General features: G+C 41.0%; 6 protein-coding genes and 2 long non-coding RNA genes across 11 annotated transcripts; 4 read left to right on the forward strand and 4 right to left on the reverse strand.

The window, feature by feature from the left end:
- Positions 1 to 26,198: 26,198 nt before the first annotated feature.
- LOC148804132 (zinc finger BED domain-containing protein DAYSLEEPER-like) lies at positions 26,199 to 26,807 on the reverse strand. The gene has a single exon (XM_088899521.1). It carries the CDS (start codon positions 26,805 to 26,807, stop codon positions 26,199 to 26,201), a length of 609 nt encoding a protein of 202 aa, XP_088755647.1.
- A 5,955-nt stretch (positions 26,808 to 32,762) lies between these two features.
- On the forward strand, positions 32,763 to 33,371 carry LOC148804133 (zinc finger BED domain-containing protein DAYSLEEPER-like). Its single transcript, XM_088899524.1, has one exon. It carries the CDS (start codon positions 32,763 to 32,765, stop codon positions 33,369 to 33,371), a length of 609 nt encoding a protein of 202 aa, XP_088755650.1.
- A 2,426-nt stretch (positions 33,372 to 35,797) lies between these two features.
- LOC148804134 (uncharacterized) lies at positions 35,798 to 43,847 on the forward strand. The gene is made up of 3 exons (XR_016080589.1): positions 35,798 to 36,337; positions 39,737 to 43,378; positions 43,520 to 43,847. It is a non-coding gene; the product is annotated as an uncharacterized LOC148804134 (long non-coding RNA).
- Positions 43,848 to 46,007: 2,160 nt separating this feature from the next.
- LOC104596608 (PITH domain-containing protein At3g04780-like) lies at positions 46,008 to 84,468 on the reverse strand. 2 transcript variants are annotated; one of them, XM_019197657.2, is made up of 9 exons: positions 84,291 to 84,468; positions 84,109 to 84,195; positions 83,869 to 83,992; positions 82,538 to 82,586; positions 82,374 to 82,431; positions 82,209 to 82,255; positions 82,036 to 82,113; positions 81,835 to 81,913; positions 46,195 to 46,394 (listed from the first exon to the last, which is right to left on the reverse strand). In XM_019197657.2, the coding sequence occupies exons 1-8, from the start codon at positions 84,327 to 84,329 to the stop codon at positions 81,859 to 81,861; spliced, it is 537 nt and encodes a 178-aa protein (XP_019053202.1). In that variant the 5' UTR covers positions 84,330 to 84,468; the 3' UTR covers positions 46,195 to 46,394; positions 81,835 to 81,858. The 2 variants fall into 2 exon arrangements, with proteins under 2 accessions (XP_010256165.1, XP_019053202.1); XM_010257863.3 differs by lacking the exon at positions 81,835 to 81,913 and having other exon boundaries at positions 46,008 to 46,394; positions 84,291 to 84,464.
- A 2,005-nt stretch (positions 84,469 to 86,473) lies between these two features.
- Positions 86,474 to 93,950, forward strand: EMB3119 (Ribose 5-phosphate isomerase, type A protein). Of its 2 annotated transcripts, none has more exons than XM_010257860.3 (2): positions 86,474 to 87,595; positions 93,553 to 93,950. In XM_010257860.3, exon 1 carries the CDS (start codon positions 86,700 to 86,702, stop codon positions 87,585 to 87,587), a length of 888 nt encoding a protein of 295 aa, XP_010256162.1. In that variant the 5' UTR covers positions 86,474 to 86,699; the 3' UTR covers positions 87,588 to 87,595; positions 93,553 to 93,950. The 2 variants fall into 2 exon arrangements, with proteins under 2 accessions (XP_010256162.1, XP_088751257.1); XM_088895131.1 differs by having other exon boundaries at positions 86,561 to 87,599; positions 93,553 to 93,691.
- LOC104596606 (uncharacterized) lies at positions 93,346 to 96,314 on the reverse strand. 2 transcript variants are annotated; one of them, XM_010257862.3, is made up of 6 exons: positions 96,059 to 96,314; positions 95,792 to 95,950; positions 94,417 to 94,497; positions 94,161 to 94,286; positions 93,812 to 93,916; positions 93,346 to 93,682 (listed from the first exon to the last, which is right to left on the reverse strand). In XM_010257862.3, exons 1-6 carry the CDS (start codon positions 96,165 to 96,167, stop codon positions 93,606 to 93,608), a joined length of 657 nt encoding a protein of 218 aa, XP_010256164.1. In that variant the 5' UTR covers positions 96,168 to 96,314; the 3' UTR covers positions 93,346 to 93,605. The 2 variants fall into 2 exon arrangements, with proteins under 2 accessions (XP_010256164.1, XP_010256163.1); XM_010257861.3 differs by lacking the exon at positions 93,346 to 93,682 and having other exon boundaries at positions 93,714 to 93,916; positions 96,059 to 96,284.
- A 13,714-nt stretch (positions 96,315 to 110,028) lies between these two features.
- Positions 110,029 to 111,853, reverse strand: LOC104596604 (uncharacterized). Its single transcript, XR_016080590.1, has 2 exons — positions 111,106 to 111,853; positions 110,029 to 110,470 (listed from the first exon to the last, which is right to left on the reverse strand). It is a non-coding gene; the product is annotated as an uncharacterized LOC104596604 (long non-coding RNA).
- A 16,728-nt stretch (positions 111,854 to 128,581) lies between these two features.
- Positions 128,582 to 132,144, forward strand: LOC104596603 (protein IQ-DOMAIN 19-like). Its single transcript, XM_010257858.3, has 4 exons — positions 128,582 to 129,866; positions 130,084 to 130,320; positions 130,548 to 131,237; positions 131,465 to 132,144. The coding sequence occupies exons 1-4, from the start codon at positions 129,399 to 129,401 to the stop codon at positions 131,483 to 131,485; spliced, it is 1,416 nt and encodes a 471-aa protein (XP_010256160.1). The 5' UTR covers positions 128,582 to 129,398; the 3' UTR covers positions 131,486 to 132,144.
- The last annotated feature ends 12,035 nt before the right edge of the window (positions 132,145 to 144,179 follow it).

The raw sequence follows: 144,179 nt of genomic DNA on the forward strand, positions 1-144,179 counted from the left end.
TTATACAAGCCCTTTTACATAAAGGTAATAGATACAAATTACATGTAGCTACAAAATGGTAATCAAAGTTATTACCTTGATTAATGTAAAGATCTTTATTGCAAGTTAAGTCAATTAACTTTTAGGCAATATATATATATATATACATAAGCAACCAATTGACGTTGCGTCACAGTCATGTCTCTCCTTTGTGGTTCTTGATCCATCAAAGGAAGTGGTCCTCTTGTGTGGTGGTGGTGGTAAATAAACCACTTTTTGTTATAACAAAATTGGAAATATGCGAGTCAAGGTGTTTAAAACGGGAGCGGATAGATTACCATCCAGGCAATTGATTGTCGGGTTGAACAGTCCAATCGCTTGGTTTGAACAAGTTGTTGACTAAATTAATGGTTTTTGAGTAAAACAGATTCAGACATCCAGTTACTTAACTAATTGGTTTCTGATTTTCTGGTCCGGTTTTAAAAAACCATGATGAAAGTATTTTTATCATTTAAAAAATAATCTTTTTTCCCCTTTTTTTTTTTTGAAAGTCCTATGGCCGATCCATTCGATTAGCAGAAATTAACATCGTACTTACCATTGAATTAATGACCGAAGGAAACCCGGAGTGGAAGAAGACCGCATCGCGATTTTGTTATTACAAACAGCAAATTGAGCAAGTTAGGGTTAGGGAACTGACTAACCAACAAAACTTGGCAATCGGCGACGGGAATTGATTCCTATCATCAGATACGGATGTGATGATGAGCTCTGCATCACCTTCTAAACATGCAAATAGATGAAAACATTAAGATTTTGGCCATATTTAACCTTTCAGATTTCAATTGAGGAGGACTGTTCCAAAGTTTAACCTCCGCTTCTGTAGGGGTTCCATATTGGATGAGTCTAGAGGTCTAGCTAGAGTGGCCAACGGTAAACCGGCCACCAGTGTCCCGAACCAACCACACCCACTCCTGAGCACAGAAGATAACGATCTCCCTCTACATAAATTTTTAGGTGAGGTCCCAGGGGCATGACTCAATACATCCATGAACCTTTCTCTTTTGACAATCAATGTTTTCAAAAGTCAGGTCGGACACAAAACCACCGTTTTGGTCACTTGCTGGGTCATGAGTACATATGGCGCCTGAACATTCTATATATACAAAAATAAATAAATAAATAATAGATATTATCATATATAATTTTTTTCTCAAAATAAGTAGATTTGACCAAATCAACATTTATTAGAAGCTTAAAAACTGTTTTTATCCAAGGGTTCTTGATTCCCATAATCACTCTCCTTTTTTATTTTGTATACAAATACATAAAAAATAATATAAAATATAAGGTTTTTTACTCTATATATTTGTATTTATACTTTTTCTAAACTGAGCATGGTTCATTCTTTTATAAGGACAATTCGGATAAATCAATTAATCCCTTTTTACTTAGGCTGTGTTTGGTTGCAATGCAAATGCAAATATCTATACTACATATTTATCCATTTTTTGGTTCATGAATGCAAACATGATTCATATTTTAAACCATTTTTTCATTCATCTTGTTTGCTTGAAATCAATGCAAAAGTGTGAGTCCCTCATTAAATACTCCAATTATCTCATGCTCTAATGCATTAACTTTGGTCAAAAAGTTAATTATCAAAAGAACACAAAATTGTATCCAAAACATAAGTACCGCAATACTCTCTTCTTCTCAGAGTACAAAATAAATACCCCGATTCGACATTTATATCGTAAACAAATGGAGCCTTAGGTATTCTAAGCTCAAATTTTAAGGAGCAAATTTACATATACTATGCATATTTCAAAAAGTAAAAAAGAAAAACATCTAAAAGAAAACAAATGATTGAACATGTATTAAACAATAAGAAATACCATATAAATAATTGATAGTTTCATATATATGGAATAGTCTGTAATATATGCAAAATATCTAATTATTGTTTTATTATACTGATTTTTTTCTACCATGTAGCATGCGTATTTAGTTAGCAACTTTTTTTATTGAACTTTTATTGTCAAAACAAAGTTGTCACTTTTTTTAAATAAAACAAAATAAAAATATACGTAGACATATATTAGTTATGTGCAGAAATGAAGCAGCTAGGGTAATTGGTTTTAACCCATCTTCGTGTGGATATTTTTCAATGTAAGAGCCCCATGCATCTAGCTATTACATGGAAAGCGAAGTTGATTTTATATAGACATCATTTTTATTAGATTGTGAGCGAAACATAAACAAAATGCATATTGAAAATGAAAGGTCTAATACGGAATTAATTAGTGCATGTTATGTGACTCAGCTGCGATGGGATTGGGACGGTTGAATATATGTTTGGCATCGATGTTGCAGTTATAGTACTGTTGATGTATGAGTTGGAAGCATCATTTTCTTAACAATGCTTTTTTTTCTGAATCATTATTGTCAAGTAGGACGTTCCTTGGAGCAATAATATTTTTTTTTTTGTTTGGTACCAATGCTCCAAGAAACATTTTTTTTTTTTACTTTTATCCATTATCTAGTGCCACATCACTTCCCTATTAGCAGCAACGAGATATAACTCCAGGAAATGCCAAATTTGGCGTTGCTCCAGACCACGTCTTCCTGATTTTCAAGGTGACTTGAAGTATGGTTTTCTATGAAAAACAGTTTCAAACAGATGGCTGTTTCCTAAACCACCGTTTTTTTCCTACGTAATGCTGATATAGCACTGTTTTCTAGCTTAGTGTATGTCAAATTGGATATATATCACCCATACCATAAATTATCTACACATATCCTTCCAAGTTTTAGTTAACACATTAAAATATATATGGTATTTTTTATTAATTATTTATAAAAATATAGTCTTGATCGAGCTGTATTTGAATTAACAGTGGGAATGAAATGGATATTTGACAAATTAATCCAACATGAGGAGGCTCTAATTTTCTGCATTGAGTTGATTTCAAATCCATGCACCCTGAGTCCCTGATGCAAACATAAGCGGCCTAGAGTGATGCATGAATGTGTCAAATGTCTAAGTGATTTTACCATTTCTCATATATTGAAGGCATTGTGTCAAAAGGGTTGCCGACAATGACTAACCTAGTTCAGTGACTTGAAAGACCAACACGCAAGGAATGGGAGGGTTAGGGTAGGTCCCGTCAAACAGTAAGCATGGAATCCCCAATAAGCCAAAAGTATTTGATACTGTGTTTGCTTTACAAAGGTCAAGAACAAGAGGGGCCCAAACGCATGGATGATTGTGGAATCATGCATCATGCATATTTAAAAGAAAAGAAAGATCGATATTTGTTTGGAAAAGAAGTGAGAGACAGGTGGGACTTGTATTTGAATCATATGACCGTCATCAACAGTTGGGTTGTACGGTACCTATTACCATACTGATACAGGGAAGGTTCCTTTGGTTTTTCATGACATTGAAAGACACGGCTGGTCCGGATCGGTATCTACTTGGATTCTCTGAGTCTGACTTAGGTGTTAGGTCTCCTCCGCCGGTACATACACTATAAGTCTATAGCTATTGTGATTTAATGCTAGTACTTATTAATGAAATTTAAGTCAGTTTTACTTTTGGGGTGTTGTGATCAGCGTTTTTCTGAAAACAAACAAACAAACACACAACACACTGGGGTCAATAAAAAGCAACCTTGATAATTAAATTGTGTTTGTGTTTTGCTTTTGTTCATATTTCTTTTCTCTTTTTAGTAAAGCTTGTTTGTCCTAACTAAAATAGAAACAATTAAGGCACCCACCCACAAAACAAATATGGTCAATTTCTATACACAGGAAGAATAAGGCAGCTACACAATTAAGGTTATGTGACTGTTAATCTTTATCATCAACAATTCAAAATCAAAAGGGTTGGCAGTGCACATCTTAATCCGTGTTTGGATTTAATTGCTTCACCGTTCAGGACTTGTATTTCATGAAGCACGAGAATTAACATAATTTTTTTTTTTTTTTTTGCCAATTTTGTTGCTACAGCTTGAAGCTAGCCTCTATATTTCATTTCACTTCCAAAATTTGTCCCCATTTTCGCTTTATTGCTTCAAAAGATATGTGATGGTAGTTTTTGTTATCGAAGTTTTGTAGGATTTATTTTCTTCACATAAAAGTTTTGCTAGCTACCCCATAAGGGGGCCTTGTTTTCTATCCTTTTCCTTTTGATCTTTGTGTTTTCTCTCTTCTCTATTCAATCAAAGTTTTGATTTTGACAAATTTATTAGTATATATTAAAACAAAGTTGGTCACCTAACATGGCCTTTGTTTTCTTTCTTCCTCCAATCTAGTGTATCTCCCTTATTCCTTTCCTAAAATCTCTCAAGTTGCCACTACCTCATTTACATTCAAAATTAATCACAATTCTGAATCACGATATATTAGGAAACTTGTCAAAAACCTCTGCCGCACAAGCCCCTCACCTTCCTTTTAATGCTCTGTTTAGAGGATCTCAAAATTCTCTTGGAGGGTCTCTTCCTTTCATTGCCACAAATGGGAATTATGCTAGCCTTCACCATGGTTTGTATTTATTTCTTTCTTCTAACTACTGAAATATCTATTTGTTTTTCAAAACCTAAAACAGGGTTCAGCTTGGTAGGGTTTCTTCTTCACGGAGAAATGATGAAAACAACATTCTCTATTCTTTGAGAAACATGACTTTTGAATCATCATTTATTCAGATGGTTGAATCGTTCGACCCAAAAACTATTCAGGCAACCAGTTCTATTTCACCCCTGACCTAGTCTTTTGTCAAAACTGTTGACTTGATCTATAGCCCGCTGACCCGGGTGATTAGACTATCACCCATTTGATCAGTATAATAATTTTTGGCCATTTTTATTTTAATTACTTTTTTAAATTGCAACAAGTCATCGGTTCAGATCGAATGGTCGAACAGAAACCAGTAGCCAAAGTGGTTTCAGTTCTGGATCGATTTTCAAAGCATCGATAAGAATATCTTTTCCACCATCTTTTTCTTTTTGAGGGGGTGGAGGAGTGGAAAGGACGAAAACAATGAAAAGATTTGTCTTTAAACTGAACTGTGAAAGAGCCCTGAAGTTTTTGAACAAGTCTTTTCCCAGTACTACTACCTTTCTACATGCTAGGGGCGTTTATATTTTGGATGAGATAATAAATAAAAGGTGTTTGATTATTGTGGGGCATTCTCTTCTCCACTGTTCGATTCCATCTAAAACTCTCACCCCGGTACCGGCCGGCTTTGATTAATTATTCTACCAAGGCAAGTTTGGTGGTTAGTTTTATTGTGCACTTATGTTAAATGGTCAAGATATATATTTTTTACATTGCTCAATGCAAATTCAACTTCTATTATTTGGTGCAAGTGTTTTGCGTTCTATCTTCTCCAAGATCTTAAAAGATCTTCCAATATATAAATGCCATTTGGACCATCTTAAATTCTCTATTTGTATCATATGCTTTGATTTAAGTACATTCAACTTATATATTAATGTTTATCATGAGTGGTTTTGGCCCTTTTCCGAGGGGAATTTGAAATATGCTGAGAAGGCAATGAACCTCCCAAAAACAACAACAAATGAGCTCATTCTTTATGGGCTATATAAGCAACTTTCACCTATCAATACCAATACCAGTGATGTGGCGTAATCCGGCTACTCCCTACTGGAGGTGACCTGCCTTCCAGCGACGACGATAACGGGTTCCTAAAAGAGAGGAGTTCAGAAATCCCAGGGTGACTCACCTGACGTGGATATTCCGATGGCTAAGTTAGAACACAGTGATAGTGTAGAACTTGAAGATGATAATAGTGAGAGAGCTCAGAGAGTAGAGATTTCACACAACAATAATAATCATAGAACTTACCTTTGCCCCTGGTGAGAGCGGGGTCTTTATACACTGGCTCAGGTGGGTAGGTGGAACGGTCACTGAACCCCTGCTACGATGGGACCTGTCGTGTGTTAGGTGGTTGAAGCCCGCCAAACGGTAATACTATCACTTCCCGTCATAACGGGGAGTTGGTGAACTAATGTTACCATTATAAGTACAGTCCTGTGGGGTTCAAGGATGGGGGTGTATTCCACGAGGTGGCCATGCAGAGGTATGTATGGTAGGTGAACTTCCTGCAGGATACCAGGCTGCTCGGTAGCAAGCTAATGAATAGCCAGCTTCTCGAGCTCGTGCTTTGGTCCGCCCTTGTGAACGCCGAAGTGTCCTTGGGCCGAGGTGATCTCAGTTCGGAGTACTAGCCTACCCGAGCTCGCTTTATACCGAACTGGCTTGTGCCAAGTTGTCACTTGCGTTGAGTCACGTACATGCGTCGTCTGTAATATAAGGTCGGGCCAAATCACCCTTCATCAACCAGTATCATGTTTTTTTATTTAGAAGTCAAGTGAAAGTAAATTATTGTAATCTTTCATTGATGAGGAGCATGGCAAAGTAGTGGGATGTGTATATAGAAATGTTCTGAAATCAGACAAAAACAACCAGTTGAACCAGTCGAATCGTGACTAGACCCCTTATTGATTTGGACTTACCCCTAAAATCGTTCTGTTAAAAAAAAGTAAAAAATCGCCCACCCATCTGGTTCAACCTGGGAACCGGTGAATCAGTCCTGGTTTTGCATAACCGGCCAGTTTACCCCTCGTCCCTCTTTCTCTTTCGTTCGAACTCTAGTTATCATCGAATATTGCCTCCTCCAATGCTAGCAACAGTCATGACTCGTTGCCTCATCATCGACCATCTCAAGCAGTAGCTGACGATGCCAAGTACTCTCTCTCTTCCTCTTCCTCCTCCTCCTCCTTCTTCTCCAGTGGACCTGGTGGTCTATTCACCGCCACTTGTGTGATAGTAGTGGTTCCTCTCTTCTCCTCTTTCCTCCTCCTCCTCCTCCTCCCACCACTTGACACTTTGTTTCTGCAATCTCCGACAATTTATTTTATTTTAAATTTTAAATATTTAATTTTTTTTTAATTTCTAAATTCAAAAATTTGTTAACATTCATTAGTTTTGTTTACAGGTTTGCTCAAATTCGATTGATCTTTGTTTTAGGCTTTTGGTCCACCAAATTCTTAGACAATAGACAAGACAACCCACCTACTTGTTCAGTTCCAGGTTAGCCTAAGCCCCCTTTAAAGCTTGGAACAGAAATATAGAAATAGTGAAATTTAAACTTCAATAAATTGATGTCATATTTTGAATTTTGTAGAAATAAATTAAATAATTAAATATTATGATTTAGGAATTAGGATAAATAATTATGCTTAATTTGTTTAGGATTGAGTCGTAAACTTTATTTGTTGATGTATTTGTTTTCATTGTGGACATATTGTTTTAAACTTCGAAAGTTTGAATTGTTATTTTATTTTATATTGGATTATTTTGGATTAATTTTCTTTCATATTTAGTATTTTTTTCAATATATATGTAATTTATTACATCAGCACGGTTTGACCTCCGGTTCAATCCCGATCAAACTTCTAACATATGAACCTCTCTGCCTTTACCAAGTTGATGTCTGGTCCACTTCTCAGAACATTGATATATAGGTGTTAAATTATTTATGTAAATATTAGTTTATGTTGGGATCTTGAAGACCGTCAGTATTTAATTTTTACACTAACTTGACTTTAAATTTAAATAAAAAGTTATTATTAATAATTATTGTAAAACATATATACATAAAGCATCATACAAGGCTCTTCATAAAAACATATATACATAGAGGGTTCTTTGTATTACAGTTTTACTTAACAAAACCCCTGCCCCCCCCCGAAGTTACCCATATCCACACAATGAAACATCACCTTAAAAGAAGAAAAATCAAAAGTTAAATGGGTTTCATAATTAGGGGTGTTGATTCGGTTAATCGAATGTGGGTCTATTTTTTAAGCCAAACTAATATTGTCGGTTTTTAGAAAATTGGTAATTGACCGATTTAGTTCATCGGTTGTTTGGTTTTTCTATATTTATAGTATATATTATAAAATATATATAACTATATAATTAAAAACTAGAAATATATATAATATATATATGCATAAAATATATAAAAATATATGTGATGGAGGATGATTTGACCCGACGTACTAAGATGACGACACGTGGACCTGACTCAGCATGAGGAACGGCTTAGCAACCTGGCTTGACCGCGACCAAGTAACGAGTCTGTAGAACAGTTCGCTACGTTATAGCTCTCTACAGGGGGAGCTCGCTACAACGCGAGCTCCAGATCCCCCGAGCTACTGAAAAGGGAACACTCCAAGATTATTTCAGCTTGCAAGCTAGGGAAACCAGCTCACTCCAGCACCTGGGCAGAAGAACTGCCCCAAAGACCAACCTTGATAAGGGTTACCTCGAAGTACCCCTAGGAGCTTGCTACAAAGTAGCTTGCGGCAAGGATAGCCTGCTACGAAGTAACTTGCGACTATGATGCGACGCTCTCAGGAAACTTCCATCTGACAAGACCGTACTCGTCAGACTGCGCCATGTCTCTCGATTGACGACACAGTCCCTGACCGATTGACAGTCTGCCCCACGTCTCTCGACAGATGGTGGCGTGCCTGTCCCTTCAAAGACGTGTCACTCAGCCAAGCGGGTATTACATTGTAACGATCACCTGCGTAGCCTTGGCAAGTAACGGCTGCGACAGGAGCCCAGTGGAGGTTATGCCTGATTTGACAAAAATGCCCCTATAAAAGCCCTTTAAGCGGAGAGACAGACTCTCTCTCTCCCCGGAATTAAATCTAAACTTGCACTCTTACTTGCTCACGAGCTAATCTCGAGACATAGTGATCTAGCGCGATCTACACTCTACCAACAACAAGTGTTGCACCAGGTTTCCCAGTACCAGTACCAGCAGCAGTTTCCCTCTCTTCCCCATGCCTAGCTGTCGCTTTCCCCCCGGCACCCGGCCACGAAGCAGGCCAAGCCAACCCGCCAGAGTGAGCGGCCTCGTTGGGGAGAAGCTTCCCAGGTCCAAGATCCAGCCAAGAGCCATGCCTCTTCCCGTAGCAAGAAGGAGAGGTCGGCTACCCCCTCGGCACCCGCCTCGTAGCCTGTGGGTGGGTCAAGGGCCTCTCACCCAACAAAGCTCGTGTCACCACAGCCTTCGTAGTCTGAGCTCCCGTTAGCGGGCTACAAACAGGGCCCTTCGGTTCAGAGTCATCACCAGCAGTCCGAGCCTATCGAGCTCGGCAACACCGAAGTGTCGAGCACCAACGCCGAACCAGCAAAGCAGCAGCGAAGACGCCGGCAAACCCGCCGAACTGCTTCTAGAGCCTCTCCCGAGCTCAAAGGAAAAGAGGAGGTATGCTCAGCTGAAGTGAAAGCTACCCCCTCCTCTCGATTTCTTCCCCGCTATCCCCAGAACTCCTTGTTGTCCCCACGCCAAAGGATTTCAAGCTCCCCCCTCTAGACAAGTATGATGGGTCTTTCGATCCAAATGACCAAGTGGATGCCTTCCAGTCCCAGATGCACCTGGCACGAGCCAGCGAGTCCTGCATGTGCTTGGCCTTCTCCACTACCTTCAAAGGAGTGGCCCACTCTTGGTACCGAAACCTCGCGCCCAGCTCGATAAGAAGTTGGGCGTAGTTCGTGCAGGTTTTCACCTCCCACTTCGTCACCAGCAAGAGATGCCCGCGAACTCAGGAGAGCCTCCTCGGCATAGTGCAAAAGGAAGGGGAGTCCATCTGGAGATACATCAAGCGGTTCAATGATGCTTGTTTGCAGATACCCGACCTGAATCCCACAGTTCGCCTCACAGCAGCCAAGCGAGGTATCACCCATAAGGAGTTCAAGTGGCACGTAGTTGTCAACCAACCCAAAACCGTAACCGAGTTCCTTAAGCTCGCGGATCGGTTTATAGGGACCAAGGAGGAGATCAACCAGAAGGGCGAGCAGGCCCCGAAAAAAAGAAAGAGGGAGCCAGAACCCCCGTCTCAGGGCGACAACAGGAAAAAGAAGGACATAGCTCAGGGGGCGAGGCCAGTTTAGCCCTCCCGAGCTCCAGCAGCAGAAAGGGACTACACGCCCCTCAACACAAAACGGGCTGAGATCCTCATGGCGATCAAGGACGCTTCATATGTGAAGTGGTCACCTCGGCTGAAGGCCGACCCAAGCACTCGGAATAAAAATTTGTATTGCGGTTTTCATAAAGATCACGGTCATAGTACCGAGTGTTGTAAACACCTCCGCGATGAGATAGAAGAGTTCAACCGTTGCGGATATTTACGAAATTTTGTACAAAATAATAATAATAATAATAAAGCAGGTTGACAAGGGAAGCAAAGTAGAGACGCTCCCGAGTCCAGCAGGCAAGCGGAACAACCGCAGAAGCAGCCCCCCGAGGAGAGACCAGTCCGGGGGATCATCCATGTTATAGTTGGAGGCTCGACCGTGGCGGGTTGCACCTCAGCAGCAGCTCGCGCGTCAGCTCGCGAGATCAGCAGGGAAGGGCAGAACCCTTCGAAGCGACCAAGGACAGAAGACCCCATCTTCTTCATAGAGGACGATGCACGCGGGGTCCACTACCCCCATGACGACGCGCTCATCATAAAGGTGAAGATCAATGACTTCGAAGTCAAGCGAGTCCTCGTTGACTCAGGCAGCTCGGCAAACATCCTCTTCAAAGCGGCCTTCGACAAGCTTCAGCTTCAGGAGAGCAACTTAAAGCCCGTGAACACTCCCCCTTGTGCGCTTTAGTGGAGAGGAAGTTCGGCCCCTAGGAAGGGTGACAATACCTGTGGAAGTCGGCACCTGGCCTACATTGTAAGGCTCAACCACGACTTCTTGGTGGTAGCAACCCCCTCCCCGTACAACGCCATAGTAGGTCGGCCGATTACCCATGCTTTACGAGCTGTGGTGTCCACCTACTACTTGGCTATGAAGTTCCCCACGAACTTTGGCATCGGGGTAGCGCGAGGTGACCAGCTTGAGTCTCGCAAATGCTACATCGCCGCCCTCAAGGAAAAAGCCAAAGTGGCCGACAACCTCGAGCTGTCGCAACCTACGGAGCAGAGTGAGGAGCGAGTTGTGCCTACAGAGGAGACCGCCTCTATCCCAACCTCGATAAAGGACCATGCTCGAACATTTCAGATCGGTGCTTCCATTGAGGAGCCCCTGCGATCCGAACTGGTACGCTTTTTACTTAAGAACTTAGATGTTTTTGCTTGGTTTGCGGCAGAAATGCCCGGCATAGACCCCAGCATCATAACTCATAAACTTAATACTGATCCTGTAGTTAGGCCCGTTAGACAGAAGAAACGCAACCTAGCCCTAGAGCGGTGGAGGGCAGTCAACGAGGAAGGCAGAAAGCTCCTCGCAGCCAATTTTATCAGGGAAGTCCATTACCCGAGCTAGGTGGCCACCCCGTTCTGGTAAAAAAGACTAACGATAAATGGCGCATGTGCGTCAACTACACCGACTTGAACCGAGCTTGCTCAAAGGACTGCTTCCCACTCCCCAGGATTGACCGCCTAGTGGACGCGACCTCGAAGCATGAATTGTTGAGCTTTCTAGACGCCGACTCGGGCTACAATCAGATCAGGATGGACTCAGCCGATTAAGAGAAAAATGCCTTTATAATCGAGCTTGGCATTTACTGTTACAAGGTCATGCCCTTCGGATTAAAGAATGCTGGGGCGACCTTCCAAAGACTTGTAAATAAACTGTTTGAGCCATTGATTGGCCAAAAGGTGGAATGTTACGTAGACGACATGGTCGTCAAAACCCAACTCTCTTGCGACTTAATACAAGATTTCAACTTAGTTTTTGAAATTCTGCGTAAATTCAATATGAAGTTAAACCCGAATAAGTGTGCCTTTGGTGTCACCTCGGGTAAATTCCTAGGGTACATCGTGAACCGGCGCGACATTGAGGCCAACCCGGACAAAATAAAGGTCATCTTAGACATGCAACCACCCCAGAAAATGAAGGAGGTTCAGAGGCTGAATGGCCGAATAGCCGAATAGCCGCCCTGAGCCGCTTCATGTCCAAATCGGCAGATCGCTGTCTACCTTTCTTTAAAGCAATTAAAAGCAAAGGATTCGAATGGACCCAAGACTGTCAGCTCGCGTTCGACGAGCTCAAAAAATACCTCGCTAGTATACCGGTCTTACCCGGCCCAAAGAGGGTGATGTTTTAGAGATGTACCTCTCGGCCAGCGACGAAGTGGTCTACTCGGTACTAAAAAAAGAAGTAGATTGGGTCCAGCGACCTATCTACTATGTTAGTAAAGTGCTGCAAGGAGCAAAGACAAGATACCCAGAGATAGAAAAACTGGCCTATGCACTGGTTATCACAGCCGAAAGCTCCGCCCGTACTTCCAAGCTCACACTGTTATCGTCCTCACCGACAAACCTCTGAGGCAAGTCTTACTCAAGCCCGAGGTCTCTGGTCGATTGACGAAGTGGTCCGTTGAGCTCAGCGAGTACGATCTCCAATATAAGCCGCGAACTGCTACAAAAGCCCAAGCCTTAGCAGATTTTGTTGCAGAATGCACTTTCAGCTCCGAAGTCCCCAGGCCGGTTGAGCACGAGGCCCCCAGTTCGGGCGAGCCCGAAGCTCCCAGGCCAGTTGAGTCTGAGCACCGTGAGTTTGCAGCCAGTGCGGCATCTCTCCAAGTTAGGCCAAGCACGATCTGGGATGAGGAGCCCTAGATCCTTCACATAGATGGCTCCTCAAACCAGCAACGGCAGTGGAGCCGGAATAGTCCTATACGGCCCAAGTGGCACAAAGTTGGAGTACGCACTGTGCTTCGAGTTCGCGGCATCCAACAATGAAGCGGAGTATAAAGCGTTGATAGCCGGGCTAGCTCTAGCCAAAGAAATGAAAGCCAAGCACATTATCATCTGCAGCGACTCCCAGCTCGTGGTCAATCAGGTCACAGGAGAATACGAAGCTCGCGAACCGACTATGATTGCCTACTTAGCCAATGTACTGGAAGCCCTGCTCAACTTCCAGTCATACTTCATCAGGCAAATCCCAAGGTCAGAGAACGCTAAGGCCGACGCTTTGTCCCGGTTAGACAGACTAGTGATAATACCATGAGAACCGTGTACATAGAGAACTTGCCTCAGCCTAGCATTCTCTGGGAGGCAGAGGAGGTCGCTTCTGTTGTTCAAGAAGAATCGAGCTAGATCGACCCGCTCGCGAGCTTCCTGCTACACGGGACCCTCCCTGCAGACCGCAACGCCGCCAGGAGGGTAAAGCGTCAGGCAGCCAAATATGTCATGATAGATGAACGGTTGTACCGAAGATCCTACATGCTATCCTACCTGCGCTGCTTGCAACCTATCGAAGCCGAGCTCGTACTCCGTGACACTCATGAGGGTCTGTGCGACGGACATTTGGGGGGCAGGGCCCTCGCCCAAAAAGCACTACGACAAGGATACTACTGGCCGACAATGAAAGCAGACGCCATTGAGCTCGTCAGAAAATGTGACAAGTGCCAGAAGCACGCCAACATCCCCTATCAGCCTGTTGCCAACCTCAAGTACCTCACCAGCCCGTGGCCTTTCGCACAATGAGGTATCGGCATACTTGGGCCATTTTCACCAGCGACAGGCCAGAGGAAGTTCTTAGTGGTAGCAGTGGATTATTTCACCAAGTGGGTAGAAGCCGAACCTCTCGTAACAATCACAACCCAAAGCGTTCAAAACTTCTTTTGGAAGAACATCGTATGCCGCTTCGGGCTACCTCGGGTGTTAATTTCTGACAACGGCAAGCAGTTTGAGAACATCAAATTCCAGAACTAGTGTCAAGACATGGGGATCTAACAGAACTTCACTTCGTTCGCACATCCTCAAGCAAACGGTCAAGCAGAGGTCACAAACAGAGCTATTCTTTGCGGACTCAAAGCACGCCTAGACCGAGCTAAAGGACTGTGGGCAGATGAGCTACCCAGCGTTCTATGGGCTTACCGAACCACAGGGAAAACCGCCATAGGAGAAACCCCCTTCAACCTCACCTACGGCATCGAAGCAGTCATCCCAACTGAGATTGAGGTTCCCTCACTACGACTGGAAGCGTACGACGACAATGCAAATGAAGACGAGCTACGTACCAACCTCGACCTACTCGACGAAGTAAGGGACCTTGCGTATATCAGGACCATAGCTTATCAACAAAGAGTAGCTCGGTACTATAACGCTAGGGTCAAGAAGCGGAACCTCTGCGTTGGCGACCTGGTCCTTCGAAAAATTAGGGTACCTGAGCCCGACGTTGGTAAGCTCGGACTGAATCGAAAAGGACCTTACCGAGTGAAACGAGTTCTCAGGGAAGGAACGTACGAGCTCGAAACCCTTGAAGGGAAACAAGTACCTTGGGCATGGAATATTGTCAACTTAAGGCAATATTACCTATAACTACTGGGTAGACCATGAGTCACTCCCAGAGCCTAAGGGCCAAAATGCCAAGCTAACACGACCTCAGCGCAATAAGACCCAGTCGCCTCTATAGCATGGGCGAACTACTGAGAAGACCATGAGTCACTCCTAGAGCCTAAGGGCCAAAATGCCGAACTAACACAACCTTGGCGCAACAAGACCTAGTCGCCTCCATGGCATGGGCAAACTTCAAGGGCAGACTATGTCACCCCCTTAGCCTAAGGGCTAAAACACCGAGCTAACGAATACCTCGGCATCAGGAAAGACTTAGCCGCTTCAGTGGCGAAGGCAATGTATGAAATATCAGAGGCGTAGGCAACTCAGGTTTAAACCCCTCAAAGCTTGACTCATCTCGGCACATTGGTTGAACTAAGGTATAAGCAACAAACGTATAGTTCGGGCATACATGGTAACCACTCCGCGGTATACTATAGGGATGCCTCAAACGTAACTGTCGAAAGGTCCTATTTCGGGTATGTAGCCCTAATAGCTCGAAGTGATGAGATTGCTTTAGCAAAAATAAAAAGAGCACACCATACTTAGAAGAAGAAAAGAAAATTCATTACTATTTCAAAAAAAAAAAAAACAACCGAGCAAAACAGCTCGAGAAAGTTCAGTAGAAGGTAAAAAGGGCACAACCACCCAGCAATGATCTTTTCATGACCGGGTTTATGGCACCCGAGAGCCACCAGAAATCAAAGCAGAAAATCAACGCCGCCAGCCTTAGGGGTCCTCCTCCTCCACTTTGTCCTCGTCCTCCGGGGAGTCAGGCTCTTCCTCCTCCGCCTGGTCTGCCGTCTCGGGAGACAAACCCTTCATAGTGATGCCGTCAAGATTGAGCCCGGAAAACTTCTTTCGGACCAACCAGCGGCAGAGCTTGAATCCGGAGTGGTACGAGCTCAAGCCATACTCCACCTGGAGGTCATGATACTCCTGAGAGTCCTTAAAGTCCCAGACCGCTCTCTCCTGCTTGGCCTCCACCATGTTGTCGAAGTTCCGAGTTCGGTCCAGAAGAGTGGACTCCAAGTCCCGAACCTGTTGGTGAAGGAGCTCCCTCTTCGCAGCCACCCTCGACGACTCCTCCCTATAGTGCGCGCTCTCTTCAGAAAGCCTAGCAATCTGCGCCTCCTAGTCTCAGACGAGTAGCTCTTGGGACTCGCTCCCCTTGCGAGTGTAGCTCACCCCGAGTCCGGTCGAGCTCGCCATGGAGCTTCTGAACGTTGACCTTCTGGTTATGAGCGTCATAGGAGTGGATGTGCGTCTGGAGGGCCATGGCGTGTATGGCGGTGTTCACCTGCCAACAAGAGACTGGAGTCAAAGGACAACAAAAGGAAGTGAAAGACGAAGGAGAAGAGAAGGACCACTTACCACCATACAGTGAGAAGCGGCGAGCGCGACAAGATCCCCAGGCTCCATCGCCCCCCACTTAGCGACCTCTTCGATGCAGATTGCTCTTTGGCTCCTTCGACGAGCCACAATGAAGTCATTTACACCCTCCCATTTCCCCACTGAGAACCGCGAGTAGGGAAATGATTGAGAAGGACCTGGAGGGACCAACCCTTGCTGCGGGAGCTCGCCCTCCTCGAGGCTGGCCCCGCCTACACCTCCTTCAGATGGAGGCGGCGGAACTTCGGGCGGCGGAGAGGTGAAGTCTAGCTTAGTAGACCCGAACTTGGTACCCCCATAGGGGGGAGTCTGGTCGGGGTGCGACCTCTTCACTTTGCGCCTCTAGTTGCTCGAAAGGAGGCGACGCGAATCAACACCAGACATAATGGCTACCAAAAATGAAACCACAAGATATCAGTTCAGTAAAGAACAAAATACATGTATATATGTAATATTACTACAAGACACTACGCGACCTAAAAAGACAACCTACCCGGACTCAGGCCGGCCTGCACGAGCTTCTTCTCGGTCAAGTAGTCCGAACAGAGGAAACCTACCGAGTGTAGCTCTTGGGACTCGCTCCCCTTGCGAGTGTAGCTCACCCCGAGTCCGGTCGAGCTCGCCATGGAGCTTCTGAACGTTGACCTTCTGGTTATGAGCGTCATAGGAGTGGATGTGCGTCTGGAGGGCCATGGCGTGTATGGCGGTGTTCACCTGCCAACAAGAGACTGGAGTCAAAGGACAACAAAAGGAAGTGAAAGACGAAGGAGAAGAGAAGGACCACTTACCACCATACAGTGAGAAGCGGCGAGCGCGACAAGATCCCCAGGCTCCATCGCCCCCCAGTTAGCGACCTCTTCGATGCAGATTGCTCTTTGGCTCCTTCGACGAGCCACAACGAAGTCATTTACACCCTCCCATTTCCCCACTGAGAACCGCGAGTAGGGAAACGATTGAGAAGGACCTGGAGGGACCACCCCTTGCTGCGGGAGCTCGCCCTCCTCGAGGCTGGCCCCGCCTACACCTCCTTCAGATGGAGGCGGCGGAACTTCGGGCGGCGGAGAGGTGAAGTCTAGCTTAGTAGACCCGAACTCGGTACCCCCATAGGGGGGAGTCTGGTCGGGGTGCGACCTCTTCACTTTGCGCCTCTAGTTGCTCGAAAGGAGGCGACGCAAATCAACACCAGACATAATGGCTACCAAAAATGAAACCACAAGATATCAGTTCAGTAAAGAACAAAATACATGTATATACGTAATATTACTACAAGACACTACGCGACCTAAAAAGACAACCTACCTGGACTCAGGCCGGCCTGCACGAGCTTCTTCTCGGTCAAGTAGTCCGAACAGAGGAAACCTACCGATGCCCAAGACAACATCATTTTCCGAGTTTCGGGGTCCAACTTGGCCCCGGGGTCCTGGATGGTGCCCCTCCAAGAAGTTGGGAAGGGCCACCCCTCGGGGTTACGGACCACAAAATAATCCCGCTTCCAGGCAGGAATCTTATTTGGTAGCTCGTACAAGAGCTTATAGCTGCGGCGGGGAGAGAGGTAGTAAAAGCGCCTCTCCGGTGGAACCCCAGGAGTGGCATTTTTTATACAAAGAATAGAGGCAAAGATGTCAAGGTTCAAAGGAAGACAGTATTCGTAGCACAAAGATATAGTCCCAACCATGTTCCGAATAGTGTTGGGATGAAGCTTATCGATGGTGACGTTAAAATGGTTTAGCACCTCCACTATTAAGGGGTGCAGAGGGAGACGCAGGCCAGCCTCGAGTTGTTCCTGGAAGATAACTATATCATTGGGACCATACTCCCAAGGCAAGTTGCCAGTGGGGAGGCTGTAGACCAGGTCCCTAGGGAGGTGAAAATAGCGGATTAGAGACCTGAGTCTCTCCACCGTCATGGAGGAAGGGCCGAAAGTGTTAGGCTCCCTCCCCCGGGAAGTGGATGCTACATCGCCGGAGGTCTCCCGACCCTCCGGGACCTGCTCCCAAGCTCCCCCCGAGCTTGAGGGAGCATCGTCGTTTTGGTTACTGCCCCGGTGGTAGGTATGGTATGGGTACCCATACATGGTTGACAATGATTGGGACTCACCAGAAAAGACGAAACGAAGTAAACTGAGGAACTCGGGTAGACTAAATGAATGCGCGACCTCAGAATCCGAAGGCAGCAAGATGGTATGAAAGGAAATGAGGCCCAGGGGGTCCTATTTATAGTCATTGTACCCCCGAGAATCAACGGCCCAGATTGAAAGCAGATCCGACGGTTCGCGGTCAAACTGACCGCACACCTTCTGAAACCGAAATGTGACTGGCTGCACGTACCCCATGATTGGGGTAATGACGAATGCATGACATCCGGAGTTAAGAGCCACTTTAGCACGTTTTCGGTATTCAAAAAGTCAAAAAATCCCTTGATTCCCGCGCAGGCATTTAATATGAGCAGTCAATCAAATTTGAATTTTGTTCAAATCAATCTGTCACACTGCATGAACTCCTCGCGCTAAGGAAACACTCTTAGCTCGAGGAGTGGGGGCAATTGATGGAAGATGATTTGACCCGACCTACTAAGATGATGACACGTGGATCTGACTCAGCACGAGCAACGGCTCAGCAGCCTGGCTTGACTGCGACAAAGTAACGAATCTGTAGAACAGTTCGCTACGTCATAGCTCTCTATAGGGGGAGCTCGCTACAACGCGAGCTCCAGATCCCCCGAGCTACTGAGAAGGGAATACTCCAAGATTATTTCAGCTCGCGAGCTAGGGACACCAGTTCACTCCAGCACCTGGGCAAAAGAACTGCCCCCAAGACTAACCTTGATAAGGGTTACCTCGAAGTACCCCTAAGAGTTTGCTACAATGTAGCTCGCGACAAGGATAGTCCGCTACAAAGTAACTTGCGATTGTGATGCGACGCTCTCAGGAAGCTTCTATCTGACAAGACCATACTCGTCAAACTGCGCCACGTCTCTCGACTGACGGCGCAGTCCCTGACCGATTGACAGTCTGCCCCACGTCTCTCGACAGATGGTGGCGTGCCTGTCCCTTCAAAGACGTGTCACTCAGCCAAGCGGGTACTACATTGTAACGATCACCTGCGCAACCCTGGCAAGTAACGACTGCGACAGGAGCCCAGTGGCGGTTACGCCTGATTTGACAAGAACGCCACTATAAAAGCCCTTCAAGCAGAGAGACAGACTCTCTCTCTCTCTCTCTCCCCGGAATTAAATCTAAACTTGCACTCTTACTTGCTCACGAGCTTATCTCGAGACATAGTGATCCTGCGCGATCTACACTCTTAGGCTTTTATACTCTCTCTTCTTCCTTCCCAGTGTTTTAACTTAAGTTTCGGAGTATTCCCGTCAGGCAAATCCCCGGGAATCATTCTTCTTCATCTTCTCAGGTCCCATTCATTGCCAACAAAGATCCAGTCAGCAGCCAGATAGGAGTGCCCAGATCGTGCCGCATCAATATGTATATTAATCCATTCGATTAATTGTTGGTTTTTTATATTGGTTAATCAAAACTAAAGTGATACCTGTGCTTTTTTTTTTAAATATCAAACCAACTAATTCAATTAACCAGAATTTTCGGTTTTTCTTTCTCACACTTATTCATAATAAGGCGTTTAACAAAAATTTCTAATGTAAGATTTTCCACGTAGCAAGATGTATATGACAGTGAGGCAAAAAGAAAAGCCCCACAAGATTCTCTCTTTCAATTTGGGCAGATTTTGTACTAAATCACTTTGAGTGGATTTGGGAAGAATAGAATTGGGATTTACTCGCACAGCATTCCTCTTCCCACCATCTTCATCATAAAAGATCGCAGTTGTGTATTGGGAACATCTCCCATAATGACAAAATACATGTACGGAAATACACCTAATGTACGGGTGAACCTGTTGTGAGGTCGGTCTGAGGACCGCTCTGCTAGGACTAGAGCAAATACATATCTTGCGCAAAGAAAAAGAAAGAAAAAAAAAAGAGGAGGTTCCATATGATACGGTAGGCAGTAGGCTAAGTGGCTAAGCACTAGGCAGGCAGAGAACTTCCGTAATTTGCTTGGTCAATCTTCACCCCACTGTCTATTCTCTTTCAGCCTGGGGCCCGTCCATCAGTCCATGTCCGACGGTGGAGCCCCTTACCTACGGTGACAAGATGGCTGGGTCCTGGCCTCCTGGGGGGTTGGTTGGTGACCGAAGCGATGGTGGTGTTGGCAGCGTCAAGGGCCGACAAATTTAGAGGTGATGACAACTTTGGCGAAGCTTTTTTGGGTGGTCACTGGTGTTGTATTATATACTTGTGTTCTCTGTTCATGGCAGGCCAGTGTTTCTTATAGAGACACAGACCCAGATGCAGTATAGCTAGGGGGAAGGAGGGCTGTTCTGTTTGCCAAAATGCCCATGAAGGCGTGACTAAAGACGTCATCATCTCCCTCTTTTGATCTCAGCTTCTACTCAATTCTTTCAGTGATTCAGTCTTACACTGTCCTTCTCTGCCCTGCCTCACCCTGACCCTGACCCTAAAGCTTAAACACCAATTGCTTTCTCTTCATTAACACTTTTTATTCTTTTCTCCATGGTCCATGCCTCCTTTCTTTCTAGTTTCTACATAAATGATTAACCAATGCCTCTTCTTCATTTCAATATTTGACCGATCTGCCCTCACATGTTCCACGAGCCTCTTCTTACAAATCCACATCCATAGAAATCCGAATTTAACTTTGCACAGCTTAAAATTGGAATTTGATCGGGACCCATTTCATTGGTTGTGTTCAAAGCTTGTCTCCATTCTCCATTCCCTAATTCTGAGAAAGTTTCAAAACAAGAACATATACACTCTGAATTTGTCGTTTCAGTGTAGGAAAGACTAAATAGGGGGATAATCCAAGTAACTGGGCCCATAAGAAAGGAAACAACTAACTATTCTGTCTTTGTACAAGTTATCATAAAACATTGGATGAGTTTGACACAATAACCGGGTAAGCTGAAGTTAAAACTTTAAGACTGTCAAGGCTCAAGGGAGTTTGTAAAATGAAAAATGAGAAAAATGGGTCATTAAGTAAGTAATTCATTAAAAGCCTTTTTTCTTTTTTTGTATTTGATATTGGCCGCACAACTTCAACATAGAAACTTGAAACTAGTGGGGGTGAAACTTTCACCAATATCCACGCAAGGACATAAAGATAATGGTAACAAAAGAATAGTTTGAGAGAGAGAGAGAGAGATGGGAGTTAAAGGCAAAATAGATACATAGATGATGATAGTTTCTCCCTCTTTCTTTATCATTTTTTCAGTAACCAATATGATAGGCTCCATGATTGGAGCCTATGCCCTTCTAGAACGGTAAACCATCATTTATAAAGAAAAAAAAAAGTAAAACAACTACTCCATAATAAATTACACCAATCCGCAATGGAAGGGGTGTGAGACCCAAAAAGAGAATCTAATGGGGGGAGAGTCTGATGAGAGATAAGAAGAAAAAGGGAGGATTAAAGAGGAGGGAATGCGGGTGGGTGGGGCAGAAGTATCTCCTTATCATCATTAAATTCTGATACGACAGTCCAAGGGAGCGAGGGAGGGCCTCCTCCACTCCAAACTTGATAGACCTCCAAAAGAACAAACCAACCCTCTGCTTGGTGCTTGGTGCTTACTGGCGCACAACAGCCCCCCCATTGTCTCTTCTTTATCCCTCTGCCCTACTACTACCCACCCAAGAGCCAAGACCCTATCCATATTTCAATGTCCCCCCCCCCCCCCCCACTTAACCAGCCAACATCCCAGTCTGTCTGTGAATTCACCAGACTGGCGGCCTTTCTCTGGTTCTTGGAGATGAAAACTCGCTCACCCCAAGAACTCTGTTGCCTGTTGATGTTCTTTGTTAATTTTCCCTTTGTTTTTTATCAGATCGTCTGAAGCTCTGAGGTCATCATAGATTCCATTCTCAAATCTCCAAGATGAAGTGCCCATCATCACCCACCCCTTCTCTACCACATCCTTTTACTTCTGTGAATCTGTACTTACCGGACAGCCATTGGTTAAGGTTCTATTGCATACTTTGCTTTTGGGAAAAAGATGGGCCCCTGGTAGGGCCCATTATGTAGTTGGATCAAGAGAATACAATCCGCATCAGGCCAGGACATTCTAGTGGGGTCGAGTGTCAAGATACGGACACCAACACCATGGTTCAGATCTTACCATTCTATTTATCAATAATCGAATACCCTTTGGTTTCAACCTTGTGATAGTGGGCTCAGACCCCCAATCTGGGTTTTCCTGAAATTAGGGTTAAAATTATGAAAAACAAAGAGAAAAGATGAACCCCAGATGGGTCATGGAACAAGCAAGAGTTTCAAACCTAACAATAATAGGAAATCCACTTCCAAGTTCCAAGCACTTAGATGGCGATTGGTGATGGTGGATCCATATAATTGCTTTTGTTTCTCGAAATACATACAAATAGAATCCAGGTAAGAAAGCAATACTTCACCAATGGGTAGCAGAGATTCCAAATTGGGCTACTTGTCACTGAGACTGAGAGGGTGAGAAAACTAACCTCCAATTTCTTCCCCATCTAGATGTAAGTGGAGAAGTTCATGGAAATAGAAAGGAATTTCAACGACATTTTTTATTATCAAACACTATCCAATCTCTAGTCAAAACCATATCAGTGTAACGTTAACAAGTGGGAAGGAGTGGAAAATACGGGTTGTGACTTGTGTCCTGATTGACTCTAATGAAATGACTAAATGAGAGAGCTTATCGACTAAGGCTGTATTTAGCATTCTTTATTTTAAGGATTTATCTCTGTTTTATGATTAAATCCACTCAAACCAGCTTCTATTATATTCCTATCATTAGTTAAGGGCAAAACGAGAAGTAAACCGAAAAATAAAGCAGAAAAAAAAAAGAGCAAAGTGACGGTAACTTCACTCTTCCTTACCTACTAAAAAGCATTAAATAGCCGTCCAAACAAGGAGCTAGTTCAGATTCCGAGAAAGCTTTAAAAGAAACGAAAATCGATAAAATAAAGTGTGTGAAATGGACCTTAAAGACAGGAGAGAGAGAGAGAGTCAAAGAGAGATCCAATAATAAAATTCACAAAACAATATGAATAAAAAAGAAATAAAGAAATGAATTTAGTAAAAGAGTAAGACTGTAAGAGTTGTAAGCAAAACCCAGATTTATATCCTTTCTTCTGTGATGACCCTTTCAGTCCGGCTCTAATCATGTCCTCTATAGACTCTGGTGTCTATTCTTTCTCTCTGTCTGTCGCTCTATGGTTTCGCCGCCGATAAAATAAAAAATATATAAAATAGAAGAATTGGGTTTGGTACGAACAAGAGCCAAAAGGGATGGTCATGTCGTTGATCTTTTGAAGATTTTTCTTCTTTCCTCTATTTTTTTTCATTGTCTAGACAGAGATCGTTCAGACGATTTGAAGATTTCAAAAGAGAAAAGACGAAGCAGCTACACCATATAAATTCACGTTAATTAACAAAGAAAAGAGAGGAATTGATGATTTAACGAGCAGCTGATCAAGAATAAGAGAGAATATTCATATTCAATTATTATTCATGGCTCTAGTCTAGGGCATAGGGCATTGGACTCTTCTTGGCCCATTTATCAGATGGGTTGGGTGGGCCGGGGATCCTCCTGGACCTTATTCAACATTTCCTTTTCTATTGTCTGCATCCTCCAACTCCAAGAGATGATGCAACAAAACAAACAGAAGGGCTACCATAAAAATTTGTTTGCAGCAGACAGAACTGCTGCACACTGCACACTGCACACTGTTGATGTGTCGGAAGTGGGCACGTCTTTACCTTCTACACACTCTTAATACTCTACAGTTATAATATATTAATATATATTACAGAGACAGAAATAATATTGGCAGAGGCAGATTACTAGAACAGTGCAAGGACAATCAAAAGCCACGCGTAGAATTTGTGCTGGTCCCAATTTTGGAGAACTCAACCAAAATCATGTGGGTTCAAACTCAAATACCGTAATGTGCGTCATCAACAGTGTTGGTTGGAGGCTGGAGGTACACACTACTGCATGTATGCACCAAATTAATCAATGCAGAATTGTTGCAGTTGCAGATGAAGGACTCACACACTTTTCCTAATACTCTCTCTAGTCTCTCCCCCCAGAATAAAGAGGACTCATGGAAGGGGAAGAAAGGAAAAGAATAGAAGAATAAATAATTTAGGAATGTTGCCACGTCAATGAAAAGCAGCCACCAATCTCAAGTCCCTATCTCTACATGTGGCCAACATTATGGGTTTTCAGACTGTCTACACGTGGCACAAATTGCTCATGATCATTGGGAAGGGAAGGGATTGACAAAAGCATCTCTCATCAGACATTCAGATGGTCAGAAAAAAAGTTGATCAACAATTCATCACGAAATTGAACTCTCTATTTCTCCCATACGTGAATTCCCAAGCCAACTAAAGAGGAATAGCAATTATATTGTATCGTACTCTTTAGAAAAGTAGTCACTTTTCTGTGTAATTAGAAAAGTATTAAAGGAATGTTGATTATTCATTGTTGAAGAGGATATCATAGATTTTACCTTCTTTTTTTATTAGCAAAATGTTAATGTGTGAAAAAATAAAGATTTTTCATATGATATGAAAATAAGTATCAAGTACAACACACCCAGACCCAGCCCGTGAGTTGGCATACTTCCCGCTGTATGACCTCAGCTCCTAATAAGTATGAGGGTGAAGGTTTTCTGACTCTTTCCATTATATCTAGAACTATTTTTTATTTATTTTTGTTTTCCACATTGGTAGGGTCGTAAGGGAAGGGTTGATCATTTGATCATTTCTTCTCGGGTCTGAATGGCCTGGGCTCTATCATAGATCTCTTCATAGGTCGGGCTTCGGGCTGGGCCATTCAAATTTTGGCTAAAGCTCAATCGAGCCTGGCCCATTAATAGGTCTACCTGCACATAATGTCATATTCAGATCTGCAGTTCTAAATGCTGTTGTCATCCTGTAGAAACCAAGTCTGGGTGGGCCCAGGGTGGGAGTGGGACATATACTCTCAGGCACGATGTGTAAGCCGGTCAAGCTCAGTCTGCCCTAAATGCTGTTAGTATCCTGTAAAATCTTAGCCCAGGCCCAGCCCACGGTTGGGGTCGAGACACATTCTTCATAATAAATCTATAGCGTAAGAAAGAGAAATCAAGTTCATCAGCGTCAAAAGAAAATTTGATAGCAGTTGTGCATATTCTCAATTTCCATATATTTGGATTCTTTACTTCCTCTATTCTCGCTCTCTCCTCGTGCTATAATTAAAAATCAAATTTCTATATACATTTGAAATGGTTGAACGAAAAGAAAAATAAAATCTTACGATGCCATGCCTTGTTTTTTAATTAACAACTACTAGCTTGGTAGTTGGTTGGGCTAGCAGCGGCACGAAAAAACCTATCCCCGTCCCCGTTCCCGCAGGATCCTCACTCCCCGCCAAACCTCGTACTGTATATAACCCACTAAGATCAAAGTAGATTACAGCATTTAACCTACTAAGGTCAAATGCTCATTTTGACAAGATAGTTTGGATTATTTTCCAAAAATACGCCAAACCTTAAATTTAGCCGATTGAAGTTCTTCCATAGACAAATTTTGGCATATTAAAAGGATTCTTGCTCCCTCCTGCATTAAAAGCAAGACACCAGTTTTGAGTCTATCAATAACTTTCAAACCTTAAACTTTTGGCATATTAAATTATTAAAAGGGTTCTTCAAAACGGAATTTGATTATGTTCAAAAGGAGAGGACCACCGAATATGAACTAGAAAGTCCCAATTAGCATTCAGAATTTCGGGTCTATCAATAACTTTCAAACACAGGAATTTACATAGAAAAGAAATGAATTCATGTTCCAATATTAAATTTGTGTTAAACTCAAACAAAATAACAATAAATTGAAAAAAAAAAATGAATGTATAAATATTTAAATGTCAAAAGAAACAATAAATCCATGCGAAACTAATCAACTAATTAAAAAATAAACACATTTAGTCAAGTCTCAACAAATATAAAAGCGTACTTTTAATTAGCCATGCAAAACTAATCAACTCAAGTGCTCCATGTAATCTTACTTTCTTCATAAACTACGCTTCAACTTGAAGCATTTTCGCAACATGATTCTTTGTCCTACAATATTATAAAATCATAAATTTTATTTAGTCATTATTAATTAAATTTAATATACTTAAAGAGAGGTGACAAAAAAAAAATAAAGATAGCATAGAAAACACAAATTTAAATCTACCTCATCTTAATCCATATCTTCAAAAAAAAGTGCAACATCCCAAATGAGTAGTGGAACAAGAATCTCATAAAAAAATGATTCACTTTAATTAGCCATGCATTCTATAAATTATATAAATTTCTTAAATAACTATACTAAAATACTTAAATACCTTGTATTTCAGCCCTCAACCAATCTTGTGCACACATTAATGCCTCCAATATATCTCGATGAAGCCTGCTATGATGTGGACTAACAAATCTTTCATTAGTACTAAAAGCATATTCTGAAGCCACAATGGATACAAGAATGCCCAAGACATGTTTAGCAATCAATTGCAAAGTAGGATACTTAATCCCGGTTATCTTCCACAACTCCAATATGTTAAAATCAACCATTCTAGGTATAACATGTTCTTCCGAATAATGATTTAACTCGGACTTAACATATGCAACATTATTCTTCAAAGCCACATACAAGTCATAATCACACATGTGATCCAACTCATCAAGAGTAGCAATCCCTGACTGAGAAGTTGTAGCCATTGAAGATTTAAACTCATAGCTTCCACCACTAGACCTTGATTGATACTGAGTAACCAAGTCAACACAAATTTCTTGGACCTTTTTAATTTCATCCAAATATGCAGTTTGTCCATAGATAAGTTTATAGTAATATTCCAACAATGTCAATTTGTATCTAGGATCTAAGACAGTAGCTATAGCCATAATACCATGAATCTCACACCAATACTTGTCAAACTTGGATGTCATTTTTTATGCCATTGATTTTATGACATCATGCCCCCAATTAAGTCACCGCCTCAATGCTAACCTAATCTCACAAATCTTAGGGAAATAAAGATTAGTTGTAGGATACTTGGTCCCAGAGAACAACTGGTCACATTATAAAACAATTTCAACCTCTCACAAATTTCTTTTGCCATTTCCCAATCACTCTCAAATGGCACACATTTGTATAATGGCTCTCATTGCTTTAAATGAGAAAAAACATCCTTTTAGCCTATAGCAACATAAAGCATCAAATAGGTGAAATTCCACCCAATCTTACAATCAATAATCAACTTCTTTGTAAGTGTGATTTTCAATTGGCGAGCTACAAACTAAATCCCTACAATGTTAAATAGAGTTTATATTTGTAATGAAACAATTAAATCGTAGCCATGTTAGCTTTGGAATTCTTTTTTTTTAAGACAAAATACTAATTGAACTCAATTGTAATTATCTTATTATTTATTGATTCTATTGTATTATCTATTTTTTTTATCTTTTAGGTAAAAATGAGTTCTATGCAAGAAAGTCAAAGTCAAGATCTGAATCATCCTCCATTGAACGAGTCACCAACACCAGTTGATTCAAATCTAAATGGACCAACTTGTTCAAATCCAACCATGAAGGAATTAGGTCATACATGGGTGTTGAGATCAACAATATGGAAACACTTCAAGAGGCAAAAGGTTGAAGATAAATGGAAAGCAGTGTGCATCTATTGTAATGAAAAGCTTGGAGGGGAAACAAAAAATGAGACCACACACTTGCATTACCACTTAAAAATTTGCCCGTACAAGAATCAAGTGGGTATAAAGCAATCATTTTTAAGATCTAAGAATACAGATGACGAGAAAGTTGCACTAGAAACCTATACTTTTGATCAAAACACTTCAAGAAGAGAACTTGCCAACATGATCATTTTGCATGAGTACCCATTGTCAATGGTAGAACATCATGGGTTTCGGAGATTCATTAGTTCTCTGCAATCATTGTTTAAGGTGGTTTCTCGGAATACAATCAAGAAGGATATATTCGGCATTTATGATCATCAAAAATCTAAAACCATGAAATTGTTGGAAAAAAATACGGGTAGAATTGCCATCACAACTGACATGTGGACTTCCAACAATAAAAAAAGGGGAATCATGGCCATCACGACACATTTTATTGATAGTTCTTGAGTGTTGCAAAGTCGGATCATAAGGTAACTCTATTATGAATTAAAGATTTTTTATTAAATTTTTATTTACATTGCTAGTGTTTTTTTATTTCCCTTTAGAAAACAACATTAATGATTTATTTTGTTTTAAGCTAGTTTCTTTGTGAATAATGATTGTGAATTTATGATTATTTAAATGTTTTGTTTAGGTTTCTCTATGTGCCTTGTCCACATACTTCTGAGATACTTTGTAAGAATCTTTTTGATACTTTGATGAACTAGAACATTGATAGAAAGCTGCCCACTATAACACTAGATAATTGTTCTTCTAATGATGCAATGGTGAATATCTTGTTAGAAAAGTTTTATAGTGATTCATTGTGGTTTGATGGGAAATTATTGCATATGCGGTGTTGTGCTCACATTTTAAATTTTATTGTGAAAGATGGTTTGGAGGTGATTGGTGAAGGTATTGAAAGGATACGTGATAATGTTGCTTTTTGGTTAACAACACCAAAAAGAGAAGAAAAATTTGACGAGACAATTCGTTAATTGAAAATCACACTTACAAAGAAGTTGATTATTGATTGTAAGATTGGGTGGAATTTCACCTATTTGATGCTTTATGTTGCTATAGGCTAAAATGATGTTTTTTTCTCATTTAAAGCTGACGCGGCGTGGAAGCAATGGAAACCGGAGCTGGCTATGCAAGCACCGGGCGTTCGCTAGTACCTAGCGAATAGCACCGATTTCTCTAGGAGAGAGAAAAGGTGGCGAAAATAGGAAGAAGAGAACTTGAAGAAATTATGAAATTATGAAGTATGAATTGATGAATAACTTTGGGAAAATAACAGTATTTATAATACATTTGGAAATTGTAAAAGAACTAGGAAATAATAAGTAGGATAGATCTAAACATCTAATTTGATAGGATCGAACTCTCCTTGTCATAAGTAGACCACTTTCTCATAGCATAAAATTCCTTGTCATAAGTAGACCACTTTCTCATGGCTTCACATAATTTTTCACTAAAGAAAGCAATGGGCCTTTTCTCTTGGGACAATACAGCCCCTATGCCAATTCCACTGGCGTCACATTCAACTTCAAATAACTTATTAAAATCTGGCAAGGCAAGAACAGGAGCAGTACATAACTTTTCTTTTATGAGAGCAAAACTTTGCTCTTGTTCTTCTCCCCATTGAAATTTCCCCTTTTTCAAGCATTTAGTAATGGGAGCCATGATACTACTAAAATTCTTAATAAAACGCCTATAGAAGGTTGCCAACCCATGAAATCGCCTGACATCTGTGACAGTGGATGGGGTCGGCCACTCCTTGATGGCCTTCACCTTTTCCTCATCTACTTTCACACCATCCTTGCTTATAATAAATCCCAGGAATAATAAATTATCATTCATAAAGATGCATTTCTTCAAATTAGCATATAATTTATTTTCCCTCAATGTTTTCAGGACCTCCCTAATATGTCCCACATGCTCAGTGATAGATTTACTGTATATCAAGATATCATCAAAATAGACTACCACAAATTTACCAATGAAGGGGCGCAATACCTGGTTCATCGGCCTCATGAAAGTGTTGGGTGCGTTGGTTAGTCCAAAGGGCATGACTAACCACTCAAACAAGCCATCTCTAGTCTTGAAGGTTGTCTTCCATTCATCTCCGGGACGGATCCTGATTTGATGATATCCATTCCTGAGATCTATTTTTGAGAAAACTACAGCTCCGCTTAGTTGGTCCAACATGTCGTCCAGCCTAGGAATGGGAAATTTGTACCCAATGGTGATCTTGTTAATGGCCCTGCTGTCGACACACATTCTCCAACTGCCATTTTTCTTAGGTGTTAATAAGGCAGGTACTGCACAAGGACTCATGTTGATTTGAATGTGTCCATTTTTTAATAATTCTTCTACCTTTTCCCGTAAGATTTCATTCTCCTTAGGACTCATCCTGTAATGTGGGAGGTTAGGTAGACTAGCACCTGGAACAAAATCAATATGGTGTTGTATATCTCTCATGGGAGGGAGTTCGTTTGGTAACTCCTCTGGAACTACATCTTTAAATTCATCCAGTAGTCCCTGTATTTCAGCTGGAATTGTATTTTCATCATTAACATCTTCTCCTTTTACTACTAACAAATGTATCTCATGAGTATCCTTACATTCTTTAACAAATTCAGCATGATGATGGGTGATGGTAAGGAAATTCTTTTCATGTGCCTTTGGAGTATTTGTAATACTTTTTTCTGCTATGGGTAACAAAGTATAACGTGCACCTTCTTTTTCAAGTTGGTAGGTATTCTTCCTACCCATGTGCCTTGCATCTGTATCAAATTGCCAAGGCCTCCCTAACAAAATATGGCAAGCATCCATATCTACAATATCACAATATGCTACATCATGGTACTTACCAATTGAAAAAGGTACCTTGCAGCGTTCTTCCACTCGTACGCCGCCTCCTTCCTTGATCCACCCAATTGTGTATGGGTTGGGATGTTTTTCAGGAATCAGCTGTAACTGTTGGATGACATCTCTGCAAATAATATTTTCCTGACTACCACTGTCAATAATTAAATTAAATAATTTTCCCTTGACAGTACATCTGGTACGAAATAATCTATGCCTTTGAGAAGTATCCTATTTTTCTGGGACAACATCAATTTTCTTACCACACAAGTATACTCCTCATGTTCATATGGACCCTCTTCATCCTCCCCATCAGGTCTACAATATACTTCCTCCTCAATATCTTCTTCCTCCTCCCTTTCTACCATATTAACTGCCTTCCTCCTGGGACAGTCACTGGATCTATGTCCAACCTCATCACATTTAAAACATTTAATAGGAGCAGGCCTTGCATAAGGGTTACTGGGTTTAGGAGGGTTGGAAGGATTACCTCGAGTATGTCCTCCTGTAGTAGCCTTACCGGCGTTACTTGTACTTGTCGGGTGAGAAGGTTGTACTGCCGGAACTGATTTGTTCCTGTCGACAGTTGCCGGTCTATTGTCGCTCCCGCTGTACCAGCGATAATTATCACTGCGTGCCTTGTCCTGGAACATTAATTCTGCTTTCAAGGCTAGGTTCCTTGCTTCCTGCACACTAAGAACCATCTGTACACCAATTTTATCTCTGATAGACGGTCTTAAACCGCTTAGATAACGGGCTGCCTGCTGGTTATCACTTTCAGATAATTGATTTCTTTCAGCTAATCTCAAAAATTCAGATGTATATTCATTAACACTACGAGAACCCTACGCACACCTCTGATAAGATTCAAACATATATTGTTCGTAGTCAGGAGGTAAAAATCTATCTCTGATTAATTGTTTCATGCGCCTCCAAGTTCGAACAGGACCCCTTCCTTCTCTCATCCGGGTCTCTCTCATTCGTTCCCACCAAACAGATGCGCCTCCCTTTAATCGGAAAGCTACTAATTTTACCCTTCGTTCCTCTGGTATTTCCATGTAATCAAAGAACCTATCGACTTCTGTTATCCAATCCAGAAGTCCCTCTTTACCAAGATCTCCACTAAAAGTAGGAACATCTACCTTGAGTTTAAATTCATCATTATTCCTACGGGGGTTGAAATTACCTTGGTTGTGCCAATTTCTACCATTTCTGTCGTTGCCGGGAAGAACTGGAGCACCACCAAATTCGAAATCGTCATCACTATCATCGTCAAGAACTGGGCGTCGGGACGCAGTAGCGACGGGTGGTCTATCGTGATCGTCTCCTGCGATCTGCTGTGGATTTTCCCGGATTCGTGGGACAACCTCCCGTAACAAGGTTTGCAGTTGTTCAGTCACCTCTACCAACTACTGTTCGATGTTACGTGTGGTTGTACGTTGCTCTTCGATTGCTCTCCAAACAGCTGGGAACCCCTGATCTCCGTCACGGGGTGGGTTGCGACTACTACCGTCTGGGTTGGACATGACTGGGCGAATTCCCTGCTCTGATACCACCTGACGCAGCGTGGAAGCAATGGAAACCGGAGCTGGTTATGCAAGCACCGGGCGTTCGCTAGCACTTAGCGAATAGCACCGATTTCTCTAGGAGAGAGAAAAGGTGGCAAAAATAGGAAGAAGAGAACTTGAAGAAATTATGAAAATATGAAATATGAATTGATGAATAACTTTGGGAAAATAAAAGTATTTATAATACATTTGGAAATTGTAAAAGAACTAGGAAATAATAAGTAGGATAGATCTAAACATCTAATTTGATAGGATCGAACTCTCCTTGGTTTGATCTCCTCCGTCCGATCTCCCTAGGTGCATGGATCTTGGATTATCTTGCTAATCTTGATGCTTCTTGGAGTCTTTCTTGATAATCTTGGAAGAGTCTTCCATTATCTTGCTAATCTTGGAAGAGTCTTGCTAATCTTGCTAATCTTGGAAGAGTCTTGCTAATCTTGCTAATCCTGGATTCTTGGATCCCTTGCTTATCTTGAATTCTTGGATCTTAGTTAACTTATCCTTATCCTAGGAGCTGCCGCCCCTAGGGATGAGATAGGCTTTGTGATGGGCCTCCATCAAAAGCAATGAGAGCCATTATACAAATGTGTGCCATTTGAGAGTGATTGGGAAATGGCAAACGAAATTTGTGAGAGGTTGAAATTGTTTTATAATGTGACCAGTAGTTCTCTGGGACCAAGTATCCTACAACTAATCTTTATTTCCCTAAGATTTGTGAGATTAGGTTAGCATTAAGGCGGTGGCTTAATTGTGGGCATGATGTCATAAAATCAATGGCATAAAAAATGACATCCAAGTTTGACAAGTATTGGTGCGAGATTCATGGTATTATGGCTATAGCTACTGTCTTAGATCTTAGATACAAATTGACATTGTTGGAATATTACTATAAACTTTTCTATGGACAAACTGCATATTTGGATGAAATTAAAAAGGTCCAAGAAATTTGTGTTGACTTGGTTACTCAGTATCAATCAAGGTCTAGTGGTGGAAGCTATGAATTCAAATCTTCAATGGCTACAACTTCTCAGTCAGGGATTGCTACTCTTGATGAGTTGGATCACATGTGTGATTATGACTTGTATGTGGCTTTGAAGAATAATGTTGCATATGTTAAGTCCGAGTTAGATCATTATTCGGAAGAACATGTTATACCTAGAATGGTTGATTTTAACATATTGGAGTTGTGGAAGATAACCGGGATTAGGTATCCTACTTTGCAATTGATTGCTAAAGATGTCTTGGGCATTCCTGTATCCACTGTGGCTTCAGAATATGCTTTTAGTACTAATGAAAGATTTGTTAGTCCACATCATAGCAGGCTTCATCGAGATATATTGGAGGCATTAATGTGTGCACAAGATTGGTTGAGGGCTGAAATACAAGGTATTTAAGTATTTTAGTATAATTATTTAAGAAATTTATATAATTTATAGAATGCATGGCTAATTAAAGTGAATCATTTTTTTATCAGATTCTTGTTCCACTAATCATTTGGGATGTTGCACTTTTTTTTGAAGATATGGATTAAGATGAGGTAGATTTAAATTTGTGTTTTCTATGCTATCTTTATTTTTTTTTGTCACCTCTCTTTAAGTATATTAAATTTAATTAATAATGACTAAATAAAATTTATGATTTTATAATATTGTAGGACAAAGAATCATGTTGCGAAAATGCTTCAAGTTGAAGCGTAGTTTATGAAGAAAGTAAGATTACATGGAGCACTTGAGTTGATTAGTTTTGCATGGCTAATTAAAAGTACGCTTTTATATTTGTTGAGACTTGACTAAATGTGTTTATTTTTTAATTAGTTGATTAGTTTCGCATGGATTTATTGTTTCTTTTGACATTTAAATATTTATACATTCATTTTTTTTTTTCAATTTATTGTTATTTTGTTTGAGTTTAACACAAATTTAATATTGGAACATATGAATTCATTTCTTTTCTATGTAAATTCCTGTGTTTGAAAGTTATTGATAGACCCGAAATTCTGAATGCTAATTGGGACTTTCTAGTTCATATTCGGTGGTCCTCTCCTTTTGAACATAATCAAATTCCGTTTTGAAGAATCCTTTTAATAATTTAATATGCCAAAAGTTTAAGGTTTGAAAGTTATTGATAGACTCAAAACTGGTGTCTTGCTTTTAATGCAGGAGGGAGCAAGAATCCTTTTAATATGCCAAAATTTGTTTATGGAAGAACTTCAATCGGCTAAATTTAAGGTTTGGCGTGTTTTTGGAAAAAAAATTCAAATTATCTTGTCAAAATGAGTATTTGACCTTAGTAGATTAAATGATGTAATCTACTTTAACCTTAGTAGGTTATATACAGTAAGAGGTTTGGTGGGGAGTGGGGACCCCGCGGGGACGGGGATGGGGACAGTCTTGTCCCTGTTAGCAAGGACGGGGACAGGGATGGGGATAGGTTTTTTTTATGGGGTGGGGATGAAGATGAGGATGGGAAGTGGCTCCCCGTTCCCGCCCCGCCCCGTTGCCATTCCTAAGTCTGTTCATCCAACTCTAACAATCTGTTGTATGCAGAATTCCAGTCCAGACTCTGTAGACTTCAGCACCGACTACAACGTCATTGTGTAGAAGAAAATAAATTCAATCCAAATTCCAGCATCGTCACTATGTAGAAGAAAAAGAAGAACACATAAATCCAGTCGAGAGTTGAGACTCCAACGCCATCACCGTGAAGAAGAAAAAGAAGAGGAGGGGAAAAAACCGAAACATAGTTTGTAGGGTAAGCGCTAAAAGTATTATATATAGGGGTAATTTGGTAATTTTATTAATGGGGACCCCCCGCTAACGGGGATGAAACTTTCCCCATCCCCATTTCCGCAGGGGAAAAATCATCCCCATCCTTGCCCCATTTAGGACAGATTCCCACGGGGATCGGAGAAATGGAAAAAATTGCCTTCCCTAGGTTGGGCCAATTTGACTAATCCAAGCTATGTGATATTCGAAAAGAAAGGAGAAAAAAAATTCTCATACACCATAAAACCTCCTTTTGTGTTCTGTCTCTTCCCCAAAAAACTTTGAGAATCTATCTGGGTACAAAGGGATTTTTCTGTTCATAATCCATTGCCTCAACTGATTTCTCCTTTTTCTACACTCCAACCCCGTCCCCATTGTCCTAGAGCAGAAGTTAAAAAAGGAAAAAGAAAATCTACTGCTCCCTTGCACAAGTCCTTAATGATGTTAACAAATCCTCTTCAAATTAGTCTCTTGCAACAACATATGTACAACCTCCTTAACGATGTTAACAAATCCTCTTCAAATTAGTCTCTTGCAACAACATATGTACAACCTCCTTTAGTCTCTCGCAACAACATATGTACAACCTTCTTAAGATTTTCGAACCGTTGCTGATCTGGACAGTTGGATTATTTGGCCCTGGAATTATTTAGGCAATCAGTTCTAATTCACCCTTAACCTAGAGTCCTTTGCCAAAAATCGTTGACTTGATCAATAACCCACTGACCCAGGTGGTTGGACCATCGACCCATTCCACGATTTTTGATCATTTTTATTTTAACTAATAATTTATTTTTTAAGTTGGAACAGGCTATCCATTCAAACCAAACAGTTGAACCATTGACCCAAAAACCGATAGTCAAAGTGGATCCGATTCTGACTCAGTTTTTAAAACCTTGTTATAATTAGTAGATTTACTATTTTTTCTTTTAGGCCATGCTCGTTTTTCGTAAAGTGAAGGGGAAAAGTTTGGTCGATGGGATTCCAATTTACCTGTGTTTGAATTTTAAATTTATGTGGGACCTACGCTAAGTTTTATTTTCCCAGTATCAATTCCCCTGGTAAATGATACCCTTGCCAGTTGCCACACTCGGGTAAATTGGTTTTCCAAGTGGAGGGTAAAAAGATAAAAAGTAAAATCTCAAAATTACCCCCCACCAAATAAGAGTCTCTTCGACTTTTTTTCCCAGATCTCGGCTCTGCATTTCTCCCCTCACCTCTCAACTCTGCATTTCTTCTCCTCCATTCCAATTTTCTCCTCTCACCTCTCGGCTTTGCATTCCTACTCCTCCATTCCGTTTTTCTCCTCTCACCTCTCGGCTTTGCGTTTCTCCTCCTCAGTTTTGCTTCTCCAAAAATCACATTGCGTTTCTCATCTTCCACTCCATCATCTTGCTGCGTGTCGTTGGTTCTCTCAGTTGTTGTTCCGCTTAATCTAGTCATCGGCTGTTGGTTCTCTCAGTTGTTGTTCCACTTAATCTAGTCATCGGCTCCATCGTTGATTCTCCTCCATTGTTGATGCTTCATCCTCCTCCACTCTGTTGCCGACACCATTGAGCTGCTTGTTGCTCGCTGTTTTTTTCTCCATTGAAATAGTAAGAATCGGTGATGTACATAATGCATCTTTTTTATCCAATAATGCATCTTACTGGTCCTCTTTTATTACTATTTCATTTATTTCCTTTTTTATTTTGACTTTTATGTTTCCAGAATTCTTGGATCTGGTATTTTAGTTTAAGAAAACAATTCTTGTTTAGAAGATATGCTTGGTGAATCACTGTAAGTATTTGCATAAATTTTGAATTTCTAGACAACAATAGCATCTTGTGTCAAAACAAATCTGATTCTACTTCATGAATTCTCTCTTTGTCTATTAGAAAAAATATTTCAAATTTAATATTAATTTTCATATTTTGCAATTAAGGGTTTCTAACATATAAAAGGCAACTTTTGGAGTTTAATATCAATAAAAATAAAATATTTTAAAAAATTTAAAAAATAAGTTAACTTTTTAAAAATAATACTGTTCATCTTCTTCTTCTTGCCGTTTATTCACGAGAGCCGTCCGCCGCCCACCTCCGCCTCCGGCAACGTTGTCGGAAGTGGACGGAGGTAGAGGTGGCGGCGGCGGCGCTGATGGTCATTCCTTTGCCCGCCGCCACCGCCACCGCCACCTGTCTCCACCCATCTCCGGCAACGTTACTGGAGCTGGAGGCGGAGGTGGCGGCGTTGGACAGAGAAACCACCAGTGCCGTCGCCGCCACTACCGGAGGAGGAGGCGGAGGTGGGCGGCGGGTGGCAACGGACGGCAGTGGCAGGTGGTGGCAGGCGGCGGCCAATGGCGGTTTTGGTAAACAAATGGCAAGAAGAAGATGAACAGTATTTTTGTTCTTTATTAATATTATTTTAAAAAAGTTAACCTATTTTTGAAAATTTTTTAAATATGTTACTTTTATTGATATTAAACCCCAAAAATTGTCCTTGGATGCTATTACCCCATTCTTTAGCTACTGACTTTCTGCTAAGAAAGAAAGATTTTCACTGTTTTGTTTTGGTTTAGCATTTCTTAATGTTTTTATCAATTTCTCTGTTTATTTTGAATTTCTGTTCTTTTAATGCAATATTTTATTTTTAGTAAATTTCTCTATTTTTTCCAAGGTTCTATTTTTTGTTTGAAAATATTTTGTGATTTTTTATCAATTCCTGTGTTTTCTACAATTTCTGCTTTTTTTGTCTGAAATATATTTTTGGCTCGAATATACATTCTTTTTATTTTTATCAATTTCTGCTATTTTGGGCTGAAATATACATTCTTTTTATTTTTATCAATTTCTGCTATTTTGGGCTGAAATATACATTTATTATTTTTTATTAATTTCTGAATTTTTCTTTTTTTGGATGAAACATATGTTTTTCGAAACCTAGCAATGTTTTTATCAAATTCCTCCATGTTCATTGAAACCTAACAATATTGTTTGAACCATTAACCATGTATCTTTTTCAAATACCATGGCTGAATGCCTTCTTGTTCCACTCCTTTCCACATAAATTTTTATTAATGAAAATGCTGCTACGTACTTATAAGGAAAATGTAAAAATATCAGAAATCTCATCATAGAAATTCAAAAAGAAAATCAATGTGTTGATTTTATTATTGCTAAAAGTTTGAAAAAAATTCTAAAGATGAAAACTGGGTGAATTAGAGTATTAGTTACCAAAATTAATCAATGTGTATTTTCCCTCCTTCCCACCCACTCCCCCAAAAGAAAAAAATGAATATAAAAGTAAAGGAAAAAAATGTTATTGGTTTGGTTACAATATTCCTTGAAATTTTTCATGAGGTGATGTGCAGAGAGAGTGAAGGAAATATGCTAATTAGGAAATTTCAAGAGGAAAACATTAGCAGTCCTTGGAGGTGTAGATATCATATCAACTCTGCATGGTCTTTGAATGCAAAAGTGAATTCATCAATCAAAAGGATTGTAGATCCATTCACCTAACCTCTAACTGCCTAGCCTTCCAAGATTGATTTGGGTCTCAGTCTAATAATTAACATCTTGTAAGGCATCATGAGCAGCAAGCAGAGAATAGGTACGTTCAAGTCTTAAAGAGTCCAAATGAGACCCAACCCGAGAGACAAGAGTCCTCTGATGGCAAAACTCAGCTCAGGTTGCTCAGCAGAGTAGAGTAGAGTTGGGAGGTCAAAAGATCCTCCTCACCTTTTTCCCCTCCTTAAATATTCCATCAATGCCCAAATTTCAGTCCATAAGTCCTTGGATAACTTTAAGGATGTGTTTGTATGGTTGTTGTGGTCGTTTGGTTTTGGTCGAATAATCTTTGTTGGTGGGGGTGGGTGATAATTCGGTATTTTGATGCCTTAAGGGCATCATTTTAGGGGTATTTTAGACTTTAAATTGACTAATATATACTCATTTTTCGATTAAATTTAATGTTGTGACCTCTGAGGGTCCCTATTGCAAATTTTGGGTAAAAACTAGTAAATTTATAAAGTTTTCTGCAAATTTTGGGAAGCTAGTGAGAATTCTAGATGAGAGAGGGGGGTGCTTCTATGAAAAACTGAGCACAAGAGGGCGCCTCCTATCTGCTAAACCCAAAAAGGCGCCCCTCCTATTGTATTAGCATACTCCCTTCTCCTTAGCAAACCTTGGGGCACCTCCTCATTCATTCTTTTCACCTCTAACAAACCCTAGCTGTTCCTAACTGCTAAATCTTCACCTTCCACTCCTCCCTAACATCTAATCTCAACCATCCAAGCCTTAGCAACCTCTCATACCCTTAGATCTTCACCTTGCAATCTTCACCCTCCATTCTAGGGTGCCATCTCTTTAGCATTCTAACCCTAGGGTGCCCACCTAACTCCTAATCCTCACCATTCAGCCTTTAGCCACTAGATCTCATCCCTCTATTTCACTCTCTATCTCAGCCACTCACCCTAGGGCGCCACCCACTCCTTTTAATCTCCACCTTTCAGCCCTAAGCACTCAAATCTCCACCATTCAATCCTAGGAGCTTAAATCCCAGCCCTCCATACTTATAGGCGCCCTCTCCTTTTCACTCTAGTCGTAGGATTCCTCTAGTTTAATCCTAACCCTCCATTCCTAAACCCAAGGGGCGCCCATTTTCTGCATAAACCCACTAGCCACTCATCTCTTTCTCTCTAATCCTAGTTTTGGCCACCCTTCTCTATAAAAAGGACCCCAGGGGCCCTTAAGAAGGGGTTGGTTAACCCAGTTCACAAGGCCATGGCTTCTTGAGGGGTTCAAGGGTTACAGGAAGGAGGACGCCCACTTCTTGTCAGGAGGGGTTCCTGCAAATAGTTCGTCCAACCTGCAACTGCCACCACTAGAGTTGATCCACCATTTTTATTTTGTTTTATTTTCTTTCTTTTTGTTATTCAGTTTTTCTAGCAATTTAATTTCTGCAATTTTCGATTTTGGTTTGATTTAATTTCTGTTTTTCTTTGTCTTTTGCAGATCTAAATTCGCCCAGTTCAAGGTTAAGGTGTCTTGAGGGATTCGAGGGCTGAATGGAGGAGGAACGGCTTGCAGTTTGTCTTCCCAAAAAGCTACTGTCACTGGATCTGAATTTCAGCATATTTTTATTTATTTTCTTATTAATTTCAGTTTTATTTAATTTCTGAATTTTGTTTCTTGACTTTTTCAATTCTGAATATTTAATTTCAGCTTTAATAAATTTTATTTTCTTATTTTCTACAAATCCTAAATCTGTTTTATTTTTCTTATTTGTCTAGAACAAAAAAATAATTTTTAACCTTGCTTCCCTGAGGATTTGACCCTTTCCTCACCACTAAACTATGTTCTTTATTTAGTTTTGAGGATTGAAAAAATATAAATTATTAAACTGATGCTCTGGGTGTTTGACGACGCATCTCGGGCACACCAGTGGGCAGCTAGAAGAGTTAGATTTGTGTGCATGTAATTGCTAGTTGTTGGGTGTTATCTAATACTTGTTTTTTTTTTCTTTTTTCTTTTTAATTTGTAACCCTTTATTTCTGTAATATAATTTTCTTATTTTTTTAAAGATAAATGTTTGTAGACAACTACTCTAAAATATATATTTCTGTATTGCATCTGGATCTGTTAGAACCTAGAAACTATAAACTCTGTGGTAGACCTGTTCATGGGCCAGGCTCAGGCTGGGCTTTCACTCTGTATTAACAAATTTTTCTAAGGCCCGAGCCCAAGCCCGGCTCGACCATCGGACCTACAACTTGGGCCCGAGCCCGGTCGTCATAAAAAGCCCGAAGCCCGGGCCTGGGCCCGAGCTCGAAATTTAGCCCATGTGTTACTATTGCTGAAGTGGCTGAATAGAGAGAGAGAGAGAGAGAGAGAGAGAGAAATTATAAGGAAAAAAATGTATATATATTAAATTATAAATATATATTTTAATAAATATTATATTATTTATATATTTTATATAATAAATAAAATACATATTATGTATTTTATAAAATATATAATATTGAGTCTAGCCGGGCTGGGCTTTTTTGACAAATCCCGAGCTTGGCCCGAAACATAGTCGGGCTTACTGTATTAGGCCCGAGGTCAGGCCCGCGGGCCTAATTATATGACCAAGCCCGCCGGGGTGCGGGCCATCGGGCTACCCAGCCCATGAATAGGTCTACTCTGTGGTAAACCCAATTACCATTTTACCCTCTGTCCTTTGTTCATGTCTTGATTCTCCTGCATGTGACTAATGGAACCCAAAGCCTACCCCTCCCACTCTTTCCCTTTGTCTTCCTCTCTTTTCTTCTCTTTCCAACCCGTCCTGATTTGACAAACACTCTTCTACTGTATATGGTTCTGTGCTGTGAAACTTAATGATGGATGGTGCTATGGGCGCAAGTTGGGTGCTGGATTTGAAGAGTTTATACAGCATCAAGCTTGGGCCCAAATTTTAACAAATGCTCAACCTGAGCCTGCCCAAGTTGCACCCGTTGAGGGTGCATTGGGATGGGGTGAGGAATTGCTGTGGTTCTCAAGTCTGGTGGAGGAACAAATATTGTAGGGTTGATTATGGTTTATGGATTGGGAGATGGAGCAAGTGGATGGGTTTTATGCTGTACAGAATGACAGCATTCTGATCTTGAACATTTGAAATCAAGAGGCTTTCAGTTTTCCAACACGTGTTTTTTGTGTAGAGAAAAGGAAACATGAGACATCTGTTTATTCATTGCTCATGGACAGCTTTCATTTGGGGCATTGACATCCAGAAGCCAAGCCTGGTCAATCTCTTAGAAAGCTTCTCCAAGTGGCCTAAGATCTTGGGTGGGATAAAAGTGAAAATTCTTTGGAGCACTATACAGTTTGCAACTTGTTGAGGGCATTTGGAAAGAAAGAAACAGTTGCATTTTGAATATTAGTATCATCTAAGAAGGAAAGTGGTAGCTGAGATATGTTCCTGGTCCCTGGTTTGTCGTTGGTCATTATCTTATGCTGAGTTTAAGGTTATAAGTAGACTATATCTTGGAGAAAACCTATGGGCTACTTTTGGTTTGACTATGGGAGATGTATAAGTCAGATGTATCTGATGGATCATTTTGACTTATTCTTGTGGATGATTTGGTGAAAACTTTTCAAAATATTGCTCTACTTTTTGATTTAATGAAAATTTATTTTATATTACCATAAAAAACTGCAACTTAATGCTGAGAGTATCTCTCTCATTAGAATCAACCTGTAAAGGACAGGCAGGCTAGGGTTTGGATTCGACTGTAAAATTTCAAATTTTATGCTTTTTAGAAAATAGTGACTGATGGATTGGAGGGTGCGCTAGCGGTTGAATGTGGGAGAATCATGAAACAAACAAAGAACAGATGTCAGATGGTAATTGGGTTTACTGCAAAATTTATAGTTTATAGGTTTTAACTGATCCAACTCTTCTGTATTTTCAAAGGCACTTAGACTCTTGCTTAGGCTCTCTTCACTATAGGTGAAGCAACTCCATTAATGTTCTTGCTTTTGGCTCATGTGATGTTAATTCTACTAAGTACGGTCCCACTTTATTAAACTTTTCTGCTGTATTGGGTTCATTGCCAAAGACCTACATCTGTAAAGCTTATAGCCTTATACCTGTATGTGGTTGCCCATGGTTCTTACTCTAACCAATTTAAACAACTTATATGTTTTGGAGGCTTCCCCACTGTGGAATGTTAATAGTCATATACTTGTATTCATTACTTATTAAAAATTTTGTTTAATTTATGTATTATTTGCTTAGAACAGTTAACTTTAAGTTTTAATTCATTTATATAAATGGCCTTATTGTGCAAGAAATATAAGCTATGCTTTCTTAAATGGGTTTGTGATTGAAAATTTTAAAGACAAAGAAGAAAGGACTTTAAAGAGCCTGAAACTTTGGCTAGGAAGAACCTAAAGAAAGGGAAATGGAATGGGGTTTCTGTTCTTTATATTTTGGTTAATTCCTAAGGGATTTCAGTTTCTATTTTTATTTTTATAGTTCTATCTGTTTGTAGTTTTTCAGAAAGTTACTGAACTCTTAAATATGTAGTGTAGGCAAGGATTCTTAAGGATATGCTGGTCATATAGTTCTATCTTCTAACTCTTGTTGAACCAAGATGTTATTTATGAACATTTTAATCTTAAATGGAGAACTCATATATTTTTGTTGTCATTGAAGTCAAAAGAGAACCTATAGGACTGATTTTACTTGTTGAGGCAACAGCTTGTAGTTGTAATGATCCACCCTCTTAACAATTGTTTACTTCTTAGAGTACACGGGCTTGGATTATGGGCTTCACAAGCCAGCTGTTAAATTCCCTTGAGTAAGAGGCCGTTTGAAAACAGCTGATGTGACCGAATCTAATGATTTAGGGTTTGCAGCAAAGTTGCAAAATATGGGCTTCATGCCTATATTTAGATGTTTTCATGTGGATCTTCTGTTTGCAGCAAAGTTGCCTTTACCCAATCTGCAACAACAGCCTCAACAACATTCATTTGTCCCTGCCATACAGGAGTGCATTGATGCTATAACTGAACACCAAAGGTTTCATGCTCTAATGAAAGGAGAATGGGTTAAAGGTTTGTTACCACAGAGCAGTGTCCGAGCTGATTACACAGTGCAAAGGATCAGGGGTAAGTTTTCTTATATTTTACTCTTGCTTATAGGCCTAGGTTGAACCTTTTATTACAGTTGCTTCCATTTGGATGGGATAACTCATATAGCAGTCACTATAATCATGGCCTCATGGGTAATGCATTTGTGGAATCTCACAGAGCTTGCTGAAGGAACCTGCTTGAAGAATTATGAATATCTGGGGAGTGGGGAGGTTTATGACAAAGTGAACAAGAAATGGACTCTTGAGCTTCCAACAGATTCTCACTTGCTAGTATATCTTTTTTTATTTTGGTAGGATGAGTTGGGGGATCTCCGTTAATAACAATTCACTTCTTTCATTACAGGAAGTAGCAGAGAAACTTGTGTTGCATGTGCTTCGGGTCCTCACATTATTCTTCATTTGTTGTATATGCCCATTTGTGAATTTCATAACTTTGATTTTGAAGGTCAAAGGATTGGCATGATCTTAAGCATTGACATTTTAAACTCTCCTCTGCTATTTGTTATTTGTGAAAATTCAATGGTTCATTAAATAACCAAAACTAGTTTGATTTTCATAAAGAAAACCAAAAATTATGGCAGTCTTAAATGCCCAAAAATTGAGCCCAAAATAATGGCAGATGGTGTTTTCTTCTATTGTTCCAGAGGAAAAACTTGAATTAGGCTCAAATTGGGTTTAAAAGAAGTGGCAGCATGGTTTATTTCCAAAAATTTTAGGGGCATGTAAGACTTTGTGACATGGTTTTCAAATCCATGTCCAAAGTGTAAAATTGAAAAGAGATGAAAAAAATAACAATTTACCCAGGAAAGTGGGCGTTGCAAAAGAACATGAGAAAATAAGAAACTTCATTTACCTGCGTAAGTGCATTTGCCCAGGTAAATGTGTTTCCGAAAAAAGAACATGGCCTAAAGCAAGCATTTGTACTAGTAGTATGGGGGCAGCAACACACAAACAACTAAATCTCTAACCATGATAAGAACATTGAACATAAGAAAAAGAGAATAGGAAAAGTAAAAAGCTATTGGTTATATAACTTACAACTTGATTTTGAACAAAGCAATACAGATGTTATAGCGCGTTATGGAGGTTTTCTCAGAGGAATAGAATGGACGGGTAAATGGAAAGCATTTACTTGTTAGTTGTTTAGTCCGTAGTCGAAAATGTGTTACCCCAGAACCTGGAGGCCATATCTACAAAGAACTTGGTGGTTAGCTAGTGGAAAAGTAGTAGTAAATCTGACAGTTAAAGTGTGCACCTGTGTGGGATGCTCTTAGCCCTGGACGGCTGGGCTGGATCTAATCGAGCTGCTTGAAATTTTGGAGTTTTGGATGAAGATAAAACACTGGTAGTAAATGCATTTCAAAAAATTACATATGATGCATCTTAGAATAGGTACATATATAGAAATCATAGATTTCAGTTAAGGTCATAGACAACGGACAACCACAAAGTTCTCTCTCTCTCTGCAATTCAATTCTACGGAGATAAGTCATGAAACAATGATACGTCACACGAAGCGGACATAACCAGATCCGAGCTCAATCTTATGGGAGATTCGGAGTCGAAGCAAGCAAATCTGATATTTTAGATTTGATCGAACTAAGACAGATTCAGTAAGTATATATAATATTCACAAAATCAACTAAAAATGCACTCTCAATCCATGAGTGTAGTATATAAATAAAAATTTGCAAAGTGGTATAAATTATAACTTTAACTAATATAATTAATAAACCATGAGGCTCAGCTCAGATTAGTGCTTAAGGTTAGAAATACAGGTGAGTTTCACGAGACTCAAGGTTAGAGCTAGAAAAACAGTAAAGTATCCAAACTAATTTTACAAATAAATCTATAAAAATCCTTTTGATGGGATAGATTCCCCCGCCACCCCACCCTAACCAACCCTTCGGTGAGATTTAAAATTAAATCAAAGCAAACCATTTGAACTTATTCGTGGTTTGAAAGGGTGATTTTGTTTCATAACCATATATCTCCTTATGATTTGAACCATCGTAGACATCATGTTATATATAATTGTGGTTAACTGATTGTGTTCTAAATCAAACAGAATTACAAGCATTATTCTATTTGTGGTTATTTTTTGGACTCAACACATTGTAAACTTTTGTGGCTCACATGTATAATTCAACCTTAATCATATGGCTATTTGTTTATTATATGTTAACAATAATATAATACAATATGTGAAAAAGTATATATAATTACTTACTTTGACATGTATATTTTGCATTTTATACAATATTAGAATATGGCCCAAGATGCACAATATCTTAAACAGAAAACTAAAAGCATATTCTTAAATTGTTAAATAACATGCTTTTATGTGATGATTGATATCATATCTCTTAGATTATATTTATATATCCATAGATTCCATACCTCTAAAATTTGCTTCTTTCAAGCAAAATCAATTTGTTTTTGCCTCTCCAAACAAAGTCATTATTTTCCTACTTTATTATGTGATGATTTAAAAGACACACAACAAAAAACATTGATGTTGTAGCTCACCCCCTAAATTGATTATGCATTAATATCACAAACAGAAGGGAATTCACATTTTTATGCGGCCTCTTTTGCTTCTCGTGCTTCTGGATCCAGCGCTTAGTATATGGTACCGTAAAATCTCAGGCATAAATGTGAGAATGCAGATTCAAGCCCAAAATGACTACTTTGTACAAAAAAATGCAAAGGTTAGCTCCATATCCAATAATCCTCCCAGTTCATTTCCCATTGTTAGGTTAAGAAGTTTCAATAAACCTGATGGTAACGCCAGATTCCATTTCCTTCTGAGACTCGAAGAGTGATAGGTAGAGGCAGAGCCACATTGAAGCTATCACTTCACACCATGGATGAATCTGTCTCAGCTTGCAAATTTAATCTTATTACTTAAAGATCAACAAAGAGAGAGAATAAAAATAAATAACCAATATTATGAACATTCTCTCTCTCTCTCTCTGTTTTGTCAATGATCCTCAATTTTCTTCAACGCTTTCATATCCGTTGTTTCCACCCTACGATACAACAAAATAAACACAGGTCAAGATAAATTTATCTACAACAGCAAAAAAAAGGTGATTCATGTGTTGTAACTGGGTACAAGGGAGCTTGGATCTGCTGACCACAAAACACTGGCCACATCCTCTACACAAGACACTACAGCTGCACGTCAGGAACATCTTCCCATGAATGTCAACATAAAATACAAGAAACTGTCCGGCTGTAGGCTCTTGTAGCCAGCGTTTTGTGGTCAGCAGATCTCGATTAGCTCCAAGGACAAAAGTACCAAAAGTCAATAAAAGTAACAAAAATAACACTGTTAGCAGTCTTAAAGAATAAAAAGTACAAAATACTGGATGGATAAAATACACTTTCACTTACAAAATGATATTCATACAGATGTTCATTGTGTCAAAATATCTCACTTCCCTAAAATTCAGTAACTTCATGTTGCAAGTTCTCAATATTAATTTATTTGTGATTTTTGATATTTCTCAAAATATTTTTTTGGCAGATATTTCTCAAAATATTGACCTATGGAAAACATATCCAATATTTTGCCAAAATTAACATTTAAATAGACAATCTTGTGGAAGAACGCAAGCAAGTTTCGCAAATTGCAGATCATTCCAAATATTAATTCTTTAACCCTACTCTTTCTTAAGGGCTACTTGATAATGGCTGAAGTAGCTGAACTAAATAACTTATTGATTTGTCTTTTAGTGGATAAAATAATTAAATAATAAAATGTTCAAGGGTATGGTAATTGATGTAACGCGATCCGGTCACTCCTAGCTGGCACTCACGTGGCTCCTAGAAGGTACCTGAGATGAGGAAGAAGAAGAATCCCCGGGGAGTTTACCCGGTGGGGATACTCTGATGCCTAAGTTAGTACTATGTAGGGGAAGCAAGAAGGAGACGAAGGCTAAGAGTGTAGATAGCGCGTTCTCACTATACTTTAGAGATTAGAGGTCTCAAGAAGAAGTTTCTCTTCTGCCCTGAGGGCTTTTATAGGGACATTTACGTCAGGTTGGGCATAACCGCCACTGGGCTCCTGCCACAGCCGTTACCTGCCAGGGCTGCACAGGTGGCCGTTGTGGCGTACGTCTCGCCCGGGTGAGTGACACGTCTCCGGAGTGATAGGCACACCCTTGCCTGCTGTGAGACGTGGATGCAGACTGCTGAAAGGACTGGGACTGCGCCGTCAGTAAGGGGTACAGCGCAGTCTGACCGGTACGGTCTGTCAGTCGGAAGCTTCCTGGGGCGTGCTCGTGCGGCTCATTCGCGAGCTATTCTGTAGCGAACTTGGAACACTCCGGGGTTACCCTTAGTAGAATTGGCCCTGGGGATGGCTTGTCTGCTTGGGAGCTCGAACGAGCTAATGACTTTAGCTCACGAGCTAAAATTGCCTCGGAGTATCTCTTCAAAGGTAGCTCGGGGAGCTCGGGGTTTGCGTCGCGGCGAACTCCTTTCGCGAGCTACAATGTAGTGAGCTGCTTTGTAGGCCCGTCACTTGGTCGTACCAGGCTACAACGCTGAGCTATCGCTCGTGCTGAGTCAGTGTCCATGTGTCGCCGTTTCATAGGTGGGGTCAAATCACCCTCCATCAATTGCCCCCCACTCCTTGGGCTAAGAGCACTACCTTAGCGCGGGGAGTTTATGAAGCGCGATGGACTGATTTGACCGAAATTCAAACTTGATTGACTGCCCACATTAAATGCATTTGCAGGAATCAAGAGATTTTCTGACTCCGGATTCCGAAAACGTGCTGAGGTGGCTTTTAACTCCGAACGTCGTGCGGCCGCGATTACCTTAATTACGGAAGACGTGCTGCCAGTCACCTTTGGTTTTCAGAAGGCGTGCAGTCAGGGCGCCTACAGGCCATTGGATTTGCCTTGATCCGGACCGTCAGCTTGGAAGGGTGGAGATACTGACTCCCCAGAGGATGAGGAGGCGGATCCCTGAGGCGGTGTTTCTCTAGGCTTCTGGTGGCTTCCGGGTGCCGTAAACCCGGTCTTTCACAAGTCTTTGGTTGGGCGGTTGTGCCCTGTGATAGTCAGACTTTCCCGAGCTGTTTAGCTCGGTTATTGCATTGTTATTTTTCTCTTTTTTTTTTTTAAATGATAATGAAAGTTCTTCCTTTCTTCTTCCAAGTATGATGGGCTCTTTGTATCTTTGCTAAGGCGATCTCGATACCCAAGCTATTAGAGCTATATACCCGAAGTAAGGCATCTCTATGGTGCACGACAAATCGATTACCACGTGTGCCCGAACTATGTGCTCGTCGGTTATTCTTTACTTCGATCATCATACTAGAACAAGCTATGTTTGGTGGGGTTTAAGCCCGAGCTGCTTACACTCCTCACTTGAACAAGCTATCATGGAGACGACTGGGTCTGACTGCGCTGAGATCGTGTTAGCTCGGCATTTTTGCCCTTAGGCTCTGGGAGTGACTTATAGTCTACTTTTGAAGTTCGCTCGTGCCTCAAAGGTGATCGGGTCTTAGTGCGCCGAGATCGTGTTAGCTCGGCATTTCGGCCCTTAGGCTTTGGGAGTGGCTCATGGCCTACTCAGTTGTTACAGATAGTATTGTCTTAAATTGACAATATTCCATGCCCGAGGTACTTGTTTCCCTTCGAGGGTCTTGAGCTCATTCGTTCCTTCCCCGATGACTCGTTTTACTCGGTAAGGTCCTCCCCAGTTAGACCCAAGCTTGCCAGCGCCGGGCTCAGGTACCATAACCTTTCGAAGAACCAGGTCGCCGACGCGGAGGTTCCGCTTCTTGACCCTAGCATTATAGTACTGAGCTACTCTCTACTGGTAGGCTGCAGTCCTGATGTACGCGAGGTCCCTAAATTCGTCGAGTAGATCGAGGTTGGTACGTAGCTCATCTTCGTTTGTCTGATCACTGTATGCTTCTAGTCACAGTGTAGGTACTTCGATCTCTGCGGGGATCACTGCTTCGGTGCCGTAGGTGAGATTGAAGGGTGTTTCTCCCGTGGTAGTCTTCTTCGTGGTCTGGTATGCCCATAGAACACTGGGTAGTTCATCTCTGCCCACAATCCTTTAGCTCGGTCCAACCGTGCCTTTAATCCGCGGAGGATGGCTCTGTTCGTGACTTCTGCCTGACCGTTTGCTTGAGGGTGTGCGACTGAAGTAAAATTCTGTCGGATTCCCATGTCTTGGTACCAGTCTTGAAATTTGATGTCCTCGAACTGCTTGCCGTTGTCGGAAATCAATACTCGAGGTAATCCGAAGCGGCACACGATGTTCTTCCAAAAGAAGTTTTGAACATTTCGGGCTGTGATCGTTACGAGGGGTTCAGCTTCTACCCACTTGGTAAAGTAGTCCACTGCTACTACTAAGAACTTCCTTCCACCCGTTGCTGGCGGGAATGGCCCGAGTAGATCGATGCCCCACTGTGCAAAGGGCCACGGGCTGGTGAGATACTTGATGTCGACATCAGGTTAGTGGTGAATATTGCCGTGTCTTTGGCATTTGTCACATTTTCTAACGAGCTTGATGGCGTCTGCTTTCATTGTTGGCCAATAATATCCCTGTCGAAGTGCCTTCTGGGTGAGGGCCCTGCCCCCCAAGTGTCCGCCGCATAATCCCTCATGAGTGTTGCGGAATACGAGCTTGGCTTCGGTAGGTCGCAAGCAACGCAAGTAGGGGAGCATGTAAGATCTCCGGTATATCCGTTCGTCTATCATGACATATATGGCTGCCTGGCGCTGCACTCTTCTGGCTGCATTGCGATCTGCAGGGAGGGTCCCGTGTAGCAGGAAGCTCGCAAGTGGGTCAATCCAGCTCAGCTCTGCTTGAACGACGGGAGCGACCTCCTCTGCCCCCCTGAGAATGCTAGGCCGAGACTAAATCCTCTATGTACACGGTTCTCATGGTGATGTCGCTGGCGCTGGCTAGTCTGGACAGGGCGTCGGCCTCAGCATTCTCCAACCTTGGGATTTGCCTAATGAAGTGTGACTGGAAGTTGAGCAGGGCCTCCCTGACTTTGGTCAAGTAGGCAATCATGGTTGGCTCGCGAGCTTCGTACTCACCAATGACCTGGTTGACCACGAGCTGGGAGTCGCTGCAGATAACGATGTGCTTGGCTTTTACTTCTCTGGCTAGAGCTAGTCTGGCTATCAGCGCCTCGTACTACGCTTCATTGTTAGATGCCGCGAACTCGAAGCGCAACGCGTACTCGAGTTTCGTGCCACTTGGGCCGTGCAGAACTATTCCAGCTCCACTGCCCTGTTGGTTCGAGGAGCCGTCTATGTGAAGGATCCAGGGCTCTTCATCCCAACTCGCGTTTGGCCGAACTACGAGAGATGCTACACTGGCTGCTACCTCACGGAGCTAGGACTCGATCGGCCTGGGAGCTTTGGGCTCACCCAAGCTGGGAGCCTCGTGCTCAACTGGCCTGGGGACTTCGGAGCTGAATGTGCACTCGGCGATGAAATCTGCTAAGGCTTGGGCCTTAATGGCAGTTCGCGACTTGTACTGGAGGTCGTACTCCTGAGCTCAACAGCCCACTTTGTTAGCCGACCAGAGACCTCGAGCTTAAGTAAGACTTGCCTCAAAGGTTTGTCGGTGAGGACAATAACAATATGAGCTTGGAAGTACGGGCGGAGCTTCCGAGCTGCAATTACCAGTGCGTACGCTAGCTTTTCTATCTCCGGGTATCTTGTCTCTGCCCCCTACAATACTTTACTAACATAATAGATGGGTCATTGAACCCGATCTACTTTTATTAGTACCGAACTGACCACTTCGTCGCTTGCCGAGAGGTACAATTCTAAAATATCGCCCTCTTCGGGCCGGGTTAAGATCGGCACACTAGCGAGGTATTTCTTGAGCTCGTCAAACGCGAGCTGACAGTCTTAGGTCCATTCGAACCCTTTGCTCTTGATCGCCTTAAAGAACGGCAGACAGCGGTCCGCCGATTTGGACATGAAGCGGCTCAGGGCGGCTATGCGGCCGTTCAACCTCTGAACCTCCTTCAACTTCCGGGGCGGTCTCATTTCTAAGATGGCCTTAATCTTATCCGGGTTGGCTTCAATGCCGCATCGGTTAATGATGTACCCTAGGAATTTCCCCGAGGTCACACCGAACACACTTGTTTGGGTTCAGTCTCATATTAAACTTACGTAAAATTTCAAAAACATAATGCAAGTCGTGTATTAATTCATGTGAGAATTGAGTTTTGACGACCATGTCGTCCACATAGCATTCTACTTTTCTGACAATTAGTGGCGCAAACAACTTATTTACAAGCCTTTGAAAGGTTGTCCCTGCGTTTTTCAACCCGAAAAGCATAACCTTGTAACAGTATAGACCGAACTCCGTGATGAAGGCAGTCTTTTCTTCGTCCGCCGGGTCCATCCTGATTTGGTTATAGCCCGAATAGGCATCCAAGAAACTTAGCAACTCGTGCCCTGAGGTTGCGTCCACTAAGTGGTCAATTCTGGGGAGCGGGAAGCAGTCTTTTGGGAAGGCCCGGTTTAGGTCGGTGTAGTCGACGCACATGCGCCACTTGCCGTTGGCCTTCTTCACTAGGACAGGGTTGGCTACCCAGCTAGGGTAGTGGACTTCTCTTATGAAGCCAGGCCCGGTTTAGGTCGGTGTAGTCGACGCACATGCGCCACTTGCCGTTGGCCTTCTTCACTAGGCAGGGTTGGCTACCTAGCTAGGGTAGTGGACTTCTCTTATGAAGCCAGCAGCGAGGAGCTTCTCGACCTCATCAACCGCTTTCCACCGCTCCGGGGCTAGGTTGCGTTTCTTCTGTCTAACGGGCCTAACTACAGGATCAGTATTCAGCTTGTGAGTTATGAGTTCGGGGTCTATACCGGGCATCTCTGCCGCGGACCATGCAAAAATATCTAAATTTTGAAGTAAGAAGCTTACCAGTTCGGATCGTAGAGGTTCCCGGGTGGAAGCACCGATTTGAAGCGTCCGAGCTAGGTCGGCTGCTGAGGTCGGTACTGCGACTACTTCTTCCATGGGCGTGGCTCGTTACTCACTTTGCTCCGTAGGCCGCTCCAGTTCGAGGTCGTCGGCCACCTTGGTCTTTCCCTTTAGGGCGGCAACGTAGCACTTGCGGGACTCGAGCTGGTTGCCCCGCGCTACCCCCACACCGAAGTCTGTTGGGAACTTCATAGCCAAATGGTAGGTGGAGACCACCGCCCGTAGGACATGGGTGATCGATCGACCGATTATGGCATTGTAGGGGGAGGGGGTAGCGACCACCAGGAAGTCGTGTTTGAATCTGACCACGCAAGGCCACGTGCCGACTTCCATAGGTACTGTTATTTTCCCAAGGGGTCGGACTTCTTCTCCGTTGAAGCCGACCAAAGGAGTGTCCGCAGACTTCAGGTCGCTTCTCTACAACTGAAGTTGGTCGAACGCAGCGTTAAAGAGGATGTCGGCCGAACTGCCTGAGTCGACAAGTACCCGTCTGACCTCGAAGTCGTTGATCCTCAGCTTTATCACAAGTGCGTCATCGTGGGGGTAGTTGACCCCTCGCGCGTGAACATTCAAAATGTCAAAAACCCCCCACTCTATACACCAATGCCCGCCCGTGAATTGGCATCAATTCCGAGCTGGCACCTACCCCAACTGTACTTTAGGTCTAGAAATTCTAACCCTAGGTTGAACCGTCATTCTCCCTAATAAAAATTCTACAACTTGTACAGCTGCATCTTCCACTTCTAAACTTGAGTCCAATAGTGGAAGATAAAAACTTTTTTATTTAATAAGAGGCAGAAATCCACTATCTTGACAACAAGTTCATTTACTAAACTGAATTTTTATTTACAAGCTGTAATCTGAGGAGCTATACTCGAAGTAGCAAAGAAGAGAAAAGAACCACAGAACTGAAGAGAATGTCGAACTGTACTAGCCAGTCGACCAGTTTTTTATTTATAGATGAATGTAGTACAAGGTACAAGAAATTACTGGGATGCCCCTAATTAGTGATGGGACACCAAGATGACTTAAATCATTAAACAGGATTAGGCCCATTAACACAGGCCCAGTTACAAGATAAGTTAAACATAAGAATGGGCTAATAAGAACTCCTATCAGCCGAACATCACTCTAACATTCTAACACTCCCCCTCAAGCTAAGCATGGATATCAATCATGTTTAACTTGCCAAATATGTCCCTGAACTTTGTTGTTGCCAGCCCTTTTGTTAATACATCTGCAATCTGCATCTCTGATGGAGTATAAGACACACAGAATTCTCCTGAAATAACTCTCTCTCTGACAAAGTGTCGATCAATTTCAATATGTTTTGTCCTGTCATGCTGCATGGGATTGTTTGCAATGTTGATAGCAGCTTTATTATCACAATACAGCTTGAGAGGACCCTCAGTCTTGATACCAAGCTCATTAAGGAGAGTTCTGAGCCATAAGAGTTCAGCAACCCCGTGTGCCATACCCGGTATTCTGCTTCTGCACTTGATTTAGCCACAACATTCTGCTTCTTACTGTGCCATGTGACTAGGTTTCCTCCCAAGAATGTACAGTAACCTAAGGTTGATTTTCTGTCTCCAACAGACCCAGCCCAATCAGCATCAGTGTAGGCTTCAATTTTGAGTCAGATGTTTTTCCTGAATAGAATTCCTTTCCCTGGGCAAGTCTTCAAATATCTAAGAATTCTTTCCACTGCTCTCATATGAGGGGTCTTTGGTGAGTGCATGAATTGACTGACAACATGCACTGCATAGGCAATGTCTGGCCGAGTAAGGGATAAGTATGTCAGTTTTCCTACCAATTTTTTTGTACCTTTCCTTATCACAGTATTCCTCACCCATTGATTCTTGTAATCCATGGCTTGGTTCTATTGGATGTTTGCTGGCCTGCACCCCATCATGCCTGTTTCCTCTAGGAGATCTAGCACATACTTTCTTTGACATATGTAAATTCCTTCTCTCAATCTAGCAACTTCAATCCCAAGAAAGTATCTCAGATTTCCCAGGTCTTTGATCTCAAATTCTGAAGCTAAGAACTCCTTTAGCCTCTTCATCTCTTTCACATCATTTCCAGTAATCACCATATCATCCACATACACAATGAGTGCTGTAAGTTTGTCATCCTGTCTCCTTGTAAACAATGTATGATCTGCACTGCTCTAAGTGTACCTACTTTCTTCATGGCCAAACAAAGTCTTTCAAACCATGCCCAGGGAGATTGCTTCAAACCATATAATGCATTCCTTAGTTTACATACCTTCTTTCCAACATCATATCCAGGTGGGGGTTCCATGAATACCTCTTCATGAAGATCACCATTTAGGAAGGCATTCTTCACATCCAGCTGATGAAGTTCCCAAGAGAATTTTGCTGCTAGTGACAGTAGAACCCTGATTGTGTTGAGCTTTGCTACTGGGGCAAAGGTTTCCTTGTAGTCAATTCCTTCATTTTGTGTAAATCCCTTGCCACAAGTCTGGCCTTGTACCTCTCAATTGACCCATCTTCCCTGTGCTTTACTGTGAATACCCACTTGCACCCAACAATGCCTTTCCCCTCTGGCAGGTCCATCAATTCCCACGTTCTTGCTTTCATTAGGGCTTTCATCTCCTCATTCATGGCTTCTTTCCACCTTGGATCAGATGCCGCCTCTGAATACCTGGAAGGGACACATACAGAGGAAAGAACAGACACAAAGGAATGATAGGCAGGGGATAAGTGTGAGTAAGAAACATAATCAGCTATGGGATGCCGAGTGGTACAAGAACGAACAGGCTTACGGAGAGCAATAGGAAGATCCAAATCTGAATTGAGTGAGTCAGAATTACCTTGGATTGTAGAGACAGATTGATCTGAGTTCAACTGGTTGCAATCATGAGGTTGAGGGCCCTTCTTCCTTCTACTGTACGTAAGTATCTCTTTCTCTTGTTTACTGGAACCTTCAGAAGCATCAGCCGAATCTGGAGAAGTAACTGGCACAGTGGGAGTCTCATTAGGTTGACCCAGAATGTTACAGCCAGTAGTAGTGGAAGGTGATGAAATGGGAACAAAAAAGAAGGGAGAATGAGAATCCTCTTCCAACCCACTACTCTCCCCCTGAAGAGGATTCTGAGAAGACTGGAAATAGAGTTGAGACTCAAAAAAGACTACATCTCTGGTGACATTTTTTTTCTTGGAGACAGGATCATAACATTTATACCCCTTTTGCATAGGAGAGTACCCCAAAAGTATTCCCTTTGTAGCCTTAGGATCCAGCTTGGTTTTCTTTGGATCCTTCACATGTATGAAGCATGTACAGCCAAAAACCCGTGGGGGAAGAGAAAATTCTGGAAGAGTGGGACACAAAACAGAGAAAGGGGTCTTCATACCTAGTACCTTAGATGGCATCCGATTTATCAAGTATGATGCAGTGAGAACAGCTTGAGACCAATATTGCTTGGGCACATTGTGCTGGAAAAGAAGGGCTCGACCTGTCTCCAATAGGTGTCTGTTCTTGCGCTCAGCAACCCCATTTTGCTGAGGGGTGTAAGCACATGAAAATTGATGTAACATGCCTGCATCTTCCATGAATGAGTTCAGGGATCTTTCAAAGTATTCAGTTGCATTGTCTGAACGGAATTGCTTGATCTTTTTATCAAATTGTGTTTCAACCATCTTGCAAACATCATAGTTATCCGGAGAACTTCATCACGTCCTTTCAACAGATAAATCCAAGTGCACCGAGAATAGTGGTCAATAAAACTGATAAAGTAACGGAAGCCATCAATGGAAACAATGGGTGAAGGACCCCAAACATCATAATGAACCAAATCAAAAGGGGCTTGAATTTCATTACTAGAAATTGGATACATTGATCTACATTGTTTGACATTTGACACACATCAGAAATTAAACTCTGACTCGGAATGCCTTTACATAGTTCGAGAAACAACATTGCTAAAGAAGAAAAGGACAAATGACCTAGCCTAGCATGCCACAAGTGCAGCCTAGCTATTGACTCCACACTTTCCGGACTAGTAGTAGAAGCTTGCAAGGCTGAGCTAACATCCTCATCAAAATAGTAGAGGCCCCCATACTCATGACCACTCCCAATCGTTCTCCTCGTCAATCTGTCCTGGAAGACAATGAGAAGGAAAGAAAGTTATACTGCAGTTCAAATTTTTTGTAAGCTTTGAAACAGACAACAGATTTGAGGTAAGACTAGGAACATGTAGGACTGATTTAAGAGAGAGATCCTTGCTTAGGTCAACCACCCCCTTTCCAGAGATGGTGGAGAGAGACCCATCAGCTACTCCCATCTTATCCTGGCCAGACAACAAATGATATGTAGAGAATAAGGAGGACATATGTGTCATATGGTCAGTGGCTCTGGAATCAATCACCCAAGAGGTAGAATTAATGGAACTAGTTGCACTAAATGCAGAGGTTGTACCTGATTTGGCAAGAGAGGTGGAAGCTAAAGAATTGTTCTTCAGACGGGCTAATGCTCGGCTGAGAACCTCTACCTCACTAGTTGTGAAGCCCGAAGTACTTGGTCCAGAGGAGTCGGCAGCATGCCTTGCGGTGGAAGAGGACACTGTTTGAGTACTCTGTGAGTTGTCACTACTATTGTTGGTGGCAAGATTCCCACTTGCAGTGTGGCCCTTATGTTGCCTTTTGTACTTTCTCAGAGCAGTTGGCTTCAGATGAGGGTACAAGACCCAACATTTCTCCTTTGTGTGTTTCTCACCACCACAATGGGTACACTTGAGGGACTTCTTGCCTGAAAATCTATTCCCCTTAGTGAAGACTAAGGCTGAATGTTCTCCAGGTAGTTCTGTTGACCGTGTCTGGGAGTCAACTTGCTTCTCCTTTCTCCTTACTTCTTCATTCCTCACCAGGTAGTAGACATGGTGAAGCTCAGGTAATTCATCTCTCCCTAGAATATGTGACCTTATACCTTCATATACAGGGTCAAGACCCGCCAAAAACTTGAAGGCTCTGCCCTCCTCAATCTGCTTGTCATGCCTCCCCTTATCATTGGCATTTTCCCAATCCAAAATCAAGTGGTGGTCAAGCTCTTCCCGGAGGCCTTCCAGTGTTGCAAAGTAGGTTGCCACGGACATGTCTCCTTGCCTTAGGGCTGCAATGTCTTGGTTCAGCCTATAGATTCTAGCATTGTTCTTTTTTTGGTCGTATGTCTTAGATACTTTCTCCCAAATTTTAGTGATTGTAGGGAAGTGATGAACAGTTCTGGCCACCCTAGGAGTCATGGAGGCCAGCAACCAGGACATGACTGTGGCATTTTCCTTGCGCCACACAGTGTATTCAGGACTGCCAATTTCTAGTTGTTTCTTGTCTCCATCCAAATAGCCTGTGAGATCACGAGAGGTAATGAACAGTATTGCTGAGACGGACCACTCTCTGAAGTTATACTCATCCAGCAGCACACTTGTAATCTGCAAGCTGTGCAGATTAGGGTTTTCCAGGTTTGAGGACCTTGTGACAGGTCTGTTATCTCTAGAGGAAACTTCACCGGATAGTGAGGACATCCTGACTTCAGTCCAAGAGTTGTTCACAGTGCTGTAGGTGGTTCTGTTTAGGACTGGCCGAAGTGGTCACAGTGTTCACAGTGCTGGTAGAAGTGTTCACAATTCGGGTACAGTAGCAAGTAAAGGTCTGTAACTGAACCAGTTCACAGTGTTGGTAAAAGTTTAAGACTGCAACTATGCAGTGCAGAAGTAGGGCTGATAACCGACCTGAAGAAAATCTGTAACTGAAGTTGCCACAGTTCTGTAAGAGTCTTGTTGATGCACCGAAGCTGCAACTGTAGAAGAGGCTAAGTCTTTACCACTTGTTCTGCGCAAGTCTTGCTGGAGCACGAAGCTGCAACTGTAGAGGAAGCTCTCCCCCTTTTGACTAGTGCTAGGACTGCTGAAATCAGTCCTCAACTAGGTCTGTCCTATACAGACCTCTCTTAGTAGCCCGATAGCTACTACTTGCTGGAAATAACTTAGTAGGACATCTACTTCTGGGTCTTACTTACTTCCCTTGAGTCCTACAACCAGGAGAAACCCTAGGTTCTAACTTGCTTTACTCTCTTACACTCCTAGGTCTTTACTGCAACAACCCAGAAAAGGAAGAGAGAAGATGAAAAGACAGCAAGAGAAGAGAGTGCGCTTGCTGAAACCAGGAAGGAGCTAATGCTCTGATACCATGTAATCTGAGGAGCTATACTCGAAGTAGCAAAGAAGAGAAGAGAACCACAGAACTGAAGAGAATGTCGAACTGTACTAGCCAATCGACCAGTCTTTTATTTATAGATGAATGTAGTACAAGGTACAAGAAATTACTGGGATGCCCCTGATTAGTGATGGGACACCCAGATGACTTAAATCATTAAACAGGATTAGGCCCATTAACACAGGCCCAGTTACAAGATAAGTTAAACATAAGAATGGGCTAATAAGAACTCTTATCAGCCGAACATCACTCTAACATTCTAACACAAGCAAAATTTTCTATTTTAGGTGATTCTTCCTTTACCTAGAAGGAAACAAATAATTTTGATAGAAATATGTATTAATGCTTCTTTTATCATTTTACAAAATATCATTGCATATTTCCACATATTTCATAATATTTCCACAATATCTCTAATTTTTACAATATTTCCACTCAACATTTCCAACATATGTCCTATATTTTGGTAAGCGACATTTCCATCGACATCGACATTTTAAACCTTGGTTGGAAGCTGCACCCACATCTCTTACAATCTCGATTCAAGAATCTTTTTTATCAATAACAAAATTTCATTAGAATTATAAAAATAATTCAAGATTGGGAAAGGCAAATTTTCTTAACTCTACAGACAAAATTGCAATTACAATTGAGCCCAAAACGATTGATTCCTTCCCACCCCTTGTTTTACTAAGATATCAACAAAACCATTTCCTGTCCTTTCAAGTTTTAACCCAACTGAAACTGCACATCCATATCTTTTTTTTTTATCAGCAAATAAGACTTTTATTAAAATATCAGAGAAATATTGAATTACAAGAGTTAGGTTTCAGCACTGCATTGACCCAAGCTACAAACAATTACAGTTCTGCCCAGAACAAGGTAGATATATCTATTTGCCCCTTGTTTTGCTAGGGTATCCACCAACCCATTTGCAGTCCTTTTTACCCAACCAAACTGAGAGTTGAAACTCCTTGCAAGTATGTCAATTTCCCTAAAGATAAATTTGAGCTTCCAAGGTGCTGATGTGATTTGTTTAGCCCAAGAAATGACCAGTAGTGAATCTCATTGACCCAAGCTACAAACAATTACAGTTCTGCCCAGAACAAGGTAGATATATCTATTTGCCCCTTGTTTTGCTAGGGTATCCACCAACCCATTTGCAGTCCTTTTTACCCAACCAAACTGAGAGTTGAAACTCCTTGCAAGTATGTCAATTTCCCTAAAGATAAATTTGAGCTTCCAAGGTGCTGATGTGATTTGTTTAGCCCAAGAAATGACCAGTAGTGAATCTCCTTCAATTTCTAAATCTGTTGCTCCAATTTGCTCAGCCAGCTTTCAGCCTGAATTGAGTCACCAATACCTATTCATCCTGAGAAAAGTGCCACAACTTCTCCTTGATGAATTCTAAGCACACCCCCTGTACCTGCCCTTCCGAAGTTGCCAAAGGAACTCCAATCAAAGTTTAGTCTTAGTTTATTTAGTGCAGGTGGCTTCCACTCCACTCTCACAATTTCTTTGCATACATCTGTTTGTGCCACTTCAGTCCAGTTCCTTAGAATGTCATTTGTGGAGAAGTTTTTGAAAAGTTCCATGATCATCACCCAATGTGCAGTTATGGTTTCAATGACTTCCTCCTTTGATTTGCTTTTTTCAAAGAAAATTCTTTGGTTTCTTTTCTCCCATATAGCCCACACCACAGAAGCTCTTGCTGCCTTCCATAAGCACTACATCCTATGGAGGAGCCCATTTGCATCCAAAGAGAGAACAAACAATATCCCAAATACAAGAAACAAAAGAGCAGGATAAGAGTAAATGGGGTAGGGTTGCACCACAAGCCTTACAAAGGACACACACATGAGGAGAGAAGCATTTGTTGGCCCTCTTTTCTGTAGCAAATCACAAGTGTTTACCTTCCCTAGGAACACTTCCCAACAAAAGGCTTGTACTTTAGGAGGGATCGGTTTGCATCAGATTTCTCTCACTGGGGAAGTTCACCCCCAAAATTTCAGAATGAGTAAGTAGACTGAAGAAAGAGGCACAAGAGAAATAAGCCGTCAGAGGTTGGGGACCAGATCCTACTATCATCTGTATTTTGGTCTAAGTGCACCTTCTCTAAGGTTGAGATCAAGAGCAATAGGGAGGCACATTCGTTCTCCCTCAGAAACCTTCTGAAGCCAAAGTCCCAACAGAGACCCAAGTCTGAAAGCATGCCAGCCCTAGCAACAGGTTCATTTTCAATGTTTGACAAGGAGTAAAGGTCAGGGAACTTAACACTAAAGGGCAAATCCCCTACCCAAAGGTCTTCCTAGAATAACACTTTATTGCCACACCCAAGGAGTCAGCCCTTAAGGAGTCCTTTGTCTTTTGCAATCCTTCCATGAAAGCCATAATCTCAGCCCTTAAGGAGTCACCTACTCCAACTGGGCCTGAATATAGTCCAACAATTCTACCTTCACTATCCTTAAACACCCCTCCAAAAAGAGAGGACCCAGGTTTCCTGCACTACTCCCATCAAAGTTCAGCTTGATGTAGTCAATCGTTGGAGAAGACAAAGTAAAGCTTATATTGGATTTATGACAATCAAAGCTAGCCACTTCCATTTGTTCATGATATCACCTATTGAGAAGCCAACATACATCTCCATAGATTTTATCCAATGAACCACTCTCACCATAATGGTTTCAACGATAGCTTCTCTTCTTCTTTCCTTTTCTGAAGACAATCTTGCATTTCTTTCTTCCCATACAGTCGAATTCACAGCCACCCTTACACATCTCCATAACACTTGTCCCCCATTCTTTGGCCACCTCATGAAAGTAGAAGCAAACAAGCTTTGCACATTAGCCGGGGGAGACCAACTACATCCAAACAATGAGAAAAACCACTCCCAAGTAGTAATTCTTTTTAGGAAGACTCCCAACAAAAACCTCCAACTCTTGGACGGATAGGATTGCTCTAGATCTCCTTCACTAGAAATGGTATCCCCAAGGAATCAAAGGTTGAGTAAGGGCCTTAAAGAAAGAAGCATAGGAAAAGGCACCAGAGGAGGATAGGGTCCAAATACAACTGTCAGGTTTCAAGGAATCCAAGTAAACCCCATTAAGGACATGAAGCAAGTCCAAAACATCATCAATTTCCGAATCCCTCACACCCCTCCTTAAACCCAAATCCTAATCAGAACCACTTCTTGAGCTTGAAGAGCCAAGAAAGAGAACACAGGTTCATCTTTATATCGCGATAGAGCAAAAACAGATAGGAACCTATCTTTCAAAGAAATATTACCAACCCAAACCTGTTCCCAAAAGTTTACAAGGTTACCAGAACAAAGGTAATACCTAACAAAAGATAGGAAAGATGGGAGGACAGCATGGATGGTCCTCCAAGGAGAGGCTCTAGCGGCCCCAGTCAATATTCTAGTATCCTAACTGTCAGCTACAAGCCCATGAATGCCAATCACTATCTTAGCCCAAAGTTTGTCCTTATCCACAAGTAGCCTCCAAAACCACTTTCCCAACAAAGCCGCATACCTCTTTTGTAAATTGTCGAGAACTAACCCACCAAACTTCTTTCTTCTACTCAACATTTTCCAGCTAACACTATGGTCCTTTTTCTCCTCCCCTGGTTCCCAGAAGTCCCTCATCAACTTTTCTAGTTTTCTACTCACACTCATCAGCATCTTAAAAACAAACATAAAAATACATTGGCAAATTTGCCAATGTAGCTCTTATTAGTGTGATCCTTCCCCTGAAGACAGATAGCTTTTCTTCCAAGATGTGAGTCTCTTGACAAATCTTTCTACTACAGGATCCCAAAAGCTGCTCTATTTTGAATTATCTCCCGAAGGTAGCCCTAAATACTTCAACGACCATTTTGACACCTCACCTATATGACGTTAACGGAATATACCTATTAAACATGCTTGAGCAACGACCATTTTAGTTTTTTTTTTGATAAGTTGGTTTGATCTTCATTGTGAGTCTTGTGAACTCGCCAAACATTAGAGAAGCATGTATCCATTGAGTAATAAAATATCAAATTTTCCATTCAATATTGTGTACCCTGATGTGTCGAGACATTACCATTTACTTGACATACAAATATTGGGTGGATATGCTCAATACACTTGATATTTTATTTTATTCATTGATGGCTTTTCTCGATATACATGGATATACTTGATGCACTCTCATGACAAAAAATTGTAAAACTCCACAAATTTGTTCGTAGTTTCTTACCCAATTTGATACTTGTACCAAGATATTCCTATATAATAATACTAAGGAATATTTTGAGAAGAATATTTTTTTTTAAAGGATAAAAAGAAAATTGGCAATCCCAACTGACTTACCTCCTCGCTTCTATGCAAACTTTGTAGTGCTTGAATCTTGGTTGACCGGAGACCTCTTGTCTTCCTGAACCTTCAACCTCACCGGTCTCCCCAATTCATCTTCATTGGCTTCTTTAAGGTTTTCCCCAACTCATCTCCCCAATCTCTCCTTTCGAACTACTGGATTTTTCTTTTTTGACTCTCTCTAATTCCATGATCTTCTCTACTATGGCAGTTCTCTACAACTTTTTGTCGTCGAGCATCTTTCTAGGACCACTAATGATCCTTTTCTTACCACTTTTGTCAAATATTAGCCAGATCCACCTATTTTCCTCTCCTTTTCTAGCCTCTACCATGACCTTCTTTGTTGCTCCATTCCTCTTCAGCAATGACTTTGAAGGATCTAAGCATCTCCTCTTGCCTTCCTTCCAATCCCTAAAACAATATTCCCCCTGCCCGACCGCAAGGCAGTTTTGTAAACTCGAACACCTCTCTACCTGTCTAGGGGAAGAGAAGAGTCTTTAAGATGAGGACCCTAATTTGCATCTGACCAAGAGCTCTTAGACTTGGAAATAAGCTCTCGAACATCCTTTTTAGAAGCTAATTCGTCGAGACAATCCAACAAGATGCTAAAGTCCCCTATGAATTCCACCTGGTTCGGAGCAAATACCCCCAGTACCCGACCCGAGCTTTTCTCCTTCATTAATGCCCAAACTGCCCGAGTTAAGCTTATCAGAACGATTTGGATTTTCGACAACGTTTAGATTATCAAGCTTACTCCTTCCAAAGCCCATTAAAGTCACTATTTTTTCCAAAAAGCTTTTAGAAATCCTTTTTCCTCCCAGCCTTTCTTCTTCCATATTGGAATGCAAATTTAAACCATCTTTCAACTGGTCTTCCATGCCTTTGTTTCCACTTGTCCTCTTCCCTACCACATCAACTTCATCGTCCACCTCTAGACCTACCCCCCAAAGCGATGCTTCGTATTCTATCGCAATCCATACCTTCGTCCAAGCCCCATTTGAGAAAACATCGAGGGCACAAGGAATCTCCTCCGGCTTCACTCAAGTAACAACAACCATTACAAAACTAGGCTTCGAGGTATAGTGAATGATGAGAACACCTCCAATCACCGTCACAACCTTCTCCAAAGTTGTTGTCACCCACAGATTGAAAGGAAGCCCAACAATCTGATAATGAAGGCCCTGTTGTGCAACTCTTTTCTATTACAGGAAACTATCCATCTCTGGATCTAGATCACACATGAATCAATCTCGAAGCTATCAAAATCAATTATTTCTTCTTTGACCTCCAGAACAGCATGTCTTCTGTCAAAATTGAAAATCGAAATACCTAAACTGACTTGCAATTTTCTTTTTAATCCACATAAAATATCATCCCAATCCTTAACATTCTTTTCTGCTTTCAAAACCAATTTCTTTTCCCAACCCCCATGTTTTCTTCCAACACTGGTTTTTGCACTTTGGTGGCGCAACTCACGATTACTCCTTGTTCAATCTCTTTGTTTGGTAAAATCTTTTAATTTTTACCTTCAGCTAGATATCCAGCTCTCATCCACATAAAGTCTTGAAGATTCTGAGCAACCAATCTCCAGATCTCACCCACATACCAATTGTTTTCTATTTTTGCCAAAAACCTCTATCACAACCACGAACCATCCTTTTTGATTGGATTTCAAGATCGCCTAATACTTTCTGCATGGGCTTTCCAAAGAGCTCTCCCAACCGTTGATCTTTATTGAAAAAATTACTCCATCGATAAACCCTTTTAGCCATTGTGTAGCTTCTCCGGTTAAGAATGCCCTTTTAGCCATTGTTGACCTTTATTGAATTTCACTATAACCGTATAGTTACCAATTAATTTTTCTGTACAATCCAAATCCTCGTTTTTCCAAATTGTAAGGCCCCCCAGACTGTGCAAAAGCCCAACTCAGTCCTATAGCCAACCAAATACTTCTCACCCACCTCCTATCCACCTCTAACAGTTTTGATTCCTGAATCAACACAATATCTGGCTTTTCTTTTCTAAGAATTTCCCTTATCACTCTTCTCTTCCTGGAACTCCCCAATCCCCTTACATTCCAACTAATAATCTTCATTGAGAACCAAACTTATGAGCAACCCAAGAAACCACCTTTTGCTAACCTGACTATGTTCCATTTCTCCCAAAACACCCCTTATCATAGTCCATTTCACATCTCAATCTCTCCACTTCACTTAATTTCTTCTTCCTCCTTTTAGGTGTCCCTCCTCCAAGCTTTTTCTTCAATTTATCTTGTTCTTCCGCTCTTTTCTTTTTTTGACTTTCTTCCTATTTCTTCTCTTTGTTGTTTCTTCGCCCATTTTACACTTTCTCCCTCCCTTCCCCTTACCTAGGAACTAGGAACTAGGAACTAGAGTGTCACCCTCTTGTTCCTTTTCAAATTCTCCCCTAATTCCTCCTCTACCAAGAGTCTAAAGATCTGCAAAATTAATCCCCAAATCCTTTCCCCTTCATCAACAGTATCATTTAGAGCTTCCACATCCTCTAACGTCTCTGTTACTTCGATTGAATCACTAAGATAGTCAGCTTTTGGAAGAGTATCACTAGGATAGGCAGCTTTTGGATGAGTGTCAGCTTTACCTGCAGGTTGAGACAAAACAACAACTGAAATGTCACCAGTTCTGCCTAGGTACTGCTCATTGTATTTCTAAAAACCTTTCTATGGCCTAGTTTTACCATCCTATTACTCTTTCCTAGCCTCTATTTCTTCTCAGCCTATCCCTAAATTTGTGTTGATGCATTATCCAAACCAAAATGGAGGGATGCTATTGGACTTAAAATAGAAGCATTGCATAAAAATGATACCTAGGATATTGCTGATCTACCTAAGGGGAAGGAGATGGTAAGGTGTATTTGTAAGTGATCTACACTATTAAGTACTATGCCAATGGTTCTATTAAGTGGTTTAAGGCCCTGCTTGGTGACTAAGGGATATACACAGATGTATACTATAGACAACTTGGAGACTTGCTCCAATTGCTAAGATGACTTCAATTTGTGTCTTTTATCATTTGCAATTAGTTTTGATATTCTCCTCTATCAATTTGATGTAAAGAATGCTTTCTTGAGTGGACACTGAAGATGGCAATGGGGTGGGTTAGGGGAGGGTTTTGTACAATGTTTTCAACCCGTCGTTGACTCGGCCTGTCGAACTGTTTGAATCATCACCCGGCCGGGATTTCGGGTTCAGTTCAATCAAGACCCGCTAGACAGTCAAAAACCATTAACTTGGTCAAGAATGTTTCAACCCGGTCGGTTCGACCATTAACCCGTTCGACCCGATGACAAGGTCACGGGTTGCACACTCAATGCATGCAAACTTTGGGAGGCCATAACTTTTTTTATCAATAATAACACATTTCAATAAATAGGAATAAGCTTACAAAGTAGAGGAGCTAAAGTATCTTAATTCCCCAAGAAGGTGGACAGGCACCCAAAAGGAAAACAATTACAACTGAGCCCAAAAACCAGAATCCCTATTTACCCCTTGCCTAGCGAATCCATCAGCAAAGGAGTTTGCATTTCTCTTTACCCAAGTACACTGAACTTCCATGTTCTTGATCAGCCATTTGAATTTTCTCTTTTCGTTGTTGTAGCTCCAAAGCTTAGAGGTGTCTTCTTTTAGCCAGTTCACTACAATCTCAGAATCTCCTTCTATAATCAGTTTCTTGACATTCAGGTCTTTAGCCCTTTGTACCCCTTCCAAAGCTGCTAATACCTCAGCCCTCAAAGAGTCTCCCACTCCAATTGGGCCAGAGAACATAGCTATTACATTCCCTTTCTCATCTCTTAGCACCCCCCCCCAATACCCGAAGGCCCTGGATTCCCCATGCTGCTGCCATCAAAATTTAGTTTGACAAAACCAAGAGGTGGAGGGTTCTATGTGGAATTCGAGGTCTTCTTAACTGAGGCTGAACTTGCAATTTCTTAACATATCATCCATTGAATAATCTATGAACAGGTCCATTGTTTTCAACCAATGCATTACCCTTATATGGATCACTTCTAGCATAGTTTCCAACCTTCTCTCCTTTTCTGAAAAAATCCTTGAGTTTCTTTCTTCTCATATAGTCCAGCAAACATCATCTCTCACACATCTCCACATGATCCTTGACCTTTTTGTTGGGCAGTTGAAAGAAGAGGAATTAAGCAAGCTTTGCACATTCATTGGGGAAATCCACTTACACCCAAACAAAGAAGCAAACCATTCCCAAATATTTTTTGCCAAATCACAAGATATTAGTAAGTGGTAACCAGACTCACCAGCAACTTTGCAAAGAACACACCAGTGATGAGATAAACAACTATTGGGTCTTTTTCTTTGAACCAAATCACCTGTGTTGACTCTTTCCAGGAATGCTTCCCAACAGAAACACCCAACCTTTAGAGGTATAGGTTGACACTTGACACCACACTTCTTTGGTGGGGAAAAGCCAATAGGAACTGTCGGTTGTATTAGGGCTTTAAAGAAAGAGGCACAAGTAAAGGAGCCTGAAGGAGACAAAGTCCAGATCCTGCTATCTGTTTTTGTAGGCTCCAAGAAAACTCCATCAAGATAGGACATGAGAATTAAGGTACTATCCAATTTTGTGTCCCTGAGAGCTCTTCTCAAACCCAAGCTCCATCCAAACCCAGAAGTTGAGTTTGAGGGTACAAGGAAAGTGGCAATTGGTTCATTTTTTAAGGTGGAGATAGCAAAGAGGGTTGGAAATTGGTCTTTCAAAGGAGAATCCCCAACCCAAACATGTTCCCAAAACTTAATGAGATTACCCGGTTGCAAGTCATACCCGATCCAAAAAGAAAATAAAGGCAAAATAGCTTGGATTGCTTTCCAAGGTGATGTAGTTGTCGTCCTAGCCAAAATCCTGGAGTCCCATCCATTCTCCGCAAGCCCGTGAATACTACATATTATCTTAGCCCACAGTTTTTCCTTTTTCCAATGAAAATCTCCACAACAATTTCCCTAGTAGAGCCAAGTTTCTCTTCCTTATATTCCCAATAACTAGACCTCCATCTTGCTTGCTCCTCCTACACACCACCTCCCACCTAACCCTATGGTCTTTTTTCTCCTCCCCTGGCTCCCAAAGGAAATCTCTCATTAGCTTTTCCAACTTGGTAGCCACCCCTGCAGGTACCTTAAAGACCGATAGCTAATAAATGGGTAGGTTAGCTAAAGTAGACCTAATTAGGGTGATTCTTCCTCTAAGAGATAGATAATTTTTCTTTCAAGATGCAAGTCTCTTTTCAAATCTCTCCACAACTAGAATCCAAAAACTTCCTTTTCGAGGATTACCTCCTAGAAGAAGACCAAGGTAATTTAGAGGCCAAGTCAACACTGCACATTCCAAAATGTTTGCACACGCAAGGATCTCACTTTCCCCCATATTTACACCTACAACACAACTATTTTCAAAGTTCACTTTCAGATTTGACATTTGCTCAAAAAGTTGTATTTGAGTTTCAAATTCCTAATCCAATTCAAGTCTCCTCCCTCACAGAAGAGAATCGTATCATCTGCAAACTGCAAATGTGTGAGTGGTATGTTCTCCCTGCCAACTCTCCACCCTTTCATTAGACTCCTGGAATCTACTCTAGAGATCAGTCTCCTTAAGACTTCAGCAACCAAGGTGAACAAGAAAAGAGAAAGGGGGTCTCCTTGTCTTATTCCCCTCTCAATGCCGAAAAGAAGTCCACCACTGTTCCATTTACCAAAATAGAGTAGTGGCAAGTCCTAATACACCCCAACACCCACCTACACCATCTTTTTCCAAAGCCAAAGTTGATCATCACCTCCAGCAAAAAGGACCAATCTACCAAATTATAAGCTTTTTCCAAATCCAAGTTGCAAACCACACCCTTTTTTCTTGATTTCTTGAAATCCTCCACACTCTCATTTGCTATAAGTATTTGATCAGTTACTTACCCTCACAAAAGCTCCTTGGTTATTTGCTACAATGGTATGGAGCACCTGTATAATCCTAAGGGACAACACCGTCGCAATAATCTTATACAAACTATTTACTAGATTGATTGGTCTATAGTCCCTTGGGTGGGTTGCTTCTCTCTTCTTGGGAACCAAAGCAATGGTGGAATTCAACCCTAAGTTAATCACTCCTCTTTTATGGAACTCATCAAAAACCAAAATTAAATCCTCTTTCAGTATCTCCCAACAATATTGATAAAATGCCATCGTAAAACCATTTGGGCCTGGTGCCTTTGACCTATCCATAGAAAATACCGCCTTCCTTTACTTCCTCGACATCAAATTTTCTCTCCAATCACTCCCTATCTTCTAGACTTAGATTTGGCCATTCCATCCCCTCAATCCACACCCTATTACTTAAAGGTCTTCTAAAGATAGATTTGAAATGATTTGCAAAGGCCCCAGCAATCTCACCCTGATTAGATAAAGTTATCCCCTCCACTTCCAAACTTGAAATAAAATTTTTTCTTCTTCTCCCACTTGCCACAACATGAAAGAATTTAGTATTCCTATCCCCCTCCTTCAACCATTTACACCTTGATTTTTGTTTCTAGCTAATTTCCTCCTTGAACAAGTCATCCTCCAATTGTTTTCGCAATCTCCACCTTTGTTCCTTGTCCTCCTGTGTAAGACAACCCCTCCCCTCCTTCACATCCAGATCTTCCAATTGTACAATCACAACTTGCTTCCTTTCTTCTAACCTCCCAAATTCTAAGAGATTCCAATCCTTAATTTTATCGTTCAAAAATTGTAGCTTCTTATGGAACCTCATCCCATTCCATTCTACTATAGGATCACTCCCTAGCCACCATTCCTTGACTTTATTAATAAAACTTGGGTGGTGTAGCCACATATTTCCAAATCTGAACGGGGTAAGCCCTATATTTCCCAATTCTTCCTCACCAATCACAATAGGCCAATGGTCTAACGTTACCCTTGGAAGTGCTCTAGAGGTCAAACTCCCCCAATGTTCTTCCCAATTTGTTGAAAAAAGAAATCTACCCATCTTAGAACAGATGGGGTTCACTTGTAGGTTGGATCATGTATAGTTACTACGCGATAGAGGAATCTCTTTTGAGTTCAAAAGCATCCACAAATTGATTAAATTTCGCCATGCTTGTAGTCACCCTCTATCTAGGATTATTTGTTTCTTCTGAGAACTTGATTACATTAAAATCACCTCCTACACACCAAGGTCCTTCCCACAATCCCCTGAATCCCCCAATTCTTCCCATAGTTTCCTCCTCTCTATAATCATTAGGCCCGTAAACATTTGTTAACACCCACTCAAATCCATCGCCAACCTGCCTTTGGGAGGCCATAACTTTGCACTCCGATGTCCGATTGGGTTTTTTTTATTTTTGGGTAACTTTTCGAGATCTATGCGTCCCAAGGAGCCGTAGGCACCTTGCCCCGCTATTTTCACAAAAACACATCTTTTTTTGCCTCAAACTGCAATTTTTAATACTTTTATAAATAAAAAAATTAAAAACTGAATTAAAAAACATAAATTAAATATAAAATAATACATATAACATACCTAAAACATATTTATACATTATTTATTGCTAAAATATATTTACACATATATATACATACACACACATATATACTTAATACATATATGCGTTGACGTGGCACAGTCTAAACCGTTCGACCCAGCCGGTCAAACCGGTGACCTACGACCCAGAGGCAAAAATGAATCGACCTCCAGGTCGGTTTTTAAAATATTGGTTTTGTAAATTCTAGACCAGACCTCCCAACCTATACCCTCCCTAAAACCCATAGTGGGATGGATTTTTAGAATCCAAACCCTCCCCACACATGAAAATGCAAAACCCTCCTTGACCCTACCCTCCCCGCATTTGAGGGTGGGGTGTGTCAGATTTCTAATTATTTAATTAAACATGTAAAAAACACATACATTGCATAAGTTCATATGCCTTCCAACAATATCCTACTCGGGGAGGGTCAAGTTTAGCCTAATACCATACCCTACCCATACTCACACAAGTTGCGAAATCCCAAAACCTGTCCTTGTAGCAAAATCCATTTTTCAAGGGGGGAAAAAAAACCCTCTCCATTGGGACAAGTAGGGATGGGTACCACCGGATAGGGTACAAATTGTCATTCCTAATGGGGACTTACATGAAGAAGTATATGTATCTTCCACTTGGAATGTATTAGAAGAAGATGCAAGGAAAGTTTTGTAAATTGAAGAAGTCCCTCTATGACCTTAAACAATATTCTAGAGCTTGATTTGAGAGAGGTGTAGAGCTGCCCTTGTTAGTTTTGGATATGCCTAGACTCAATTTGATCACACTCTCTTTGTTAAGAGGAGAGATACCTTATTGAAATTCCTCATTGTTTATGTTGATGACATTGTGGTCACCGTCTTAAGTTCCTTAATATGGAGTTTGAAATTAAGGACTTAGTTGAGTTAAGATACTTCTTAGGGATAGAAGTGGTTCATACCAAAGAAGGTATATTTATTTCCCAACACAAGTTTATGCTTGATATACTTACTGAAATAGGAAAGTTTGTAGTTAAACCTATATCTACCCCTATTGATTACAATCATAAACTCTTAACCACTGATGGTGAGTTATTAGCCTGAGTGTTTTTTAAGAGACTAGTTGGCAAGTTGTTGCACCTTTGCATGACTTGACCTGATATCTCCTATGCTATCAATGTGATTAGCTAATTCATGCATGCTCCTAGAGAGGTACCCTAGGGAAAGGTATTCTCTTTGCTAGGCATAGTCACATAAAATTAGAGGCCTACACAAGTGTAGATTGGGCAGGTTGTATTGATGATAGAAGGTCTTCTTCTGGGCATTGTACCTTGGTGAATCTTGTTTTTTGGAGGAACAAGAAATAGTCGGTGGTAACTAGATCCTCAATTGAGGCAAAGTATAAAGCTATGGCCCATGATGTGTCAAAGTTGTTATGGCTTAGATCTCTCTTGGAGGAATTGGGCATTGACTATGAGAAGCTAATGATGTTCTATTGTGATAATCAAGCAACCATTAATACTACCCATAACTCTATTTAACATGACCACACAAAGCTTATTGAGGTAAAAAGGCATTTCATAAAGGAGAGAGTTGTACCAAGTAAAGTATGTCTACCATTTATTGCTTGAAAAGAATAGTAAGCAGATGTGCTCAACAAAGGTGTTCCAAAGCAGTGATTTAAAAGGTGCGACTTAGGCGCACAGGCGAGGCGCATTTCAGGGTATGTGCCTCGCCTAGGTCCTAGGCGCAGCCCTTTCAAAAGGCGAACGCCTTTTGAAAATTTGACGCTTTTTTTTAACATAGCGGCTGGGCCAGGGGCTTCGCCCCCCGGACCACGCTGAGAACCCCTAATTTGGTAATGTTGTTCATTCATTCATCCTAATAAAATGTCTTCTTAAAAGGCAATTAAAACTATAAAATCATTGTTTTTTGTGTCAAAACTAAGAATTTAAGACCTAACGTGGACTTGTTTGGGCTTGCCTCGAGGGGCGTGGCACAAAGGCGGCTCGTAGAATCAGGAATGTAATATGTTTTACACTACATTAGCTACTTGAAGTAATGCAATTGAGTGAAAAAAGAGATTAGAGGTTTTACATGCTTAAAAATGTTTTATATGTTTGATTTTATTTTTAAATTCTCATTTGAGTATATTTTACATCTTATGTTTATGTATTTTAATTTTAGATAATAGGTTTTATAAAACATTATTTTAAAATTTAAGTTTATATTTTTTATTAATATTATGTTTAATATTTATTTTATTTTTTTGGCTTTTTTTTTATTTTCTGACATTTTTTTATTTTTTAGCACTTTTTTGTATTTTTGTGCCTTGCTTCAAAAAGGCACACGCCTCGCCTTGCGCCTCAGGCACAAATTGACTCCTACGCTTTTTTGCGCCTTGCGCTTTTAAAACACTATTCCAAAGGCTAGGCTGCAGTAGTATGTAAGCAAGTTGGGCATGACTGCCATCTATGCTTAGCTTGAGGGGGAGTTTAGAGACAACAGACAAAATGTTAAGAGCTAGCTTAATTTATTGTCTTCTCTTATTTTGTGTTAATGGGCCTTCTTAGATGAGCCTGCTAACTCTTCTTTTCTATTGTAATTAAGCCGCTACCCTATGAGGGGTATTCTTGTGATTTCTTATAGTAAATCTAATAAAAGTTTAGTCCTCCAATCCTCTTACTATTTCTCTTATTTTCCTTTGATTAAATATCAACTTCTACTGCAAATTTCTTTTCTTCTTCTGTCATACATATGCTTCCAATGCATACCAATTTTATCATATCTTCCTAATCTGGCATGTTTGAGCTAAAAACCAATACAATGGAAATAAACAACATCAACAATCTGCCAAAATCTCATAAAAGAAGTTTTCAAATTGTTTTACATAAGAATGTGTTAGTGACCTAAATTAACTTGTAGCATAATAGGTTCTAATTGATGTCTAGAATTTAAACGTAATCTAATAGAGGGTTTTTTTATCTACAGTAATTTGTTTGTAGAGTTATTCAAGGAGCCTTCCTTACAGTCTTGAACAAAGATTTCCACCCCTAATCTCCTATTGAATTGAGGAGCCTCTAACATAGTTTCATACTAAAGTTATTTTAATGTTTTTTTTTTTGAGAAAGTAAAGTAAATTATTCATTGATGTGACTCCTAATTTCAAATTGAATTCATGCATCTATTTGAGAAGATACCCACTAATTGCTTGGACAACTCAGCAAAATAGGGAATTAGATAGGTCTTTAGGACTCATGAACGACAAATCTTGTTAATTCACTAAGGCATTATAAGCATTGGCTATGCAGTTGAAGCTGAAGTGTTTTCCTTACAAGGATTTAGTAGTAGAAAGTAACTTAATAGTATTTATAATTATAAGGTGGATCAGTCTGGACTTCTTTAAACCTTGGATGTATAGTCACCCCATGGAAAGCACTACCTATACCTTCCAGCTTAAACATCTTTTATATATAGATCCAAAGATGTGAAAATTCCATAGATTTTCCTTCTAGACTAGAGGAGTGAAAAGATTAGAGTTGTATTGGGCCACTACCCCAAGGACAATGCTTTAAAAGTGCAAAGTGCAAATAAAGCACAAACTACAAAGGGTTCCTAGAGATTGAGGCACAAGGCAAGGGGTGCACCTAAACAAAGCAAGGAAACACTTATGAACAAAACACAAAAAAAAAAAATTAATATACAAGAATATGCAAATCTAAATTCTGAAAGAAATTGATAAGAGAATCTGTTTATTAACACAAAGTTTTTTTTACAAGTATTTATTAACAAAAATTGATAATTTTATTAACATAAAGGTTGTGATTATCAAAAATTGACACAAAGGTTGTAGCCTTGCACATGTCCAAGTCCTACATAGAGTAAACAGTTTAAACTCTAAACAATATGGGTACATCCTACACCATGGTAAATTAAAATATCAACACCAAACTCAAGTTTATAATCAAGACATAACAACAATCCAGGTGAGGGCACTTCACAAAATGAGCCTCACTTGTGAGCATCACACCTTTTAAAACACTGCCCAGGTTAGATCAATCATTGCAAAAGAGGAAATATATATGTTGGGGATTGCTAGCTTTTATCAGACTTGCACCTTAATGTGCCACTGCCTAGTGATAAAAAATAACACAGACTGCCACCAATTAGCAAAAGTAGAAAAAATTTAACGGCATGTTCATGATAGGTAATGATTCATAACTACTTTATGGCTTTTCATGATTTCCAAGTTAATTTTGATTAGAAAACTCGTAATGGTATGATTACTGCAAGTCATGCTAAAACTTCTTATGTTAGGGAAACATGTAACCCAAAATTGAGTGGAAGAAAAGAAAGGTGTTAGTGGCTGATAGAGGAGTGACAGACTGGAGAAGGGTTCTGTGTACAGTGGCAGGGGAGTTAGGTTCTGGGAGTGAAGCAATGTTGTTCCCTTTTGCAGAGACGAAAGCTGTGCTTGATGTAGGCGACCAGGAGCTAAGTCTTAAAGCAGTTGAGGTGGATGGAGTTCTGATACAGGTTCAGAACTGGAGTCCATTTTGCAATGAAGTCGAAGTCCAAGATGGTTGTGTCCGGCTGAAGTTTGTAGGCCTTCCTTTTCACCTCTAGCGGAACTCTGTTCTTGAACACATTGTGCATTGTCTCGGAGGCATCTTGATGAAAGCTGATAAGCGATTTCTGGGTGCCGTGGAGTTACAGGTCGCTGGTGTAAGGTACGAGAACTTGCCGAGGGTCATTGAAGTACGCTCGGATGATGCCTGGTACAAGGTGTGGGTGGCCTCTGAAGTTGAATGGTCGTGGTGGGGAGGTGTTCCTAAGGTAGAAGATGATGAGCTGGTGGGGTGGTGGACACGTGGAGGGCGTAGGTTGGGAGTCAAAAAGGTGGAGCAGATGAAAGGTTTTTTTGGGGTTACTGAGCCGGTTGGGGAAAACCAAATGACAAGAAATCCCGTTAAGGAAATTTTTTCAAATAGGTTTGAATTAAGCAACTTAATGGCGGGATTCTCTTCCTTTGCTGACGTGGCGAAAGGGCAGGGTGGGGTGGGGAGCCGAAAGGGTTGGTCTGAACCAATGAAGGTGGCGGGTGGGTCGGGCGGGGTGAAGGTTGAGTCGGGACAGTATTGGAAGGGCCCACGTGACAACTTAAAAGGTCACGCGGGTGGGTCAGGTGGGCATAACACCGAAAGGGGGATCCATTTTAAGGACCCACGTGATAACTTAAATAGTCACGTGGGTCGGGGCAAAGGGGCTTCTCTTGGGGCGCTGATAGACAATGCTAATGGTCTATCATCGTCCCAAGTCGTGAGAAAGGGGGGGCTTGTGCACAGCGGCGGAAGCTGGAGAAGAAACTGGCGTTGCAGTGGGTTTCCCGGCGATGTTTGGAGGAGCATAGCCAACTGCGACGCTCTTCAGAAAGGCCGAATAAAAGATTCGCTAGGGAAAGATCTGAAGAGAGGGAAGAGAAGGATGAAGGATGGGTGCAGTGCAGTGAAGGAGATGAAGAAGCGGAGGACCTTTCTGCTGATGGTACCAACGTGGGCAGTGTAAACGACGAAGGTAGTTGTGCTGGTGGTAACCGTGGATGGGTGGAGTATTGCTAGCCTATTTAAGGGTGTAGGTTGCAATCGGGTCAACTCATTTCCAAGATTTCAGAGTGTGCAAGGATTATCAGAAGGGGTAAACCAGGAGAACAGGAAGCTGAGCAGGAACACACCATCTAGGGGCGAATCAGAGGTAGAGGGGAAAGATCACCAGGTTGACCAAAGGACAAAAGTACTTCCCAACCAACTAAGGGAGACAGATGTTTACCAACCTCTAGAACTTGAGAGGGAGGCCAGGAGCAATCCTTTTTTAGCCTATCCACCAATCCCAGGTAACCCAATGAATTCAGTTTGTGCTACTAACGTGTCTCCTGTGTCTTTGGTTCCAGATTCCGTTTCTGTTCCATGTCCTGTAGCCCATGAATATGCAGTCGTGCTAGAAAGCGGGCTCTCCGAACAGGGGGAGAAGGGGATGAAGGAAAGTGGGAAGGTGAGGGAAGGAAGGTTTAGGAGTGAAAAAGTGTGGAAAATCATTGAAAAAGTGTTTTTTAAGGAAGTGGAAGGAAAATTGATTTGGAGGAGGGAAGGGGAGGAAGGGAGAGGGAAGGGGCTAGTGGAGAGGAGGGAAAGGTTTGAAGGTAGAGTTGGAGGGAAAGGAACAGGGAAGGAGGGAAGTAATAGGAGAGGGAGGTTGGATGGAGTGGAAAGAACAAAGGTGGGACCAGGGGAGAGGAAGAACGGGAAGATGAGCAGAGATGAAGGGGTTTCTGTAGGAAGGGTAGGGGTGGAGGACTCGATGAGAGAAGACTTGCTAGCTGAATTTATAGAGAAATTGGGCTGTAGGTTGGAAGATTTGAATGTGTTGAAAGAAAGATTACAGAAGAGGAAGAAGGAGATCAGAACAAAGAAGAGGAGATTGAGTGAAGTAGAGATATTGAAGAGAGATGTAGGAGACAACAATCTCGGGGTAAAAGGAGATAGGAGGAAAGGGGGAAAGTAGTGGAAGGTGGCAAGGGGTTTAAATAAGAAGTGGAATGAAGATCCTTAGTTGGAATGTGAGGGGAATTGGGAGTGCAAGGAAGAGAGCGACAATAAAAGAGGTAATAAAACGGTTTGACCCAGACATTGTGTTGTTGCAAGAGTCTAAGAGAATGGAGTTTAATAACAATTGGGCACGGAGTGTTTGGAAAGCCAAGGGGATCAGTTGGGTGGTTGCTCCCTCTTGGGGTGCATCCGGGGGGATTGTAACAATGTAGAAGAGGGATGTGGTTGAAGGCATGGAGGAGTTGATTGGAAAGTTCTCGGTTTCTGTGAAGTTTAAGCAGCATGAAGGTGATTTTACGTGGGTTCTCACAAATGTTTACGGACCGAATGACTACAGAAAGAGAAAGGAGTTGTGGGAGGAATTGGCAGATGTTAGAGGGTTGTGGGATGGGCCCTGGTGCATGGGCGGGGACTTCAATGTGATTAGATTCTCGGAGGAATCCAATAAGGTTAACCAGAGGGTGACAAAAAGCATGAGGAAGTTTAATAGCTTTGTAGATGACTTTGAGCTTAAAGAGATCCCCCTATCCCATAAGACATTTACTTGGTCAAATCTCCAATCTAGACCCATTTGCTCTAAATTGGATAGATTCCTGTTCCCTCTGGATTGGGAAGTTCATTGGGGAACTTTGGCTTCTAGAGCTCTTCCAAGGGTGACCTCCGATCATTGGCCCATAGTGTTATGTAAGGAGGAAAGAAGGTGTGGAGGTCCTACCCCCTTTAGATTTGAAAATATGTGGTTACTCCACCCAGGGTTTAACAACAAAGTGAGGGAGTGGTGGTATGAGTATAACCCTTTGGTGGAATGGGAGGGGATGAAATTCCATAAGAAACTTCAATTTTTGAAAGCAAAAATCAAGGAGTGGAATTTGGTGGAGTTTGGGAGGATAGAAAAAAGAAAGGGAGATCTGTTGGATAAGATTGAAAGCCTTGACTCTAAAGAAGAAAGGGGAGAACTTGGAGAGGAAGACATTGAGCTCAGGAGAGATTTAAGAAAACAGTTAGAGGACTGCTTGCACAAGGAGGAAATTAGCTGGAGGCAAAAATCTCGGTGTAAATGGGTGCAAGAGGGGGACAGAAACACTAGGTTTTTCCACTCTCTAGCAGAAGGCAGGAGAAGGAAGAACCTGATCTCCAAATTGGTAATAGATGGAGTTGAGCTAGTGCATCAAGAGGAAATTGTCGGGGCTTGTGTGGAGCACTTCAAATCTATCCTAAGAAGGCCAGTGTGTAGAAGGGTGTGGGTAGAAGGTTTGGATTGGCCAGATGTAGGGGTGGAGAACAGGAGAAGGTTGGAGAGAAGCTTTAGTTTAAAAGAGATCAAGGAGGTTGTATTTTCTATGGATAGAACAAAAGCCCCAGGGCTAGATGGGTTCACAATGGCTTTTTATCAAGACTGTTGGGACATTTTGAAAGATGATCTTTTGCAGGTTTTTGAGGAGTTTTACAGGAGAGGAATTGTCAATCCAGGTGTGAACTCCACATTTATAGCCTTAATTCCTAAAAGGAAAGATGCTTCCCACCCGAAGGATTTTAGGCCAATTAGCTTGGTTAATAGCTTGTATAAGATCATTGCAAAAGTAATGTCTTTGAGGCTGAAGAAGGTTTTGCCAGATATCATTGCACACTACAAAGGAGCTTTTGTGAATGGAAGACAAATTACTGATCAGATTTTAATTGCTAATGAGAGTGTGAAGAACTTTAAGAGGGATAAGAAGAAGGGAGTGGTTTGTAAGTTGGACTTGGAAAAGGCTTATGACTTGGTGGACTGGGAATTTTTAAGGAAAGTTTTGACTAAATTTGGGTTCGGGGCTAGATGGTGTAAGTGGATCATGGGTTGTGTCCGGAATTGTCATTACTCAGTGCTAGTGAATGGGACAGTGGTAGACTTCTTTCCAGCCAGTAGGGGTATAAGACAAGGAGACCCCCTTTCTCCTTTCTTGTTCATTCTAATTGCGGAGGTTTTGGGGAAATTGATTCACAGAGCAGATTCTAGGGGGCTCATTAGAGGCTGAAGAGTTGGGAGTGCGGAAACCCCTCTTACTCACTTGCAATTTGCTGACGACACGATTTTGTTTTGTGAAGGAAGTAATGTGAGTTTTATTAGGAATTTGAAGTCGGTGACACAACTGTTTGAGCAAATATCCAACTTGAAAGTTAACATTGGAAAAAGTTGTGTTGTGGGGGTGAATTTGGAGGAGGGAGAGATCAGGGAGAGTGCTGAAGTGTTGGGGTGTGAAGTCTCGGGATGGCCTTTGAACTACTTAGGGTTGCCTTTAGGGGATAATCCCATGAGAGAGAGCTTTTGGAACCCGGTGGTGGAAAGGTTCGAAAAAAGACTGGTGTCATGGAAAAAGAACGACCTCTCTCTTGATGGGAGAATTACTCTTATTAAGGCCACGCTTGCTAATTTACCTATCTTTTTCTTGTCGGTGTTTAAAATCCCAGTGAAGGTTGCTAATATATTGAAGAAGTTAATGAGAGATTTCCTGTGGGAACCGGGAGAGGAAAAGAGGGATCATAGAGTGAGCTGGGAGATAGTTTGTAGGAGTAAGACTTGTGGTGGTTTGGGGCTTGGGAATATTAGGAGAAGGAATATGACTCTGTTGGGAAAGTGGTTGTGGAGATTCCCCTTGGAGAAGGAGAAGCTTTGGGCTAGAATAGTGGCAAGTATTCATGGGCTAGAGCATAATGGATGTGACGCTGGAATCAGAGCTAGGACCACAAGCAATTCTCCTTGGAAAGCCATTCATGCCCTGCTACCAGATTTCTCCCCTAATATCAGGTATGATTTGAATTCCGGTAACTCCATAAAATTTTGGGAACAAACCTGGGTGGGGAGTGCCCCTCTAAAGGATCAGTTTCTTTCTTTGTTTGCTCTTTCTGATTTGAAAAATGAGCCAATCTCGTCTTTTACCACCCCGTCCTCTTCCATTTTTGGGATTGGGTGGAACTTGGGTCTAAGAAGGGATTTGAGGGACTCAGACTTTGACACTATTTTGAGCCTTATTGCAATTCTTGATAACGTTGTCTTAGGCCCCACTAGGGCGGATTCTATAATTTGGACACCTTCTCCCAATGGCATTTTTTCTTGTGCTTCTTTCTTCAAAGTCTTAAGTCAGTCCACCAGTCCTACCTTCCTTCCTTTTCCTGTTGATGAAGTTTGGTGCAGAGCAATACCTCCTAGGGTTGGTAGTTTTTGTTGGGAAGCCTATCTGGAAAGAATCAACACTGGTGATTTACTCCAAAAGAAGAGACCCAATACTTGTTTGTCACCTCAGTGGTGTGTTCTTTGTAAAGCGGATGGGGAGACTGGTTTTCACCTATTGGTGTCTTGCCATTTTGCGAGATTAATTTGGGAATGGGCTTTGTCCCTTTTTGGTTGCAGTTGGAACCCCCCATCAGACTTGCAAGGCCTTTTTCCCCTTCTTTTTTCAGGTGGCAAACAAAAAGGGGAAGGACAGTGTGGAGAGGACTAAGGGCTGCAGTGTGTTGGACACTTTGGGAAGAAAGAAACTCCAGGATATTCTCAGAAGCTCAGAGAGGAGAAGCAGATCTGAGGGCTATCATTCAAATTAGGGCGGTACAGTGGCTGAAATCTTTGGAGCTTTTCACAGATTACACTGTGGATGACTTGTTGGGGAAGTGGGGTGAAATTGCAAGTTGCACACAAACTAAGTCAGTAATGTGTGTGGCTTGGACCCCTCCACCTAGTGGTTTCGTGAAACTAAACTTTGATGGGTGTAGCAGGGGAAATCCGGGACAATCAGGGATTGGGGGTGTTTTTAGGGATGAAAATGGGGTCATTTCTGCCATGTTCTCAGGCCCAATTGGAGTGGGTGACTCCCTTAGAGCTGAGATCTTTGCAGTTATGGAAGGAGTCCAAAAAGCTAAGGAGTTGGACATCAGGAAACTCTTAATTGAAGGGGATTCAGAGATAGTGATAGGGTGGCTGCTTAAAGATCACAATGGTTTATGGAAGTACAATAATGAGAGGAGGAAATTCAAGTGGCTGGTGCGGGAGATGGAAGTTAAGATACATTGGGTTAAAAGATCGGCTAATTCCCTAGCTGACGGTTTAGCTAAACAAGGAACAGAAAGGGACTCACTTTTTTGGGCCAAGCTGTAACTGTAGTGTGTTTTCTTTCTTTCTTTCTTTTCTTTTTCTTTTTTTCCTTTTCTTGAGGTTCTTTGTTGCTCTTGGAAGATAAGCGTGTTTGTCTTCCTTTTGTAAATCTTTTATTGATGAATTAATGAAAGTGTTATTGATCAAAAAAAAAAGGAGTATTTCAATCTAAAACTGAAATGGTTGACAAGTAGTGAAGCCTGATGATAAGTCAACCTTAGTAGCTAGGACAAGTTAGTAGTAACTTGGATGTGTTTGGTGTCCTTTCCTTTTCCTTGTTGTCAGGGGTGTAATATTTAGTCTGTACTCTTATGGGAACTGATTGTAGACTTTTATTGGGTTCTATCTCATCAACCTTTCAGATGTTGAATCGTCATTTTACTTTAATAAAATTCCTATTTTACTATAAAAAAAAGTTCGCATTAATGCACTTTTATGTTAGAATAGCCACTAGAGAGTTCAGTTAGAAAATAACCTTGGAGATCCATCAACGTTTGAATTATTTAAGTCTTTAGAGATAAGTTATATAGTGTATATTACCAATAAAATAGTTATATAGTATACCTTTTTGGTTTCTGAACAATGCACAAGTTTTCTTAATTATACCACTAGGGAAAATAAGTTACAGAAAATGCACTACCAGAGTTGATATTTCCAAGATATCTTAAATATAGTGATCAAACTTAGAAATCCCTTCCAATATGAATGTGACATCTTGCCTGATTGAAAGAAAAAAAAAAAATCTTAACTATATAAGTAAAGGCAATAAAATGTATCTATACAAGTCAAAGAAATGAAGGCACAATAAAACAAGCTTAAATACAAGATCTGAACTACTTACGTTGTTCCATAGAGAACAATCTTCTGAACTTTGGTGACATCACCACCACATTGGTTGTCCTCAATAAAAATGGTCAAACTAATCCAAAGTAAACATAACTAGATCAATTAATTTTCCTATGGATATTTCATAAAAAGAACTCAAATAGAGAAAAACAGATAGATTCTACATACCTACGGACACTCTGAAACTTGACATATTTTACTGTAAATGGCTTTCCCTGCAAACGTTAAACACGAGTTCTAACATGAAATACATCCAAGCAACATATATACAAAAATAAGCTACTATTTTCTGTTGGAGAGCTTCCACGACTGGATGTGTTGATGTACATGTACCTTAAGATTATCCAAGGATAGAACAGCTGAGTCACTGGGTGGAAAGTCAGAGACATTACTGCATAAGTGATCATAAAAAGCAAGAATATAAGAATTCCAGTGACAAATTTAAATAGGATTCAATGAAAAGTTACTACTGGGAACAAGAATCATCTTCACACTACCTAAAGCCCATGTGCTCCTTGTTTGCAAAGAGCTTCACTGTTTTAGGACCTGCTAGAGAAACTTTGTATGAGATTTTTAGGAACATCTAATACATATTTACAGACAAGGTTTTAAATTTTATCTAAATCTATACAAAATATAGACAAAATTCAACAATAGTTACGGATCTAAATGACATAGGAAAATTTTGAGGAGATTTAGATATGGAAAGAGAGGAAAACAGGAAGTGATCAAATTTTGATAAGGTAAGAAGAGAAAAATAGGAAAACAATGAGAAAACATTAAAAAAAGAACATAAGAAATTTTTCAAAGTAACAGATTATTTTTTTTCTTGCTCCAGTGCTTGCATGTGAGCTTGTATACCTTTATTTAATTCTAAAATAAAATATAGCTGAAGGTATGTCATTAGCAGTTTCAATTGTGCCTTGTCAAAGTGATTACTTATTTAAATTTGGAAAAATACACAGTGCACAAGCACTGGCATCTTTATACATGCCTACCTACATACATGTGTATATATGTACTTTATATCCATCTTTGTTGCAATATGAAAACTTGTGTATATATCCACAAATTGTAGCCGTTTTCAGTAAATGAGATTAAGGTTTAGTTTTGGTATTAATATATTAGAAAATCCAATTTCAGGTTTGAGTTTCTCTTTTCCCTTGTCTCCTTTTCTCCTTCTTTTCTGCCAAGGCAATGGAATGAAGTTATCAGTGTTCTTTGGTCCAAAACACGAACTTGTTTCATGTTAGTCAACATGTTTTTTGGATTCTTCAAATCATAATTGCCAATATGTGGTTCCTGAAACTGTTAACTGATAAGTGAGTTCCAACTCAAAAGTTATAAGGAGGCCTCATTGAATCAATTCCCATTCTTGTTTTGAGCTCAAATTTCAGAACAATTTGTCTAATCAGTAATTCACAACAGATCCTATGCAATTAAAACAAAGCTTTTTTGAGTTGAGTATTAATGTATAACCGCTTCAATGCTAATACATTATTTATCCATTATACCAAATATATTTATGTCAGAACAAACGCATTTGAAGACATTATACAAAAGTCAAGTTAATAGCGTCAGAACATCATAGATTTGTAGGCTGTAACCCTCTATACGCTTCTGTCCATTTATAACAAATAAGTGAAAACAACCTATTCTGTTGAGGAACGGAGAAGGAAAAAGAAAATGAAACCGATGAAACCTTTTTCATTACAGAAACGGGAAGTAACCAATAAAAGATGTTGACATTCATGACTAACTGCCTTAAGTTAAAATAACCTATCAGTACAACAGTTTAGACTGTAGAGGGAGGGAAATTAAGTGTTACCTTCATCTTCAGGACCTTTCATGAGGAAGGAGTGCAGCTTAATCACTTGAGTGAAAGGAATATAAATCAAAAGTTGCTCGTCTGCATCACTCTCCAGATGCAGACCCTCGTCTTCTCTATAACCCTAATATGAAAACAAAAACAAAGATTAATTACAACGTCTAACCAAGCCCACCCGACTAAGGGAAAAAAAAAAACGAAATTAGATTAACTTAAATTCAACATTCTTCAACAAAACACCTGTTTCAGAGCGTTAACAAGAGAATGACTAGAATTCTGATTGAGACATTCGACTCCAGACCAGTCTACGAAATCGAGCAAATCAACCTGATCCATGTTTCACGTTCGATCAAATCTTCAGTTAACTCGAAAATAAAAAGAAGAAAATGTTAAATGTAATTAGGGTTCTAACGTAGACATACTTGGTTTCTTTGTATTGCAGTGGCGGATTCGACAGACATGGCGGAAGACACACGCGCAAGCACGCCAACAGAGATTCGGCGAATACGCAGACGATTTCCTAAATTTTCTCCCTTTAATGGAGAGGCAAAGAAATATTAATATTGTAGGACCGAGGCCGAATGAGAGACGGATTCTTTGATACTTTTGGTGATAGACCATCTCTATGGTCTATGAGACAACTGATCCAAGTCAAGTCAAACACAAAGCCAACCTCAAAGGATGTTCCTGTGAGGTCGGTGTGAGAATTCTACCCACCACCAACCCGAGGGTGGCTCAGTTGTCAGTTGGTAGGATTTCAAAATCGTCAAAGTAGAGGCTTGGGATCAAGTCCCTTTACCACCGAATTGGGATCAGGGCGCGCCTCACACCGCCCTCGTAATCGGAACATCTCACACATGAATAATAAATACAAATATGGAAGATTATAATTGGGTATACGACAAACCTCTAATTGAAACTTAGAATCATAAAAATATTATAAATATTAATATTAAAGCAGCACAAATGATTGATTTTGAGATAAATTATTGGAAGGAATACAAAATTAAAAATGAGGTCTTTGAGAATGTTTGACAGTACATTAAAATTATTCATATTACCCCTAACTACATGGAGGATAGAAGGGTTTAGGGGTGCAATCTTAAGGGGACCTTCTTTATAAAATCAGCTTATTTACTTAAATGTTCATCTATTTCATATCCACCTAGCAACTTTAATTGGTTGAATAGCATTTGGAACTTGAAATGCCCTCCAAAATATTAAATTATTTCTATTTTTATGTTAAATAATAGACTGCCTATTAAAAGCCATTTGAGGAAAAGAGGATTTAATATTAATGGCTCTTGCAGTTTTTGTGGGTTTGAAGAAGATACTGAGCATATTTTTAAAATTTGTAGTCACACAAAGCAAGTTTGGCTTACTTTAAACACACCATTTGAGGGCCCAAATGAAAATGAAAATCTAAGTGATTGATGGATAAGAATGTGCACTAAAAAGGAAAGCAAAATTCTATTCGTAAAGGAAAAAGTAGCTTTTGTTCTATTGGTGGTTTGGAAAAATAGGAACTCCAAAACTTTTAATGATGGTACTACTCCCATTCCAATAATGTTAGACAGAGCTTTAAATATGTTTATGGAAACTTTTGATAGGAATAAATTTAGTACCTCTACCACATCTCACAAGTTTTGGAAACAAATTAGTTGGATGCTTCAAAATATAGTTATATTAAAATAAATTTGATGCCTCTTGCAATAGTGATGGAAAATGTCTAGTGGCCTGTATAATTCAAGACCATCTTGGTAAGGTTCTAGCGATCAAAACATATAAACTTGGTACTTATTCCATCAATTAGGCTGAAGCTTAGGTTGCATGGGAAGCCTATGTCCAAGCTACAAACTACAAGGAGTTTCATATCATCAAAGAGGGAGATTCATCTCTTGTCACCTCCATCAAAAGAAAGGTGGATATTCCTTAGAAGCTGAAAGATTCGTTCGATGGAGATCTTCATTGTCAACATGTTTTCAAGGAAGCAAATCAGGCAGTTGATCGGTTGGCTCGGGAGGCTCTTTATTTTTCTTCTCTAGATTTTAGCATTTCATCTCTTCCCTCTTCTCTTATTCTTATTTGTTATGCCAATGTTTGGGGATGTACTACCCCGTTGTGTGTAGTATATTTTGTTTCATTTAAAAAAAACAAAAAAAAAAACATACGATGTAAGGCATGATGCGTGAAGAACATATCGAGGGTTAGGGGTTTAAGGGAGGGGAATGGACTACCCTCGTTCTGTAGGCTGATAGGCTGTAGCTCATGAAGCCAAAAAAAAAGGAGAAGTCCATAAGACCCAATGCAGATTTATGATTTCCACTGTAGAGTTATAAACATTCAAAATATCAAAAACCCCATTCTATACACCAATGCCCGCCCCATCACACTCATCCCAACTGTACTGAAGGGAACCTGGGCTAAACCGTCATTCTCCCAAAAAAAAGTCAATACCTATGAGATTCATTTACCAAAAAAATAAAGATAAAAGTACCAAAAAAAAAAAAAAGTACCTACCAACTACCCACTACCCACTACCCACTACCCAGTGCGAGTGACTCGTTAACTCGGACGATCTACTTCTAAGTCAGAGTAGAAACTCTGGGAGAACTGAACTAAAAACCTCAACTAGACATCAACTGCGACAAAACCCCCCACCTATCTTCGTCTCTCTGCACCGGCCCCAAGACTCAACTTACTTTCTTCATCACACACAGCCCATCAACAACCCGAAAGGTGCCGTATAAAAAGGCTGAAGAACAAAACAAAAGTCTACCTCCCATTCTTTCTCTCGCTATTCCTCTTCGATCTCCATCCTTCCCCGCCCAATGGCCACCTTATCCCTTCTCTCCTCTTCCTCCCTCAAATCCTCCTCCGCGTCCTCTTCCTTACTCCACCACAACAATGCTGCCCGCCTTATCCTGCGCACCCCCTCGTCCCTTACCATACGCCCTCTTTCCCGTACGCCTATGTACATCAGAGCCTTTTCTTCTCCATCTCCTGCTCCCCCTCTCACCCAAGACGATCTCAAGAAGCTTGCTGCCGATAAGGCCGTCGAGTACGTTAGCAGTGGCATGGTCCTCGGCCTGGGCACTGGCTCCACCGCGGCCTTTGTCGTCGCCAAAATCGGTGAACTCCTCAAGACAGGCCAACTTAAGGACATAGTTGGCATACCGACATCGAAGCGCACTTTCGAGCAAGCTGCCTCACTGGGTATTCCCCTTTCTGTCCTCGACGACCACCCACGTCTTGATCTTGCGATCGACGGGGCCGACGAGGTTGACCCAGATCTCAATTTGGTAAAGGGACGTGGCGGGGCGCTTTTGAGAGAGAAGATGGTGGAGGCGGCATCGTCCAAGTTCGTGGTCGTGGTCGATGATACCAAATTGGTGACGGGTCTTGGCGGGAGTGGCCTTGCCATGCCGGTTGAGGTCGTTCAGTTTTGCTGGAAGTACAACTTGACAAGGTTACAGGAGTTGTTCAAGGAAGAGGGTTGCGAGGCGAAGCTCAGACTGGATGGAGATGGGAAACCTTATGTGACCGACAATTCGAATTATATTGTGGATTTGTACTTCAAAACTCCAATCAAGGATGCTGGAGCGGCAGGGAAGGAGATTTCAGCATTGGAAGGAGTCGTGGAACATGGACTATTTCTCGACATGGCCAGTTCAGTTATCATTGCCGGGAAGGAAGGAGTGAGCGTGAAGACCAAGTGATCATCAAAGTGGGTCAGAAATCAAAGTTATCCCTGTTCCTTCATTTCTGTTCTTATATACTTCTTCTTTCTAGAAAAATTGTATTTTTTTTCTGGGTGTAACATGCAGTTGGATAATTTTGGTACCTTATCAGATGCCTTATATTTTGTAAGTTGTAACACTTCCAGTTTATTGGCCATGATTAATTTATCTTCTAGCCAATAGAACTGGAAAACAGAGGAAAATTAGTGGTGGATGTTTAATTATAATTGAATTTGTTTCAGATACATGATTTTCCTGGAGATGAAGAGATTGCATTCTTGATCAATTTGCAGTATTTTGTGTTGTATTGAATTTGTCTACGTCTTTAGATGTATGAAATTGGGATATAGAAGAAGAATGGTACATTGGTCTTGTGACTAAACTAATCATTGGCATGTTAGTGCCAGTTCCATGAGTCAAATGATTGAACCAACCGAAAGACTATTTGCATCTCTTATGAAAGTAGACAACCAATACTGGTTCAAATACAAATCTGTACTGGCTATGTCCTTTCTGTTCTAATATAATGAACAAAGAGTAGGAAACCTTGCATATAATCTTTTTTTTTTTTGAAAAGGTAAGGTAAGATTTTATTTCAAAGAAACAAGAGTACAACAGTTCCCTGGCCAAAAGAATCCCGGAAAACAACTAAAATTACAGACTCCAAATGGACTGAGAACTAAACAACTCAGCTACATTCAGGTGCTTAAATTCAGCAGTAACCGACACCTAGGAGATCAGCTTGCTGACCGACTTCTGTACTAGCTCATCTGGACTTTTTGACTTGTTTGAGAAAACTCTATTGCTTCTTTCTGACCACAAAGACCAAAGAATTGCTGCAGGAATTGTTTTCTGAACAAGTCTTCATTTTTTCTTCAAGCCTGCCAGATTCCAGCTAAATAGGAGGTCTTTGACTGATCCCGGCATGACCCAACAAGCTCCAGCAGACTTTAGAAAATGCTCCAATACTCTAGAAGATATTGAGCAGTGGATACTTGGATGATCTGTACATTCTGGCATCAGTCCACACAGCCCGCAAGCAAGGTTTGAGAGCTGCAGACCCCTCCTTTCCAAGCTGACTTTTGATAGGCACTTATTAAGCACCATAGTCCAAACCAGAAAATTGGATTTAGAGGGAGAAACTGCATTCTAGATTTACTTACAGGAAAAGATAACAGGCCCAGAACTGCTAAGTTTAGAAGATAAGGACTTGATTGAAAAGTTGCCATCCTTACTCCATTTCCATATCCACTTGTCCTCGCTAAGCATATCAATATTTTGGCCCTGTAATAGATTCAGCAGATTCGTTACCTCATTTAGCTCCCTATCAAACAGATCTCTCCTAAACCGTGGACACCAGGTCACTGAGCTGTTGGATAAAATATAGGAATCAGCCAATGAAACTTTTCGATCTGCAGCACATTGAAAGAGCTGAGGAAAAGCTTCAGCCAAGGGGCTATTCAAACACCAGGGGTCCCTCCAAAATTTAACCCTGTTACCTCTACCCACTTTGAACTCCACACCTTCCAGGAAAACAGGTTGACTTTTTAGGATACCTTTCCATACTGAACAGCCCCAACTAGAGAGAGGGTCTTCAGATTTCCAGTTACCCCAATCCACCCCGTGCTTGGAGGCAATTAAGTTCCTCCACCAAGATGTTCTTTCAGCAGCAAATTTCCAGCACCACTTGCTAAGCAAGGCAGTATTTATCACCTTCAACTTCCTAATTCCTTGACCCCCTTCCTTTCTAGGTAAGCATACTTGGTCCCAATCCACTAGATGAATTTTCTTCTCTTCTTCCCAACTCCTCCACAGAAAGTTTCTCTGCAGGCTTTCAATTTTTTTCGGCAACTTTGGCTGGAATAGGAAATAGGGACAGGAAGTAGGTAGGAAGATTGGACAGAGTGCTCTTTATGAGGGTCACTCTACCCCTAGGCTAAAAGGTATTTAGCCATCCAAGAAGATAATTTTCTCTCTAGTTTCTCAATGACTGGATCCCATATAGCAGAGGATGAGCCTTTCGCCCAAAGAGGAAGTCCCAGGTACTTCACAGGGAAGAAGTCCACCTGACAAGTCAAACTCTTGCACACTCCTCCAAATTCAAGACCTGCCCTACTAGAATGATTTTGCTTTTATGCAAGTTAACTTTAAGCCCTGAGACCACCTCAAACCAGTAGAGGATCCCAAGCAAGATTTCCAACTGATCAATTGAGGCATCAAGGAAACAAAGAGTATCATCAGCAAACTATAGAATGCTAACCTTTTCTGCTTGAGGAGCAATTTCAAACCCCTCCCAAAGCCCATTTTCAGCCGCCTTAAGAGAGAATTGAGAGAGAAGCTCCATAAGGCAAATAAAGAGCAGGGAGGAGAGGGGATCTCCCTGTCTTAGGCCTCTAGAACTTTCAAAAAAATCCCGCCGATTGACCATTAATTAGGATTGAGAACTTGGGTGAGGATATACATACTTTGATCCAATTTCTCCACTTCTGTCCAAAATTCACTTTTCCTAGCACTAGATCCAAACATCTCCAATTAACATGATCATAGACCTTTTCTATTTCCAGTTTACACACCAGACTCGGATTTCCTTCCCTTTGTCTCGGGTCTATGAGCTCATTGGCCACCAAAATTGAATCAAGCATTTGTCTCCCCGGGACGAAAGCACATTGATTGCATGAGATCACACTGCTCAACACTAATTTCATTCTTTCGGCCAACACTTTTGCTAAAATTTTGTAGAAACTGTTTAGGAGACTAATTGGTCTAAAGTCCTAAGAATTGTGGCCCCCTCGATCTTCAGGATCAGTGTCACAAAAGTGGCATGAAGGCTTCTTTGTAAGGAAGCATTGCAATGAAAATCCTGAAAGACCTTCAGGAGATCTTCTTTAATCGCATCCCAACATTTAATATAGAAAATATTTGTTAGACCTTAGACCATTAGTGATTGCCTTATCAGGAAGCCAACAAATGTTGGGAGTTTAAGCTGTTGTTCTAGTAAACCATGTCATCTGTAGAACATTGCTGAAGAGGCTGATCCATGGAAAAAAGAAATTAAAAAAAATTATACCGAAACACTTTCTGTTCTTGAAAGAAATCTCGTAGGAATATACAATCCACCCCTGACCTCACACCATCATCAATTGAGGGATCATGGGTTGCCAGTCAGCTCATATTGAACTTTGATGGCTGTGCACAATGAAACCCAGGCATGGCTGGTAGAGATGCAGTATTCACAAATCTATTAGGCAACATTCGTTGGTTGTATAGTGCTCTGACTGGAGGTGCAGAAGCTCCAAAAGCAGAGATTATAAACCTTCTCGTGGAGGTTAGGACAACCAAGAGGATTTGACCTTATAAAGTCCATGTGTCTCAGCCAATGCTATAATGTAGGTGATGTAGGACCAGCTCAGTTCTAATCCTTAGAGAATGTTGAATGGTCTTCTTGATCAGAGTTTTATGGCTGTCAATGGCTGTAATGACTTCTTGAAGGAATAAGAGAGAAAATAGGGAGAGAAAGAAGAGGGAAAATACCTGGAATCACTCACAGGGTGCCTAGAATCACTCTAGAGCATGGGAATCACTCACCATAGCTAGCATAAGCTAAAGAAAACTCAATATAATTCATTGCCTTTGTGTAAAACGTCCATACATATTTATAGACTCTAAACTCATAATAATCTTAGGAACCAAACTGTTAGACTCATAATAGTCTTAGGAGTCAAGCTGGTAGACTCAATAATCCTAGTAGGACTCAAACTAAGATGTTATATCCTATTTCAATTCAAAGAAGACTCAATAATTCTAATTCTACTTATACAATGACTCTGAAATTTTAAACAAAAACAAACTATAACTAGACAATTTAAACCCTATCATTGGACGCCACAGAAAATTGCAAAAATGACAAAAATACCCCTACCGTCCAAAAATACAAAAATACATAAAATATCATAAAAGTCCAATTTTGACTCTTCAGCTCCTGCATCATTGTCCCCCGGTTGAAAAAAACTCATCCTCGAGTTTTGAAGAACTTGATGATGAAATGTTGATATGCCCCAATTACAAAGGGAGTAGGACTTCCCACAATTACATTCTTGGACTAGAAAAGGATCTTGAAAGAAATGTATTTCTAAAACATTGCCTTCCCTAACCATCTGTGTTAAATCATCGATAACATTAGTTTTTTGAACACTTAATTCATCAACCAACCATTGTGATGAATCTTCCCCTCGTTTATCCAAACTCTTAACTGCAATATTTAGAACCTTTCCTTCGACCTCTAGCTTAGGAATCACCATCTCTATGTGTTCTGCTATCATTGGTTCTTCAACAAACTCTAGGGCTCCTTCCATTTTTGATGTTGGTGGAACTTGTGCTATGTCAGGTTGTAATTCTTGAATTAGTTCTAGTTGAACTTGAAAGGTAAAGTCACTTACTTTCTTATTAGTAGTCAACACATTTGTATCTTGCACCTGAATTTCTTTAACTTACTCCTCTTCTATTTGTTCTTGATCATTAACCTCAGGCTGAGCATGGGTGTTGAAAATTCCAACAATTATTGTTTTTTCTTGGCCTACACCCTCTTGAAGTTTTTCTTCTTTAGCTTTATCCTCAACTTCAGCTAAAGGATAGGCATCAACATGCAAGGATCTTTAACTTATGTTGTATGAAACTGAGCTTTTCGTGGAATTGCAAGATATATGAAATCATATACATCCTCTAGAATGAAAACCTAGAATGATGAACCAAGTGGAAATCTAAAATGGGTATACACATAAATGCACATTAGATCAGAAAATTGTCCAATTTTTTTTTCACTTCTTACAGTTAATGGGATATTCTTTTCCCAGAAGTTGCAGTTCAAATATAAAACTGAAACAATTTAAAGTGAATAAGCAGAATCAATAGATATGTAAAATTGAAACTTACCTCTCCAAAGGTTTCAGTTTGACAGAGCTTTCCCAATTATACAATAATTATGAGCCTACAAGATTGGAAAACAGATCGAGTATGAGAAGTAGTGAATGGTATGAAGATGAAGGATCATCATTTCATACAAGGAATCTGATCCATGTGTACTCCTTTGTATGAACGTGGGCAGATGTTTGGTTAATTTGTGGAATTTTTGCTCTCCTCCAGATAGGTGGAATCCTAAGGAATGGTGGGTTGAATCTATTGCAACTAATCATTGATTGACCTTCGGCCTTAAATGTGGCTGGTTTTCTCTTGATGATAAAACCAGCAGAGTCTTTTCAATTATCTCTCCTCCATGCTTTTCTCGAAGTAGCGGTTATTGGAGAAATAAGAGATTGAAGCCAAACTTCCTAGAATCATGGTCTAAGATGTGAACAGTGTTTACAAGAATCTTCTTTTCTTCTTTCCTTGTAGTAAATTTTTCTCTTTTCAAAATAATCAAAAGAGTGGTCAGTATTGTCCAGCCAAGTCTAATCTTTTCTTACTGATGAGAAAGAAAAATGGATGCATTCTCATCTGTTAGTGTTTAATTACATATGGATTATTGATAGGAAAAGTACTATATGGCTAGTCTGAGTATACTGATTTGATTCAACCTATTCAAGGTTTGCTTTATTTCATTTTATCTTGTTACACGACATTTGAATGGCCATAGCCCATGAGACACTCTGAAGTCTGAACATCTCTTGAGACCATGCAACAAGTATAGCCTGATTAGGTCTTTATTTTCTTATACAGATGGTTAAATTGGCAAAGTGAAGAATTACCCAAAAACAGTCCCAGATTCAAATAAATAAATAAATCAAAATTAATCACTCCAATACAGCGGTGACATTTATTATACAGCCAATTCTATGTAAATACAAGACTATAAGAGTCTCTGGCATCTAAACATGGTTTATTTATTTTACAATAGAATCTGATCTAATGGACAAGTAATGACGCCATACAAAAATGAAATGTGATGTAGGTAGTAATAAGACGAGAGCGGAGAGGGAAGATGCCAAGATGGTTCTTCTACTTCTATTTCCAGAAAATCATGGCCAAAGATATCATCAAAACCATCAACCAATTGAAGCTCCCAGGCAGACCGGAGGTACCTTGAAGGTGGGAAAAGAAAAATAAAGCAAATTAAAGGAAATCCATCAAATCAACAACTTGAATATATTTGGTCGCTCTACATACAGTGAGAAGAAAAAGAAAATGTGAGGAATGATTATGATCCCTACCATGAGCTCCATTGTCGGACAAGTTAACAGATGTACCCGGGGTTTGGCTGGCTGATTTATTGGATACCGAGATTCCCAGACTTTCACAATCCGCTCCCAACGTGCCTGGTAAATGGTAATTCTCACAATATTATTATTAGCTACTGGGCTTGGCCTTTATCTTTACTTTTGCATGCAGTTTAATAATAATATCATGGTAAGTAAAACAGCAGAGGTGCAACTTGGGCCAAGCCCAACCTGAAATAGGCTGAGCTTTGGGTGTGGGCTGGACTACCAACCATTAACCAGCCCGGCAATGCCTAAGTTGCATTAATTAACAGGAAGGATGGATGATGGTGAACGAACATACATTCGCTGAAGCAAGGGTAGACGGAGACGTTGAGAAGGTTATAAAAACCCTCCTTGCAGTCACATACATGAACGTGGTTGGACTTCTCTACGCATGTACCTTCTCCACAGTAAGCCCAATAGCACGCTACAAAGACCAAGTATGGATGGTATTGGTAATTAAATTAAAATGATCTAATATAACAATTGGGATAATCGTGGCAAAAGAAAAAAATAGCAATAGTAATAATAAGGTTATTATATAGGTAGGTGATTACGGTCCCAAAAGGATGAGTTATGTGGAACTTCTTTGTCTGGAAGAGGAGGAGGTGCTGATGAGCAGGAGTAGTCCAACGTGCCTGCAACAATTTCAAGTATTAGACCACATTAATACCCTACCTAATACATTGGCAAATCAGTCTTCAATTTACTTTTTTATTCTCACCATATAAATTAAGGTTATGTTTGGTTTGAAGGAAAAGGCAGGGAAAGTTATATATAATGTATGTAAAGGTTTTCTCATTTTTCTCTTCCTTTCTCTACTTTTTTCCTTCAAACCAAACACAGCAAAGAAATAAAGAAATGGAGAGAGAAAATTATTATTGTAACAGAGAAAGAACGAAATTCCACAAAATGAAAATAGAGAAAAAAAAAAAAAACAACTTTGACATGAGAAATTGAGGAAATGGATTGATTCGCAGCTTTTCGTGTTCGGTTGTATATTGATGAGGTAAGGGCGAAAGGTGCTAGGCTCGTCTGAACTCTGAACCATAATAAGAAGATATCTTGACCGTGAATTGATGCCAAATTCACGGGCAGGTAGTTTATAGGGGTGAGAGGGCTAGGAGTAGGGGGGGGCTGGAATTCAGAATTCTGATTACTTTTCCGTAATAAGAATCCAACATGATGAGATAAGACATGTGATTAGTACGTCTTATCAATATGATTTCAACCATTTAAAAAAGGGAGAATGACCGATAATGCAAAGGTATGATAACGGCATCTAGTTAGATGTTATTGCCACGTGGAGGGCTGAGATACCAGTTATGTCACGTCAGTCGTCAGTGGAATAAGTGAAACAAAACCTTGAATTCTAGCCTATTTGATGGGAAGGATTATAATTAACCTATTAGAAATGAATTAAGGTAACCCCTGGCCTGCATTTTCTTCCATATATGCCACCTTCAGGACACGGCCACCCGGCCACGATACAAGCAAAAGGAAGGAACCGATGTGTTGTAATTGGCTCCTGAATGGAAAACGGCTGCCTCTACAGTGAATGTAACTCTTACGCCTTTTAGCACTATGGTATTGGTAGCTATTCATTCCATATTATTAATCTGTTGTGAAAACCGAAAAGCATATCTACTTTCAAGAACCGGGGATTGATCGACCATGATACCCTCAAACCTCATCAACTATTTCTGGGAGAGCCTTCGTTTGGTTTTAGCTAGTTACATGTCTTGAAATTACCTCCTTTTACATAAAGTAAGAAAGTTAACAACTCCTGCAGAATTTCTTTCACCGATTAAAAAATTCTATCGTTTTCAGATAAGAAACATAACTCATCTAAGAACTGAATTATAGTAGGAACTGGCACTCGAGCGAACTATAAAGTTGAACGAAGAAGGAAAAAGTTTTAGAGCTACTCACATTTGGGAATCACGCAGGGTAGATATTTGAAATAATCTTCAGTCTCGTTGTCGAAACGGGTTCGTTTCCAACCTGCATCGCATTCACAGGTGTATCCGATAGCGTTACTCCAGGGCTTGCAAGTCCCCTTCCCGCAATTCACTTCTTTGCATATCTCCTCTGTACAGTTAAAACGACCCAAATTGAAAAAAAAAAAAATAGCTTAGTCAGTTCAAGAATGAAAACCTAGATGATGAAACTGCATGAAGACCAGAGAGATATAAGTACCCGAAACGGGAGAAAACAGTGGAGATAAAGCATCGTTCCATGCAGTTATGGGTTGGACAATGAAGACAACGATTGCAAGAAACACGATAGGAGCGGAGGAGGAAGCCATCTCTAATAGCTACACAGAAAGAGACAGTTGGATGAGAAAGAGAGAAGTGCGATAGAAGAGGAGGATGAGATGCTTCTTCTTCTTATTGTATTTAGGGGTTTTAACTGGGATGTATTTAATGGCAAGCGACTTGGGCTTTTCAAGTCCAAACGACTGATTAAGATTTTAGGTAACGAATTAACAGAAGGCTGAAAGTCTTTTCTTTTTTGGAATTAATCCATTGGACGACATTCCACATCGACGTTTTCTTAAATCTTTAGAGACCAGATCTGCTCTACATTTGGCGCCTCACATCGGCCTCACAGGCATCACGTGCATTGAAGACATTTCTCGTATTTATGTGTCATTATTTATAGAAGATGTTTTCAATGCATGGTGGGGTGCTTGTGAGGTCGTTGTGGGGCGTCCTGTGGAAAAAGTAAAACACTTGGATTATCCTTTCTGCCTCCATATACGTGAGGATTTATTTGTTTTTAGAGAGAGAAATGAGGGAAAGTTAAATTGTTAAGGCTATGTTTTGTTTGAAAGTAAAGGTAAGAAAAGGAAGGGATTGGTTTAGACTATACCTTTTCTTTCGTTATATATTTTTTTTCTTAAAACCAAACACAACCTAAAAGAATTTCACATTAATTCAATATTCTAAGAAGTTAAGCATAATCTTGTCTTCACATTAATTCAGACGACCCAAGAGAAGGGAAGAGATATTCGGTAGTCCAAGTCAATTTACAAGGGCCGACAGTACATGCGCGGAACTTGTCAAAATAAATTAAATAAGTATAAGGAACTTTGCAGCTCAAAATTCAACAATATTGGATAAAGGTACACTTATAAATTCATTCAACCATCACGGTGTTCTTCCCTTTTATGGGAATATAAAGAACTAGAAAAAAAAGCATGGAAAGAAAACTCAACACAAATGACACAACCAACTTTGGTCATTATGTCAATTCATACATGTTGATATGGCAATGCTTTCTTGATGAAACCCTCTGATTAAATTCAGACGATCAGCAATTCGTTGAAATTCAAAATATCACATGATCCGTTTCCTTATTTCACTTAGGGATAATTGGAATTGATTTTTTTTCTCTTGGTAAAATAGGGTATGGTAATTTGAGTATATGTTAAAGTCTCTTTCCTAATGTTTAGGTAAGGATGGTAGGGGTGGATTTGGGAGAGGGTTTTGTAGATTCTAAATTTTACATGTCTCTTTAGACTTTTCAATCCTCACCTTACTCAAAATACATAGAGGGTTGGATATTGGAAATCTAAACCCTCTTTGCACATGAAAATGAAAAACCCTTCTTGACCCTATCCTTTATGTATTCAAGAATAGGGCAAGCCAGATTGGTGGCTTGAATCTAAAATCCACATCTAATTTCTTGGTATGCATAAGCAATAATCTAGTAAAACAATATGAACAAACATCAAAAATTTCAATTATTTCATCAAAATATGTAGAAAGTACAAATTATCAATTATCTTTCACATAAAGTTCAAAATATTATTAAATTCAATACTTAATACCATGGCCTTCCCTTACCTTTACGGATTTACAGTTTATAAAATCTCAAAACCCATCCCTACCCCAAAATCTGTCTTTAAAGCAAAAAGGAAAAAAACAAAAAAGCACCCTATCGGGGTGGGTAAGCACATGTACCTGACAGGTAGGGTAGAAATTTCCATTCCTATATTTAGGTATAGAACACAATGCATTGGTTATTTGGATTGTAAAGATAAACTACTAATTAGCTTTTTTATATCTCCCATCACTCAGAAGAAGGAAGAATGCTAGAGTTTTCATGGATGGAGCAAAAGTGAACTTATTTGGTGCAAATTTGTACTCTAAGTACCTTGAATTTTCTATTGCAACACTTGAGTACCTTGAACTCTTAAAAATAGACACTTGGGTCCATCTGTTAGTATTCCGTGAGTTAAACATTGCATAATATAAAAAATACCCTTCTCATGTATTTTTGATATCATTCTACTTAGTAAAATCACCACTAGAGAATGCCGTTGTTGAAAAATTTGAATGTATTATTTGCTGTCCATGTGAAACACTCGATTACCTGAGAATGATCTAAGAAATACATGATTAGGGTATTTTTGGCATTATGTAATGTTTAACTGATGGATACTAATAGATGGACCTATATATCTATTTTTGAAAGTTCAGGAAACTGTAATTGAAAATTTAGATACCTATCTGTCACAACCCCAAATTACAGGATACCTATCTCATTTTTCTTCTTTAAATGCATTAATTATTTAGACTGATATGCAGTTTTTAATTTCTTTTATTTTCAGCCAACCCAAAATGAATTGCTAATCCTCATAGGGATCTTCACAAACCCCATTACTTGTGTCCTGCGGCAAGTGGCAACTGCAGTACCACTCACAGCAGCTATATGTCATTGACAGTAATGTGATCTATGCGCTACTAATGGAGTCAGCACTGATATCTGCTAACAAACATGATATAGCAAGAAATCGTCGGGATTGGAAGCGAAATTTGAACGAATTGATCCATGAACCGTAGGCTATGTTTGGTTTGAAAGAAAAGGTAGGGAAAGGATGAAAAACGTAAGAAAATTCATACAAGGTTTGTAAATATTTCTTTACATTTTCCTTTCTTTCCCTATTTTTTCCTTCAAACCAAATACAGTATTATTGAAGCCTAAAGATAGATAAATGTCTCTCCAATTAGGGCTGTCAATGTACTGAAAATTGGTACAATTGATCTGGTTCAGTATCAATCAATTACAAATGGATCAGGTCCAATTCAATCCAATAAATATTTTGAATCATTCTGAATTGGTCCAATTCAATGTTTAGGCCGTCTAAATTATTCAAATTTGTTTTAATTTAGATAGGGTTCAAACGAAATCTGGTCCATTGATATCTATACTCTTATGTCAAAGGACCAGATATTGGCTCAATCTGTCTCAGTCTATTATAAATCCATCACAAATGGATTAGGTCCTATCCAATAAATACTCTGGACTGATTTAATTAATTCACTGTCTTATCGGCCTGTCCAATCCATTTAATTGATTTTTATTCGAATAGATTTCAATCCAAATTTGGTCCATCGACACCTACACTCATCCTGAAGTAAAATTGATCAATCCAAAGAAGAAAGAAGAAGTGAATTATTGTACGCTAATCCAAACAAGACATTCAAAAGGGGTAAATTAACTATGATTTATTAATTATAAATAGCAGCGATGGGCGAGGTAATCCAGTCATTTTCCAATTTTCTTTTCAAACGTAATTTATAGTTTATCAGGTCTTTTTCCGACTGAAATTTATTTAATTTCATGTCAAACTACGGTCCTCACACGCTAGCTTTTCCGGTTCCCTTTTGTAGAAGTATAAAACTATATATACCAATACCAACTTGAATAAAATGTGCAACGAATAAGAGACCCATTCAAAGCCGAAGCCTAAACTACAATTTTATATGCTTTACTGCACTCTTTTACCAGTTGATTCAAGAATAATTAAGAAGGTTAATACTGATCAATTAGACTGCTAATTAACGCATGGTTGTGTGATTAGACGGCCTACCACCATGCGGAAAGTATAGGAGAGAGGAAGCTTCCATTTTGGCAGGACTAAATGAAATTAAGTTCCAGCTTACGTCAATCGGCTTTTGACGCTTTCCGTTCCGCCTTCAAATCTTCGAGAAAGCACAATTAATTCCAAACTATCATATATATGATCATTTTCAACTTTAATTTTCTTCAGACAAATGACTTGGAACTTGCATGTGATCTCGACCTCACCATTTTTCTAATTAATTCCTCAGCCAAGACTAGACCATTGCTTTGAAGAAGGGGTTTCTTTATTCTGCCCATATCGTTTAAGCATTAAAGTATAAAAATTGTCTTTGAAAAAAATAAAACAATGAAGCAGGTCTATGTTGGACCCAATATATAACGCCATGGGATTTGCAATTTAGGCTGTGTTTGGAGTTTGCTTGCAGTGCAATTTTTGCATTAATATAAATGTAAGAGAGTGCAAATGAAAATAATATAAATCATGGTTTAATTTTGTTGAGGCTCAGAATGGGTTGAGGACAATACAGTAAATTTGTCTTGTCTCTTGGATGAATTGACTAGAAGGATCTGAGAATTGTTGAGGACGAAGGCATGTAACCAAGGTATATTGCGGCCGAGGGTAGGTGGATTCTGGCCGAAGACCAACGGGATCCGAGAAGTGCCGAGGCCGAGGACTAGTGCCTATGAAGAAAGGGGACATCAGAGGCCTCGGGAAGGGGACTCCGGTGATCAAGTTAGTAGGGTGGAGCAAAGAGGGCGGACGAGGTCTGAGGGGTTCAGATGAGATCGTCCAGGAACTAGAGAGCTAGAACTGGGAATGCAAATTCCGGACCGGGGTTTCTTACCTTGGGGGAATGTCGCCCTATTTATACTTGAGGTCGCCTGATGGCGGACGCTGCAGACGATCAGGATGCGATCTTAGCCCTAGGTGGGTGGGCATCCGAGAATCGCCACGTGTGGTCGCACCATTGGTCCCACGCTGGATGCTGATCTCTACCCTATACAACGTGTTGACAGGCTCTGAGCTCGGCCACGTATCAATGCACCAAAGACCTGCCTAAAGCGCCAACATCAATTTTTATTTTATTCTACTTCAGGTCTTATTTTAATTCATCAGTACTGCAATCAAACAGAGTAAGGTAAAATTTTAAACAAAAATAAAATAAAATTAATTTACACCTAAATCATTTGCATTACCATGGTTTTGCATTAGTACAACTAATTAAATTTGAATTGCAATAAAATGCAGCCTTAAGAATTTCGATTCATTTGAAGATCGCTAGGCTGTGTATTCAACGTCAATCAGCCCCATCAATTAAAGACAATTTTGACTCTAGTCGGGAAAGTTGTTGGCACCAATACCAAACACCCATGTAATTTGCTTGATGATGAGCATGTATTAACATAAAACCCCGTCCTTAGACCATTGATTCAAGAAATATAGATCATTTTCAAGGTCGGTCATCAACCTCTAAGATGCAACCAAACATAAGCTGCCATGATCCAGTAGCTGAGCTGGTCACTTGATGTCCTAGGCGTAGGATCAAAGCTTGCAGGCTTCGGCCCTCAACTGTTATTTTCTCAAAAATCGTTAAATTCGGTTAATTACTTATTCACTCAGACAATCAAACCCTAAATCTGTTCAATTCAGACAATAGTTTTCAGGTCATTTTTTTATTTAACTATTTTTATATTTTTAATATTTTAAAATATCATGGGCTCATCATTCATACTAGCGGACAAACTGCTGACAGAAACCGGTGGCCAAAATAATTCCGGTTCCAGAAAGGTTGTTAAAACATTGGAATATTGGATAAGATCAACGCTACCCTGCTCCATCACTCACCATCGCCTGTAATATGTAATAGGAAAAAACTATGGGTTTTAACTGTTCAATTCACCCTAGAAAGCTTAGCTCCAATCCATGGGCAGGATGCGATTTATAAAAGGCTATTAATAGATTAAGAGAAGGCTGTAATTTTAGATTTCTGAGGGGGAGTATAATCTACTTATCGCAAAAAACTATAAGTCTTTTTCCTACTAAATAAATCCTTTCCACCATTTCCTTCATTCAATTCAATGTTAATTATATCTATTCTTACATTATGGGCCCTCGGTCCCTCAAATTGTATCACCGCTTCAACTTATTGTTTGTTTTGGGTTGGGTTTTCTATGTTGCCAATTCTTTTTTATGACACATGCATTTGCTAGCTGAGGAATACTACTTATGTCTCATTTGTTTTCTAGGGATTGGGGGTGGGTAAGTTGGTAGGTCCTATGAAAAAGAAAAAAATTCGAGTTCGATTTTTGATACTGGTGGATCTCAAATAAAATGATCTTCAGGCTTGAGTAAATTATTTATTCATGCATGTTGAAAATAAAAAATACAAGATAGGACAATATTATCCCTGCAATAGTGTATATCTTTATTTGGGATTAAATACATTTACCCAAGTAAATTATTTAACACTCATAAGTGCTCTTATACAGATAAATACATTTATCCAAATAAGTCATTTACTACAAAACGAATGAAGCCTTAAATTATTGAACTTCTTATCTTTGCATGTTTAAAAGGACAATGAGTCTTTTCTAGGGGTTTATCAATGAAATCCCAAGGTCCCGTTTGTTTTTTGGTAAGTTACTTATCTGGGTAAATGCACTTACCCAAGTAAGTGTTTTACATGAAAGACTTACCCGGGTAAGTGCATTTACCCATCTTCTTTTATTTCATATGTAAATAAAGCAATGACCATTTTAGCCATAAAAATCCATTATTAAAAGGGACATTTTTATCCCATTTAAGTGTTAGTGACTTTTTTCTTGCCCACCTAGGAGATGGGTATCACTTACCCAGTAGGAAAATCAACTTTCCATGGTCATTGATCAATTTTCCTCTCCTCAAAATCTGAAAAAAGAGCGCTCCCCAAATGTGCTAACAATCTTACTGCATCATATTTGCATTTTGCAAAAATAAAAAATGGTTTATGATCCCCAGTTATGGCCACAATTTCACAATCCAACGTTCAAACACTGGAATAAAACTCAATTTGAAATCTTGTAAACTTGCTCTCAAACACAACTTCACAATCCCTAGTTATGGCCACAATTTTACAATCCAACGTTCAAACACTGGAATAAAACTCAATTTGAAATCTTGTAAACTTGCTCTCAAACACAACTTCACAATCCCCAGTTATACTTACCTGCTCACCAAGTCATTACCAAGTTGAAATCTTGTAAACTTGCTCTCAAACACTAGAATAAAACTCAATTTGGTCAAATACAAAGGCACGTATAGAAAATCATTGACCAAATATCAAACCTACAAATGAGAGCTTTAACAGATGGGGAGCAAAGGGACCTCCATTCTCTAATTAACCAATATAATTATTGGTTACTTAAGAAGGAACAACTATGGAGGGTTAAGTCAAGGGAGTTGTGGCTAAAAGAAGGGGACAAAAATACAAAATTTTTTCATCACACAACAAATTTCAAGAACTCAAAAAATAACATTGACTGGCTAAAATGCCTTAATGGTTCCTGGACTTCAAGTCGGGTATTCATAGTCCAGTTATTTAAGGAAGCTCTTTTAGAGGTGGGAGGTCGGCCGAAAGAATTTGATCCAGCCTTGTTAGACAACATAAACCTCCCCAGACTCTCCTCTCAACAACATGCTTCCCTTTTAGTTCCCCCCTCTTTTGAAGAGTTGATAAAGGTGATTAATCAATTCAACCCTCACAAAGCTCCTGACCCAGATGGTTTTACACCATTCTTTTTTCAGCACTTTTGGTACCTGATTGGTCATGACATTCACTCTATGGTGGAGAAATTCTATAATACAGAATTCTTACCTAAAGAAATAAATAACAATAATCTGGTCTTTGTTCCCAAAAACAACAAGCCAGTGGATGTTTCAAGTTATAGGCCCATTAGCTTGTGCAATGTGCTATATAAAATCATGTCCAAATGGATGGTGCTGCGACTTCAGCCTATTTTGCAGGAGTTGATATCTTCTAATCAATCTGGTTTCTTGAAGGGGAGGCAAATCTCAGATAACATCTTGCTAGTAAAGGAGATTTTACACAAGATGAAACTTCAGTCCAAAGGTAAAAAGTACATTGCACTCAAATGAGACATGCCTACAGCATTTGATCATATGGGTTGGTCTTTCCTATATCATGTGTTCAGAAAGATGGACTTTCCAGACAAATGATGCCATTTGTTACACCAGTGCATGTCTACTGCTTCATTCTCCATCAAAATAGCTAGTGAATCCCATGAATACTTTTCTTTGAAACGTGGGGTAAGACAAGGTGACCCCATCTCACCCTACCTATTCATATTAGGTATGGAGGCTCTCACCCAACTTCTGAATAATGTTGCATCATCGGGTCATTTTGAAGGAGTTCAAATTAGTCGGGCTGGCCCACCAATTACACACCTCTTTTTTGCAGATGACTGCATCATCTTCTGCAAAGCTGATGTTGGGCAAGTGAAATACCTCGTTAGTTTACTAAATTCTTTTGAATCTATGTCAGGATAGAAAATAAACTATGCCAAACCAAGCATATTTTTTAGCTGTAATGTCCCTAGACACCACCAAAGAATTTTCTTCCATATCCTGCATATCTCCAACTCCATGATTGGCACTAAATATCTTGGCACTCAAGTTGATGTAAATACCAGATACCATTCCTCTCACAAAGAAGTTATCGAGAAGATCTCTGCAAGAACAAAGTCTTGGAGCTCAAAACTCTTATCAAAAGCAGGAAGAACCACTTTAGTCAAATTTGTGTTACAAGCTATCCCGATCTATTCCATGGCCACAACAATTCTCCCTCAAACCACATGCTCTAAGTTAGATAAAATGTCTAGAGCATTCTAGTGGGGAGACTCAATCAAAGCCTCTCGACATACAATTCCTTGGGGTAAAGTTTGCCAACCAAAGGATCAAGGAGGTTTGGGTTTTAGAGCATTTAGTGTCGTGAACAAGGCAATGTTTAGTAAACAAATCTTGCGGCTGTTAATAGACACATCCAACATTTGGAGTAACCAAATCATAGCCAAATATTTTCCCCATAAATCGTTGTTTGCTGCTAAGAAAGGTCATCGAAGCTCCCAATGGTGGCAGCAAGCTCACAAGTTGATAAAGAAGCTACAACCCAAGCTCCTGTGGTCTGTTGAAAATGGCAGTTCCATCGTGGCAGTAACTGATCTTTGGATTCCCACTCTGCTAGGCCACGTGCCTCAGCTGAAAGATTCGGTTGATCTTTCTAATGCTAGAATCCTAACGGTTTCATATATGTTAAATTCAGAGGGTTCTTGGGCCCTTCCAAAATTACAGCAACTTTTCCATGAATCAACAATTCATCACATCTTAAGCATAACTACAGAGCCTAGCCAATCGGGTGATCTTCTAATTTGGAAGTGTAATACCACAAGTTTTTATACTGTTAAATCAGCCTACAAGTATTTTGCCTCTTTCGGGTGTTCCTTATCCATCACCTTCTTTATGGAAGCTTATATGGCAGCTTAAGGTACCATATAGATTTCATATATTCCTCTAGAAGTTTGTTTGGGATGGACTACTCACCAAAAAAAAAAATGTTGCTTGGCTAAACGAACCGGATAGGCTCTATACCTTCTGCAAGGTCCATGAAGAATCAGAGCATCGCCTCTTCTTCCAATGCTCTTTTGTTTGAGCAATATGGTGTGAGGCTCAAATTGGGTTAACTCCATCATCCATGCTTACCCAACTTATGCACATAGTTCTAGCTGATTGGTTCCTCAAGTTAAAACACTCACTATGGAAAACATCTGGCAAGCCTAGGCCATTTCAGCATTATTGGTTATCATATATGGAAAGCTCAAAATAAAAGTGTATTCAAGAATGAGTTACCGGACCCCAAAAAAGTGGCCCACACAGTCTTACATTTTTCTTTGGAAGAGTGTCTAACTCGACCACAAGCCAATCTACGCCTTCGGTACCCCTCCACACGTAACATGCCCACTTTATTCTTTGATGGTTCTTTTGATCCAATTTTCGGTAATGCAGGACGAAGGTTCTTCATCCGCCACCCCAGTCAATAGTACACTATTTCAGAAGGATCGCCCTATTGGGCAGTCAACAGCTATGATGCTGAAGTTTGAGCCCTTCTAAGAGGACTGCAAGAAGCTCTAGCTAACAACATCACTCGTCTTTTGGTATATTCGGACAATGAAGCATTGGTAAATTTTGCAAACTCTAGCAGAGCATCTTAGTGGATTGATCAGTTGCACATGAATCACCTCAAAAGATTAATCTCTTCTTTTGGATATATAAAGATTAATTTCTTCTTTCGGATCTGTATATTTTGTGCATATCTATAGACAATATAACCAAATGGCCCATCTTTTTGGTTATGTTTCATGTAAGGGCCAGCTCAAGTTACCTTACAACTCTCTGCTTTCCTATTGTGTATCATTCTCTTTATGAATATAATACTTCTCTTTTTTTGCCAAAAAAAACTTTCAAATAAAAAAATTGCTACTTCTGAAAGGTGATGCCAATCATGACTAATGATAGTGTTGTGCACATGTCTTGTATTCTAAGGGGACACGTTACACACTTATAACCAAAGATGAGAGCCTCTAGTTAGAATTAGGGCTTATGGGAGGAGAAACTCCATTCTTGGCGACTTGAAAGAGAGAATCAGGTTTGTACTACCATGACAATCTTCTTTATGCGTTTTTGCTTGCATTTTTTCAAAGTTTTCTTTGATTTTATAGGCTCATAACAAATTAACAATGAAACCGAATTCAGTCAGTGCAAAGTTCATTTGAACAACTATTATAGTCTTTCATTGGGAATATCTCTCCATGAGATAAAGCACAGAAGTATGGAGATGTTCCCAATGCAAGGCTGTAAAGGTTGTTCAAATGGTGTTTGAACAGGCCTTGCACTGATTGAAGCCGATCTCCATAATAATAATAAATACTAATGATGCTCAAAAGTCACCGATGAGTGAAAGATGATCTAACGCACACCTTGGATGAAGTCGTTCATTCAAGGTTTTTAAAACCAACCCAGACAATGAACCGGTCAGGGGTCTGGTTCCCGAGTCGAACGGTCGACCCATTTTGACAAAAAAATAAAAAAAATAAAAAAATGGTCAAAACCATTGAATGGTTTTAACGGTTCAACTGTCTGGGTCAGCGGTTTGCTAACCAAATCAACGTTTATTTTGGAAAAAATCCGGTTTTGGGGAAAAATGGAACCGGTGTTCCCAGTTTTTCGGTCCGGTCCGGTTTTGAAAACCATGCGTTCCTTACAACAACAAATTTGTGAAATGCCTCGAGGTGATATCCCAAGGTGAGGATTTAAACGGTCAAGTCAAACAAGTCTAGAATAGTGGAGGGAGTGAATGTGAGATGTGCAAGGTAGTAATGTGCTAAAATTTGATGGGTAATGGAGTAAATGCATACCTTTCTATTGGTGGCCTGGTTACTCACATTAAATCATCACCGGGAGATGTTCCCAGTACACGATAGGGATGTGCTGTGGGACTTTGTGGGGGGCACTCTTGTGGGGGGATGATTTGAACTCTACGTGGTAGAGCATCGGGCCCACCATCAATCTTACATGTTGATTAGTAGGTATGTGGGGCAGTAGTGCCCCTAGGTGGTGGTGTTCTAGTCGATGCCACTTATTCTCTTGTTGCAATGCCCTTGCCACCAAGCTATCATACCCCAAAGTTATTAGGGTGATCTTATTGTCATGAATTCACATATGCACCCCACAGTGTGCCCCAAGAACGTTTCATAGCATATCCCAACGTATACTGGGAACATCTTCCAATGATAAAAATAGGATATTTTCAGTGCATACTGAGATGTGCATATGGGGCATTTTTAAGACAAGCTCTGTGGGACGTAGATGTGAACTCTATTGGCATAGCACTTGAGGAAATTATCAGACCGAGGTGAAGGAGGAGGTTCTGAAACTAAGGTACTTATTGACACGTGCAAATCAAGGATTGCTGCCATGTGTCCGGTCCCAATTGTTAATCAGTTCTAGCCATATCAAATACTATTGCCGATGAAATTGTTCCACTTAAGTTGATTGCACCTTATAATTAGCAAAAGAAAAAAACAAGTCCTTGTATCTCCCTAGAATCAGCTACATATATATAACTAAGGTGCCATTTGATTGCACTTTTTAGATGTCTGAATCTAAAAAGTTTGCTTTTCAGACACCTTGCTTTGTTTGTTATTACCTCTTATTTTTTTTTATGAATGTTTGTTATTACCTCTTATTACAGATCTGAAATTGGATTTCATATCTTAATTTCTTAGAGGTGGATAAGCTGCTTAATGTGCTTAGACCTAATTCAGAGGTGCATAAAAGACATAAATACCCTTAAAGAAATTTTAATATTACATATTTTGTCCTTTCATGTAAGTCCAATCGAACACTCACTGTGAACTGAACAAGCTCCACTGCCACCACCGCTGCTGAAGCTCCACAACCACCACCGCCGCTGCACTCTCTCCAGTGGCGATGGTTCTTCTCTCTCGCTCTCGCTCTCTCTCCGCCCTGTCTTCCGCCACCGCAGCCGCAACGGTGGTTCTTCTCTCGTTCTCTCAATCTCTCTTTCTCCGCCCTATCTTCTGCCACCGCCACGGCGGTTCTCTCACTCTCTCGATCTCTCTCCCCGCCCTGTCTTCTGCCACTGCCACGGCGGTTCTCTCTCTTTCTCTCTCTCTCTCTGCCTTGTCTTCCGCCACTACCGCTACAAGTTGCAACGGCAGCTCTCTCTCTCTCTCCCCTTGTCTTCTTGCCCTCGCTCTCTCTCCCTCCCTCCCTCTCGTCTTCCCACCATCGCCATTGCCGCTGCAACTTGCAGCGACAACTCTCTCCCCCTATTTTCTCTCTCGCTCTCTCTCTCTCTCTCTTCCACCGCAATTTTTTATTAATTATTAATTATTTTATTATTTTTATTAAACATTAATTAATTATTATTAAATTTACTTGTGTTATTTATTAAATATTTTTATTAACTAATAATTTTTTATTATTTTATTAAATTTTAAAAATTATTTTAAATTTTATTTGTATAAATTATAAATTATAAATTATTTTAATATTTTTATAGTCATTAATTATTTTTAAATTTTAATTGTTTCATTTATTAATTAATAATTTATTATTTGTATTATTTCAATATTATTTATTATTTTTTATGAGATAATGTAAATCAAACTCAACATTTTCAAATAATATGTTCTAGGGGTAAAATAATAAAATCAATAAATTTCAAATGGTAAAGGGTTGATTCAACACAAACAAACTTATGGATTCAAATCCTTTAAAAAGTAGAAAAGCAATTATGTCTCTTTTCAGATTTCAAACACTTTTAATATCTTTTTAACTTTTTAGATTTATTAAACACCACCTAACTTTTAGGTTAAGGGTCACATCTAAATTTCAGGCCAAGGCAATATTAAGTTGAGAAAGAAGTCCTTTAGAAATTTCACAAAAATTACTAAGGACTTTACCTCAATTTTCTTTTGCCTCTCTTATTCTCTATCAAACCAAACATAACCTTGGATTTTTACTTGGTCATAATGTTTAACACTTGAATTACTAGAATGGGAGGAGTCGGACAGATAAGACTTTCAATAAGGTTTAGGAAGCTAGAAAGGATTTAAACCTTCCAATATACAGGTCCTGTTAGGCATATTTCTCTCTTAGTACTCGTTATAACTTCCAAAGAATACTAGAGCTTAAACACCAATAACAGAAGTGATATCTATCTATACCTGCTGGTCATAAAATTTAATCCAAATACTAATATATGATTGATGATTAACGGCACACACATACATAGCTCCACTAATAATATATAATATAAATATTTGTCTTGATTTTAGTATAGATTATAAAAATTAAATTTAATAATAAAATGTAAACTTATATCTTTTATATCTTTACTTTTTATATGAAGAGGTGCTGCCCTTATACATTATTTTTTTGCCTCGATTTTTATGTAGATCATAAAACTTAATTCAAATGCATATATCATGTGGTTATTAATTCACACGATGTGTAGCCCTACTCTAGACAATCAAAACGATAGCATCCATGTGACACGATGCAGTCTGGGACCCAAATAAATTGCCACGTGTACTTCCTTTAAAGGATCAGGTCATTCCAGCATTACAGTTAACAGAACAGCTGCGGTTGTAAGCTAGCATGACCAATAAGCTAGTCATGTAATCTTGCATTTTGGGCATGTTATGCAACACTTGTATTGAGTTGTGGAAATGAATCACCAAACTCACTAATCATCCTGGAAGAAAGTAACAGCGAAGGGAAAGTAAAGACAAAAGAGCCACAAAAGCTTTACATGAACAAAAATGGCGACAGAAAAATAAAGCTTAAAAGTAATGTTACAATATGTATATCGTCAGGACTGAACATGGGTCCGACAGTAGGGGCAATGTGAATGAGTAGTAAGCCATGGGATAAGGCAGTCCGAGTGATATCTATGGGAGCAGGGCAGATTCATCACTTGTTGCTGATTCTGAAACCCATCTAAACAAACAGCACACACATCTCCCTCCGAATTCCTTCGCCCGAGCTTTGGAAGCCACAGTTTCTCTAGCTTTGTCACACCCATCAGAGACTGCGACTCTTTGGCACGAACCGGTTGGTTGGAGCTTCTACCTTCATTGGGTTTTTGTTTAGACGATCTGATATTGGCAGGGAGAAGCATTAGTGTATAGAACTGGTAATGCTTAATAACTCATCCAACCATGCTGATTTCCTCGGAGGAAACTCTCTTGGTTTGGACGCTTGTCGACATATAAGATTTTTAATTTATCATCAAATATCAATCAAATCCGGATAATAAATCAAACTGAAATCTAGTTATTATATCTGATACATCTGATCCATTTCCAAATTGCAACTCTACAGGGAATAACCCTGACACAGGCGGAAGCAAGCACTGTCAGATTTCAATTTTATTCTAGGAGAACACCGAGGCGGCACGGGCATGACGCGATGCATTCATCCCGATCCGACAGCTAAGGGTGTGGAACCCTCATCGGACAATCCGGCCTCAACGGCGGAGATGCGTGCGTGGCGTGGCGCCAGTGCTCCTTTTATTTTTCAAAGAGAAGAGGAAATAAGTGAAAAAAGGAATTTATAGTGTCATCTGTCATGATTTTGGGTCCAACACAGGATAACATCGGACGGTAGCTCGGATCCACCTCCGATGACAATTGACAGCAGAAGTTCAGCAAAGCGGTCATCACTGTAGATATGGAAAAGGAATGAAAAGGGAAGGGCAAAATGAAGAAGGGGGAGAGAGAGAGAGGAAAACCTGGAACGGAGGCGGCCGAGGCCGAGCTTCTCCTCGAGTCTTCTGCGGGCCTTGAGAGCTGCTTCGTCCAAATCGGAGGGCGATGAAGGTTGAAGGCGATCTCTTAGGAGAGAGGGGTGATCTCGAGAATTAGAGTCGTTGTATTGATGATGGTGATATACCCTTCGCCTTCTGGCCAATTCCACCCCTGGAAGCATTCCTGCCATACCTAATATCTCTACTCTCCCGGCCGACTTTCTCCTTGCTATCCTGCGTACTCTGAGTTATTCCTTAGCTTCTCTCAGGCTCAGACTACGGACCTCTCTGTCTCTCTCCCTCTCACCAGAATTCACACGTAATATATATAGTCGAAGACAATAATTTAAGTCTGCTTTAGTCCTGGTGAAGCAAGGCAGAAGCTCCCTTTAGTATCCGGGACCAAAACAAAAGTTGGGTTAACCTCCGAGCGAGCTCCCAGTTCTACCCCCCTATACTGAACAAATTTGCAGTTACACCTCTCTTTTTTTTTTTTGAGAATCATTTTTTAAAATTTCTATAATTATGAATTATGAGCAAAAAAATATATCATTATCATTTTTCATGGGCGCGCGGCTCCAATCCAACTGTTTTTATTATCGAAAAAAATGAATTGTTTTCGTTTCCAACTTCCAATTAAACATGGTGGCCGTGGTCGCCTGGTGGTGGTGGTGGCATGTGGATGGGGATGATCGTGGATCGGGACGGGCATCCGGGCTTGCCCATGTTAATCCATGAAACAATGGTTTCTACAAATTAAAATTTTAATTTAATTCATATGTGTATATAACTTTCGGAGTGGGCCGAGCCCCGAAATTTGAGGGCTTATTGTCACTTAACATTTTTGATGTTGTAAAATGGGCCTTGAATTATTAGACAGCAAAGCATAATCTCGACCTCGAATACGTGCCCGTAATGGCAAGAGGAGTCCTAAGACTGATTCCATTCAGGTTACATAACATTAAAGCGGCAGCAGGAGTAGATGATGTTGGTAGTTGTTTTAATAATAATAATAATAATAATAATAATCTTTCTCTCTTTAGAGGAGGCAAATATGATAATCCAGTGGCAACTTCGTAATAACATGACAAATTGACGACGATCCGATGGGATATGACCATATGGAGAGGTACGTGTGGTAGTTGCAAAGAAGCTTCCTTCCGAAATCCGAGACTGAGAGTAAGTGCGCACGGCGCAGTTGCATTCAAAATATGGGAGGAAAATTTCGTAGAAGGTGGGGAGAAGAAAGGTGCGTTCCGCCGTTCCGTTCACTAATAAAAGTAAGTGGGTAAGGAGGTATTACCATAATTGGGTTGGGTAAGGATGTAAAAAGATAGTGGGTAACCTGCAGTTGCGCATCATTGGAGTGAACATTTTCAACTTTTTCAAGGTGGGTGATGTTGCGCCTGCCGGAGGATGATCTGGCTTTCAGTCAGACGACGAGTTAAGTAAATCTGTAAAATAAGATCAGAGAATCCGGGGTGGCTAGTTCGGCGAGGTCACTCCGATGCTTAAGTTAGTAAGCTGTTTGTAAGCTGAAATAGCTTTGAGAATGTAGAAAGCTAGAGAGCAGAGAAATCATGCGTACCTCATGCCATCGGGGTTGGAGCCTTTATATAGTTGAGTATTCGTGGGGCACACAAAAGAGTTTTGAGATATCTGGGATGTGGAGATGGAGTTCGCCCGCTTCCGAAGGAACAACATACAGGTAAGACTTATCTTGTTCCTCCTCCGATTCTGGCAGAGTGAGGATAAGTGCTTATCGTGATCCCAGCAGGGAGTTCATGACGAGTCCAAGTGGATTTGGCCCGAGGTCCAGGCGGCATGCCGGGCGAATCGCTGGTCGGACCTGTTCAGCCACCCGACTCAACCAGGAATAACCCAGGTCGCGTCTAGTCTACGCGCGGACGTCACGCGATCTATAAACTCTACGGACGTCAAAACACGCGATAAACCGATTTCAACCTCGGGGGTCACGCAGCCGGTTTTCCTAAGAGCCGTTGGATCACTTCAATCTCGACCGTTGATTCTCGGACACAACGGCTATAAATAGGGGGCCCAAGACTCATTTGCTTCGCCACAAATTCACTAGCCTTCGATCTGAGGTCGCGTTCAAGCTCCTTAGCTCGGTCTCTTCAGTTCGGTGTCTTCCTGGGGTCATCTTCCTTCAGTTCGGTCTCTCGTTGGTGAGTCTTCCCTAGCTCTCCTTTTCGATTCCGTGTCTTTTCCATGTCTAGCTTTAGTTTCGATAGTCTTTTAGATGGGAGCGGTGGATCCGTTGGGGCCGAGGTAGGTACCTCAGCTCAGGTCGTAGATCGCCATACTGAAGAAGCTACTTCGGGTTAAGTTGCAGTTTGCGATCCTCCTAAGGTGGAATCACCCCGGGAGGCACGAGAGGCTTCAGGTGATCTGGCGTCCACCTCGCATCAAGGTCGGTAGCCAGATAACTTTGGCCCGTCGACAATGACGGCGGACAGGCTCCTGTCCCTAGTAGCTCGGTATAGGCTTCTAAGCAACTTTCCTTGGGAGCACGGTCACGACGAGATCGTGATCTTCGAGGAGTAGCTCGTAACTGGTCTTCATCTTCCACTTCATCCCTTGATTGTCGAAGTCATAAAACTTTTTAACATTACCATAGATCAGCTGCACCCGAACTCCATTCGTAATGTAGTAGGAACCATCTCCCTCTTCCACGACTATAACCTTCCTCTTGACCTTGATATCTTTTCTTCCATTAACTCCTGTGTTTTGCCTGAACACAGGCGAACTTACTACCTCTCCCCTCGTCCGGGCTATAAACTCTTGCACGAGCTCCCAAATAAGGTCCTAACCTGGAAAAGGCGTTACTTCGTGGTTCGTAAAACTGAGGGGTGGCCTTTCTCGACCCACTGGAGGGCGGCCATCCAAGATCCCGGTGTCAGGTTGGACGTGAAGACAAGGGAAGCGCTCTAATCTTGGACGGAGCTCGGTCTCAAGGTCATGGACTACATGACCGAAAACAAGCTCGTGCAGGCCGGTCTAAGTCCTGGTAGGTCGTCACTTGTTGTGTTGTCTTTGTTTTATTTGGTGCTGTTTTTGATCGTTTGCTTTTGTTGTAGCAACCATGAAAATCCCTGCGACCGAACTCTTCGGTAGCATGAAGAAAGGAAAGAAGAAGCAAGCTTCCTAAGAGCTCGTATTGAGTCTCCGCAGGCTACCGTTGCAGAGCCCGAGCAACCCTTATCCACCGAGCAACCTCTCGTAATCGATCTGGTCGAGGAGGAATTCGGGAAGGTCTCCCCGCCCCGCACGCCCGTGGAGGCAACGTCTTCGGAGTCTGCCCATGCAGCTGCCGCTTATTTAGGTAGCGATGAAGCAGCTCAGAGCATTCTGATTCCGAAATATGGCCTTCTCAAGAGCCAAAGTGCAGTATACGCCGAGGAGGTTGCTAGCTGGGCCGAGCTGCCGGTCACTCAGCTCGGAGCACAAGCAGCTACCTATTGCATGGTGGTAAGTTTTCTGTCTTGACTTCTTCAATTTTGTATTTAACTTCTCTTGTACTAAATCTTGTTCTTTTCTCTTGGTAGGTGAACTCCGCTATACATGCCCTGACTTACCAGTCCGAGGTGCACCTAAAGCGAGTTCTTGCAGCTGAGTCTTCTTCTCGTGAGGCTCACGCCAAGCTAAATTTGGCCCACAATGAAGTTAACCAGTTAAAGAAGGATGTGCGGGCTAAAAAGGAGTTAATCACACTGCTAATGTCCAAGGAGGAGCTCGCGGGGCAAAAACCGGTGCTGAAGTGGGAGGTGGAGAATCTCGAGGCTCATGTAAAGGAGCGGACTAAGATACTCCTTCAAGCAGTGGAGGAGGCCAAGGTCAAGGCCATCGAAGAATACAAGACTTCAGTGGAGTACCAGAGGGAAATGATCGAGGTGGGAATGGAGAGCTACCGCAAAGTCTTCAAGCTTAGTAGGTGGCTGACCCGATGTGAATTCCCTCAGCTTGACCTTAGTGCTATTACTACTTCGAGGGTCACAGAGGAGATGGCTGCCAAAGCTGTTGAAGATCCGGACTCCGACGCGGAAAGTGACAACGAGCTGCTCGGTGACATCGAGGAGACCGGTGCTAATGAGTGTATGGACCCTCCTACTGAAGCCTCAGACAAGGGCGAAGAGCACTGAGATGAATAGAGGCTTATTATCTCCTATATTGTATACCCCGGGCCTCTGAGCTCGGTATATAGTGAATTCCTTCTTTTTTCCTCTTGTACTCGAAGTTTTATATCAATGAAATACACTTTTTGACTTATCTTTGTCCAAAAATGTTCCAAGTGTAAGTAATTCTCGAACTAACGAACTAAACCGAGTAGGAGTAGAAATGTGTAGGTTACCCCGAACTGTCGAGCTACCGAGCTAGACTATAAGTAGGGATAACCGAAATAAAATTTTTCCGTGTACGTTACCCCGAACTGCCGTGCTAACGTGCTAGACTAGGAGTAGGGGTAACTTCGCATAATGTATGTCGAGGTGAGCGGACATTGTAGGGGATATACTTGACCTGTCTGCGCACGGGCTACTTGCTTAGATGTCGGTTGTCCCTTAGAGCTAGTGGGTCCAACTTGTTATTATATGTCGAACTGGGCTAGATGTCGTACGGTTTATACCCGAACTGTCTATGCCTTAGGCATGATGGCTGATTTGCCTATGCTGAAGAGGCAACTAGGACTTGTCTGCCTATGCCAAAGAGGCGACTAGGATTTGTCTGCCCATGCCGAAGAGGTGATTGGGACTTGTTTGCCCATGCCGAAGAGGCGACTAGGACTTGCTTGCCTATGCCGAAGAGGCGACTAGGACTTGTCTGCCCATACCAAAGAGGCGACTGGGACTTGTTTGCCCATGCCGAAGAGGCGATTGGGACTTATTCGTAGTGTCGAGGTCATATGTCAACTCGACATTATGGCCCTTGGGCTTCTGGGAGTGACTCAAAGTCCTCTTCCCAGTTCGGTGATCACGAATAGTATCTTCTCAGGTTGCCGACGTTCCACGCTCGAGGTATTTGTTTCCCTTCCAAGGTCTTGAGTTCGTACGTACCTTCCCCAAATACCCGTCTTATTCGGTACGGACCTTCCCAGTTTGGTCCGAGCTTACCAACACCGGGCTCAGGTACCATAACCTTCGGAAGAACCAGGTCGCCAACACGGAAGTGTCGCTTCTTGACCAGGGCATTATAGTACTAAGCTACTTTCTGCTGGTAAGCTGCAATCCGGATGTATGCCAGGTCTCATACTTCTTTCACCAGGTCTAGGTTGGCACGGAGCTCATCATTGTTTGTCTCCTCTTCATAAGCCTTCAAGCGTAGCATAGGCACCTCGATCTCTACTGGGATCACCGCTTCCGTGCCGTAAGTGAGATTGAAGGGAGTCTCACCCGTGGCAGTCTTGATAGTGGTTCTGTAAGCCCATAACACACTGGGCAGTTTGTCTACCCATAGTCCTTTTGCTCAAGCTAAGCGGGCTTTCAGTCCACGGAGTATGGTTCTATTGGTGACTTCCGCTTGCCCGTTTGCCTGGGTGTGCCACCGAGGTGAACTTTTACTGTATTTCCATCTCGACACACCAATTCTGAAACTTAATGTCCTCGAATTGCTTTCCGTTGTCGAAGATGAGTACCCGAGGTAGCCCGAAGCGACAAACTATATTCCTCCAGAAGTTTTGTATGTTGCGGGCCATGATCATTGTTAGGGATTCCGCTTCCACCCACTTTGTAAAATAGTCCACTGCTATGACTAGAAATTTCCTCTATCTTGTTGCAGGCGGGAATGGGCCAAGTATGTCGATTCCCCATTGTGCGAAGGGCCATGGGCTGGTGAGGTATTTGAGGTCGACAACAGGTTGGTGGTGGATGTTGGCGTGCCTCTGACACTTGTCACACTTCTTGACAAGCTCGAAATGCGTTTGCCTTCATTGTGGGCCAGTAATAACCTTGTCGTAATGCCTTTTGGGCAAGAGCTCTACCCCCTAAGTGTCCGCCACACAAGCCTTCATGGGTATCGCGGAGAACTAGCTCAGCATCTGAGGGTCGCAAGCAGTGCAAGTAGGGGAGCGTGAAAGATCTCCTGTATAGCTATCTGTCTATGATGATGTACTTAGCCGACTGGTGCTCTATCCTTCGGGCCACATGCATTCTGTAGGGAGGGTCCCGTGAAGCAGGTAACTCACGAGTGGGTCGATCTAGCTCGGCTCTGCTCACTGAGTTCGATGGCTTATTTTGTCAATCTGCCAGACACCTCGGGCTTGAGCAGGATTTGTCTCAGAGGCTCGTTGGTGAGGACGACAACGATGTGGGCTTGGAAGTACGGACGAAGCTTCTGAGCTGCTTTGACGAGCGCGCATGCCAGCTTCTCGATCTCCGGATACCTTATTTCAACGTCCTGCAAAACCTTGCTAACATAGTAGATGGGTCATTGGACCCGATCTACCTCTTTTATCAGTACCGAATTGACCACTTCGTCACTCACGGAGAGGTACAATTTTAAAATATCCCCTTCCTCGGGTCGGGTCAAAACCGGGATACTAGCCAAGTACCTTTTTAGCTCGTCGAAGGCGAGCTGACACTCCGCGGTCCACTCGAAGTCTTTACTTTTCTTTATAGCCTTAAAGAAAGGCAAGCAACGATCTGCCGACTTAGACATAAAACGGCTCAGAGCGGCTATGTGACCATTCATCCTCTGAACCTCTTTTAGTTTGTGAGGTGGTCTCATATCTAAGATGGCCTTTATCTTTTTCGGGTTGGCTTCGATGCCACGTCGATTGACTATGTAGCCCAAGAATTTACCCGAGGTGACGCTGAAGACACATTTGTTGGGATTTAACTTCATGTTGTACTTTCGTAAAATTTCAAAAATATTATGCAAATCATTTAATAAAAATTTTGAAAAAGTGGGTCTTAACGACCATATCATCTACATAGCATTCAACTTTATTGCCGAATAACGGCTCAAAAATCCTGTTTACAAGTCTTTGAAAGGTTGCCTCGGCATTTTTTAGTCCGAAGGGCATAACCTTATAGCAATACAGTCCGATCTGGTTGTAACCCGATTATGCATCCAGAAAGCTTAGCAACTCATGCCCTGAGGTCACATCCACTAGGCAGTCGATCTTGGGCAGTGGGAAACAATCTTTTGGGCAGGCTCTATTAAGGTCGGTATAATCAACGTACATGCGCCATTTACCGTTGACCCTTTTTACTAGAACTGGGTTAGCTACCCAGCTCGGGTAATGGACCTCCCTAATGAAGTCTGCCGCTAAGAGCTTCCCGACCTCTTCATCGACTATCCTCCAGCGCTCCGGGGCGATGTTGCATTTTTTTTGTGTAATGGGCCTGACTAAGGGGTTAGTATTTAGTTTGTGAGTTAGAACTTTAAAATTTATTCCGGGCATTTTTGCCACGGACCATGCAAATACATCTAAATTCTGAAGTAAAAAACTTACCAGTTGAGAGCGAAGTGGTTCCTCAATCGAAACGCCGATCTGGAGGTCTTAGTTGGACCATTAGCTGAGATCGGGATGTGAACTGTCTCCTCTGTCGGTGTAGCTCACTCCTCGGCATACTCCGTAGGTCGCTCGAGATTGACGTAAGCCACTAGTTTGACTTTCCCCTTGAGGGCGGCTACGTAGCATTTGCGAGATTTGAGCTGATCTCCTCGCGCAACCCGTACTTCATAGTCCGTAGGGAACTTCATTGCCAGGTAGTAGGTGGCTACTACTGCACATAGGGTGTGCGTAATGGGTCGACCTACTATGGCGTTATAGGGAGATGGGGTTGCAACTACTAGAAATGTGTGCTCGAACCTCGCTATGTTTGGCCACATGCCTACCTCCACAGGTACTGAAACTCGCCCTAGGGGTTTGACTTCCTCGCCGATGAAGCCTACCAAGGGGTATCCGTTGGCTTAAGGTCTTTTTCCTAGAAATGAAGCTTGTCGAAGTCGTCCTTGATTAGTATGTTGGCCGAGCTACCTGAGTCAACTATGACGCGCTTGACTTCGAAATCGTTGAGCCTCAGCTTTATCACTAGGGCGTCATCATGGGGATACTGGATCCCACGCGCATCATCCTCCGTGAAGTAGATCGGCTCTTCAATTCTAGGTCACTTTGGCGGGTTCCGCTCCTCACTTTCTAATTCGCGAACTGAAGTTCGACCTATTGCCGAAGTGCAGCCCGCGGTGATGGACCCGCCAGATATCATATTGATTACTCCGTGAATCGGTCTCTCCTCGGGCAGTTGTCATGGCGGCTGCTCGTTCTGTTTGTTACTGGACTCGGGAGCATTTCTTCTCTGGTCCCCCTGCCGGTCTGCTTGGTTTCTTTCTTCTCTTTGTATAAAATTTTTGAGATATCCGCGACGGATGAGCTCTTCGATCTCGTCGCGGAGGTTCCTACAATTCTCTATACTTTGTTTGTGGTCTTTATGAAAGTGACAGTAAACGTTCCTATTCCTTATGGCAGGATCTCCCCTCAACCTAGGAGGCCACTTGACAAAGGAGGCATCTTTGATAGCCATAAGGATTTCTCCTTGCTTAGCGTTGAGGGGTGTGTAGTTCGTCCGGTCTACAGGTGGGGTTCTGGATTGCTGACCAGACTTGCGAGATTGCGAAGGAGATTGACTCCCAGACTTGTTTCCTTCCTTGGTCGGGGACTTACTCTTTCTTCTCTTATTCCCGTCATTACCTGTGTTGTCACCTTCTCTTTTTTTGTTCTCTGTTGGATTATCAGTCATCTGATTCATCTCTTCCTCAGTTCCAATGAACTGGTCGGCGAGCTTGAGGAATTCTGTGATATCTCTCGGCTTGTTGGCTACCACATGCCATTTGAATTCCCTATGAGTTATACTCTTCTGTGCTGCCATGAGTCTCACCGCTGGGTCTAGGTCGAGGATCTGCAGGCATGTGTTGCTTAAGCGCTTAATGTAGCTTCTGATGGACTCCCCTTCTCTCTGAACTACATTAAGAAGACTCTCTTGGGACCTGATTCATCTCTTCCTCAGTTCCAATGAACTGGTCGGCGAGCTTGAGGAATTCTGTGGTATCTTTCGGCTTGTTGGCTACCACATGCCATTTGAATTCCCTGTGAGTTATACCTTTCTTTGTTGCCATGAGTCTCACCGCTGGGTCTAGGTTGGGGATCTACATGCATGTGTCGTTTAAGCGCTTAATGTAGTTTCTGATGGACTCTCATTCTCTTTGAGCTACATTAAGAAGACTCTCTCGGGACCTCGGACACTTCTTGTTGGTGATGAAGTGCGAGGTGAACAACTCCACGAATTGCGCCCAACTCTTGATTGTTCCTGGCGCGAGGTTCCGATACCATGTGCGAGCTACTCCTTTGAATGTGGTGGAGAAAGCTACACACATGCAGGACTCATTAGTCTCAGCTAGGTGCATGTAGGACTGGAAGGAGTCCACGTGATCGTTAGGATCAAAAGATCTATCGTACTTGTCGAGGGGAGGCATCTTGAAGTCCTTTGGCATCGGGATCGCCAAGAGCTCAGGAGACAAAGGGGATGACCCGGAGAGTAGAAGGGTGGTCTTTGTTACTACCAAGCTCACCTCTTCTTTACCTTTAATTTGTTTCTGCTAGTTTGGTCTCGCGAGCTGGCTGTTTTGAGCTGGAGTTCGGCGTGCCTTGCGATGCCTTCGTTGCTGCTTTTTCATCGGCTCGACATTGGTGCTGCTAACCTCTGTATGGTTTGGTACTGCTCCGCTGCGAGGTAGTTCTTGGTTCCTTGGGTTTTGATGCTGACTGTCGTGGATAGAAGGGCCTTGCCTTGAGTTCACGGCCAGCACCCCGAACCGGTTACCTACGAGCGATCCACCTTCCTGATGCGAACGCTGAGGAAGAATAACTCTATTGGGATGTGTGTCTCCGGATCTGTTTCCGATATTGTCTTGTGAAGTGGGCAGAGTGATCTGTCTGTCTCTCCTGCCGCGAGGTGAGACTTGGCTACCAAGAGGAAGTGGGACCTGGGAAGTCTCCTCGCCTCGGTTGGGAGATCGAGTGTTTTGAACACGAGGTCGGTTCTGTTGAGTTGCTGGGTACCAGGGTGGAACCGACTGTTGGCTTTGCGGCAGTGGAGGGAACTGCTGTTGGTAGTACTAGTAAAACACTTGTTGCTGGTGTTGTTGGAACTGCTGGACTTGCTGCATTTGGACCTGAATGGCCCGCACACAGTGTACCAGGTCATCGAACTAGGACTGCCCGACTCCGAGGGGAACCACAGATGGTTCAGTGAAGGTTGCGCCCACGACTGGAGGGAGTGGGGACTTGTGTAGTGCTTTGTGGCACGATTAGTGTTGGGATCCTAACTGCAGTGAGCGGTATGGTGAACTGACCAATGCACACTGTTGGAAACTGAGGTTGCCTCCCCAAGACGTTCATTTCAGTGTTCTGTCCGGCGTAACTAGAAGATGCCATTGATTTCAGATGAGCTGTTGATTATGGAGAAGGCTTTTTGCAGCGTTTCCCACAGACGACGCCAATTAATGTTGCGCGATCTGACTGCTCCCTGCTGGAGGATGATCTGGCTTCTAGTTGGACGACGAGCTAGGTAAATCTGCAAAATAAGACCAGAGAACCTAGGGTGGCTAGCCTGGCGAGGTTGCTCTGATGCTTAAGTTAGAAAGCTGTTTGCGAGCTGAAATAGTTTTGAGAATGTAGAGAGCTAGAGAGCTAGAGAGCAAAGAAATCACGCGTACCTCATGCCATCGGGGTTGGAGCCTTTATATAGTTGAGTATCCGTGGGGCACACGAAAGAGTTCTGGGATATCCGGGATGTGGAGATGGAGTTCGCTCCGCTTCTGAAGGAACAACATACATGTAAGACTTATCTCGTTCCTCCTCCGATTCCAGTGGAGTGAGGATAAGTGCTTGTCGTGATCTCGGAAAGGTCGGAGTCTGTTAACTTATCGTGATCTCGAGGGATTCGGGAGTTGTTGGAGAGACCTCTGGAGTTGGTTATGCGGGAGTTGGTTACGTGTCGATTCGAGCTGTTGGTTTCGAATTGGTACTTCGGCCTTTTAGTTCCGAACTGGCTTGAATACCGAGGTGAGACTTGCATCGAGGTGGCTCTGCTCCAAGGTGATCCTTAAGCCGTGGCCTTTGTGCCGAGGTGACTGAATATGCGAGCTCCATTATTGCGAATTGAACTTGTCAAACTGAGTTGTCATCTTGGTCAGGTCGTGTCCACGTATCCCCTTTTTACTAGGTCGGGCCAAATTACCCTTCATCAGTGGGGTCATGGTTGGTCAGTGCAACAATATTAATAGCATCTCCTCTTGTCCAAGAGGTCCAAGGTTCAGATCAATGCAACCCCGATACGAATACGATGGAACTATGGAAGCAGTACGCTGGTGCTTTGAATCTTCCGCATGTCTTAATAGGTCTGGGCCTCTGGGGTCGAAGCTGTCTACCCCTGGGGGTAGAAATGGGTCAAAACCCCAATATACCCATATTTTGTGTATCGGCCGGCCCATATGGGTTAATACGTTGCAAACATAATCAGCCTTGGCTCTTGACATTAACCCGCATTTAAAAACAAATACTGTCAGTGTTGTTTATTTAAATTAAATTAATTTAGAGACAAGTGATTATACAAATTGCTCAATAAAAGGTCCCGTACGAAATGGAAACTAGAGGTGGACCTTTATATAATGGACAAGAGTCTTGAGTTTGGGCCTGGTATATGGGCTTCACGAGGTAACTCAGCTAGGCCCAGGCAGCGAAAGCAGAATGCAGCGTCAACACTCTCACTTATATTGTGAATTGTGATTTATGAACATGAGGCATCGCAACAGCCAACAGACCCTGAATGGAATGCATGGTATTTGGTGTCTCATACTCCGTGTGCTAAAAAAGTAACAACTTTGGGAGAGGGATAAAAAGGGCATGAATCAAGGTTAAGGGACTAATTAGATAGACTCTTGCTTTGATCCATCAATCTCGTCAGCAATCACTCTTTGGTTGGCGTTAGATTTTTACAACACCTTACACCTCCTGTAGTACTGGCCACTGGCCAAAGTGAATGACGTATTCCTTTTGTCTTAAGCTACCATGGTCATGGTGTCTTTAGTGGCTTGGCTCTAAACCTAAAACTGAAGTTGAAGTTGGGTTCATCACTTTTTACTTGAATATTTTTTATCATCACAAGACAAGGAGACAAAATAATAAGACATTCAATTCTCCCACTTCATCCTCTACATAATAACTTCAGCAGACATTTCCAAACTGAAAGTTTTTTCATGGCAAAAACTAACTACCTCAGAAAAAAGAACGAGAACAATCACGAAACTATTTATAAAGCCGAGGTGGGGACACTGAACACGTGCCAATCACGAAACATCTCCTTTATCTGAACATGTGCCACCCACTCACTTCAAGATCATATATTCAAAATGGGCTTGATGGGCTGAGTTATATACACTTACACCCATTTGGGCTCTATGCAAATGGGTGAGTTGTAGCTCAACGCCTCAACCCACATCCAATTGCAAACCCCATTATAAGAGCATACCATCTAGGCGGCCTAGGGACGTCGATGTGTCGTACTCGGACCATGTATGCCAAGATTAGTATGTAATTCATTACAATTACTTGGATTCAAGTAACATCAAACGAATGTCTAAGTCCTAAGGTTGTGTTTGGGTTGATTAATATAAATGGGTGTTTTGGATTTACCGGTACAAGTATATTGCTGTTTAATTGTTGTTTCAACTATGCCTGTCATTGATGGCTAAGAAAATTACACGTCATTGATCAGTCCCAAACCTCCATTTTTTCAGCTGAAGTTACTCTCATATGTGATGTGTGTGTATGTGTTTTAAAGTGCAAATTCATTCATTCATTCATTCATCTCAGTTTAGAACATACATTAGAACTTAGAAGTAGCAATGCCATAAAGAAACTCAGGACATATGGAGTTATGGACCATGCAAGTACAATGTCTACAACAATGTATAGTAACAACTCTAGCAATTCGATGTGCCACTTTGTTGGCTGTTCTTCTGTACCAAGAAGAAAGAAAGAAAGGCGAAAGGCTAGACTTCTGCAATCGGCAATATCGGTGTTAATACATCACACATTTGTTTGTTTGGGTGCCGGATCAAATTGTCCAATCACCCGAGTCAATGATGGGTTAGAAAGGTCAACTACATGAACCCCTCTTTCTTTCAATTTCATATATGCATCATTAAATTATGCGCCTTTAAAGTTCAAATTTTTTTTTAATATTTCAACCCATGTCCATTTTAGCCTACCCCTAACTATTTTAAACCCTTTTACTTTTGAAATAGGTCCATTCTTCTTATTGTGAACCAACATTTTTGAACCGCCGTTGATTCGAATGATCGGACCGTTCGACCTGGAAACCGTTCAGGCAACTGTTTCTGTTTTACTCAAAATCTAGAATCTGATAAAAAACCATTGAAAAGAGTCAATAAACCGTTGACCCAGGTGGTTGAACCATTGATCCGTCGACCCATTCAATAGTTTTTAACTGTTTTTTTATTTTTATAATTATTTTTAATTTTGCTGTCAGAATTGGCCATCCATTCGAACCGGATGATTGGACCGTTGACCTAAAAACCGGTGGCCAGAATGGTTCCGTTTCCGGATCGTTTTTTAAAATGTTGTTGTGAACCATCAAACCAGAGCTAGAGAAAAGTCATCTCTTTGTCCCAAATCCTGATGATACCCTGATTCTTTCTCCTATCATTGTTAAGCTTACAATGAATATATCTTGCTTTAAGTTTCAATTATACTTTTTTTTGTTCCAAAAGCATCTCTCTGTAGATTTAATCCTCTTCTAATTTCATCACTGAATGATAATATGTAAGCAAACAACTTATATCATTAGACCTCCTGCATATACTTAACAGATCCATTTATGTTGATGAGGTGACGACGTGGATTTTCTTGTGAAAAAAAAAGGGGGTTGAGGTGGATTCAAATGCAATGAAATTAAAACAAATACGACAGGGTTTTAAATGATAGTGAAATATATATATATATATATATATATTATGGTTCAATCCGTTGACATCCTTTTCTGAATCTGGCAACCAAAGCAGTCCCTACCCCAATAAATCAAAATTCTTATCCCTTACTGAGGAGTGAGGACCCAGAAGCCGTAGTACATGAATGACTAATCAAAGCCAGTGTAAATGGCTTGGTACCTTACTCTGTTATCAGTTACAGCTCAGTCGTCCTTCTAATACCTTTTCTTGAGCAGTTGTTTTGTTGGGTAATTAATTTTTTACTGTGTCAACAGCTAGATCTAACCAAGGTTTTACTTCAATTGTGGTCATTTGGATATGACAAAGATAGAGAGATGATCAGCTGCATCCAACCTGTAATTTATGTAGATGTTTGTTTGTGGGTTGGCTTAAGCAATAAACTAATATGGAGATTCTAGACAAGAAAATAAAACAAGATTCAAGACTTCCTGTTGATTGAGATTGACTGTTTGAGGAGCATTTATAATTAAAGACAAATAGGACCATATGTTCATGTGCTTAGACCAACAATAGTCTATTAAGATTTTAGACTTGCACAATTTCATTAGGCTGTGTTTGGAAGCGATGCAAATATGTAGAGTGTAAAACAGTTCATATAAATTGTAAAACTGGGTTAGTTTTGCACTGATAAATTTATCTTCTTATCAAAAAGACTTTTAGTTGTAATGGATACAAACATGAATTCCAATAAAGTATATGCTTTTTTTAATCAAAAGCTTATTTGAATGCAAATTTACTTTTTTTTTATTAATGTACTTTTATATCTTATTATCAAAGTAAATATACATTGGTCTATCATTTGTCAATACATAAATGTAATGTTGTCAAGGGCAGAAGTGAACCAAAATGTAAATTTACCCTGAACCAAGATTTATACTCCATTTCTATAGTTTCCAAACGTAGCCTTACCCAACTCCCAGTTAGTGTGCCATTGCTTTATTCTATAGCTCATGTGCTAATGTTTTGTGGTGAATGAATAGAATATTGTTTCCATTTTTATTATTTTATAAGAGAATCTCAGATCATCCACTTGTTGTTTATTTCTAAATTCTAAAAGTTTACTTAGTTTATTGACACACAGCTTTATCCTATTCTTTCATTTCGTAATTTAAAGAATGTTGCGAGGGGATGCCGGAAAATGTCTTCACGATTCACATCCAGGGTGAAGACGACGGCCCACAATTCTGTTGATCTAAGCTGATGAATCTTCTACATCAAGATTTAATCAAATTGGTGACAATAACAATCCAATTTTTTCCACTTTTCTTCTATTATAAGAAATAAAGTTTTGTTTGATTGCCCCTAAAAGGTCTAAAAATGTAAGTATACAAGCCTATTACTGCAAATCTTCCAGGTGGGATCCACTCTCCCTCCCTCCTGCAATGATGACTTTTTTTTTTTTGTGTTTAAGCAATGGAGTTTATTCAAAGTCTACTGGATTCTTTTCTGCATTACATAAGACAAACCAAGACACCAGCCATTTGTTTTCAACCACAAAACAAATCCGGAAAAAATGGCTTTGTTTTGTTTTGCCAGATGGCAATGTAAAAGTTTCTGAGAATTACGGAGACAGCACTAATGGTTCATAGGATTGCAAACTCAAATAAATTGGGAAAACAAAGGTTTGGCATTAAAATTGGGAAAAAAACTGAAATAAATTGTTCGAGAAAAGAAAAAAAAAAAAAACTTGCAACAAAAAAAAATAATAAAAAATCCCCCATTTTTGTTTGGCCTAGATTACCTTGGGTCGAACCCGTGACCTCCTTGTCCACTGAAATAAATGTTCCAGATGAATAAAACGACTTAAATACTGGCGAAGACGAACCGATTTCAGAAGATGAGAAGAAGACAAAGTGGTGGAATTATTTTCACAATTAATATTTTTTGACACGTATCGAGTATCGATTGCTTTTTGTGCCCGAGAACCAGCTATCTTCTAAAACCGCCATTAATTCACCCTCCAACCAGAAGGCTCAACTCGACAAATTAAATACTCGCATACAAAACAGAAGAAGTTCTCATTTTTGTTTATTTAGGGTAAATGAAGCAAAGCGATAAACGAACGAGTTTTCTTCCCAAGGGATAAGTTGAATATGTGGTGCTGCGATGGACAAAGACACAATGCAATTAGATTGTGGTTAGGTTAGAGTTAGACTATCTCCACAGAGATGAGAGGCGTTCCCTTCTTATCAAAGCCAATGGAAGCAAATCAGAGCAGAACACTTTTTAGTTTAATATTTTTCAGAAAATACAAAGGCAAAAGGACAACAATGAACGATGAGCAATAAATCTCTCTTGATAAAGAAATAAGATTTGGTGAGTGGCATTGTGAACTGGTGGTGGTCAGGACGTGATAGTTGGTGTTGTTGGTTAATGGGTTCCACCCCATATTAACTCTACTAAATTAATTGCATCCATACATCTAGATTAGTTGGCAATCACATGGTTTGTTTATATGTACCCCCAGGCCGAGTTGAACTCATTGCTGGTGCCTGGACATTGGAGAAAGCTACTCAGCTCCGAGCTAAGCTGAGCTGAGCTAAAAGATGAATGCTTTATTTGTCAGTTAATTAATTTGGGGAATCCCCATTTCCCAGGGCTAAAGACAGTGTCTAATTATTTGCGTGCGGTATCAGTGTTTTCATTCTAACAGAATTGATGAATTGGTGGAAGGAATTCAATAACCCAATGCAAAGAATTGCATGTGCTGGAGAGGAGTACACATTCGTCGAACCCAACTCATCAATATGTATGTACTATGTGTAATGTTCAGCCAAAATAAGGAAAACGGAAAGGGAAATTTTTACTGGGTAAGTGGATGATTCTTGACTCAGACTCATCACCTGCTGTAAATAATTTGGCTTTTCTTTTTCTCTTTCCTTTCCTAAAGAAAAAAGCCTCCAGAGTTGGAAACCAGCAGGAAGGACGGTTGAGCTTTTGGCGTGTAAAATCTGCCTGATTGAAACATATCCAAATGGTGGGACCAACCGCACCGGTCTTCTTCGAAGGCTCCGTCTCTGGTAGTACCTCCTCGTCCTTATAATTTTGACATTTTGTGAAAGTTTTCTCCACCATTTGTTTTTATTAAGCATGACAAGCGCTAGGCCAGGACCCAGGACCCAGGACCCAGGACCCAGGAGGAGGCCAGCCAGAATAATATCCATCCACGTCCGGAGGGCTAAGGGCTGGGCCTACCCAGCAGCCCAGCGATTGAAGACGTGTTGATATTGAATGAACTTTGCATCATTGGCTAACCTGTCTCTACACCGACCGCTCAATACTCATCCACAGCTGCTGAACGCCTGAACGTGTAGTGTCTCTGTCTCAGGGGAATTTTTCAAGTTCTTAACTAGGGTGGGTGAAGTGACTTTCGTCGTCCTTAGAATAATGAACCAAGGTCCCTTGGGATATCATATGGGGACCTTGGTTCTCAAGTCTTAACTAAACTAAACCACCAAGTGTAGGATAGCCACGTGCGCACCCCTAGACTATTGTGGGGCTGGGCCCCACCCAGAAGGGAAGGCCAACTGGCCAAGGCCGGAAGTGGAGATCCAACCCAAGTTCCCAACTTCCAACTTCCAAATTCCAATCTTAAATTCTATTTTTTATTATTGCCCAATATCCATGAATGAGTCCGATCCGATCGAGTGACCCCCATTTGGACGGGCGTTTCTCTTCAGTCTTCACCCTGGCAGGAGTATTTTACACGGATTCAGCATGCTGCACCACCCTATTTCACATGATCTCTGACTCCCTTCCCATTTCCAACCCCCATTAGCCGACAGTGCCATGTCCAATTTACCAAACCTGTCCTTCATCTCTACATCTTTCCGAGGCTAAAATTGGTAGTTCACACAGCCCCCCCAGTGAGGCAGTAACGGCCTTAAGGGAATCTTTGCCACTTAAAACCTAAATACACAGAGTGGCAAGTGGCTTCATCCAAGGAGAAAAATTTTCATTTCCTTTTTTTTCCCTTCTTCTGCAGGAACAAAACAACTGATGAGACCAGATCACCAGCTGAGTCGATCACAAACAGGATGGGTAAGTCAAAACAGCGAAAGAAAGACTCTTTGTTGACAACATTATCACAACTTAAAACAGTAATCAAAGAGTGAGCAACCGAGTGAGTGAGTTGTAGAGAGAGAGAGTGTGTGTTTGTGTGTCAGATAGATCTATACTATATATCATCTGTTTATATCTGCTACAATGGCTTCCTAGAAGGGTTGACAGAGATGGGGAAGACAAGCAAATGGATCAGAAGCTTCTTAACGGGGAAGAAAGATAAGGAGAAGGAAAGAGAAAGAGAGAAAGAGAAGGAGAAGGCCAGTACCAAGAAGCCTTCATCACTTCCTACTGAGAATCCAACCACGCCAATTTCAATTCCTCCTAGTACACCAAAAGAGAAACGCAGATGGAGTTTCAGGAGACCAGCAGCCACAGCTGCAGCTCCCAAGGATTGGAATTCCACAGACTCGGCTGCTGCCGCCACGCCAGCGGTACAGGCCATTCTTGAATCTGAGAATGAGCAAAAGAAGCATGCCATGGCTGTGGCGGCCGCTACAGCTGCTGCTGCTGATGCAGCAGTCGCAGCTGCACAGGTTGCTGCTGCTGTGATCCGCCTCACAGCTGCTGCCACAAGGCCCAGTGCGGTTGAAGAGGCTGCCGCCATCAAGATTCAAGCTGTCTTCCGTTCCTACCTGGTATGAATTCATCTGAAATTCCAATTCCCCTTACTCCCCAAAGAAACATCATTTCCGTCTGTTTTGCTGATTGATGAGAACCCTCTCTCCTATTTACATGCTTTTTGTTCCTGAAAATATGAATACCGAATTCAGATTTGGTGAAAAGAACCTATATGAAGAAAAAATTAGTGACAAAAATATGAATTAACAGTTGACAACGATACATTGATTACAGGCAAGAAAAGCATTACGTGCATTGAAAGGATTGGTGAAGTTGCAGGCGTTGGTGAGGGCGCACTTGGTGAGGAAACAGGCCACTGCTACTCTCCGGTGCATGCAGGCATTGGTGACAGTTCAGGCCAGAGCTAGGGCCCAGAGGATCCGGATGGCTGAGGAAGCACAATCTACCCCTCAAAGACAATTCACTCCCAGAAAATCCTTACAGGACAACCGGTTCAGACAAGCATACAATGTGAATATCATTTCCTTCAGTATTTCAAATCTATAGCAAATTTAACTGCTCTGCATCCATGAATTTGTTAGATTAAAAAGCTAAGCCATATGCTCTCTCATGTATCGGAAATGGAAAATATTAGTTTGGTTTTCTTTGAAGAGAGGAAATGGTTACAGGCTTACAGCAGTTTCAAAGAAAAAAATTGGTGGGTCAATTTTGACATCTGCCTTTTTATGCATTTGTAGGAGATGGATAGAGGAATAGAGGAGAACATTAAGATTGTGGAGATGGATATTGGTGAATCGAGGGCAAGTTCAAAGAGCAGGAATGGCTATTCCAACCACCCGCAAATTGAACGGGCAGATCAAAGGTTTTCAATATATTATGCTGGAAACCGTGCAAACGCAAAGCAAGAACATCAACTCCAGATGTCACCGGCTCCATCAGCCTTGACCGATATGAGCCCAAGAGTCTGCAGTGGGCATTTTGAGGAGTATTCTTTCCTCACAACACAGAGCAGTCCCCAATGCTACTCGGCTGTGGCCAAACCAGACCCAACAATGGCCCCTTTTGCCTTTCCACGGTCAGAGTACGCAGATTCTGTGTCCAATGACTACCCATTCTTTCCACATTACATGGCCAATACGGAATCTTCCAAGGCAAAAGTCCGGTCGCAGAGTGCACCTAAACAACGACCTGATTCCTACGAGAGACAACCCAGCAGACGGAGAGCATCCATGGAAGGAAGGAATATCCCAAGGAGCATTCGTATGCAGCGTTCATCTTCCCATGTGGGGTCTACCATTCATGGATACCAATACCCATGGTCAATTAAGCTTGATAGGTCCACAGTATCTCTCAAGGAAAGCGAATGTGGTTCTACCAGTACAGTTCTCACAAATACCAACTACTGCAGATCTTTTGTTGGATATGAGGTGAGTACCAACTGCCCGTTCCTTCCAATATCACAGATCCCAAGAGCAAGATGATTACTTCCATTCCATTCCATGTTTATAATTTTGTAAAATGATCTCCAGATCCAGATAGCGGTTTTAGGTCGCCTTTTCCCAATTTAACTTCACCATTTATCATAAGATTCATAACCAGCTATTTTTACCACCAAAGTCTGATGGTGTGGTTTCATCGCCTTCCATGACTGCAGGTACAAGGGAATAGGTACTGAACGGACGGTTCATCCTTTTCCGCCATTAGAAACTGGAACTAATGCCGCCACTGAACCACATGGAAGAACCAAGAACATGACAACTGATCCCAGAATGAAAGAATATTATCCACCAATAGAGTTTAATTTATTTGGGGTAGGACCGTAGGAAGCTATAAGGCGCTTAAACTACTGATTATATTAGATATGATGATTCAGTGCCAAGGCAGCCCTTTGAATCGAACTCCCTTTTGTAACGTCCAACTTCTGCTTTTGGGTGTTTCCACTTCCACATGTTTTTAATTTATAGCTTAGTATTAGGAGTTTAACGAGAACGAACAATAAGGGAACTGAACTGCAACTCTGCTAGGACTACAGGTTTAAGCGCATTTCTAATTCATCCCAAATGTAATCTGTTGAAACTTGAAAGTAATGTAACGAGGGATTATCATTCTTTTTTGGGAATTAGAACCAGCTCAATTTCTGTACCACGGGGTCGAGCCATCCAGGAATTCTTCTATTTCTTCGACTGCAGAGTGCAGTCCACTTGCACCATTGTACTGCTTGATATTTTCATGTCAGAGTTCTGTAAATGCCATCTCATCATCCTTCGAGCTTGATGACAGCAGTGGAACTATTTTATAGGCCTCATGATTTTGATCTATGGGTCTCCTGTTCAATGAGGTGAATCTCTCTACTCTGGTTATATTTTCTCGCTTTACTGGTATGAAGAAAAGAGTCAAGGGCCGAATGAAACTCTACCTTCGATAATATAACACCTGATTTCTTTTATAAAAGGTGGTAATTTCATTCTGTTTCATATAAATGAAGCAAAGAAATGCTGCAGAGGGAGAGGTTACCCTTATGTGAATAGTGAAACTATCGGGAAAAGATCTCAGCGCAAGAATATTGTTCTTGACTTCTTGTTGGGTTAGGTAAAAATATTTGCATGGATGGCCATCACGAGGGTATTCTCGCTAAGATATCATGCAAATCCCACCTGTTGATCGATGGCATGCAAAGGGGAATATTTGCAGCTATGAGAACAGTAAAAATAGTAATCGTCAATGCCTTTGTTGTCATACAAGGAAAGTTCTACACGATACCACTTCAACTTATTTTCGATTTTGAAATTCCCGCTGCACTTTTCTCATAATGACTCATTTCACTTCAGACTCAATTTTAGGCTCAGTTTGGAAGGGGTACAAATACAAATGTGTAGAATGTAAAATCCTGTATTTTGTATTATTTTATATGTATTTATAAATGTACATATTTGTATTTGTACTCCTTCCAAACTGAACCTTAAGCTGGGTTTGGAAACGATGCAAATAAGTGTGAATGCAGATATATAGAGTGGAAAACAGTTCATATAAATTACAAAATTGGATTAGTTTTTCATTGACAAATTTACCTTCTATGGATGGAAGCATGAATTCCAATAAAGCATGTTTTTTTTATTTTTTATCAAAAACCCACTTAAATGCAAATTTACGTCTTTTTTATTGATGTACTTTTACATCTTATTATCAAGGTAAATATGCATTGGTCTGTCATTTGTCAACGCACAAATGTAATTTACCCTAAACCGGGATTTGCATCATTTCCAAACGCAGCCTTAGGTACTCGAAAAAGATACTTAGCTGAGTGTCTGAAACTGGGTTTCTATTTACCACCAAACTGCTCTAATTTCAGGTTATTTATAGTGGAATTATAGTGTACAAGGCACCCTTTCGTGCTGCAAGTTTCCAATATATTTTCTCTTACCTCTTGACCGCTAATGGACTTTCCACATACTGTGCTAGCCTGCTAGGTTTCATGAAGATTCGTAGATCCTTGAAAAATGGTCCCAAGAATCTTGAATTCATTAACCTAAAACCTGAACCTTCCACCAGGATTATCTTATTCAAAAAGATTACTGTCTTGATCCTTTCAGTTTTTCTCGATAAACATAAGCCTCAAACTTGGACCTTGTACATATCGTAGTTGCAATGCAAAAGATGAGACTTGTATCAAGATTCTTAAGAGTAGATGCCACCTTACCTCCCAATTTGTGGTCCTGGAATGTCGCCAAATAAAGAACTTGAGTGAAATACTATGCTAAGGAGAAAATGTGGGTTAGAGTCTGAGAACAGCCACTTTATACCTGTTAAAGGGCTGTTTATTTTTTGTTATTTCTTAAAGTTTAGTATCGCATGGGTAATATTGTAATTCCCCCTCCCTTTATGTTATGTTATGATCACCCTAATATAAATACCAAAAGCTGGTGCCGCCAGATATGAGTTATGCTCTCAGATCTCTCTTCTCTTCTCTTCCTCTTCTGGATTATGGTATCAGAGCAGGCCTATTTGATCTGAAAGGAGATTGAGAAAGTTTCTGTGTCTTCTCTCTTCACTTGCTGCTGATCTTCCTCTGAAGAACCAGGGTACATCTTTGGACTGATCTCAGAAGTTTCTCCCTTCCTTTTTTTTTTCCTTGGTCATGTACGAGGACAGAACCTAAAAAAGGGGTTCGCTCATCTGATGTGAGGTGATCAGCACCTGCACCTTCCTTTTTTGTAGGATCGAGTGATCCTTGTGATGGTTGTAGGTCGGAGGTGACTTGTATGTGCTGTGACAGCAGTTCTGTGGTGTGTTTGTAGGTCAGAGATGACCTGTGTGTGCTGTGACAGCAGTCTGGTGGTTGGTTTGTAGGTCGGTGATGACCTATAGGTGTTGTAACATCAGTAAAACAATTTTTTTTTGGTGATTGAAGGACTATGTTCAAACTGAGTTTTCTGGTGCAATATTCAATTTCCTTTTCAGAAATAATACCATGTGTGAAAGGGAAACTGGTTGGACTATTTTTTCTAGGTCTTTTGGGACTATTTTGAGTGTGACCTGAACTAGTTATCATGAGTAGTGAAGATTCTGTCACATCTGATGTTTCCTCAACGCAGAATGGACTGAGTGGGGGTATGTATTTATCATTCTTTATGGCTGTCAGACTTCTTGATGGTCTCAATTACTTAGAATGGAAGAATTAAAGAACCTAATTCTAGGAGTACTGAACATGACAGATGGAACTACGAAAACAATATGGTAATGTCATGGCTCTTAGTGTCTATGCAACCTCAAGTGAGAAGAAATTTTATGTGGGCTAAAACAGCTTATGAGATTTGGGAACAAGCAAAGTCAACTTATTTTGAATTGCGCCACTATGCAAAAATCTATCAGTTACAGGCAGAATCCTCTACTTGTAAACAGGGGGAGATGAGTCTCTCTATATACTATTCGGACTTGACTTCCATCTGGAAGGAGTTGGATCACTATCAGAGTGTAGACTAAAAGTGTGATGAAGAAGCCAAAGTGTACAAGTCCCTTATTTCACAGCAACGAGTATTTGCCTTCCTTCTTGGCCTGAACCCTATGTACAAATCCATTAGAGTATAGATCCTTGGAAGCAAGGATCTCCCATTTGTCCAAGAGGTATATGCACTAGTACAATTAGAAGAAAGTAGAAGAAATCTGATGAATAATTCTGGGGGAGACGCAGTTGTGTTGGCAACGAAAGGAAGTGTTACAAGTGGGGGAAATTCCTTTAAGAAGGGTGATTTTCAAAAAAGGGTGGATGACAAAGACAAATTATGGTGCACCCATTGCCAGAAGTTTCGACATACTCGTGAAACATGCTGGGACCTTTATGGAAAGCCAAAATGGGCTCAGGAATTGAGTAAGAAACAAGGTTCATATACGAATAAGAAGTCAGGACAACAAGGTCTAAGAAAACTCACTACAGCAAACATGGCTACTCAGGAGAACCAACCCTCGACTATTACTATGGCTCAGACACACACCTCTGGTTCTCACCCTAGGGAGGATATCATTAATTCCTTTCATGACCATTTAAAACTCTATGGTAAGAAAATTCGTCAAATGGATGCTCCTCTTCCATCAACTTCATAAATATCTACATCAAGTAATTCTGCCACAACTTTCCATGTATCGTCTCATTCCTCTGACTCTCCTTGGATAATTGATTTTGGAATGTCAAAACATATGACTGGTAAGTCTATTTACTTTCAGATCTATCATTTTTTCTCTAAAAGAGACAGTGAGATTGGTTGATGGTTCATTCTCTACCATAGCTGGTCAAGGAATCATTTCTCTTCCTTTTGGCCCTACCCTTTCTAATGTTTTACATGTTCCACAATTCCTATTAATTTGTTTTCTATTAGTAGTATCACCAATTCATTAAATTGTTCAATTACATTTTTCCCTTCTTATTGTGTCATTCAGAATTTGGACTTAGGGAAGATGATTAGTAGAAGACACATGGTGGTTGGAGTCTACTTACTAGAGAATAATGCTGGTCTTGCACTCATAGAGTCTAAGAGTCAGACCTATTTATGGCACAGTCATCTTGGTCATTTATCTTTTGAATCCTTAAAAATTATGTTTCCAGAGTTGTTTAAGTCAATGTCAGTGTCAGAATTGATATGTCAAATTTGTTAATTGAATAAACATTATAGAACTCATTTTCTTCAAAGAATAATAAATCTGAATTTCCTTTTCATATTGTTCATTCTAATGTTTGGGGTCCAGTTACTTTACCATCTGAGAATGGCTACAATTATTTTATTACCTTTATTGATGATTACTCGATATGACTTTTGCATATCCAAATTAGATATGTTTAGATCCAAGTTTGATTTGTTAATATTTGGATTCAAATCAAACATTATCAATTGGATATTAAACAACTTTACTAAAGACTCGATATGACTTTTGCATTAAATATTAAACAAAATGACTTCAAAATAACTTCTATGAGACTTAAAACCTATGACTGTCTAGTAAACACACAACATTGAAACCAACTTTACTAATAAATATATATTAGTTTTATGTAGATATAAGCATCATCATCATCATCGTCTAAGCCTTATCCGAACTATATTGGGTCAGCTACATGTATCATGTTTCACCATTTCATTCTGTTTAATACCATATCCATTATTAAATTATGAGTGCTTAAATCATTTCTTGCTACTTGGTCTGCCCCTAGCCCTTCTACAGTTCTACCCACTTCAACTTGTACCAGATCGCTTCCTTTTATGGATGATGTAGGTGGTCTTCTATCCATATGACAAAACCATCTTAATCTACTTTCTCTGAGTTAATCACCTATTGATGCAACTGCTAGGTTCCTTTAAATGACTTCATTTCTGACCATACCCTTTCTAGTTTTTCCACTCATCCATATATACAAATCTAAGTGAAAGTCAGACAATAATGACAAGCTTCAATGCATTTGAATCAGAACATTATCAACAAATTGAATACTCAACTACATAATATCAAGAGGTATTATAATTAGATGATAAGGGACATAGTTGGACACCACAATGAAGTTGCGCTTACTATGTATCCTCCCAGAGGTTCTTGGAGAGGTAGATAACATAATAGAGTACTCTGGAAAGGATTGATGAATATGATTTAAATTTAATACAAGGCCAGAAAAAAGCTAACAGAATGTCTTCTTCCAGAAGGATTCTCTGGTGAACTGTCTAATATTACAAATAAGGTTCCCAATCTGGTACCCAGTGCCCCAACTCACATGCATCCAAGACGAAGTAAACATGCTTATGGTATTGCGATCAAACAAGGGTATTGTCTAGTGATCATTGACTTAGCATGAAAATCCAAAACTCGAATTAAGAAATTACCAGGATATGCTAGTTGGTGTAATTAATTTTAAGATACATAAACAGCTCAACAACCCAAAAAAGTTATGGCCACAGGTCAGCAGTTTGACCCCTAGGTCAATTGACTAACCTAAAATGTCATAATAAGGTTCCTCCCTTTAAAAATAGGGAAAATTCCCGATCAATACCCTGTACTTTGGCTCGAGTGACAATTTGGTCCCCAAACTTTAAAATGCAACAATCTAGTACCCGAGCTTTCAAAATGTAACAATCCAGTACCTGCCCTTAACTAGTCCATTAATCAGCCATTAAGTGGCATTTGAAAAGTCAAAAATGCCCTTCGGATGGTATCTAATTCTCTTTATGAACCATCCAAACATTGACAAAAAACTCGTCAGTCCCAAATCCTAGACTCTTCTATTCAAAAAAGTTGGTGACTGTTTAGAAGAATCTAAAATTTGGGACTATTCATTTTATTGTCAATGTTTGGATGCTTGATAAAGAGAATTAGATTGCATTCTTAGGGCATTTTTGACTTTTCAAATGTCACTTAACGGCTGATTAACGGACTGGTTAACGTCAAGTACTAGATTGTCACATTTTGAAAGTTCGGGTATTGGATTGTCGCATTTTAAAGTTTGGGGACGAAATTCTCACTTGAACCAAAGTACAGGGTACTGATTGGGAATTTTCCCTTAAAAATAATAGAAGGAAAAGAAAAGCAGCAACATGTATCATTAGGATGACCCTTCTTTTGATGCAAAAATCAATAATGACCAAAGAGGGAAGACAGCTAAGATTTAATTTTCATTTAATCCTTCGGAAAAAATCTTCCATAAAAGTAAGATTCAAGAACACTAATTCTCTAATCATGTCTTCTGAAATATAGAGAGGGAGATTCGTATAATATTCAATATATTTCCAAAAAACAACTAAGATTTGGAAACCAAAACTCTATTCATTTTTGTTAATGCCCTCCTTTGGCACATGACTTGATTACTTTGCTTCTTCCAAAATTCTATTCATTTTTGGGCATTTGCTTTGAGTTACCATGTTAGTTTTCCTACTCTAACGAGGGATATCCATGGATGACATGTTATAGGAAACTAACCAAATTGAATCGACATTCAGATTTAATGAGTCAACAGTTTGAACAAGGGTTTAATTTAATGGATTGAAGTGGTTGTTTAAAATCTAGACATCTGTGAGCTACGAAAGTTGGAAATTGAAGTAGTTAGCTGAAGAGAAAGTTGGAAATTGCATGGAGGTACATGAAGTAGGCTACAAAAACCCATAGTTATGAGTTCTGATCATTCCCTATTTAACCCCTAGAAGCCATGCCACTTAACTACTATTGGGAAGAGACAGATCTGTGCAGAAGAGAACTCCAGGTTAAATAGAGGAATGAAAAGAGGTCCAGAGCACAGGCTTGAGGAGCACTGGTGCAATCTTGGTAACAAGATAAATGGCATATATTTCTCCTCAATCACCTTCCTCCACAGGAAGAATGAAGCTTAGAAGTGCAAGTACATTTTTAAACTAAGAGAAAGGAGAAGAGATGAGAAAAGGAGAAGACATGTTCTTCCGTGACCGGAGACTGTAAACACTGGTGTCCGGTGACATTCACAACCATGGATAAAAAAACATTGAGGAACAGTAGTGATTGGTGTGAAGACGTTTGACCTGGGAACTCAAACAGAGGGACAAGATCTGATAGAGGTGACGGAAAGAAGCTGAGGACCCTAACTCTCGACGAGGTGAAGTGGTGGAGAAACTTCATCCAAAAGGCTATTAGGAACCCGAATCGACACCTAAAAGGAAAACACTGAACTGAACAGGGCAGAATCCTCATCATTCAAACCCAAGAGAACAAATGGGGCAGGTTCATCCGCTTGAGTAGTTTGGAAAAAAATTACAAGTGGAAAAATATATGCTTACCTGAAAAGCCTTTTAGCGGGGGCTGGAAGAGGTTTGAGAGTGTTCTGAACATCCTTTCCCCCCCCCAAGAGAAAACCCCACCCCTCCCGACCTCTCTGTAAAACTCTTCCCTCAGCTTGAGAAAAAAAAAGCAAAGTTGTAAAGGCAGGAGGGTCTGCTTTCATATCAGTGGTCCACCAAGAAAAACCCTTTGGTCTGTGGAAGCAAGCTTTTGTTTGCACCAAACATGAAGCTCTTTCATGGAGGGAAGCGGAACTAGGACTCTCAGCTAACCTTCACTCTCAGGAGCTAGTAAGTCTCCACCCAATTGATGTTGTTAGAGTGGTGGGGTTTGCTCCTTCTGAGGAGCTAGTGTAAGGTGGGTCAACCTAAAGAAAATCCAGCTGTATGGAAAACCGATTTTCCTAGATTGGTGGGTTCCTATGACCAACACCTCTCCAGATTTTCTAGTCTTCAACGGGCTAAAAATTCATGGTCTGCCCTATCACCTCTGGACTGAAGAGCTCTTCACCCTGATCAGAAGCTTGTGCGGCGGCTTAGAGGAGATCGACAGAAAAAGCGAAAGACCACTCTGCCTTGAGTTTCACTCGCATAAGGGTTAGGAGTCATGGTGTTCACGCGATCTCCTGCTCCATACCTCTGTTAGAGTGAAGCATTTGGTTCTACCTTTCCGTTGAAGTGGAGAAGACGAATGAGTCTCCCTCTCAACCCACTGAGTCAACTCACCTCCCTCTCCCCATAATAGGACCTGAAGCTTCTGCAGGTTCAAGAGCTATTTCTGGAAGCTTTCGTAAATCTGAAGGAAGGAAATCGTCAGAGAAAGACCTTTTGGAGAAACCTCATTTGTTACCCAAAAGAAATACCATTAGGCCCCTTAAAAAGAGGAGCCGAAAAAGTAAGGCGGGCCAAGCATCTCTCGATAACCACATTCAAATTTCAAAATATCTTCAGAAAATGGGCCGGCCCTCAAACAGTTCTCACAAGTTAAGGGACCCAATTCAGTTTCAAGTTTTGGGCCGAAACTCTTCTAAAGACACCCGACAGACTCAAAAGAAGTCCCACTTGGCCCAAGCCTACCTGAGACCCCAAATTCTCTAATCGAGCCAATGCCCGAAACTCCTCCAAGTTTGGGAAGACATAACAGGAAAATTTACAGGCCTCCTTCATCACTAGACAAATCAAGCTCATCCTCTTTCTTCGAGGCAGACAACTCCGAATCAGCAGAAGAGTCAAGCTCTTATGCAACAGAGACCGAACCAGACCCCAGGGAGGTGGCGTTCTTAAGGGCAAAGGATCTTTTCTCTAGAAAGGAAGCATGGGGAAGTGTGGAAATAATCGAACAAACACTTCTTGTACATCCCGAGTATGGAATAGACTGTGAACTAGCAAGCCTAGAAAGAGATGGAAGACAAGACTCAAGCTCCTACACCAAAGTTTCCCCTTCTCCCTCCTCTCCTTTGCCTGTAATCTGTTCTTTGTCTTCTCCTAATCTTGGATCTCACCTTACTTCCCCTCTTTGTCTTCTAGGTTTGAATGGAGATCTATCCCAAACGAGCATTAACCCAAGCTACCATGAAAAGCTTGACGAAGGGCATCATAGTTTGGATAGACACAGAAGGGATGATAATCCGGAAAGAGAAGTTACTGAGACGGCTAGAAAACTGGGGATAAATAAAGAGAATGGAACTTCACTCAATCAGGCTCCAAAAAAGGGGGAAGAAGGAGTCCAGAAGGCCGAGATTATGAAAAGTGGTAAGAAGAGCTCTAAAATGGAGCTAAGGAGAGTTCAATGGGGATTGACAGATCAAAAAACAATAGGGTCTAGGGCGGACAAGGGAAAATCAGCGATTGGAGCTTAATGAAATTATTAAGTTGGAACGTTAGAGGGTTGGGAGGCCAACTAAAAAGAAGTTTGGTAAAAGAAACTCTAAGAAGAGAAAAACCAGACATAGTCATCCTCCAAGAAACAAAAAAAGAAGTGTATAGGAAGCTACTGAGAGCAATTTGGGGAATTCGTGGAAAGAAATGGGTTTTTCTTCCTGCTTTAGACACCTCAGGGGGAATTATCCTAGCTTGGAGTGAAGAGGAGGTTTTGGGTATTGAAATAGATAGAGGAGAGTTCTCAATCTTTGTTCTTTTTACCAATAAGATTGATGGTTTCAGCTGGATTTTGACTGGAGTATACGGACCCAATGCTCCTTCAGACAAACAAAGACTTTGGGAAGAATTGGATGCCCTACATGAGTTTGATGAAATCCCTTGGGTCTTAGGAGGCGACTTTAATGTAACAAGGTTTTCTCAAGAAAACTCCAACAGAAGAACAACAACCAGGAGCATGAGAGAATTCTTCAGTTTTATCTCGAGGCACAATCTTTGCGACCTTCATCTCCATAATGGCCAGTTTACTTGGTCAAACCTACAAGAGAACCCAACAAGTTGCAGACTAGATAGGTTCCTAGTATCTTCAGATTGGGCAGAAAAGTTCCCAAATCTCCTCCAAGAAATCAGACCTCGCTGCACTTAAGACCACTGGCCTTTAGTCATGAGAACAGACCTGGTCTTGAAAGGTAAACACCCATTTAGACTGGAGAAAATGTGGACTCTTCACAAAGACTTCCTAAAAAATGTAGCTTTATGGTGGAAGGAATGTAAAGTTGAAGGCTGGGCTGGGTACAGACTGTTGCAAAAGCTGAAATTCCTGAAAAGAAAACTGAAGTCCTGGGGGATTTAGACAAAAAGGAAAAAATGTAATTTCAGCTTGGGAAAATGCCATCCTCGTGGAGTTGGAAGATTTAGACAAAAAGGAACAATTAGGAGTTCTGGACGGAGAAAGAAGAAGTAGGAGAGATGGTTTAAGGAATTCTTGGGAAAAGGTAATCAGAAAAGAAGAAATCTCTTGGAGTCAAAGGTCAAGGGTCAGATGGTTAAAGGAAGGAGATAACAACTCAAAATTCTTCCACAGCTATGCATCGGGTAGGCATAGAAAGAATCTCATCTCAAAAATTAAGGTGGACCAGAGGGAGGTGGAAGATGCAGAAGAAATCACTGAGGCATTTCTAAACCACTTCAAAACTCTTTACTCTAAGGAAAGTGCTAGGAAGTTTAATTTAAGAAATTGGGAAGGGCCAACTCTAGCAGAAGACAAGAGAATTTGGCTTGAAAGGGATTTTGAAGAGCAAGAAATAAGAGAAGCAGTCTTCGATATGGACGGAGATAGAGCCCCTGGGCCCGATGGTTTCCCGATCTTCTTCTTTTAGATCTGTTGGGAAGTTGTAAGAGTGGATCTTCTGGAGGTCTTTAAAGAATTCCACTCCACGGGGATTGTAAACAAAGGAATTAATTCCACTTTTATTTGCCTCATCCCAAAGAAAAATGGTGTCTTGGAAGTGAAAGACTACAGACCAATAAGTCTTGTAGGGAGTGTGTACAAAATTATGGCAAAGGTGTTGGCAAAAAGACTTAGAGAAGTCCTAAAAGAGTTGGTTTCTCAAAATCAGTTTGCATTTGTGAAAGGAAGACAAATCGTAGATAGCATCCTAATTGCAAATGAAGTTGTAGAAGATAGAAGGAAGAGTGGAAGGACGGGCCTTCTTGTGAAGCTAGATCTTGAAAAAGCTTACGATAAAGTAGATTGGGACTGCCTTCTCTAAGTTCTAAATTTGAGGGGTTTTGGAACGAAATGGCTGCAGTGGATGAAAGGATGTATAAGTTCAACCTGGTTCTTGATCATGATTAATGGAGAGCCCAAAGGTTACTTTAAAGCCAGTAGGGGTCTACGTCAGGGCTGCCCTCTCTCTCCGTTCCTCTTCACAATGGTAATGGATGTCTTCAGCCAGCTTATGGAGAAAGCCAAACGCCTTAACTTAATCAAAGGTTTCGAGGTAGGAAGAGATGCCATAAACGTCTCCCATCTCCTTTTTGTTGACGATGTCATCCTGTTCCTGGAAGCCAATTCAGAGAATATCTTAAATGTGAAAAGAGTGCTTCAGTGTTTTGAATTAGTATCGGGGCTGAAGGTAAATTACTCGAAGAGTAGCCTAGCATCTATAAACCAAATTGAAGGTTCCCTACTGGAAAATTTCAAGGAGACTCTGAATTGCTGAGTGGAAAATCTCCCCCTTTCTTATTTGGGCATGCCACAAGGAGGGAATCCAAAAAATCCAAGTTTTTGGGAGCCAGTGATGGAAAAATGTGAAAAGAAGTTGGCTACTTGGAAAAGCTGCTATCTCTCAAAACGGGGTAGAATTACCCTCATTAAGGCTTCCCTTGCAAACATGCCCGTCTATTTCCTTTCAGTGTTTCAGATCCCTGCTAAAATCATATCACAGATCGAAAAGCTTCAAAGAGATTTCCTTTGGGAAGGCGGAGGTGTTAAAAAAGGGCATCTAGTAAATTGGAGTCAGGTCTGTAAACCAAAAGAGGCTGGAGGGCTGGGAATTGGGCACCTAAAAGAGAAGAATAATGCCCTCCTTGGAAAATGGTTGTGGAGATTCCGCATTGAATCAAGCTCCCTTTGGGCAGCTATCATCACCAGCAAGTATGGGTTAAATGTAAACGGTTGGGACTGCAATTTCCGCTCAAACCGATCAGCTTCCTCAAATCCCTGGAAAGGTATCTCTTCCATTCACAACCTCCTTTCTTTCATTAGATACAGGGTGGGTAATGGAACAAGAATAAAGTTTTGGATGGATCTGTGGTGGAGCAACTCCACATTAGCAGAATCTTATCCCAGGCTCTACAACCTTAGCCTAAACAAAGGTGCAACCATCTCCCAGTGCCTCCCCAATACTCCCAATGAAAGCAACATAAACATGAACCCCAGAAGACCCTTAAGGGAACCGGAGATCAGTGAGCTTACTGACCTCCTTCTCTCTCTTAGTGAAGTCTACATTTCCCCAAACTCACAAGACTCCCGAGTCTGGAAACCCCACCTTGGAGGTGAGTTCTCGTCCAAGTCTTTCTTCGAGGCTCTGGTTGCAGGAACCGAGACAGTGACTTCCCTTTCAAGAAGATCTGGTGCAAGTTTGTTCCCTCAAGAGTGAGTTTCTTTGTTTGGGAGGCTTGTCTGCAGCAAGTGAACACTTGTGAGCT

The sequence above is a fragment of the Nelumbo nucifera genome, chromosome 1 (assembly GCF_055504915.1).
Source record: "Nelumbo nucifera cultivar China Antique chromosome 1, China Antique-T2T, whole genome shotgun sequence".
Taxonomy (NCBI): Eukaryota; Viridiplantae; Streptophyta; class Magnoliopsida; order Proteales; family Nelumbonaceae; genus Nelumbo; species Nelumbo nucifera.

Coding starts and splice junctions, on each gene's coding strand:
- LOC148804133 (XM_088899524.1), top strand. CDS start 32,763: ATGACATCCAAGTTTGACAAGTATTGGTGCGAGATTCATGGTATTATG.
- EMB3119 (XM_010257860.3), top strand. CDS start 86,700: ATGGCCACCTTATCCCTTCTCTCCTCTTCCTCCCTCAAATCCTCCTCC.
- LOC148804132 (XM_088899521.1), bottom strand. CDS start 26,807: ATGACATCCAAGTTTGACAAGTATTGGTGTGAGATTCATGGTATTATG.
- LOC104596608 (XM_019197657.2), bottom strand. CDS start 84,329: ATGTCTGTCGAATCCGCCACTGCAATACAAAGAAACCAA. Junction 82,587..83,868: donor GAAAGGTCCTGAAGATGAAG/GTAACACTTAAT, acceptor TTTCTCTAGCAG/GTCCTAAAACAGTGAAGCTC. Junction 82,432..82,537: donor AAGGAGCACATGGGCTTTAG/GTAGTGTGAAGA, acceptor TCACTTATGCAG/TAATGTCTCTGACTTTCCAC.
- LOC104596603 (XM_010257858.3), top strand. CDS start 129,399: ATGGGGAAGACAAGCAAATGGATCAGAAGCTTCTTAACGGGGAAGAAA. Junction 129,867..130,083: donor CTGTCTTCCGTTCCTACCTG/GTATGAATTCAT, acceptor CATTGATTACAG/GCAAGAAAAGCATTACGTGC. Junction 130,321..130,547: donor GGTTCAGACAAGCATACAAT/GTGAATATCATT, acceptor ATGCATTTGTAG/GAGATGGATAGAGGAATAGA.
- LOC104596606 (XM_010257861.3), bottom strand. CDS start 96,167: ATGGCTTCCTCCTCCGCTCCTATCGTGTTTCTTGCAATCGTTGTCTTC. Junction 95,951..96,058: donor ACTGTTTTCTCCCGTTTCGG/GTACTTATATCT, acceptor TTAACTGTACAG/AGGAGATATGCAAAGAAGTG. Junction 94,498..95,791: donor ACCCTGCGTGATTCCCAAAT/GTGAGTAGCTCT, acceptor AAATTGTTGCAG/GCACGTTGGACTACTCCTGC.